This window comes from Vipera berus (assembly GCF_964194415.1).
Source record: "Vipera berus genome assembly, chromosome: 2".
Lineage (NCBI taxonomy): Eukaryota > Metazoa > Chordata > Lepidosauria > Squamata > Viperidae > Vipera > Vipera berus.
The window spans coordinates 212,299,915-212,444,093 of NC_138203.1; the positions used below are offsets into that span (position 1 = coordinate 212,299,915).

A 144,179-nucleotide genomic window follows, 5' to 3' on the forward strand; every position below is an offset into this window, starting at 1 on the left:
TTGAGATCCGAACCTTTGGTCAATGGTGCAAAGATGAATATTTACAACTTTGTTGAAAATAGTTTATTGTATGTCAGTCAACAATTCATTTCTCACTTCACGTGGCTCATGCTGTCAAAAGATTTCATTTCTGGTTCCACAGAAACCCTATTGGGGCTGAAGATGAATAGAATTTAATTTTTGTTCAGCAAGAGAAATACTCTAGTGCCTTGGTGAAGCTATTCCACAAAGTGAATGACAGAAGTCTAGTTTGGTGAAGACTCAAGTCTAAAAACCTTGTTTTTCACTAATCCATACAAATGTTTCAGGAGAATCTTAAAAGACCGGCTTCTCAGCTGAAAAGACATGAGGCCTGTCACAAAAGACAGGAAAGAAATGCCGTGTCTTGATTTTTGATTTCACTGTTTCAGAGTAAAGTGCAGGTACATCATGCAATTTTCTCCTTGACAACTCCCTGTGAATAGGACCTGCTTATCCCATTGCTATTGTGGTCATTAGAAACGACAAACCTTTGTGCTGATGGTTCATGCACATCCTCGATTTCAAAGCCTGATGTTAGAGAAATGAATCAGTGACATGACACAGTTTAATTTTGTTCTTGCGGTTCTTCCCTTGAATCTTGGGAACTCTGGTTGGTAGCGATGCAGTGCAATTTGAAATACAGTTCCCATGGTCCTTGGCTCTGAATCCTTCCACATTTGTAATGCATAGGACTTGGATTTCTTTCTCTGCTTGTTCTTTCAGTTGCTCCGGACATTTTTGTCACGTGAGACTGTTGGCACATCTGAAGGACACGTGCCACGTTCAGTGTAAACTCAAGACAGAACCTGCACGGTGCAAACGCCCCCAACTTTGGTTTTAATAGTTGGGAAAAGTTAACAACTCACTTACCTGTGCTATATCAGCAAGGGAAAAGCGCCACTCAGCTGCAAGTCTGTGCTTTGGCCCTGCAAATATTTGTTAAAAGAATGTGCAAATGGCCTCTAGTCTCTTTTCCTAAGGACTGTATTTCCAAGAAGGAATTGTTGCTTGAACCCCTGCAATGTATCTACATGTATGTGTCTTTAAAAAAAAAACAATGCTTGAGGATGTTAAGCATCTGTATCAGGAGTTCAGTCTCTGAGGCAATAAATGTCTGACTGTAATTATAAGTTGTGCCAGAGTCATTTTGTTTATAGAACCATTTTTAGCGATACTTCATTTTTTCATCTTAACTTTCTCTACTGACATATATAGACTAATACATTTGTAATAACACACAGGTAGTCCTCGACTTAAAACCACAATGGAGCCCAAAATTTCTGTTGCCACAGTTGTTGAGTGAATCACGGCAGGTGTTAAGTTAGTAACATGGTTGTTAAGTGAATCTGGCTTCTCTGTTGACTTTGCTTGTCAGAAGGTCGAAAAAAAAGGGTGATCACATGACACTGCAACCATCATAAGTACATGCCAGTTGCCAAGCATCTGAATTTCGATCACATGATTATGGGGATGCTGCAACACGGTTGTGTGTAAAACTGTCATAAGTCCCTTTTTTTGCAGTGCTGTTGTAACTTCAAAGGTCACTAAATGAATGGTCTGTAATGGAGAATGAAACGACCAAGTCAACCAACAGCAGGAAAACAAAAGGCAAAAGGCAAACAGTAATTTGTAGTAGAATAGAATCTACAGCAAAGCTCAGCCTTTGAGTAGAATTGCTGGGGAAGTGGTCAGAGCTTTAGAATAGAATAGCAGAGTTGGAAGGGACCTTGGAGGTCATCTAGTCCAACCCCCTGCTCAGGCAGGAAACCCTATAGCCGTGGTGGTGAACCTATGGCACATGTGCCACAGGTGGCATGCAGAACCCTCTCTGTGAGCACACGTGCCATCGCCCCAGTCCTAGGCCTTCAGAAGGGTTTTATAAAACCTTTTCACTTAGGCCTCCATCGCCGTGTGCAAAAAAAAAAAAGGTTCAATCAATCAATTTCAACTTCTCGCGGGGAAAAAAAATAATAATCTCGCAATGTTGGAATTGATTGAACTTTTTAGTCCCACCCAGTCTGCCAATACCACCGCAGTCACACCCGCCCAATGGGCCACACCCACCCGGCACCTGACAATACATAAGTGGGTTTTGGGTTGCAGTGTGGGCACTCGGTCTCTGAAAGGCTCGCCATCACTGCCCTATATACCATTTCAGACAAATGGCTGTCCAGTCTCTTCTTAAAAACTTCCAGTGCTGGAGCATTCACGGTTTCTGGAGGCAGGTTGTTCCACTGATTAATTGTTCTAACTGCCAGGAAGTTTCTCCTTAGTTCTAGGTTGCTTCTCTTCTTTGGTTAGTTTCCATCCGTTGCTTCTTGTCCTGCCTTCGGGCGCTTTGGAGAATAGCTTGACTCCCTTTTCCTTGTGGCAGCCCCTGAGATATTGGAACACTGCTATTAAGACCCCCCTGCCTTTATCCTTCTCTTCATTAAACTAGACATACCCAATACCAGCTGCTTTGTTCAGCAGCTCAGTTGTTTGCAAACATTTTGCCATTTTTAAGGACTAAAAGAGAGAGAGAGAGAGATCTTCTTGCTATCAGTGGGAAATTAAGAGCTCTTGTGGAAATTCAGTGGAAGGACTGTGGCAGGAAGGAAACGGAGCCTGCAGTCCTGATCTGAAGATATGCCAAGAGAACGGAAACTACTAACCTGAATTCTTTAAGAGGTTTGTGCAAGAAGGAAACCCAAAGACAGGATAGTTCTTATCACTACCAGTTTGGAGGTAACAAAGTCTGGATCTATAACCAAACCTGAGAAGAGGGAGGGAAACCTTTGCTTTTCTTTTGCTGACCCTGGGTAGAAAGAAACTTTTCTATGAATTCCCATTTTTTGTTTAGAATATTTTGATTTGAGCACAGCTAAGAAAATTGGCTTTCTAGTTCATCACTAGTAGTATTGTTAATAACTGGAGCATCTTAAGTCTGATTATAAGATAAAGAGATTGACAAGGGAATCTTGACAAGCAAATGTCGAAATTGTGAGAGCCTTTTCTTTTTGCATATTAACAAGCCACCCAATATTTTTAATATTTCTTTTTGGGGTGTGTGTTAAATACTGACTTTATCTATAAGCTTTTGCTGGATTTTGGGGTAGTTATTTCACTGCTGTATGAAAGAAATACTGGCATGCTAGCTTTTCATAAATTAGATTTTCAACAATTTATTCCATGTTTATGATTTTTACCCAAATGCACAAATGGCCCTTTTACTTGCTCAGTAATACATGTTTTTTTTTTCCTTTACGTTAAATACTGGGCTTAATCCAGGTAAAGTTACTTGGTTTGAAAATACCTTGAAGGGAGGAAATGGCCATCGTTATTTTTGCAGTTAAAGTTATATCAAGGCTTTGATTTGTATCGGTTACTGCAAATTTATATTTGAAAAACTTTCCCAATAATCAGCTCATATTGCTGAATTTTCCTTGTCTTGAATGTAGTACCTTGTTATGGCCGCCCAGAGTAGTCAGTGCTGAAAAGTTCACATCATTCGTAGGTTCATAGCAAATGATCATTCATTAGAAATCTGAAATATTCTCCCAAAGGGACAATTCCCCCCCCCTTCCCAGAATCAGAGGTTTTCAGCTCCACCCATTCCTCCAAGCTCACTTCAAGCTGCTTATTCTATTTTAACAGCTCTGGAACAATTTGCCATTTGGCTGATATTTCAACGCCCCGTTCAATTTTTGGCACTTTTATTCTTGGCATGCTTCTTGATTAAGCTTATAATGGCCAAGCATGGTCCTTTCAATGAGAAGGATTTTTTTTTAATATAGAGTCAATCTTTAGTCATCGGACAAGATGAGAGAGAGAGCGAGAATAAGTTAGAGAGAGAGAGAGAGAACTTAGAAGTTGCTTGCAGAAAGAAAACAAGTTAGCAAGTTGAGACAAAGGATTCCTTGTTTCTGCCACATTAAACAGGGCAGGGAAGTTTTCTTATTTTTACCTATAGAAAGGCTAGGAAATTAGTGCTGAGGGGAGGAGGGGAGTCTCACAACAGAGGGCCCTGTGCCTTGATTTTCCCAGCTGGACAATTGCTTCATTCTGTCTTCTTGCACATTTGAAACCCAGCGGCCCCTAAGGCCAGACACAGGAGCCATGCCAAGCATTCAAGGACAACAGACTTAGTCTGTTGCTATTGTAGTCAACTGAGTTCAGTAACCCAAACTGGCTTAGTCAATGCATAGCTCTCATCACTTCACAGGGCTGTTGTAGGGCAAATAGGAGGATATGTTTGCTGCCTTGAATTGTTTGTACAAATATTAAAGGTGGGATACAAAAGACATAAATAAATATGGCATTAACGTATGTACATGTTTGGCTGCGGGTTTTTGTTGTTGTTGTTGGGGGAGCTAGAAAATGCACTTCTCCGTTGGACAAAAGGCTTCCTTCCAAACATTCGTCTCTACAAGCGGTTTCCGTGACAAACTTGCTTGTAATCTCCAGGCGTGTCCACTAGATGGCAATAGCGTAAAGCAAGTCTATGTTCCGCTCCCCCCCGGCGAGGTTGAGGTCCATCACTTCGGAATCAGCCGAGTTAGAAGATCACCGAAGTGGGGAGGGAGGGAAAGAGTTGAGTGTGAGCTAATGCGGGTTGTTGCTCCGGCCAAAAGTCCGAGAGAAATCGAAAGTGCAAACCTTTTGGGAATGCTAGTTTTTCCTGCTTCCTTTGGAGCAGGTGGCTTAAAAACACATATAATTGAATTAGCATTGAATGCTTTTAGCAGGGGCGTCCTTTCATTTCATAGCCCGAAGTGCTTCATCAGAAAATCTTTTAACGGGATCTAAAAGGGCGCCCACTGTTTGCAAGTAATTAGGGCAATTACTAATTAGAAGGGATCTTTTGTAAACATTTCAAAGAAAGCTGCAGTGTGTGTGTGTGTGTTTGTGTGTGTGTGTGTGTTTCATTCGGTTCTTATAATCTAGTTTTTTCTTTATGGCTGCTTGGCTTCTAATCTAGTTTTTCTTTATGGCTGCTTGGCTTCTAAAACTCGACTTTGCATCCAGAAGCCAAAAAAAAAAAGTTGACCTGCTGCTCACAGCATTGCACCTGCTGGATTAACTCATTACTGCTTTGGTTGTGTGTGATGTTTGTGCAACTTTTCAAGTAACTCTTTTTGTCCCCTTGCAACTTCCTAGACTTTGCTAATGGCTAATATAGGTAGACCTTGACCTACCACCATTCATTTAGCGATCGTCACTGAAAAAAAGTGACTTACAACTGGTTCCTGCACTTAACAACCATTGCGGCAAATTCAAAATTTGGATGCTTGGCTGCCTGCCTATATTTACTATGGCTGGAGCATCCTGGGGTCACCTGCAACCTTCCCAGCTGGCTTCCGACAAGCAGAATCGATGGGGAAAGCCAGATTCGCTTAAACGCCACGGTTCATTTAAACAATTGCAGTGATTCGCTTAACAACCACGGCCAAAAAAAAGGGTTATAAACTTGGGTGCAACTCAACAACTGATCGGCCTGGCAACGGAAATTCTGGTCCCGATTGTGGTCGTAAATCGAGGAGTACTTGTACACAAACTAAGTTCATGATGTGGAGAGTGTCATGAGTGAACTCTTAAGTGTGAGATTGTGTCTCTCTGGTACCTCCGATTGGTACATAAGGAAGTCTGTATTTTGGTGAAAATGTAAAGGTAAAGGTTCCCCCGCACATGCATGCTAGTTGTTTCCAACTTTAGGGGCCAGTGCTCATCTCCGTTTCAAAGCCGAAGAGCCAGCGCTTGTCCGAGGACGTCTCCGTGGTCATGTGGCCGGCATGACTAGACACCAAAGGTGCACGGAACGCTGTTACCTTCCCACCGTAGTGGTCCCTATTTTTCTACTTGCATTTTGACGTGCTTTTGAACTGCTAGGTTGGCAGAAGCCGGGACGAGTAACAGGCGCTCACTCTGTTACGCGGCACTCGGGATTCGACCCGCCAAACTGCCGACCTTCTGATCGACAGGCTCAGCGTCCTAACCCACTGAGCCACCGCGTCCCTTGGTGAAAATGTACGTAGAGCTAAAAATGTGAGACCTACAAGTGATATCTCGGCATTCTTTCTTTCTTTCTTTCTTTCTTTCTTTCTTTCTTTCTTTCTTTCTTTCTTTCTTTCTTTCTTTCTTTCTTTCTTTCTTTCTTTCTTTCTTTCTTTTGCAATAGCGCTGAATATCTGTAACTCGGGTGTAGGATGAGGGTGAAGGTTCGTTCTCCAAGTTTGTGGGTTGGTTTCCAAACGTTTTGTTACCAGGCTTAGATCACATCTTCAGCAGAGTTTAGGGTATGTGAGTGTCAGTGCTCTTCTGTTTATAAGGGCTTCATGTGTGAAGCCCTTATAAATAGAAGAGTACTGACACAGAACACCTGAATATAACACCTGAAGCCTTTATAAACAGAAGAGCAATGACACTCTCATCCCCTAAACTCCGCTGAAGATGTTGCCTAGCCTGGTAACAAAACGTTCGGAAACCAACCCACAAACTCATGCTTTTTTTTGCTTACAAGTAATGGTACAGATACTACACTGGACAGGGAGGACAAAAGTAACAATTGTTCTGTTCCATTTTCAGAAATTTAAACACCTTGTCGCTCCCCAGTGGTGCTAGTATCCACGGAAGGAAGATAGTTTACGATTTGTGACAGGTCTGGACAGGAAGGAGTATATGGATGGCACAAAGTCATCATCCTTAATTTTGTGTGTGTGTATGTTATCCCATCTACTATTCAGCTGTAAATCAATTGGGAGGAAATGTAGGATATGACTCAAACTCCCATCTTCTTGTCCCTTCAAAACTATGGGAAGGAGAGTCTTTAAATGCTGGTGCTGTCTCCCCAGTCGTCCCTCAGCTTGTTTTAAGGAGGAGGAGGAGGAGGAGAAATAATAATAATAATAATAATAATAATAATAATAATAATAATAATAATAATAATAATAATAATAATAATATAATAATAATAATAAAAAACTGGCTGCGGGGCGGGCCAGTTTTTGGGCACTCGGTCTCCAAAAGGTTCACCATCTCTGTACTATATCATAGCAACACATCCATAAAAGAAGAGGCAAATGAGAACTAGAGCTGGACATTCATGGCCTTCAGAAATTCTTCCTTCCTTAGAGGAAGGAAAAATTTTTCCAACCGTTTCTCAAGGACAGGAGTCCCCCTTGGTAGCCCTGCTATTGAAAATAAAAACTGAGCAGTCTTAGGGTTGAATAAAAAGCATGGGAAGTCAAGGAGGCTGCTGATTTCTGGAGAAGTGTGAATGCAATGAAAGACCAGTTATACCCCTTGACAACCTTGTAATAAATCACTGCAAGAAAATCATATTGTGCCCACTGTGATGCTCTTTTCCTTTAATAGAATTTATATGGCAAACTCTTTTATCAAAGTAAAAAAAAATCTCGGGAGAAACAAATTCTGAGGAGGAGAATTTATCTGCTCAGCATTACAGGAAACACTGATTTGCCTACAATGTGCAGAAGTTAGTTTAGAAGTAGATATTGTGATTAGTGTGACTTCCATGGATTGCTGTCATCCAAATGCACGTCCAGTCTGCCCAGACTAGACACATCCTCATGGGAGGGTGGTGGAACCCTAAACTAGCATCCTCGGCTTCTTTAATTCGCTCCACATTTTTGTACCATCTGCAGATCATGTGCTGCAGGCTGGCCATAAAACTCTAGAATCATTTTGGGTTTCCTTAGTTTCAGTTAGCATTTGTTTACTTGTACCTTTGCTTTCCCTCCCTCCCTCCTCCTCCTCCTCCTCTTCCTCCTCCTCCTCCTCCTCCTAGATTTAGCTGCTATAGAAGGTATATTTAATATGTTGTTCAGTGTTTCTTTTCATTTTTTTAGTATATATACACAACTAAATATAGTTGTTTATATTTAGCATAAGGTTTTAATATGACCAGAGGTTTAAAATGCCCAGCCAGGAGAATTATTCTATATTTGCCAAGAAACCATCATATCAAAGTTCCAATATCTTGGCCATCCTTGTGTCTCCTGGTACTTGCATGGGAAGCCCTAGTGGTGTAGATATTAAGAAATATTTGCTGGGGTGGGGTGTGTGGGCACCATTGAACATGAATGGATATATGGGATCTATTAGTTGCTCCCTGCCTGTGACATTTGTGCAAAAATAGCCTAACATACAGGATGAGTGATATTAATAAATGATAGATAGATAGATAGATAGATAGATAGATAGATAGATAGATAGATAGATAGATAGATAGATAGATAGATAGATAGATAGATAGATAGATACTGTAGATAGATAGATAGATAGATAGATAGATAGATAGATAGATAGATAGATAGATGATAGATAGATAGATAGATAGATAGATAGATAGATGATAGATAGATAGATAGATAGATAGATAGATAGATAGATAGATAGATAGATGATAGATAGATAGATAGATAGATAGATAGATAGATAGATAGATAGATAGATAGATAGATATGAGAGAGAGGTATTATATGTATTATATAGAATTTTTATTAAATAAATTTTAAAAGAATAAATACAAAATTTTGAAAGAGAAAAGTAAGAAAAATAAAAAATGTAAGTACATGAAAAAGTGCAAAGAAAGAAAGAAAAAGTTAAAAAGGAATGGTCTTCTTAACAGCAGTTACATTTATATTTTAAACACACACACACACACACACACACACACACACCATAGGTTATAACATAGCTCCTTCTTTCCATAAACTACCCTTTCTAATCACATAAATCACAAGTTTGTTTTTTTTTTTCAGCAAAAAGTCCATACAGGGTTTCCAATCGTTAATAAATGCAGCTATTATCCTTTCTCCAGTCAAATAAGTCAATTTTGCCACTCTTCTAATTGTGTCATTGAGATGGGTGATATTAAGGCATCCCTGTCCCCAGGATGAATCACCCGGCTAATGAGATGACTAGCAGATGCCAGGGTGTCTGTGTGTGTGTGTGTGTGTGTGTGTGTGTGTGTGATGGAAATGGCATTCATTTTGCCATTGGATAGCCCTCCCCTCTGTAAACCCTACAAACCTATCAATAGGCCAGCCTATTTTCATCCTTAATGATGAATTTTACTACTTTTTGGAAATGAAAAAGGTACCGAATTTGGATTGATTTAAATAGGACCTGGCAACTTCTTTAGTACTCGGCTGTTGTGATGGCTCTTTTCCGATTCAGATGTGTGCAGGTTTTGATCCTATCATCTTGGTAAATGACTTCCTTATAGTGCCAGACCATGGGAATTAATTTATTTCAAAGGGAGTAGGGAACTTATCATTCTTCCCTGGGCTAGAGGTCCTCAGTGTTTGCTTCTTCTATCAGACTGCTAGCTAATTAAAACCTCAGCCTTAAGCCAGGGCTTGCAGAGCTTCAGTGCACCGAGGCATACCGGGTGTGAACCGTTTTCTAGCAACTCCTCTGACTCTGGACTTTGCCTTTGTCTGCCATCATCATCAGCTAATGAACAAGAAGCATTGGCTTTCATCAAACCAGGCAAGGGAAGGCAGGCATCTCAAGGAGAAGGCAACTGCCTGTAGCTTCTGGCCCTGTAAGCTCTTCAAAATGAAATGCACTCACCGTGCAAAACCAAAATAGCCGCTCAATATCACATTGGGAATAGCAGGGCGCGTAAAAAGGAATCGTTGTTAGGCTTTCGATGCTTCGAGTTTATGATACGATGCAGAATGCCTGGAGCGCAACCTTTTTTCACCACGAGAGATTCAGAAGGAGAGCAGAAGATGGGTGTGCAAGCAAGATTCATCCCATCAGAGGAGTGAGCAATTAAGCACCAATTAGAGATGAGAAAACATCTAGATCCTCACATTCCCCCTTCAGCATTCAGGCTAGAGGATGACATTTTGGGTAACATTTTGCCTGATTAATAGGCCCATAAAATAACAAAACAAGGAAGGATGCTGATGTATATTGTTCCGCAAAACCATGGAACGGTGATTTGAAATAAAGTGTGTATGCTTTTCTTTGAAGGGGAACAGACCTCAGTGCAGAAGGGGCTCTCCTGCAGAAACAATGTCTAATTGCACAGAGAGGGTCAGGGTGCATTGTGTATCTGCGTGTCCAAATGTAGCACATGATTCTTGGACTTCCATCAAACTGGCTGGCTACATCACTTTGAGGGGGATGCGTATTCCTTTTGTGGGCTGCACTGCATTGCTGGATGGCAGGCGTTTCACAGCTCAGTCTCTCTATTGAGGAGGAGTAGGAAAAAAATGAAGGAGGGAGTGCCACGCATGTCACCCCTTGAGCTCCAGGAGAAAAAGGTGAAATCTACAGATAACCAATAAATACAGATATAAAAGGGGATGCCTCAGGTACCCATAGCAACGTTACTGGAACATTACACTACATTGGAAATACAATAGCTGTAATACATAGAGGTCACAAACAATATGCATAAATCTCCCCTTGAAAACCTCGCCCCTGATCCTAGAAAGAACAGGCAGGAAATGACAGAGCTTAAGAAAACTTGTCTACATTGTGAGCTACAGTTTCATTAAGGACAATAGGCCTCCAGTTGCACTGAATGGCATGAAACAAAGTTGTTGGCAGCTCTGTGGGCTATCTTGCTGGTACTTCACCAACGCAGACTTTCAAAGGCTGCCTTGGGAAATCCAGCTACACATCCTAAGCAAAATGAAAGCATAGCAGAGATTGTGTCCTTATTCACAGCTGTGGCTGTGAATTAATCAATGTCAAGGGGATTCAGAGAAATGTTAGAGTCATTTGAGATACCTTGTCCAGGCCCATAAAAGAACATAACGTGCCTCTTTGCCATTTGAGGATCTGAATCCCTAAAAAATAACCTTCCCCCTCGCCCCCAGCGTACTTTCAAACCAGAAATTAGCCCAAAAATATACTCAGACAATTTTGGTAAACTATCCTGGCATTGCCAACATTTTGTATAAAAGACTAATTGCCAAGTACCATATTCATGTGGGACCATTAGTAATTCCATAGCTATGCAAATTAAAACAGTGATGTATGATTTATAGCTTTAATAATGTTCTGAAGGCTCTTAAATTTTAATCACTTGCAACATCCTTTTTAATATTCAATTACTTTATTAACTAATTAGGTCACTTGCTGAAAAAGCACATAAGGTTGGTGCTATTTTAATATCAGCTGAGCCTCACAAAAAAAACCCTTTGAAATGGTGAGAATGGTTTATTTATTTTAAACAGATCATTAAAATGCTGTCATTAATAAACCAATTATAGTGGGGAAATCAAGAAACTAAATTTCCATTTCTGCATTCAGGATCTTACTCACTTGAGTGGCCGCGTGTCTAATGGGTGCAGAATTGGAAAAGTTCTGGATAAAGAGGTTGGATAGTTCCCATTGTTGCATTAATGTAAGTTTTCACACATCTACAGGTCACCAGGTTATGGAAAATTGATCTGGAGCTTTTTGGTAAAGGGAAGGTCTGAAAGTAGCCAGTAACTATATCATTTTAGTTATGAGATGGGTGTTGGACCACTCTTTAGGTACGTTGTTACAAAGTAGGCATACCTTTTTTCTCTTTTGTGGAACAATACTGTAAGTTAGCATATAGGAAAGGCTCTATTTTAGTTTTGGGAAAGCACAGAGAAGTTATCCCATGTACGTGTTCAACTGAAGGACTTCTTTTGAACTTTTTCACTGGTTTCCCGGAGACAAAGGTTAGAACAGTATCAGCTGCGATGTTATGCTGATTGTAACCTTCCCATCTAAACCAAACAGAAGAAAAATGATATTCAATATAATTAATTGATAATCAATCAACTCCACCCTTCTTTTTCTGGTTGACTTTCTCATATGTATGTGTATACAAACACACACACATACACACACACAAACACACACACACAAAAACATCCAAACTCTCAGATCCCAATATTTCATCAAAGATGAATAGGAAGAGAAATATCACAAGCTTAATATAAACAATTTCACTCCAGATAGAGATAATAATTTGCTCTGTTGAAGTTCAGCCTTGTCCCATTCTGCTGATCAATAAGCCATCACTTTAGATTTTCTTTTTTTCTTCTCTCCTCTTCCATCTCAAAATACCATTTAAAATTTTGTTAGAATTTGCTACTATTTTCAGCTGCTAATTGCCAGATGAGTGTTCTGGAAATGGACCAATAGTTTCTAAAAATAGTAGAAGAAGGATCTTGGATTATCCAGTAGACATGGGTGTTAAACTCGCCACATCGTGTGATGTGTCATGATGTATTGTGACTTTTTTCGTATTGCCGGAGCTGGTGTGGGCGCATATGATGCAATCGTCCTGCGGGCTGGTAATTTGACACCCCTGCAGTAGACTATTCCAGTCTGAATAGGATGGTCCTGAAAAGTCTGGAGAACACAGAGGGGTTCAAATCCTTTAGCAGTGACTTTTCTACACCTTTAGTTCAATCTGCTCTAATGACTCAGTTTAGAGAGTAAGCTGGCAAGTGTTAGAGAGCGACCATGACACAACACAATTGTAAAGTATTTTTTCTTTCATTTTCTTGGCTGGATCTTTGGCTACCTTATTATTAAAATATGCCTTTATGCTGTAGCCAGAAAGTAAAACCAGAAAACAAAATTTGAATCAAGTTGATTAGTGTCTGTCTATGTGAAAAACATCGGAAAACTGAAGTTTGTTTGGGGCTGGCCTGAAAAGTTGAGTAAAGTTTGGAGGAAAGAACGTCAATATTTTTTGATATGCTGGCAACACAATTCACCTCTCCAAGGCTGAAAAAAGGTCTGAAAAGTCTGATCAAAAGGTTTAAAGAAGTGGAAGAAATTTGTCCTCCTGCTGAACATCAAAAGGACCATCTCATGACCACTGGGACGAATGGAAATGTCAAAATAGGATTGATGGTAAAGACATAGTAAAGAAATCGAATGCCTGCAAAAATTCATTTTCCTAGGATCGCAGATTGATCAAAGCAGTAAATGCAGTCCAGAAATAAAGCATCAAATCACACTAGGTTACGCAGCGGTGATGAATGCGATTTGAGTATGGAAAAGCATCAGCCTGGGAATTAATATGTACTACAGGTAGTCCTTGACACATGACCACAATTGAGCCCAAAATGTCTGTTGTTCAGTAAGATATTTGTTAAGTAAGTTTTACCTCATTTTACGACCTTTCTTTGCCTGCCAGAAGGTTGCAAAAGGTGATTACATGACCCCGGGACACAGCCTGAATATGAACCAGTTGTCAACTATCTGAATTTTGATCACATGATCATGGGGATGCTGCAAAGGTCATAACTGTGAAAAACAGTCGTAAGTCACATTTTCCAGTGCCATTGTAATTGAACAGTCACTAAATGAACTGTTGTAAGTTGAGGACTACCTATATTGTGTTTTCCGTAGCTACCTATGGTTGTGACTGTTGGACTATTAAAAAAAACTAGATAGGAGGAAAATTGACTCATTTAAGCTGTGATGTTGCAGAAGGCTCCTGCACATTCCTTGGACAGCAAAGATGATAAACAAGCAAATAGTGGAACATATAAAACCAGACGTATCGCTAGAAGGCAAAAATCACAAAATTCCGCTTCACTGTCATGCAATCAAACTCAGTGGAAAAGGCAGTTATGCTTGGAAATGGTCAGTGGTAAAAGGAAACGAGGCCGCCAAAAACCCCGGTGGCTAGACACCATCAAAGCTGACATCATACAGACCATAAAACAGTTGAAGGGAGCTGCACAAGATCAGAAAATGTGGAGAGACCTGGTCCATAAAAATAATCAAGAACTGGACACAATTCAGTGGACAGAATCATCACCATCATCAATTGTATGTGAAATCTTATTGAGATTATGAAATGAAGCACATACAAACGTGCACCCACAATAGATACTGTTCATAGCATAGTGAAGAGATGCTGGCACCAGGGCCTCTTCTATGATATGGAATAGTATACATGCACTTCAGGAGAAAATAAGAATAAAAGTGCCTCGGTTGCCTCCACAGATATACTATTCCCGGGATCAGGTTTCGACTGAGCAATCGATTTATTCTCACAGTGGAATGCTAAAAGAGTTGTTTAATTTGCACTACTAAAATTAGCTGCTGTTTTTTTTGTTGTTTTCCTGAAATTCAGGATCAGTTTTTAGTAATGCAAAGGAAGAGGGAAGTCTCCACTGGAAAGGAATCCAGTACCCATCGCAGAACTAGGCATCAGAAAATTTTTAAAAAGTAAAACGAAATTCAGCTGAAAATATCTCCTCTTTACTAGCCCTGTTTTGCAATGGAGGGGAAGTGGAGCTTTGTTTGCAAGCACAAAGGTGTGGGCGTCAAAGAGTTGGTTGTTAACCTCGGCAGCCCAATTCAATGTGACAATGACACTTCACAGCACATTGCATCCAATCTCATTTGAAGCTGACGAAGATGGTTTCTGCTTTATATCTATTGGTTTATTAATGGACTACAGCCTCTTAAGCAGATGCATATTCATTAGGTAGCCAGCTGTTCAGAGGTTCCCAGATGTCGAATGTAGCTTTATCTTAAAATGTTTATATATCTTTCCATGCATGCGTGCGTGCGTGTGTGTGTGTGTGTGTGTGTGCTCTGTTAAAACTACTTTATTCTGGAATAAAGCAATTGAGGGTCTATTAAAAGAGCTGGTTAATTACTAAACTAGAACCTTATGGTACCCTGTAATTTTTTGCCTTTTTTTATAATCATTTGTATCATAAAACTCTTGGGATTTCTAAGAGATGTTGAGCACATTGAATGAAATGTTACTGAGTGTTTGGCTTCTTTGTACCATTATATATACAAGTAGAAGTCGGCACTGTGAAATGGTTGAATGGTATATTTCTTGCCTCAGGTCAGAGGTGGCATGGAGTCTTCTAAGAGCCCTGGAAGTTACCAATCAAAGCTTGCAGTAGAAGAAAGAGGCCACTGGCAACTTCTACTACTTAGGAAGTTCATTTTTTTAAAAAAAAAGTTGAAGGAACTTTGCAGTAGGCCAATCCTTCCAGAGGGATTTGCCTAAGGCTACATTCAATTCCTACCTCTTTGTGGAAGTAAGGTACATCTTATATATGGGTGCATGCTTCACTGCAAACCATCATGAATGGATGATGTGGGCTCTGAAAGTTTCAGGAAAGAGGAATAACGTCCAAATTGCTAGATGTGAGTCTTGTAATTAATTATAAATGAAATGTTAGGCCACTGTTGTTTTCTGCTAGGCAAGGTAAAAAATCCTTTCTCTGAAATGGTCTGCTCCATTTTTATACTAGGAGCATCAACTTTGAGAAATTTTAGTTGCAATCTGGCTCTATTTTAATGGGTTTTAAGTAAGACACAGCATTCTGTTCCATGCATTTTCATGTCACACTACCTTGTCATAACTCTTTAAATAATCGAATAAAGTGTTGTACTTGATCATTATCATGGTAACAGCTACAGTTCCATTAAAGACACATAGGATACATGAATATATTTGGCAGTTACAGATGACAGAATTTGCTGTATCTTGCTGGAAACATAACCACTGAGTATAACTAGGACTTAAATTGCAAGAAGCACAAGAAATATCGCAATATGAATAGCCATGTACAATTGTTGAACGTCATTCTCTGATTATCTCCAAGGAAGAAAATAGAAGAGGAACTTCTATGTAGAAAACAAAATTATGATCTAAAATGTCCAGAATGCCAACTGGTTTTTTAAAAATCTCAAATCCAATCCCATCTGCAGTTTAAATTGCTTTTTCATAATAGCAAAGTGTTGTAAATCAGGATTTCTCAACATTGGTGGCTTTAAGATGTGTCAATCTCACCTTCCAGAAATCCCCAGCCAACATGCTGAAGAATTGAAGTTCATACATCTTAAAAGTTGCCATGGTTGAGAAATTGCCCAGTTCTTTTCTTGTGAAAATCCACAAACATTAGAATAGTTCCACTTTCATAAGTAGATTTCTAGTTGACTGACACATACAACATCAGATACTGATTTAGCTTCAAATCTCAAGAAAATGGCCAACTTCTCCTGACTTTAATACACATTCCCACCCAAAATAGGTAGGATGTTGATGTAATTGTTTCCTTTGGAATCACAAAACCTAAGAGGTTTTGAAGAACGTATGTTAGGCCAATGTTTCTGCAGATTACACAAAAGGTTCTTGTACTCTGTATTAAACATGTAATTAGCTGACTTTCCACTACCAAAATTTTTGTGAGTCTTTTTTTCCTGTATGAAAATTCATTACCAAGTCAATGTTCCATCCTTGAGACAACTTTGCCACGCTGAGAAAACCTGAAAAGCATTGGTTTTCCCAGAGTTACTGGGGATCAAAGTTATATTGTGAATCAGTATTTATATTGTGAATCAAATTACCTATAACTTTAAAAACATGTCATTTTGCAGTTCCAAAGAATATATTAAAATATTAAACCTGAAACAAGCAATAGTTCCAACAAGATAACATGTAACAAAATGTGCAGAATGTGAGGCTCCTGTTAAAGAAAATGTTGCTGTTGTTACTCTTCCAAAATGCTCAAAGTGTTCTTTCTCCTCCCAGTACAGTCAATCCCGTCAGTCAGATTTCTATTGTTGCCGAGCATGCTCAGTTCTAGCCAATCTTTTCCTTACTAGGGAAGAATATAAATGTTGAGATCCCCAAGTCTGACAGTATTTTTAAACGTTGATGGTGCTGCTGGCTATATAATTATCTGCTTTCAAAAAGGCTTTCATAATTAGCATTTAGAATCATTATTGTTGATCTTCAGACTGAATGGATAGCCAAACAGTTCAATTTCCTGCAATCTCTAGAAATCTAAACCCTGAGAAGCGGGGTGGGGGTGGGGGGAAGGGGGTTTGAGGGAAGAGGCTTTCTTACTGTTACTGTCACCCAAGCACAGGGTGACTGCTCACATTATCCAAGCTGTTTATTGATACATTTGTCCTCCCCCCCCCTTCTTTCCGTAAAAAACATTAGGCGGTTCTTAGTTGATGGATCACAATAAAACAGATGCTGCCACCGATACTCATTTAGTAGTTTCAGACATCATTTCTTTTAGAATATGTTGCATTACCATATTACCAATAAATCTTTCATTTATTCATTAGCTATTGTTTGAAATGGCAAAATATATTGTTTTCTGTAAAGAATGACACATATAGTTTCAGTGATCAGCATCACTGTGGCCTAGACTTCCTGTGAGAATTCTGTGTTGGGAATATACCAAGTTTCTTATTAATTTCTGCCCAATGCATTCCTGGGAAAGAAATCTATTTTTGGGGTCTTCTGGCATCAGAATGGAAGGTGGACTTCAGGGATGGATTTGGCACTCCCCCATTAAATCTATGCCCCTGAAAGTTTATTCCGTTTTGCTATTTCTTTTTTCTTAGAACAGCATTTGGGGGCTGGATTACTTGAATCATTCAATTGTCCGGGGGGGGGGGGAAGGAGAAAATTCAAAGAAACAAATCTACCTCTTTTGAATCCCACCATCCATGAAAAATGTTCACAACATCATACAAAAGGGAAATGTTCCCAAGTTCTGAGTTTCTATATTTGCTTTCCACTTCCTTCCTTGGATATTTGCAGAAACATATTCCATCATCATATTGAAGTCTAGTACCTGTTGACCAGGTTTGAAGAGCTCCGACGTGAAAAGCTGCCAATGGTTTTGCTCTTATGCTTCCCACCTGCCCTGCATGTATTCTTACGTGTCTCAGTGGTCACAGCAGGATACAATCAAACCGTAATACGTCTACCAAAATACTTGACAGGTTTCACAATGTGGTTCCAAAGCAGTAATCTAGTCCAGGTTCAGCCCAGCTTGGTTCCACATTTCTTGCAAAACATTCTAGTTTGAAGAGACTCAGTCTGATCTTTTAGTGTGTGTGTGTGTGTGTGTATAAAACTATATTCCTGGATTTTGGTACCATGCCATCCTAGTGGTTAAAACCCTTTTTGACCACCTCTTCCTACGTGGAACCATCTGCTACCATCACTTGCAATTCATGTTCTATTTGCATGCTTTCTTTCTTTTTCTGCTTCTCAACATCTGTCACAAGCCAAAGTTATGAAGACAATTCCCACAAAAAGTTCCAGGATTTCGAAATTGGAACTGAAGATCTGTCCTGCTCAGCCAGTAAAGCTTGTCTTGATTACTTTGATGTAACAACACTTGAAAGCTCCTATTTTATGAAACTAATTTAAACACACTGAATTGTTGAAAGATTAAAAACCGCAGTCAGCTAATTACACTCACTCTCATCTCTTATTCAGCAAATGAATCACTTTTCATTACCACTTAGCTGAAGTACATGAATTTCTGCCTAATTAGAAATGTTGTAGATGGAGCATTAGCAAGGCTGGAGTGGGTCAAGATATCTTGGCTGCTTCATTTTTAATTTTTAACAGTAGAGTCGGATAGAAAAGGTGGGTGATAAGAAGTCATTAAACATTTTTAAATTATTTATAAAAATTACTTTACCCAAATGATCCTTATTCCCCCCAACTGCTCTTATAAACATCAAATGGAATGAAAGGAAGAACAGCCCCAACACTGCTTTTAATGAACACTTTAATGTTATGCATAACAGAACATTATGAGTACAATGGAAATAAATTTTAAGCAATTTAATAGGAACAATAAAAAAATAAAGTAACCAACAGAAGAAAGGGGGAAGCAATGAAGTTTTAATACCTAGAATATAGTACTTATTTCAGTAGCAGCCCTGACTTTGCAAACATAAATTGAACTTCTGCATGCCAGATCAAAAATCATGATATGTGGGTGATCCTAAATGGAGGATTTCTTTTAAACAGGTAAAGGGGAAAAAAAATTCATTCATTCATTTACTTCCTTTATTTTCATTTGATTCATAAAATCTGACTGCTACAGGTTTCCTTTAATAATAATAATAATAATAATAATATATATATATATATTTATATATATATTTAACTCCTCTCTATTGGATTCTGCAATTGCTAAGGCCATATTTACATAAAACAAAGCCAACAATTGTATAAAATCTAAAATTTAATGCTATTGGCTTGACAAAATGTTTGAAGGTGATTACCATTAACTGAAAAGACAGTCCTCCTGTTTTTTTTTTTCTTTTCGCAAGATTACAGGAAGGAAAGAAAGAATAAATATTGCTGCCTTTTGACTATCGGTGATGTAAACAATAACCCCAGAGAATGCTAGGCAATATGCCACTGGCCGCTGATGCAGAACTGCAGAAAACAATTTTTTTAAAAAAAAAGAATTCCAATTTATACACAGAGTTCTCCAAAAGGAAACCATGTAGCAGTTCTGGAGAATGTTTCCATCAGTCCTGCGCTGAATATTATATAGCAGAACCTGGCAGGAACATCCCTCCCTGCCCCAGCTTTATTCGCAGGCAAATTGCTCGAAGAGATCTATAATAAAAATTTGGATAGTACAGCAGTGTTGCTGGAAGAGTAGCAAAAGTATATATACATTCCAGGTCTCTTTGAATTAGCCATAATCACATATGTAAGCCATTTTGGACAAAAATATATATATATATTTTCTTATAAAAAATTGATCAGCGTATTTTGACTTCAAATTTGACTCAGTGGTAGGAAAAGGAATGGATCCAATTAAGATAAAACAGATTCCAATGGAGGAAAAAAAATCAAGTATAAAATTAGTTTCACACGTATTTACCCCCAAATTCCATTCTTCCCGTAAGTTTCAAAGTTAAAACTGTTGCTGCTACCAGAAAAGCTTTGAATTGTCCCATTATAAAACATGGCCTAGACATTGCAGTGTCAATTCACTGGAAGAACATTCAATTCCAAAACTTGAACAAAAGTAGTTTTAGAGTTCAAAAAAATGACCTTTGGATTCGTATGTGGATTCCTTTAAAATAAGCAATAAAAAGAAGGGGAAAAAAAGCATTTGATCAGCATTTTCCACCCTTATCCCAGCTTTATTTGTGCAGCTAAAATCCTTCATTCGATCTGATTGGTTTATTATCTTTATTTGCTAAAATTGGCAAAGTTGGCAAAGGCATCTTGCTTAGGTGGCACAGTTCCAGGAGTCATACAGGATGCCACAGCTATATTAGGAACTCCCATGCCCATTGTACCTGACAAACCCATTCCAGCAGTTGGCATTGCCATGTTCACATTCATTCCCATCATGCCCTGGTTCAATATAGGGCTAGGGCCTCCCATGGAAGCCATCCCCATTGTGCTAGTCATTGCGGTAGGCATTCCCATCCCCACGGGAACAGGGTTGCCCATCAATGGGTTTGCTGGAGGCCGAAGAGGCATCATGTTGGGGGGTGAGTTGAGGCCCAAAGTTGCAAAATTCTGAGTCATCACATTCATCGGTTGTTGCATATCTGGAAGAAAAATGTGGTTTAAGTAAAGAATTTTAAATGTTTACAGTCTTACTTATTTAAGGCAATCTTTTTTCCTCTTTTCCTTGGAGATGTCTTCAAATCAAAGCTTCAAATAAATTAAAATTCGAGTCACAACCTTTAGAGCACCACTCCATACATTTCTACATTACGTAGTATTAACTTCTTCGTGTAGCTTTCCTATGTACAAACTTCAGCTATTCCCTTATCAAAATCCCTGTCAGCGTATGTTGATGTTTAGTGATCTACACCTATAGCACATTCCTAACCTCACTGAAAAAAAACCTTATTTCCTTTTCTGCTTGAATTTCTCTTATCTCTGACTGGACGACATTAGAAAGAAGAGCAATTATTGCCTGGAGAGATGGATTTGGGATTTCCCAGGTGTTTGGGAAAAGAGGTCGACAAAAGAAGTAAATATGCCACTAGATTAAGAGGGCTACACTTTGTGAGGTTTCAAGCTGACATTATCTCATTACTAACAATTGTACTTGTCTTGGAAAACCACAATGTATTATTTGGAAATATCATTCATTGATGATGTTGTGCATATTTCTAACATTTAAAGATACGTTAAGGCTAACACAAATCAACCAACCATGTAACAGTTGAGTACTACTAATTTACATTGTACAGCAGAATATAGCAGTTGTGGGAATCAATTAACTCTAATCAGTATTTCCTGAATAAGCTTAATTCTTGTTTTCCAACACTCCTTAATCCAGACTCCTTTTGCACCACTGTCTATTCTTTCCCTATACAGATAGTCCTCGACTTACAACAGTTCACTGAGTGACTGTTCAAAGTTACAACAGCACTGATTAAGTGACTTATGACCATTTTTCACACTTAAGACCGTGGCAGCATCCCCAGGGTCAAAATTCAGATGCTTGCCAACTCACTCATATCTATGATTTATTTATTTATTTATTTATTTTATTTTAATTCCATTTATATCCCGCCCTTCTCCGAAGACTCAGGGCGGCTTACAAGCTTAGCAGTAGCCTTCATTCTATGTATATGCCTGCTTATTAGGGCTTTCACACACACCCCAAGCGGCATTATTACAAAGTCAGCTTATTGCCCCCAACAATCTGGGTCCTCATTTTACCTACCTCGGAAGGATGGAAGGCTGAGTCAACCTTGAGCCTGGTGGGATGCGAACCTGCACTAATTGCAGGCAGCTGGTGTTACTTAAGGAGGCATTAGCCCACTGCTCCACCAAGGCTCTTGGTGATGGTTGCAGTATCCCGGGCTCATGTGATTGATCACCTTCTGCGGCCTCCTGACAAGCAAAGTCAATGGGAATCCAGAGTCATTTAACAACCGTATTATTAACTTGACAATCGCAGTGATTCACTTAACAACTGTGGCAAGCAAGGTCGTAATGCTTAGCAACAGAAATTTTGGGCTCAACTGTGGTCGTAAGTCGAGGACTACCTGCATAAAAATGTCTATGTTTAGGTGGCTACAAGGTTTAAAGGGAGCATGAAAACATCCTCAGGCCCTTATTCAATTCATCTCAATACTGCCTATTTTTACTGGAAGAAGTTTGCCAGCCAGAAGAATCAGCATTTGATCTTTTTTCCCCCTTGAGATTGCATTTGGTATCTTATGGGTGCAAACTCATAGTTTACTACAGAACTGGCAAAGCCCTACATTTATTTGAAATGTAACATGAGCTCTACTGAGTGAAAAGAGTTGGAAGCACTGAAACTGAAGTTATATGAAATATTTTCAAAATGAAGATAATTTTAATCCTGCACAAATCCATTCAGAGGGACCTGTTTTAGAAACATGCATGAGCAGATAGGAGAGAATCGTTGCTTACTCTGTTGCTGAATCATTGTGTTCAGTGACGGTTGCTGGGGTTTTGAAGGTTGCATACCAGGAACTAAATTGTCCAAACTGATATTTACACTGGGATCGGACCAAGTTGAAGGCAGAGTTTTGCTTATATTTTTGGGGACCATCTCTGTGCCCAGATTATATAGTGGATTAGGCTTCTGTATCATTGGATTAACACTTTGCAAAGGCTGAAAACATTGAAAAGACATTTTTTAGAGTTGTGAGATTCATTGCTTTAATGGTCTAGAATTTGACACAGGAATAATCTACAAAGTTTGCACAGTATGGGATCACAGATCACAAAGTACATTGACAATCTAATTCAGGGGTCTTCAAACTTAGCCCTTTTATGACTTGTGGACTTCAACTCCTAGAATTCCTCAGCCAGCGTGCCTGGCTGAGGAATTCTGGGAGTTGAAGTTCACAAGTCATAAAAGGGCCAAGTTTGAACACCCCTGATCTAATTCAGGGAAAGGCTACCAGGATAGTAAGGGGTCTGGAAAATAAATTCTATGAGAGACAATTAAAAAACTTGAATATGTTTAGCCTGTAGAACCGGTGTCCAAGTAGCGATATGATAACAATTTTCAAATATCTGAAAGGGAATTGACTTTTTTTCCACAATAGAAGAATTTGACATTCTTTATTGCGTCAAAGAGAATAACCAATGGGATAAAACTACAAGGTTTTATAGTCATCAAGCAGAATCCTACATTGAGCAAGTGGTTGGTCTACATGACTCTAAAATCCTTCCCAATTCTTCAGATTCTGAAATTGAATCATTAATTTATGCCAAGACCAAAAACTTAGAAAAATCCTCTTCTTTTTCCCCAACCACGTTTGATTTCTCCAATTATTTTTGAAATCTTTTTAAATTAGATGGAAATTTACCTAACTAAAGGACTAATATTTTGTAATTGAGCTAATCCCTCTTCAAACTCTAACACAGGAAACAACTAACACTTCTTCTGAATTGTTAAAAAGTTACAGCTAGAAATTCTACAATATGTTTTGTTGCTCTAGGATGACTTTTCCCCCCTACTTAAATGAATCTCAAAGAATAATGATCAAAGCAAAATAGGTTAGAAAACACTCAACACAGAGATAAAATAAGCTGAGTATTAAATTATTCAGATACCATTTCAAACAGGGACAAAATGGTCATTAATGGCTTGCAGAACAATTACATACCTGTGACCTTGACATAGGTAGATTAATGCTGACAGTGTTAGAGCCCATCATGGAGAAATTCATGCTTTGAGAAGAGGTCATTGTGGCTTGGGAGGTGCCCATCAAATCAAACACGTCAGCAGAATTTGCAGCAGCTGGAGACTGGCCAAGACCCTGCTGACCAGAGCTGCCAAAGAGTTCAGCAGCTGACTGATCAGAGCTACTGAAGACGTCTCCAGCTGGAGCAGCTGGGCACGGAGCAGTTTGGCTGAAGGCACTCCAGTCACCAAATTCTCCATTCCCGCTTGTAATTGTACCTGGAGAGGGAAAGGAAAAGAAACCTTTTGTAAGGCAAATAAATGCCCCATTATATGAACTGATACAAATGGGAATTGACATTTGTCCACCCAGATTAACATCTGCAGGTAGAATCTCCGTCTGAGCCCTACTCTCCCTCATGAATATCCTAATTACTCGAATAGGGTAGCAAGAAAATGGCAGAAACAATGGCTTGGTAAGGGTGACACCTGTTGACATTTTATCAGTGGGATGCAAATTCCTGGACAGTATAACATCTAACCCAACAAGCGCATGATGGAGAGAGGAGGCATCAGAGGTTCGCTATTTAAATTGTCAGTGCTGAAAAATGAGGAGCCTTAGGTAAAGCAGAAAACACTGACTTAGGCTGAGGCTTTGAATCAATCGTTATGAACAAGAATGGTCTCACAGTCGTAAGTAATAAAAACAGCAATTTGCTCAAACTCATCCGATTACATATAAATTATTTGCTGTACAAAGAGTTATTAAATCAGTAGAGCTAAGTGGGATACCAATAAAATAATGGCTTTCAAATTCAACTGCCTCTGGGTGTTTATCTCACCTCTGTTGTGCTGGTTGACAGCATTATATAGTATTTGTTTAGCACTCTGTGGGTGCTTTGATAAATATGCATTTAAAGCTCTCTCACACATTCAAATCTTTCCACAGGAAATACTGAGTAGCACTCCAATTACTTCTTTTTATTGAGGAATCTATTTCCATATTTTATAAAAGTACACATTTTACTTGAATAAACATACAAGCAATCCTAGATATATGACCACAATTGGCCCGGAATTTTGGTCATTAAGTGATGTGGTTATTAAATGAGTTATCGTGTGACTGGACCTGATTTTAACAGCCATTTTTGCCATGGTCGTTAAACAAATCACTCTGTCACATGAATCACACAGTTGTTCAGTGAATTTAGCTTGCTTGTCAGAAGACAGCTGACAGTTTGCAAATCATGATTACATGGCTGCAAAATGTTGCAACTGTCATAAATGAGAGTCGGTTGCAAACACCCAAATTGCTATTAGGTGACTATGGTGTGTGTGTGTGTGTTATGTATGCAATGGTTGTATTTTTGAGGGCGGATCATAAGCTGCTTTTTGTAAGGCCATTGTAACTTCAAACCATTGTTAAACGGTCATAGGTGGAGTACTACCTGCCTAAGCAAATCTTATGATGAAACCGTAGCCTACTCTTTTTTTTTAATGTGGAGTAGATTTTGATGATAAATTTAACTCATTAGCCACAGATGAATACTATAACTTTGAAATGAAAGAAAATTTGGAATAATAAATGATTAACCAATCATTTTTGTCCCACACTTCAACCAGGAAGGTAATGGACACCAAAGTTGCTTATTACACAGATTTACACCTTGAAACTAACATTTTATATTTAATGTCGGGCAGGACTAAAAGGGAATAATTCAGGACTTTTCACGAATTACACTAGATGAGTTTTTCGAAATGAGCAGTGAAAGACTGGGGAAATATAAGGTCACAGAAATGACACCCTTCTGACTGCAGAATAATCCAACCTGTACTGTTAATAAGGAATTAGTGATCGACAAACTTGCAGATTATCTAGAATCTAATGTGCTTAATTATAAAGTTGTTGCAATAATTCATATCTCACTTCAGTAACTCTTAATATTACCTGTGCACCTGGGTATAAAACCCTTTATTTTAATTAATTTCACTTCCAATGGTGGATTAAAATTTAAGTAAGCAAGGACGGGGAGGGAAAAGAAGATCCACACCTCTAAGCACAATGATGCACTTTAATGCAAGTAGCAGGTTGAAATTCATTAGCTTGGGGCTATGATGAAACATTTGCTTTGATCTCCCTTAGAAAAAGGACTTTATTGGGAGTGTTTCAATTAGTCTCGCCTATTAAAAATGTAAGCACATTTAAAGTATTCCTGATGGGTAAGTAACTGCTGAATGTGTTGATTCTCCAGTTACTGGATGCTCATATTCCAGTACACATACAAAGGAAATGGGGAAATAGAGAGGTGTCTGTTGCCATTCTTTGGGGAACTTTACCAATGATGATGAATCAACCAAGATTTCTAGAGGGGCTTTGTTGTTCAAGAAAGATAAATCATAATTGCCCATTTGCATAATGGTGATCAGTACAGATTAATCATAGTAATACTGATAAAGGAATATTATTAAGTTATACTATAATATTTGCATAATGGAATTCAGTTATCCAAAACAACTCTTTTAATAATCTGTAAAGATTTAGGTAGAACACTGTATGTTAAAGTGCTTATAGGCACAGCTCTTAGATCAACTCACATCTTCTTCTCCCATAAAATTTCTTTTGGCGATGATTGAAAATCTTTTTCAATCTTTTTAATTAAAAAAGGGCTTTCCAGCCTCGACAGAGACAGTGGTATGCCCCCTCTTGAAGAGGTCATCCTTAGACTCAATGGTTTAAATAACTACTGCTCCACCTCTCTTCTCTTTTTAAGGAAAGCTTTTGAGAAAGTGGTTGGACTAAGGCTTTTTGTTTCATGGATAATTTTTATTTTGCAAGAGTCTTAATGAAAAAAAAATGAAAATAAGCAATTCTCTCTTTCTTCTAGGACATGTGGCTGTTATTGTTGTTGTTAGTTGCGAAGTCGTGTCCGACCCATCACGACCCCATGGTCAACGTTCCTCCAGGCCTTCCTGTCCTCTACCATCTTCTGGAGTCCATTTAAGCTCACGCCTACTGCTTCACTGACTCCATCCAGCCACCTCATTCTCTGTTGTCCCCTTCTTCTATTGCCCTCAACCTTTCCCAGCATTAGGCTCTTCTCCAGTGAGTCCTTCCTTCTCATTAGGTGGCCAAAGTATTTGAGTTTCAAATTTAGGATCTGGCCTTCTAAAGAGCAGTCAGGGTTGATCTCCTCTAGGACTGACCGGTTTGATCGCCTTGCAGTCCAAGGGACTTGCAGGAGTCTTCTCCAGCACCATAGTTCAAAGGCTTCAATTCTTTGGCGCTCAGCCTTTCTTATGGTCCAACTTTCACAGCCATACATTGCAACTGGGAAGACCATAGACTTGACTATATGCACTTTTGTTGGCAGGGTGATGTCTCTGCTTTTTAGTGTGCTGTCTAGGACATGTGGCTATTCTGTCTAAAAACAATGCAACTATTTTGGGGATGTTTTTCAACACCACAAGATACAGAACTAGTGGTTTATAGTTCTTAAAAGAGTTTTTGTATAGATTACATAAGCACCATCGTTACAGCTATTATAGGAAACAGAATGGAGTGTCCAAATAATTTCTCTGCTTATAAGTATTAATTAATTGGTCTTAGGCACAGCCAGATTCCAAATCAATTCTAGCCATCTCACACAGTAAAAACAAACTATTAAATATACAATAGAAATCATAACATCATATATGGAACAAGTTAGTAAATATGATGCACATCAATAAACATGTATCACACAGCCATTTGCTGTCATTACTGAAGAGAATTCTGGATTCTTGACTGTCTAACTCTAATCTTATAATAAGGCAGGAATAAAATGAGATTACATAGTGGTATCCAAGTATATTGACTGCTATTGCCCAGTCAATGTCTTCAGATTATCCAGCAGATACAGCACCAGGTTCACATCATTAATTCAAGATGGTTTTCTAAACATTCCACTCAACTGTTTATGTATTGTTAACATGTATGAAGTTTTTCTATACAGCCTCACTTTAAAATCTATTAAGGCATTCACAAATGATTATAAAACAAATTTATAAAGAAACCAAGGAGTTTTAGAATTAAGGTACTGGATCTAGAACTAATGCAAACATCAGAGAAATACTGAGATCAGTTAAAATGTGTAAGATTTTTGTAAACTTTCTAAAGCTGAGATTTTTAAAAATTGCCTTCCTGTTCTAAAGAACAGAGGCATCGCACAGATGAACCTGGTGCTAATAAGACCTGGGATTCAGCAGTGAAGAGCTCTCTTGCAATTTCAGGTAACGCACATGAAGGTACTTCCTATTACCAGATACCAACACTTCTAACTTCATATCAAGACAAATAGCACCAATTATATTTTTGTGATATGAGAATAGAATAGAATAGAATAGAATAGAATAGAATAGAATAGAATAGAATAGAATAGAATAGAATAGAATAGAATAGAATAGAATAGAAAGTCTTCTATTCCAGCCCCCTGCTCGAGAACCTATGCCATGAGAAGCCTTACAAATCTTGGTCTCCTTGAGAGAGAAAGGAAGGCATGAAACCCACAACCTGCAAGAGAAACTGCACAAATCTCCACAAGCAAAGGGGGAAAATCCTTGAGGAATGAAATTGTTGATTAAGCACACTGGAGGCATAATAAACCACTTGATATTGCCTCATTCTGAATAATTTGATCAACATAAAATACTCAAAAGAGACTGAGAAGAAATGTTTAAATCTTGTTAATCTAGATTTTCAAAACTACAACAAGCAGTACTAATATACTGGGGCAAATACTGTATTAGAGAGAGGACAAAAATATATTTTTTTCTCTGAACTGCTAACAGGTGGGCTTAAAGCAGGGGTGGGAAAACGTATGGCTCCCAAACCCCCTACTGTGGTCCTTGATGCTCTCTAAAAAAAAATGCAGCTTTAGCACCGAGTGGCAAACCGCCAAAAAGCAGAGATGAGATTTCATGCAGATTTTCAGTAAAAACCAAAGAAAATAGTTTTTATAAGCTTCTGGAAAGGTTTAAAACACATTTATAATGTATATCAAAATCAAACACATCATCCTGTCTACTGCAGCCTTTGGTTACTGTAATAAACAAACTGGATTCTTTCCTCAGGTCAACAGCTTTTTTTTTTTTTTGAAAGCCCTTTGTTCAAACTAAAGGACTGGCTTTTGGGCCTAGCATAATAGTGCTCAACAATTTCGGAGTCTATTCCTGTTCCCTTTCCTACCTTGCGTCGAGGGACAGCTTGCAGAGGCAGCGGCAGGAGAGCTGAAGTCAGCAAAGCCTCCAAAGGGGTCAGTGGAGCCGCCTAAAACCAAAGGAATGAGAAGGCAGGTTACCGTGAAGTAGGACAGAAACACTTCCTTTGGTATAGTAGTTTACACGTACTTTGAGAAAAAACAAAGAGAATGTAATCAAGAGGAACCGGCACGCATCTCACAAGGGTCACAGAAAATGAAAGGCCCATACTAATGCTGTAAATATGGAAGAAAGAGCAGAGACAATAAAGAAATTACTCTTAAACAATGCCCATCAAAACTAAATATATAATGAGGCCCATAAATGGCCCAATTCTTCAGTTGTGTCCAAATCATACTGAATCATTTTTATACAGCTAAAGTCTACCTTATTATTTATATATTTATATAGTAACGAAAGGGGTTTTTGAGGCCGCATGATATAATGCTTGTCATAATTCATAAAAAATACTATAGACAAAGGCTTTGTTATTATAGCAGCAAGAGTTAAAACAATTCTAATTCAAACAAGACACAGAATAATGGTTGTTGTTTTTTAAAAAAAATAAAAATAAAATCCCCCTCTTTTTGCTTATTATGCAGCTGGTAATACAACATTTAAACTAACTTTGCACAAATTAAATCTTGAGCAAGTGAAAGCATAAAAGATGAGCACAGGATTCCACGTTTTAAGTCGTACAATCTAAATTGGGCTTCGTTTTTTTACATGTTGAAATGCTCTCTTTCTAGAACTGAAACCATTTAATTCAAAATGTACTTGAGTACTTCAATTATTCTCCCCAACAATACTTTATAAATCAAAATAGAAAAATGCATTAAAATTCAGCTGAGCATAATCGTAATACATTAGCCATTTCACAGAGAGTCTCAATCTGGGATAATAAACCATATAACTTAACATTGCTATACATTTGGCATACAGGTTAGACAAGATTGATGGACAAAAATTGGGGCTGCGATACTTCAGAAGGACATTCATAATTGGAACAAAAAAAAATCAGCCCCCTCTTAAAACTGCTATTAGACTCAGGAGAAAAGCTGCTCTTTAATTTTTTAAACCTGTATATGTTAATGAGCTTTTGCAGAGTGTTTATTTGAACCTATGGTTCATTGCTGCACAATCAACCTCTCATTAATACAGGAATTTAAACTTCCTGGGCAATGTATTAATTAGCTCCTTTCTTCCCCTGAAAGTACTAAAAAGTTGATCTTACATTTGTCCTTAAAAATAATGTCATCTCTGAGTGGTCACATCCTTATAGGAAGTAGCAGTGGCTCAATTATTCTACTTATAGTGCCTGTGTACATTATATGGGTTACATCACAGCTGTTTAGCCTGCAGTGCTTAGAAACTAGCCAGGTGGGACTGTAACATCTGTGTTGCACTCAAACAACACCAGGGACAGTTTCCAACATCTGGTACCATTTCTGAATTGTCTTATCGCTGCAAGACATTTTGTTCCATCTGCTGCTCTCAACTCAGTTAATTAAACTAGAACCATCTCCTTTTTTAATAAATGGCTAGCAGCAATAAAATGAATAATTCCCTTTCTACAACATGTGTACTTGTATTTCTTTTTAATGCCATTTGTAGTCAAGGTTAGGTTGGCTGGCTTGACTCTCAAACAGAAGCCTCTATTTTTGGACTGTACATTGATTTATTAAAATAAAAATATACTGAAAACAGGCTCCAGATCTGTCTCAAATTCTTATATTGTTAATTACTATGTGATGCTTATAGAAAAGCTATGCTGGTTATTTTTCGATGCTGATTTAAAATAATGATGGGGTGGCTGGGTTCATGCTAGCAATTTATGAAAAGATGGACATCACCTTAATGATTCAAATATTTAGAGGTTGTACAAGACACACAAAAAATACATACACACAAAAAGACTAAGATGAATAGGAGTTATCATTGTACAATTTTACACAGCACATCTACATGAGTATTGTACAGTATACAAGTTTCAGGAAAGTCTGATAATTAGAAATTTCCAAAAAGTATAGTCTTAAACATATATTTAAGACAACACAGGCCAAAATAATCCTAAATAATCAATTTAAGTGTCATCCTAGAATGATAAATACCAGCTAAATTCCCAGGTGAAATTGCTGAGGAAACTGCTAAATCTCTAGAAGGAAAATGCACAAATTCTTTGCAGCATACATTTTCCTGACCCTTTCTTTTACAGAAGTAAAACTTACTTTAGACCTATTTTGTGGTATGGACCAACGCTACACACAGTAAGTTTCACACAATCCAAGAGCAGTGCTTATCTGCTTATGAAGGACAGCAATTACATAAAAAGACTCCAGAGTGAACATGGTCATAATAATCCAACTCCATCTGCCCCCTTAGGCCAGCAATGACATTATTTGTGGTAGCAAGTTAGTAATACATTTCATCCTTAGGACATCTTCTAAACGTTGATGTGGTGTGGAAAGAGGGATAAGTCTAATTTCCATCAGAGAACAGAAAGCTGAATGGATTACAGCGTTCAGAAAAAAGATCTACATGCTCTGTTTTCATAAGGCCTTTACAGCTAGTAATGCTGGAACTACTCTTCATCTGGTATAACAGGAGGAAAAATGCATTTGGTTATTAAACAAACTATACAGGATATGGTTTGAGAGTGAGATCCAAAGAGTGTGGGATCCTTGGTATTCTCTGAACTATTTCACTACCAAACTAGGTAACTTCATTAGTGGTAGACCAACCAAGCTCAGAGAGCACAAAGGAGCGCACAGTTCAAGCCTGAGCTGCAAATATTTAGATCCAAAAAGCTTTGTACCCAACTGCGAAGTGCTTGTGGATAAAACAATTTCGGCAAAGGGGCCATGTTATTCCTATAGGAAAAGCTCTTATGGGGTGGGAATGACTTGTCTGACTTCAAGTGGCTTAAATCAAGTCATCCAATTCAGGAAGGTGAAGGGGGAAAAATGGAAATTGGTTATTTCTGCATCATTAGAAATAAGTAGCAGAAGTAGTATTTCAGTTTCATGCATTCATATTCCAATGTTATAAAGACTTTGTATTTTCTACATATATATTTTGCATATTCTTAGCAATATTTTATGTAAAGCAGAGCATTCTGTGACCACCACTGACCTGTGCATGGAAAAGATATTGTGGATTACAACTCCCATTCCTTAAAGCCTGTGTGACCAATTGTCACGGTTCATGCAAACAATACTGATTACCAATTGCTTTTAAGAGGAATATATTGGTTAGCGAGCTGATAAGTCACAAGCATTATATGCTCAACGTATTTGAGCCAAGGTGCCTTTTAGATGAATCCTCAGATACAGGCGTCCCATTCTGCTTTAGGTCCAGCTGCATAGAATTCACTCAAAGGGAAGTAGCTCCCATCTGACTGAAGGATGTGCCTAAAGTGTCCCAGGAGCACACGAAAGTATGTTTCTTCTTCCCTTTACATCTTTTGCACACATCTGCAGAGATGGCTCTGTGCCTAACCGACTGGCAGAAGTCCAGTGAGCCCCAGGAACTAAGGGAAGCCCTCTAATTTTTAAGTAGGAGAGAGCTATAGGGTGGATAGCAAATTATTGTTCTTGACAGCATATATATTTAATTCGTACTGCTGTTGTATTAGGTGATGTGCTGTAACACATTATTTTTATGAACTATATATTTTGCCCGAAAAGCTATTTATCCATATGACAATATCTTTTAAAAAGTCAATAGTTTAATAATGATGCTGTTTTATAAGACTAGGTCGTTAGGATTAGACAGACTTCAGAGCAATGTTTACCCAGATAGAAACGTGACCTGTTTTTAGAAAAAAATTAAGATAGTAAATTATAAAAAACAAGAAATAAACAAAAATATTTATATTTTAAAATAATCAGGACCATGAAAATAAAATATGTTTGACACTATCCTTGTATTAATAAGCAAATACGTATGCTTTAAGAAAGGGGAATGATTAAAACCTAGTAAGACTGAACAGTGTGTCTTTGTTCACAAGAACATATACACATATCATAGTGTATTTTAAAAATATACGTACATGCAGTCATGTATACATGGACAAACATGTGAACTATATTTTGAAATTAAACTAGAATAATTCTATCTCGGCAAAGTTTTCAAATCGCTAACCTAGCTATTTATTTACATTTCAGAAAACTACTCTTGGAGATAAAGAATGAAGCCACGTACAAAAATATGCACATTATTAAAAGTTTCCTAAATACCGGTACCCATATTGATATTCAGCTTATTAAAGTGTTCTTCCTAAAAACAAGGCCTAAACCAGATGGCAGGGAATCTTCTGGTACTCACTGCCAAACTTTGAGGGAAGAGGGATGAGATCATCCTCTCTTCTGCCCATTGTCCTAACACAAGTTGAGGAACACAAGTTTTTCAACTTCCACAACTGGGTCATTTCTACTGTGAGAATGGAAAGAACGGGATCTGGAAAAGTAATGAAACATTTTCAAGTCTCAAACAGGCACTCCAGCCTGTTTGAAAAAGCCCATTTTATACTTGAGACTGAACATTTTGCAAATCGTAACAATCCAGTCTAAAAGAAAATGTCTTTTTAAAACTACTTGGTAGAAATATGGAACTTGTTTGCTATTGCCTCCTAGGTTTCCCCTCCTAGCTTAGCTTACATTCCTGGCCTTTCTTGCATGATCCCCCATCCAAGTATTCAAATTGGAGATGATCATGGATAGCTTTCAAAAGTAGTTAAAGTTGGCTGGGTTTTTCATGGTGATCGCTTATAATTTTTAGCTGTGATGATAGGTTTGTTTAGAAAAAGACAAATTAAAAATTAATGCTTACAAAACAGCATACATCAGATTTAGAAATATAATTTATCCACTTCCACATCTCCTCTTCCTTGTTCTCAACTTGTGTAGCGTGCTAAGGGCTGAAAATTGATTGGATTGCATATTTCAGTGACTATGATTCCTGACAGACTAATTTAATTATGAATCCTTCTTAGTATTAATATTGGTGTTAATCTATATAATGAGGCAATTTGGATGCAGTATCTTCACTGTTCTGTATCTCAAACAGAAAATTAGGCTCAAATGGAAAACAGAAAATGCACTTTACCTGTTGAAACGGATTGGTCTGTACCATCGAACAAAAGATCCACCAGATCATTGGATGACTTGCTACCAGAAACCTAGTACAAGCACAATTGAACTATTTTAATATATATAGTATAAACAAAACTGAAAAAACCGTAACATTACAAAGTTCCTCTTTTACTGGATATAGGTCGGTGAGTGCACATCGCAAGAAACCTCATTAGAAATAAATTTATATTTAAAAATTAAAAAATGGAAGACTAGAAATTAACACGCCAGAGGAATTTTATTAGGATTTTTGTACAACAATTTCTTCCCATTAGTGTTTGCAAAGATGTAAAAAGGAAGAAATAGTTTTAAAAAGTTTCAAAATAAATATGACAGAAAAAGCCTATATGAAATTGGTTCCTTAAAATTGATATTGGGACCTTAAGAATACCGGAAAACCACTCTAGTCTCATAAAATGCTTGTAGCTAGCTCTTCACAAAGATCTATTCCCAAAATTTATTCTTACTAAGCCCTTTGTAATCACTAATTTGAAAACTGAAAATTGATTTGTGGTTTAAATTCAGCATCCAAAACTTGGAAGTAACATTTTTAATTCTACTGTATTTACTTTCCAGCCTATGAGGTTAACATTGTATCCCACCTAAGGTGAGCAAATGTGTAGATGGTGTTATTTATTTTAAAAGGCTGGCCAATTCTAGGAGCCAACATTAACAATACAGATACTGTTATGACTTATCTTACCATTGGGCCCTGAATTTACTAAAATAAATCATTGATTAAACTGCAAGTTAATAATTTCATAAAGCTATTATATTTAAGAAAACCAAGATCATGGCATCCGGCCCTCTCAATTCCTGGCAAATAGATGGGGAAGAAATGGAGGTAGTGACAGATTTTATTTTCCTGGGCTCCAAGATCACCACAGATGGGGACTGCAGCCAAGAAATTAAAAGTCGCTTGCTCCTGGGGAGGAAAGCGATGGCAAATCTAGACAGCACACTAAAAAGCAGAGACATCACCCTGCCAACAAAAGTGCGTATAGTCAAGGCCATGGTCTTCCCATTTGCAATGTATGGCTGTGAAAGTTGGACCATAAGAAAGGCTGAGCGCCAAAGAATTGAGGCCTTTGAACTATGGTGCTGGAGAAGACTCCGGCGAGTCCCTTGGACTGCAAGGCGATCAAACTGGTCAGTCCTAGAGGAGATCAACCCTGACTGCTCTTTAGAAGGCCAGATCCTGAAGTTGAAACTCAAATACTTTGGCCACCTAATGAGAAGGAAGGACTCACTGGAGAAGAGCCTAATGCTGGGAAAGGTTGAGGGCAAGAGAAGAAGGGGATGACAGAGAATGAGGTGGCTGGATGGAGTCACTGAAGCAGTAGGCGTGAACTTAAATGAACTCTAGAAGATGGTAGAGGACAGGAAGGCCTGGAGGAATGTTGTCCATGGGGTTGCGATGGGTCGCACACGACTACGCAACTAACAACAATAATTATATTTTAATATGTGTGATCTGATAGTGTACATTTTTCTGTATAGTCACAAATAACAATGGCTGTAAAGTTGCTTTTCTTGTAGCATCTTATCTTTTTTTAATAGTCTCTAAATGTTGGCACGTTATAGTAAACTCTGTGTACCTGATGAGCTTCTAGAAAATCTGCTCATTGCAGCATTATTGGCTCACTTTAATTTTATTTTATGATATTTTCTCCAATACATTAGTTTAGCAGTACATTTAGATAAATTATAATCGGAAACAAGAAAAACCAAACAGCGTAACACAATCCACAATATATTTCGTGAGAAAAGGTACATCAGAATAGTGGTTCCTGCTTCTGAGAAGAAAAAAAAAAGCTTCTGCTGTGATTGATTTCTGAGTTTAAGGAAAAGCAGAGGTGGAGAACAAAATGAATTATGTTCCTAGCTATACAGTAGGTTCCAACACTGAGCACCAAGATAACCACAGATGTGGGAGTGACCAAAATTTCAGTGATATATGTATCCATTTAGTTTCATTTAGCTGGGGAATAGATACTAAGTACAGGTAGTCCTTGACTTACAATGACAATGGAGCCCAACATTTCCACTGCTAAGCGACGGTTGTTAAGTGAGTTTTGCTCCATTTTACGACCTATCTTGTCACGGTTGTCAAGTGGATCACTGTTGTTAATAACACTGTTGTTAAAGTGAATCTGGCTTCCCCACTGACTTTTGCTTCTCGCAAAAGGGGATCAGATGAGCCTAGGACACGGCAACTGTCATAAACATAAAGCAGTTCCCAAGCGTCTGAATTCTGATCATATGACCACAGGGATGCTGAAGCAGTCGTTAAGTGTGAAAAATGGTCATAAAGTCACTTTTTCCAGTGCTGTTGTAATTTCAAATGGTCACTAAATGAACTATTGTTAAGGACTACTTGTACCGGTCCTTCAAGAGACTGAACCTGTTCTCCTCTACTCCCCGTACACAGAGGCTCTTTCGCATGAGATGCACTGTAAAACTGTGGGCCAGGGGCTCCCGACCCTGGCAACTTTCAGATGTATGGATTTCAATTCCCCTTGTTCTCAGCAATGGCCATACTAGCTATGGGGCAGAAAAATCACACGATCTGAAGTACTACGGAAGTGATTTAATTCCCACAGATAATTTCTTAACAGATTTTTTTTTTCCTGGGATGTGACTGCAGACAGTTTGTATGCTTTTAATTTATCTGTACCCTCGGTTGTTTCAATAAGGTAAAAAAAGCAAGATAAGAATACAGGACAGATCAAATAGGACTTTATTACAAGAACATCTTAGGGCAATTTGCAGGCTTTTATTTGAAACAGAATCCAAGCTTTTTCTGAGAGGAAATTCTAACCAATAAAATGTCTTTATCTTTATTGGGTCATTTTTTAAAATTAAGTAATTTAACAGAAAACCATTTTAGAACAAACTACCGGTAAATGGAAAATTCAGATGAAAATGACTTGTTTAGGGGTGCTACCAAACGGATGTCTGTTAAATTATAGTTGCTTTCAGGTGGCTGAAAGAGATATAAACAAACTGCCTTTTAATTTAGGACATAATTAAACTTTAAACTATCTGATTACACTTCATTCGGCTTAGCTTGAGAAAACTGTATCTCGGTGGCTGACTTTACGACTGCATTAATTTTGATTCAGATTAAGTAAATCCTAAGTAGATAAAGTGAGAAGAAAAGTGCTTATGCCTGTCCTCAGTACTTTCTGGATTCTTTTATGTCATGGAATTCCTTTTATTATAGCGCATTCCTGCCAAGACTGGTGCCAGAGAAGTACTGATACATACGATCTTTTTCCTTGTCATGCAAAAACAAGCTATGTTTCCATGTACTCACTAGGATAGATAATATTTCTAGTACTTCAACTTCCCTAAGGCTGATGAGAAGGCTGTCCCTTTGTTCTCTGATCCCTTCAATATCCCTTCAAGTTGCCTGCTTGACTGATTCCATAAAACAGCAACTTCTGATGCTAAGCTCTTAACAGTTAAGGTCATGTATTGCAGATACTTAGAAAAAAACACCAATAGATTTGTCTCATTCTTTTCAGTACTGAAGCCCAAAGCTAAATTTGACTTGAATGCTACAGATGAAGGCAAAACTAGTAGAGACCAAAATCTGAACCCTGTGCTCTTGTGTTTGCAAAGCCTTATCTTTGAATCAAAGATTACATAACCATGCACCTGGAATACCAGTCTGCAGTGAAGTACAGCACAATACTGAACAGTTTTAAATACAATGTTAACATCACTTAATATCAAATAATTGGATTTGACAACTAAGATCAAAAGAGCTCAATCGGGGTGGACACTTTAAGTAATAAGTGATGCAGTAGCCAACAGTCTACTCAGCAATATGGTTTGGTCTACTCTCCTCCCAGTAGACCACTGGGGGATGTAGGCAGTCTACCAGAGAACCACTTAAGCAGTCTTGCATAGAGAGAGATTACCAGTGGCAGGCAGGGCAAAGACTGAACTTGGATGGCTTCTTGGGAAAGCTTGTACAGGCTGTCTAGGCCCAGGTAGCCTTAGTGAGAGCTTAGCTAGCTCAAGGACTGAAATTTTGTAGTGGAGGGGCCTGTAGGTTCTCCATAATTAATTGGGCAGAAGAGTTAGACCTTTAAAAGAGAGTCTGGGGATACCAACCTAAGTCAAGCCTATGACAATTACCTCATATTTAGGAAACCCAAGCACTACTTCTGGTAAGCTGTGGTTGTTATGCCCATGACGTCCATTAACCACTGATCATTCTACACAAAAATAGTCCTGCTGTTTTCAATACATGACTCTTCCAGCACAGCCAAAATATTTTTAAATGTATTACTTTATACAAAAGCAACTTAGATTAAGAGGAATGAGAATTCTAATGCAGAGTGGTCTCTTTGGTTACTCTCTTACCTTAGCTGTAGACTGTGGAGTGTAAGCTCCAGTATTCTGGTCTAGACTTCCTTTGTCTCCTGTGTAATGGGCAGCTGCTCCCAAGTCAATGGTTTTGGAAGGATTTGCCATGCGTTTGTGCCTGGTGGTTGTGGTGGTCTCTGTGGCTTGTGTAATGTGGATGTGTTTTGTGGTCACTGTTTCCTCCTCATCTTTGAATTCACCTTTTGGTGATTTACCTCTTCTGGATTTCTTTTCTTCATCACTATCACTGTGAAAATTAAAACCAAAAAACACATATTAGATATTATATGAGGACACAAGAGAGTGGAGAAATAATTACTAGTGCAATGTCAACTTGAAAAAGCTATTCCAATTTTATTTCTGAAATTCTTTCAACCACCTGGAAGTGACCCAACTCTGAAACACCTCTTTGAAATGTCTTACACACTTCTAGAAATTATTCTGTGCTACAATTATCTTGTGAGCGTCTTCTAAACCTGAATTTCAATCAAGGAATCCAAATTGTATCATTTTAAAAACAAAAATCTTTTCCAACCCATTTGTTATTTTTATTATTGTGGCAATTGTTGCTTAAAGTCCTCACTGAAGTTTTTTTTTCTTTAACTAATTACAACATTTTGGTTACCAATTATAATATTTTTCAAATCTGACACTATAGGAGGCTAAACTAAAGCGTGGGGTCAAATGCATCATCAATCTGGAGTCTCTATGCCCTGTGAGTGACCTAAGTCCAGCCTCACTTGAAGTCCGCTGACTTTTAACTGACACCAATTCATCTTGACCATTAGTAATTCAGATTCTTGTGTATAAGTAGCATTTAATAAAGTTGTAATACTTTTGACCTCTATCCTGGTTCCTGATTTCTGGCAGAGATTTATGCAACATCCTAATCAAATTTCAGTACATGGTACCATACTGAAATACCAAGTGCTTAGTCAGTTTTATGATTAAGATTTTATAAAACCAGAAAGGATTCTGTTTAGATAATTTCTATTTAAGATATCAAATTCAATTTACCTGTACATTTGGTTGGAATGGCCAACCAAGTAAGATGAGCTGAATCATTGCCAGACTTTTCACTATCAATTCTACTGATTGAGAAAATTCTCTTTTCCCTTCACCAGAACTTTATTACTATTGTTGATATTCTCCTTAGAAAATAATTCATTTTTTTCTAGTAACTATGCTATCTTTAATTTATTATTCAAGATGCAATTTGTATAAGATTATTTATTAAATTTATATGCTGCTTATCTCCATCATAAGGCAACTCTATTACACATTGTATGATATAGATTAAATTGGCTGCAATTACAATTCCTGGCTTATGAAGAACACAAGGCTTAATGATCCACTCAAATTTTGTGCTTTTCCAGAAAGAAAAGATAAGGCAAAACTGCAGCTCATGTTAGAGCCTCATTGTATAATAAGAATATGCTGTGAGGTAGCTTGAAAGATAACTGTGTTCTCAAACAAGAATTAGCTGCAAAAGGTTTGTGTTGAATAATGCAACAGAGCACTAAACAATTTTCTTTTAAAGAAGGTTGTCTTATTGTCACCATGGAGGCACACAAACTACTGTACAGTATCCCTGTGGGAAAGCCTTTGTTTTCTACTAAACAGTGATTCAGGCTTTGCCATCATCATTATTATTATAACTATTACTTGGTTATGCTTCCCCATTGTATCTCTGTATATTAGTTGTTTGCCAGCAAGAGGTAGTTTAATTTATTAAAATTAGTGATCACAATTCCTAGTATTTTCCAACACAGATTACAGAGGAAGAATAATATGAGGGCCTAATAGCACCAACCAAATAAAGTAAGAATACATCAACAATAATTATTCTGAAAGAAAAGCTCAAGTCCTTACTAAAATATAGGAAAAGTACAAGCCACATTATAGCTGTACTGTTGCACTGCAACACAATTATTCTATTTGTTCATTCATTCACATCCTACTTTTAAATACCAGAAGCATTTCCAAAGCACTTCCAAAGTAAGAAGTGTTAAAACAGAAAATCATAAAACAAGCAATTTGAAAATGTATCAGATAAAGCATCAACAGGAAGTGAAAATAATCAGCAATCACTATTCAACTTGAACAAACTTAAGACTTAACACCCAAAATCCAACTGCCAGACAAGGGGCATTTCCAATTTAGGGCAAGTTACAGGACAGGCCCTGTAATGATATAATTCCCATAAACTTTAACCATTGGAGCTAAGCAGGATTAGGACAAAACTTGAAAGAACTTAAAAGAAATGCTGGACAACTCAATTTTATAAATGCTACAGTTAGAATATACCAAGCCGCTAAAGCAAGCAAATTCTTTTTGTTGAAATAAAAAGAGTAAAGTTCTGCATTCACCTCATGATTTAGGTTTTTTTCATTATAATATGTATAGCTTGGAATACATTTTGGAACAAGTGTTACTTTTTAAAATATATGATACAGCTTAGAAGTAGAAAAATATCACAATCAAATTTCACCAAAAACTATTTTGGGAAAAAGTTCAGTATTAGTGAACATTTTCACTAATATTAGGCAAAGTTAATGAGAGTAGTCAAATCTGGAGCAGACTTTAACAGAAGTGGCACTGCAGTCTATTGACAAATCAGTGGTCCCTTTCACCTGAATTTGCTTGTGCTTACCAATGGTTAGAAATGCTAAGTATACTAACATAGTATAATATATTAATACTAAAATATTATACATTATATATTAAGAGATAATATAATACTAATACTAAAGAAGAGCAATAGCAATACTAAGACAAAATAGAATTTACTCTGTTCCAGGAAACAAATGGGCTAATTTACAGAAGTCCAATGCACATAAACCATGCCTGCTCATCATTTTTTACATATTTTTTTTATTTTTGTGGTGTAGCCAGATCAAATCCTATGCAAACTGAGCAAGCAGTTTGGATATATTTTGGTATCGACTGAGCACGTAAGGGTAAACCCTGACACATCTTGAGCTGTAGGGTGAATCATTACAGATTTGGACATATCAAGAATACAGAAGAAGCAGAGCCAATTCATGCAATAATAGGCTACAGGCTTTTGTTTTGTTTTCACGCCCTGTCCTTTGGAGGTGTTGTTTTTTTTAAAAATTGAGAAGCAGGCTGCCTGCCTGAAACAGTATATATTGAAGCAGAGTCTACGACTACAAGTTGGATGATATCAATCAGGAATGATGGAAGTGCAACTGCTCCATCTAGTGTGACAGGTTGTCAGGGCCTTGGAAGATCAAATTAACCACAATAAAGAGAACTTACGCTTGAGGGTTGCACTAAAATCACAAGATATGCTTACTTGCAGAATTCATAACAAAGGAAAAGACTGCTGGGATACATATTGAACACACAAAGATTATCTATATTCTGGAATATGTATATATTTTACAGTAAAGTAAAGGGAGATGTAGCCAGGACTGGAGGGAGGGGAGGGGTGTAAGGGAGGTGCAGTGAGAGTACAGGGCACTTTCAAGGGAAGCATGGTGAAAGTAGGTGTGAGGTATGGTGAGGGTGGTACAATGAAGCTCACAGAGGATGTACAGGGTACACAACTGGTGGGAGAGGCTCAAAGAGCATGCGTGTGTGTTCAGCATGGTGCGAGCACAGAGCGGCTGGGGATGGTGTGCAAGTGAGGAAGATTTACCCCAGCAGCTTGTGATCTTTGCTGGATTTCCCACTGATTTTTTTTTTTAAAATCCCACTTATATCCCGCCCTTCTCCGAAGACTCTGGGCGGCTTACAATTTAAAGCACAAATCAATGTGCTTAGCAATAGCCTTCATTCTATGTATATGCCTGCTTATTATTAGGGCTTTCGCGCCCCCCCCCAAGCGGCATTATTACAAAGTCAGCTTATTGCCCCCAACAATCTGGGTCCTCATTTTACCTACCTTGGAAGGATGGAAGGCTGAGTCAACCTTGAGCCTGGTAGGATGCGAACCTGCACTAATTTTCTGGGGAAGCTAGCAGGGAAGATTGCAAATGGTGGCCATGTGATTGTGAGGCACCCATATTGTGATAGCCTGATTGAGGGGGCATGGGGATGATCAGAACTCTGAGGATCAGTCAAAACCACCATTCGTTCAGCACCGTTGTAAGTTTGAACGGTGCCTGAACAATAAGGTGAAAGTTGAACAGAGGTCCAGAAAATACTCAGGTTGTAGGATAAACTGGGAAAATGAAATGCAACCTAGAAAAAGAAAATTACAAATTGCTTCCATATTGCTGCCAAGAAAACAAACATACCTCATATTAAAACACTAGATTATAAACCACTTTGAAGAAGATGCTCAACACAGGAAAATTTTTCAAGAAACAGATATTTAAAAGCTCATTAAAAGAACTACTACAAGAACTCCATAAAAACAGACTGATGCCAGAAATACCTGCATCTCTCTGGAGAATCCTCCCTGTCTTTCCTTCTGAATTTGCTAATGGTGTCATCAATTGTGCTCCCAATTTTATCACTCAGTTCGCCTAGTTTATCGCTGAAAGGAAATCCGGTTTTGTTTTTATCCCATTCCTCATCCCATTTTGACTTGGGCTCAGCATCATATCTTTCACCTATGTAATGTAGACAGATAATCAAAGAATGAAAGAAAAGAAAAAAGTGATTAACCCTAGAATACTACTACTTCTAGCAGTTTTACTCTATGATGGAATTTAAATCTGAGTTAAAAACAACAAAATTTAAACATTTTTACAGAGCTGAATTAACATATAATACATTATATCACGCATAATGTTCTATTGCCAGAAAATATACTGCTCAAAAAAATAAAGGGAACACAAGATAAGACATCCTACTATTAAATACAGTACATTGTGTTGTTTAAGTGTTCCCTTTATTTTTTGGAGCAGTATATAACTAAAAGATGTTATTACTGACAAATACCGTATGCTAAGATAGACACTCTAAAAACAAGTAGAAAGGCATCTTTCTGCCCAACAAAATGAGACTCATATAAAGCATGTATGACAAATAAAATCCAAATAAAATAAATGTTCATTAGTACACTTGTAACCAGGCTGTCATGGGGATCTCATACCAAACCCTGCAAGACGGCAATATTTCTAGCCTCAGTTAACAATTTTAAACTCTCTTCAAAGTCTTTAATGACAATGGAGCACATTATCCCCTTATGTGCTAGTGAGGAGTTTTTAATTTCCCCATTCTCCTACTCTCACCCCACCCCTTTCCCCCAATAGCTACATAAACAAAATTTGCTTTGCAAGAGAGCCAACTGGCTGTGAACTGTAGTAGAAGGTGCCAGTTTTCCTCAGTTGTTTTTAAATACAGTTTTAAGCGGTTAGGTTTAAATTCCGTATAGTTTAGGTAGCCAAGAGGGAAGATTTAAAGCCGAGATTTATTTGAAATTCTCAAAATTGTGATTTTGCTTGCCAAATTCTTTTAATTTAAAAAAAAACCATACTGGCCAAATACAGATTATTTCTCATACTAAAATCCTGTCATTTGTATCATAATAATGCAGAATAGCTTCTCATTTAATTTCTTTTGGGGACAATCTATCAAAGAGTGGCCCAATGAATTTCAGTTATAAGTGCTGAGGTGTGGCTACTGATATTCTGTAGATTATGTGCAATATGACTTTTGTTTTATACTCATGAATAAGTACTTAGCTCTGTTATCCCAAAGCGCATGTGCTAAGAGTAATAAAATAAAAACTCATAGATTACTTACATGTGAAAACTTTTCTCTGCCCACTTTCATTAGCTCTGGCAAGTTATTTTCCTCATTCTGAAATTACTAAATCCACTCCTCTGCTCACCCAGCTCTATTTATACATCATGGCAGATGATCACAGATAAGATACACAACATTCATGGAGACAATATGTCCACTATTCTATCCCTTGTCCCGTGCCTCCATTTGTGTACCATCTTGAGTTACAAGACTGCCTCTGGGTCCCTCACAGATATTCTTGGGGGGGGGGGGAAATATCTGTTGGTGACAGTAGCTGAGTGCTTTGTTAGAAAAAAAGTGCTTCCATATCCAGAAAAAAAAGATAGGAAAGGAAAAAATAGGAGCATACACAAAATTGTTGCAAACTTGAAACAACTCATTGATTTTTCAGAAATTCTGACAAAGTTTTGGATCGTTCATGGATTGCTGAAACAACCAACCAATTCTCCCCCTCCCCCACTCCCGTTGCTCCAGGTTTAAGATGAAACTAAGTTTGGAGGGCTTCTGAAGCAGTTTATGGGGGTGATGAAAGCAAGGAAATCTACAACAGCCTCTTAGGGTGACATTTTTCATTGGCCTCCTGTATTCCAATCTTGCCTTCTCCTCCCCTCAGCAATGTCAAGGGCCACTGCCACAAAGGAAGCCCCTCAGCCTCAATTTTTCTCACTTTTCCCACTTCTGCCTGGAACAATGGCATCTCTCCTGGACACGCCTACTTGATTCCATCACATTTTCTTCTACAAACACCTGAAACAAGTGCACTTCAGTTTGGCCACTGACCACCAAAACCAGCTGTACTATACATGGAATGTTTTATGTATAGAGCTAAATGTGGTATTAAAAAGCAAACTCATCTGCTTACTTTCTGTTCAATGGCTGTGTTCATGTCTCTGTGTTTTGTTTTGTTTTTTGACTAGTCTGGTAGCAGCCATTTTATGACAATTAAGAACTGGGCCAATGAAGGAGTTGTTTCAGTAATTTTTTCCTATGACAACTTTCATTTGTCACCCTCCACATCAACTAAGTTCAGTCCCGAGAATATGGCAAATTATAGTTCCATTTTTCTCAATAACATCAAAAGCATTATTTCAAATCACCAATGCCTGCTTGGACACAAAAGTACGTGGTTCTGTTCCCCTTCACATAAACCAAGCCATCATGAAAAAAATAATTATTTCAGTATTAGGTATTAAATCTGCAAAAATGTGAGAATTCCTTTCCTAGACAGATAATCCCTATTCAGTGACCACTCATTCATCTACTATTTGAAGTTATGACGGTGCTGAGAAGACTTAGGATTGGTCTTTGCAGCTGCAGCCATTGAAGCATCCCAGCAGTCAAGTGACTACAATTCAGGCATTTGGCAACTGGGTCTGAATTACAATGTCACAAAGTCCTGCAATCACGTGATTACCATTTGCAAACTTCACTGCTGGCTTCCACAAGAGTCAGTGGGGAAGCTGGCAGGAGGTTGATGGTGATCATGTGATGTTCCATCAATGGACCTTATGGGGTTTGCCTAATGAAAGCAACTGGAACTGTGATGTTATGCTTTATGAGCATGTCACTTGACAACAGAGTTCCCAGTTCCATTACCATCATTAACAGTTGTTTAGGTACACTACATCAAATTAACTTCATTCAAATTATGACGTGTTTATGTATGTACGTATCCATGCAGTCTGTTTCACCTGTATTTCATACTTATTTTTCCCCACACAAATATATAGCTTTGAATCATTTTCTTCAATAAATCAATGAACAAGTATAATATTTTGATTCATTTGTTTTTGACTAGTTTTAGTTTTAGGACTTATATGTGAACAGATCAGATTTCAGGTCATATTTATGCAGAAATTCTGAAAATTCAAGACGATTCACTAACTTTTAAGTACCACTGTATGTTACTAAAGCTACCAACTGTCGTCTCCAGGCTGGACTTACTGTATCTGAATCCTCCAACACTGTCTGAAGAAACCCCAACATATTTATCTTTGTTTTTCTTTGCCTTTTTCCTTTCTTCACGGAGTCTGTCATCGTCTTGGGCAAATTCTACCATTTCTTTCACTTTCTGGCGTATATTTATACCTTGGTCCTTGCCATTCTCATCTGAAAAGAGGCGCACACAAAAAGAAATTGGGAATAGTCTTTAGCCTGAAGCATTTAGAGAAATCTCTAAATAAAATGAACCCCAAAACTGCTAAGGTTATGTATTCTAAAGCAATTTTATTGACTGAATATAAGTTATACTTTTTATAGCCAATATTTCATTTTAACCTAAAGTGATAGCATTAGAGCACAATTTTAGTTTCTAGTTTTCTAACCCACACTGATCTACTAAAAAGCTTACTTTAAAAAAAATATAAAATATGGTGCTTGAAAACACATTTCCTGTCAGTTTTAACCCACTTAAAACAATCCTGCTTCTCCAGTCTTTAGGAAGGGGTGGGGTATTTAAAAAGAAAAAAAACAAATAAGGTTTTTTTTAAAAATGTTAATTGCTAACATTCTATCTAGCTTCAAACCTTATTTTTAAAATCTTATCAGCTGAAGTGCACTATGCACTAAAATTTGTTCCACCTCTCAAAGCCTCTTTTTTATTCAGAAAAAAACACTGGCCTTGTTACCTGTGCACTGTAAATATTATTTGGTAGGAGGGGAAAAAATCCCTAGCTTCAAACAGATGTGTATGTTTTGGAGCTCTAACCTTTCTTCCCAGATGATTAAAGCTATTCCTTTATATACACCACAGGGAACAAGTCTCTAGTGCATATTTTAATATAAACCCAAACACTCATGTTGTGTTGGTTCTGTTGTTATTAGCCGGTCTTTTCTACAAGTTCTTGTCTTCACTAATTAATACTCTAGGGCCCCACGTCTTGAATTCTGCACTCTTCACACAACCGGCAACAGTCACATTCTAATTAGAGCAGGGAAGCTTCTAAGCTGGTTCAGGTGACTGACAATTCCAACAACTGCTTTTAATTTGCTTATAAGATTCTTCTATCGCTCACCTACAAAGTGGTAATTTTCCAGGGATCGCAAATCATAAATGTGTTCTCTGGCACTTGTAACAACACGCTCTGATCCATTCCTTATGAGGTAAGATAGCAGCAGCAGAGACTATAAAAATACAAAGCACTTTATGACTGCATGAAAAATGCCATCAGTATTTTAAACTGCAATGAAAAGGAAAGCTTAAACGTGCAAAAGTTAGAAGGAAAAGTAGGATTCATTCTGATAAAAATGAGCCAACTTAAAAATGTTGCAGAACTGCTAGCAATACTGTGTAGATGTAAGCCTATGCTTTGCACTAAGACAAAGGAATAAACGGAGAACATTAATTCATATAATATTTGCCTGAAGAATGATTTTTTTTTCTAGGAAGGGAAAAATTGCAGTTAAGGCAATTTGGGGAAAAACGTTCTGAACTTTAAAGACTGAAACAATTTTCTTTTGTGTCTCTTTTTTGCAATTACTTTATTCCCCAGTGTTTTTCCATTTAAAAGCAATTTTACAGCAATTTTTCTATGCCGTTTTCTGCAGGAAATGTGTTGATGTATAAAATTCAGTATTTTCAGATAAATGTAAGCAAACTTCAAAACAAAAATAAGTTTTTAAAGTATGTTAATTCTTTAAACTTCCCGCAGCTTCCAGAATTTGCCTCTGAAAAACTAAAACCAGGGAAACAAAATGGAAACCCTCCCCACACGCATAAAAGTCATCCACCGGCAGCAGAAACATGTCCATAAATTCTAACAATGGAAAGCAAACAGATCATTCTATGTAGCCTTAAGAATATTGAACAAAATGCAAAATAACATTAAAACATATGTATGTATGTGTGTATGTATGTATGTATGTATGTATGTTTAAAGCAAATAATCACAATACAAAACTGGCATAAAGTTCCTATTTTAAAAAAGTTAACAGCTTCAGAATTGTGTAGACTGTACAGCTTTTGAATTTAAAGCCTTTTAGTGCTGCAAAATACAGGAAAAATATGGCATTAGGCATACTTGAATTTCACTGCAAGTATAGCGGAAGAGCAAGCATAGAAGAAATAAAACTGAACTGGGCCAATAATGGGAGCAAAATAAGGTATAACCAACTGGTTCTATGCCCATTAAGATAAAAGGGAAAAAATAAAATGTAATAAATAAACCTGTGAACTGAGGAGAAAATAGAATATATAATAGTATCAGAAAGAAATGTAGAATGTTCCTTTAACAGCTTCAAACTGAGTTTTTTTTAAAATGAACATTCTGAATAAATATTTAAAATTGGGTCTCTCAATAGTAGACTGCTAGGAGGGATTCAGAAGATCAAGTTACGGAGGATCCCTTCTTTGGTTTTTATTAAGTAATAAAAGTCAAAATTGCCAGAAGGAATTCAACTTAAGAGCATTTTTATAAAAACAACAACAGCCCCCTCCCCCCTTTCCCCCCAAAATCCCTTGGTTTTCAAAGCAGACTAGTTTCTTAAAAATGTATACTGAAAAAGAATTAACTTGATTAAACTCAAGTTCTACTAATTGCACACAGAGGATCTGGAAACCTGTGAAGTTTAGCATGGATATTATGTTAATGAACGCACAAAACTGAGTTAATTGCCAGAGGACACTGTGGTAAAATTAAAACATTCAGATGTGTATTTTCAGCATTCGAAGTTTACAGCAAAATTAAGGTTTTAATAAATTAATACAAAAAGTCACTACTGTACATACCTTATAAACTCTCCTCCAGTTCTTTTTATTGTCTTTTAACATCCGTGTCCAAAGCATGTTCATAAGTTCTGGAAACTGTTCATACATAAAAGTAGCCCTAGAAAAGCAAAACATGAAAATGAAAAAGAAGAAAGTAGAAAGAGAATTATCAACGGTGCTACTTTATGTCAGCACTGGCATTTGACAGCAGATGGCAGACTTGCTCTGAGTTAGGTCTCCATCAGTAATGAAGAGCTACAGACCACTTATACAGAAGTATTTCATTATAGAATCAGCAATGCTGATGTCTTTCCATTGGCAACAATGAAAAAATAAATAAAAATAAGGACACCTTTATTATTTTAGTCTAACATTACATTCATGTGCTCTTTGTGGGAAAGCGTGATTGTGAAGGAGCTCCAATTTTAACATTTTATATATTTGAAAAACGTATTACAAGATTCTCATCCCCCCCAAAATATTAAGTATTATTTAGTAAAAGGAACACAGGTAGTTCTCGTTTAGTTACCGCATTTGGGACTGGCAATTTAAACAAAATGGTCACTAAGTGAAAGGGGACCACGATTATAATCTTCAGGTGCGAAGGGCTTAAATATGAGGACTGCTCCCAAAATTACTTTTTTTTTATCACCACTGTAACTGCAAATGGTCACTAAATGAGGACAACCTGTATTTAAAAGCAGTTACTTGTGATCATTCTTTTCCATCATTAATATATTTCTCTCCCTAATTTATTTATATCCTTCAGGAGCGATGAAGCAGCAGTGGCATCTATGCTTAAAGATGTATCTTTCAACAGTGCTGAATCAAATTACTTACTTGGCAATCTCCCCCATGAGTTGCCCTGAAGGTCCCCACGGATCATCATTGGTTGCTTCTCGAACCTTAGACTCAATTTCAGAATAATTCATAACCACATTGGTGCTGTACAGAACAGAATTAGATGCAAGCGCAAAGATTAGCATCAAAGCAGAGAAACACATGAAAACTTAATAATGACACTAGTGGGGAACTTAATGAGATACCTCTGCAGGGTGGGAAAGAAAACATCTTTAGTAGAGAACTGCCCTGAGGAAACTGGAGCACATTTATCTATCTTTAAGAAGGTTTTACTATCCCATTAACCTTCCAGAATATAGATCAGAGATAAGGGGGTTACATGAGACTTGGAAACAGTCCAGTTAAAAATGGCTTTTGGTTAAAATGAAGAGAAACTGAGCTGCTGAAGAAGGCAGTAGCAGCTCCAGGCCCAACTACTTGGCCTTCTATCACAACTCCCATAAAACTGCAGCTCTTTGCCTCCTATCTTGACTGGAATCAGGTGAGAAGTGTGTACTTTTAAAGCCACTGCATTGTGAAAAGCAAGCCTTGTGTCTCTTCTTAGCAGATATCCGTTCAGTTACAGAAAGGGATGGAAAAAGAGAGGCAGAGCACCGTAATAGCATGAATATAGCCTGAGCAAGGTAGAATAGTATGGGAAAATTCAAAGAAACGCCCCCCCCCAAGAACCGTTAATCATCTTTGTGTTCAATATCTTGCGTGTAAGAATTTTTCTGTCAACCATATGAAAAGTCACATAAAAATGGCTTTTTCTATTCCTCCAAAAATCCCTATTGGGAAAATTTGACTAATTAACATACTTTAATTGTTTTCCAAACGTGCATAGGAAAACAGATTAATCTCCATAGAATATAACAGCTAAATAGATTAGAAAGCTAACAGTATGACTGAGTCACTACTGTTTCACAAGAATTTCAGAATAAGGCTCACACTGAAGCCGGTGAATCTGAAATATGACTAGGTAGGGCTAGGAACAGGTATACTTATATTCTTCTTGTTGAAATTTCAATGACATGTGCTCTTAAGTCATCTTAATATTGGGAACGTGTTTTTTTTAATTTACATTACAACAGTGATGTACTCAGTGTCATATTCTAAGAATAAGAAAGTCCTGTGATGGACAAGATGGAAAGACAAGATTTTCTATAATTATCTTGTGATAAAACAAACAAGATAATTTCCTGGCTATTGCCAGTAAGAGATTCCTACTCATTTCTTAGCAAATGAAATTGTTGGGGGCAATAAGCTGACTTTGTAATAATGCCGCTTGGGTGTGTGTGTGAAAGCCCTAACAAGCAGGCATATACATAGAATGAAGGCTACTGCTAAGCTTGTAAGCCGCCCTGAGTCTTCGGAGAAGGGTGGGATATAAATGTAATAAAAATAAAATAAATAAAATAAATAATAGGCAGAGATTACATTTATGGATATATATGGATAGGTATGGATGATCACATATGTTCTCCTTAATTTTTGCCTATTTTTTCAAGTGACAGCATCTGTTTTCAAAAAAAGTGAAGTTACACTTTTAAAGAAAACAATATTTTCATATGTGTGTAGATGATCTTGACAACCACAGACCAGTTCCCCATCACCCACTCCTCCATCTATCATTTCAGCAGAAGTTAGCTCTCTTTCAATTAGATGAAATACTGGATCATAGATTGCCTTGAGCTACATTGATTCTACAGGCTTGAGTGAACATATATATTACCAATACTCGGCTTTCACATACCATTGCCCAATTTCTGTTAAATTGTTTTGGGAAATTGGTAAAGCGTAGGTAAAGCTAAACTCTGGTTCTTCAAGTTCTTACGGGCATTCATTAATGAGTGACAACAAAAGTTGAACTCAGTCAAAGCAGAGGGAATTATTTAAAAAGTGTCTATTTGGGGCAAAATAATGCTTTCTTGAATAGGCAGGTTTACAAAAAGATATTTTTCTAGAGTCAGGCCTACTATTCCTACCTGCTTGCTACTACTAGTAGCAGAGAGTTTATCAGTTACAACTGATGCACCAATAGCAACTGAGGAATCTGAATCTAAAGAGTAAACAATATATGATGATACATGATATAAGGAGGTTCCTGGAGATAAAATGCTTAGTTAAACTGCTGGCTGGGATACCTTTCTGGAGAAAGTAAAAGTGGCTGTTGGTCAGTAATGAATTTAATCACACATCCATTGGATCCACTTTATAAGCAAGCTTGCCTTTATAGCCAAGAATCATTGCTTGTTGTATACTTAAAACACTACTCTAGGAAAATAGGACCCTTTAACCAAATATTGTCTATTTCTTTGCAGAATAGAAAAAACAGAATCATTGTGGAACTGCCACAACTTTATATTAAATGACATTCAATAGCTTCTGAACATGAACCATACATACTCAACCTATCCTCTGATGAATCCTCTACATTTCCCATCTTAAAATGAGCTAAGAAAATTACGACGAGGGTTCTTCCTGTGAGAAAGATAGATACTGGCTGGATGCAGAAGGCATCTTATTTGACAGCCCCTAAATGTGCAGGAAATGTTCAGAAGTGTGATCTATTTTTTTTTGCCAATACCTCGTAAAACCAGTGAAATAATTTGGATTTATTTATTTAAACCAAGTTTGACAGGAGGGGTATCCTATAGGTCCTGTCAGGCAGGAAATGTCATTTGGCAGGGTCCAAGAGGAGAGCCTTTCCTGCTGTGGCATCCACCTGGTGGAAATATCATCCATCTACTAATCAGATCAGCCCTGGCCCTGTTGGCCTTTTTTCAAGGCCTTAAAAATAGTTATGCCAACAGCTATGGAGAACCACGATTATGGTAGAACTGGTGCAGTGACTGTCCTGAATGTTTTGATGGATGGAATGTTTTTACCTCTGCTGCAAGTGTTATATATTTTAGTATTTATAATATGCTTTTTACATGTTTTCCTTGTTTTTAAATTGTTGCATTTTTGTTTGCTGTTTTTATATTTGTCTCTGTTTGTAAGCTGCTCAGTTATATATATGAGATGGGCAGCTATTTAAACTTGAAGAATAAATAATTAAATATCTAGATATGATTTTGCAGACATAGTTTTTCATTGTTCATATTGTGATCTTATAAAATTTGGAGGTACAATAACAGTTGGGATTGATGTTGCTTTAACAATCCCCCTAAAAATCTCCTCCAAAATAAATTTGTTTCAATATGAGAAAGTTTTTAGGGTCAAAGGCTAAAATTAAATTTTACCTATATTATAGTTGGGCAATATATAATCCAAATCTGCTTTATTCTGATATAATCTGATATAATCTGAGATTTCATCTACAAATGAAAACTATTAGGTATCTCAGATATCAAAATAAATCAGATTTACATAATAACAATGAAAACTGTATTTATTGCCCACTAAAACTGGGTCATCAAAACACACCCCTTCATCCTAAAGTTCTGCAAACCCCTTTTTTCTACAGGCACATATTAACCTCATGGCTCATGCCAATTTCGATTCTCATTCATATGGAACTGGTTTTCAAGACAGGCTTCAGAGATTTTGTAGCTTTCAGCACACAACTTCCCTTGTCTAATGTAAGAAATACCTGTAGATCAAATGCAAAAGGTTCTGTTTTTACAACCTTTCCCCAAGCTCTCGTTTGAAGGGCTGGAGGAAAGACTGGAAGATGAAGTGTTTCCTCCATTTCTTTAAGTTAAATGCTTAAGATTTCAAGTCATGCAGGAAAGAAAAGCCACAAGCATCCATTAACACACACACACACACGCACACACACACACACACACACAAACATATCCCTATCAGTCATTTTAGAAGAAAAGTTCCCTGAGTAATCTGTGAGGTACTTAATTGTGAAAGTTGAAAAACAGCACAAGACCCTAAATTACAAACAGCATGAGACACAATGTATTTCTGAATCCATCCTGTTGTAAAAATATTGTTCTCAGCAAACAAAGGTACTCGTAAATCACAAGAAGAGATTGAGCAGAAAAAGAAAAAAAAATCTTGCAGTCACATTTCATTCAGCAACAAATGTAAACCGGGAATGGAGGAGGAGGAGGGAGTAAGTAAGAAAGAAAGAAAGAAAGAGGATTGTGTAGTTTGGCTACGTTCCAGGCCATTTAAAAATAACTGTTTCTAAAAAGGTGGAAATCTAGTTTTATTCTTCCTTTCCCATGTTTTCTATGGCCCTCAATCCATGCCCTACCCATGATGCCTGTGACCTTTAAAGCAGAAAATTTTTTTACTTCCAGATGTGAGGGGAAAAAGTGACTGGTTTGACTGCCAAGACTTCCTGTGATTGATATAAATTTGATATCTGAGGACACTTTCAGACACCAGGGGAGGGGGCTCCTGAATTAGTTTATCCTGGGCCTCTTCCAAAGAATCCGGTTGGACTTCATGGACAGAATTCTTTGCAAATATGAATGTGCTACATAATAGCCGGATTGACAAATGGGCTGTGGACACTTTGTGCTTAGCGCTTGCTAAACTCCAAGATGCTGTCTGGCAGAGGTTACTTTCTTTCTTTTTTCTCGTCCTCAGTTAGAATCTTCATTGTAAACCATTTTCTAAAAAACGTTCACATGAGCAAATATAGAAAAATCTCATTTCCCACCCCGGAATTGCTTGATGTAAATAGCAGTAAAAGAAAACAGAAATTTAAGCTTATTTTGCAGAGACCTGCCTAACATTAACAGAGGGAAAATCCCAAGCAGCTTAGAAATTGATGACTCAAGGTAACTTCCTTTACCTGTTTCAAGATACAAGATGAATACAACCAGTTCAAAGTTCTTGTACTTTGCTTATGGTTTAAGGCAGAGGTCTCCAACCTTTCTCAGTTGGCGTACTGGAGGGAAAGGGAGGGGGGAAGCATTTTACGTGCGCATGCGCACGCACACACAAACGGGGCCGCGACCACACGTGATGCAAACTGGGCGGTGCTAGTGCCCGTGTGACACTCGCTAGCACCTCCCTGTTTTTGCCATACCAGGGTTGGGGAGCCCTGGTTTAAGGAGAATGTTGCAAACAAAAGGCTTTCTTTCTGTTGGCAGTGGATTCCTCCACTTCTCACCCCAAGAAGTACCAGTAACCCAAGTCTCCTTCCTTTATCAATGTTAAATTTCAGGAAGATTTGGGTCCTTAGCTTTGTTTAGATGATCATCAATTCATTATTACTTTATTTGTTTTGTCTCTGATTATAGTTTGAACTATTGCATGCCGCCCACGTCCTTATGGATTGGAGTACCTTCTAAGTACTATATTGTTAAATAAATAAATGAAGTGTATGGATATATTTATCTCATGATAAACATTTTATTCTACTGGGATCTGCCTTGTTATTTCAATATCTACTTCCAAAGTATAAAAAGGTAAAGGTAAAGGTTCCCCCGCACATGCGTGCTAGTCGTTTCCGACTCTAGGGGCCGGTGCTCATCTCCGTTTCAAAGCCAAAGAGCCAGCGTTTGTCCGAGGACCTTGCTTCAAATATGAAGAATGTAACATGTCCAAGGAATTTACTGGATGATTCTGTACCAACATTATTATCTGTCAGTCTACCTCACAGGATTGTTGTGAGGATAAAAATTAAAGGAAGTCTAGTTTGTCCTGAATTCCTGGAAACAATACAAGATATAACTGCAATAATAAATAAAATGCTTATATAAATAAGATATATTAGTGTTATTTCCCAATGTAGAAGAATGTTTCAAAGGTGCCACAGTTTAATATTTCCCTTTGGCCACCAATGTTTACTTAAAATTGACTTCTCATCTCAAAATTTCAACAGCAGGGAAAGCTGGGTTTGGAAACTTAATGTTTCCCTCGTAGTTAGTTTTGCTTCTGAATTTTTGAAAGTTAGTCTTTTCAACTGTTTATCTAATTTATACATTCCATATGAACTTATCCTTTTCCTTAAGAAAAAGGCATGTACCAGTAATTGAAGCATTGCCCAAGAAGCACAGTTCCACTGATTCAGAAGTGACCATCATCTAGCAAAAAAGCATCCAGAACCACAGAAAGGGCAAAAAAATGCACAAATCTGAAGCATCTCCTAACATCCAAAACAGTTTTTCACAGAACAGTAGGGAGGGCAAAAGAGAAAGGATGGTTGAGTGCAGTTCTTTTCCTTTTACTTTCCATGAACAGATTCTACCTTTAGGACATCTTTCTACAAGCCAACAAACACAATATGGGAAATGACACACGATATCAGTGGTGGGATTCAGCTGGTTCGCACCACTTCGGCAGAACTGGCAGCTAATTTTTTGTTGCCCAGGCCCAGAATGGACTTCCGGAAGCAGCATCCACACAGAGAACCTGTTGTGCATATATTTGAATCCCACCACTACACAAAACCAATATTGTACATGAGACAAACCAGTTAGGCATCTGTATCTTGAGATGTTTTGAGCTTAAATATCCCTATTCCTTTGCTGTTAGTTATGCCAATTGGGACAGGTTAAACTAGGCCCAAATATTTAGATGACATTATATGCCTAGTTTTATTCTAGGGGAAGTTTAGAACATGTGCTATTCAGTATTACAATCGGATACAGCTTTGAAAACATTTAACATTTCTAACAACAGTGGACTAATTGCCTAGCTAGCTAAACCCCAATAAAGACTTTGCCTGACAATTTAGGAATGGAAGAATAACATTCATATTTTACGTACACACACCACATAATGATTCTACATCCTTTCCTTCTGTTATACAGGACACAAAAATAATCCCAAACTTGATTTAGGATCACAGGGGTGTCACAGTTTTATGGGGTGGCTATTTTTATCACAATACCCAGAGTGAGTGAGTTGCTTATATTGGAAATATTTCTAGATATTTTCTAGCTTGTCTTTCCTAGAAAAATCACATGAGCTATCCATTCCTTCAAAAAAAATTATTTGCCACACTTAGGATTTTGCAAAAAAGTGCTGTTTTTGAAAAATGACCTAAACTGCTAAACTCCAGGAGACAGACCTCAAAAAGGTCTGTATAACTAAAAGGAAGAAACTTCTGGTTAGGGATTCAATGTAATCAGAGGTGATAGGATTGAAGTTCCATTTTACTATGCTGGTTAAGAGGACTGTTAGATCCAGGTTCAAATTTCCGCTCGGTGATAAAGTCCTCTGGGTCACTATTTCTCAGCCAAGCATTTCCATATAAATTACAACAATAAAGCAAAGTAACTATACCAAAAGGTAGATTCCCTGTCAGAGGACAGGCAAAGTATTGCATTACTATATTATGGTATGTGTGACACAGTAGTATAAACCTACTCAAAGAAAAGCTAAAATGACTGGCATTTGATGAAGGAAGCAGTAACTGTGTGGAAAAGGCCCTGCTATGAATCTGTATCGCTCTCTTTCAGCCAAATATACAAAAGTTGATGCTTCCCCGTAAAGCAAGCTAACCAAATGGAGAGCCTCATCCTCCAGTCCTAGCACAGAAATGCATCCAGCAGGGGAAGAGGAATATAAGAATACAATCCCCTATCAATAGACTACTAAGCCTAGAATGCATTTGTGCAAAGCTGAATTATTTTTTTTATGGTAATTAGCAATATAGTGTCTAAATCAGTGTTTCTCAACCTTGGCAACTTGAAGATGTGTACACTTCAATTCCCAGTGTTCCCCTGCCAGCTCGGTTGAAATCCCCTAATCTTCAAGCTGTTAACTTTGAGGAAAAAAACTGATCTAAATAACCTTGCCAAACTCAAACTAAGCAGGGTCAGATAAGGTTAGCAACTACATAGGGATATTTTGTAGACTGTAAAGTAAAAAAAAAATTGGAAGAAGGCTATGCAATTCACCATAGTATAGTAGTACTGCAGTCAAGAAAACATAAATAGTTGTGCTCAGATAATCTAGAAGTTTGATTCCAGTCAGATTTTAATTAAGTACATGTTTTGGTGCCTTAGTAGCAACAAATGCCAAGAGGTATATTTCACATATGTTAAATAAGAGGAAAGACAAACATGAGAAGCCCCAGCAAATGAATTTAAATGTAAGGAAATGGAGGAATAACAATTTTTAGAAAATTAATATTAACAATAAGAGCTCAGTAATTTGTGTACAATAGGCATAAGCTAAGAAAGGGACTGCCATATGACTCATCTTCTGAATTTCTGTTATTGGGTGGTATAAAACGACAAAACTGTTATCAGTTGTTCTGAGAGTGTTTTGGCTGAGAAAGCAGAAAAAAAGTTCTCAATAGTGTATTGGACAGCTAGTGTAATATGTTTTTTGGGAAGAAAGTCTTATAGTCACTTTTCATGAAATAAATTTTCTCTTTCTTCATAGAAAATTAGAAATCAACTTTAGGTTTCAGCTTGCTTACATGCAAAATTACATGGCTATAACATATGCCTGCCACCTATCTCTTTCAATAAAAGTCTATTATAAGTCATTTTCCAGCATTATTTTTCATCTGCTACAAAAATAACTTGTGTAATGCTTCCCCAGCTGAGCCTAAAATGTCTAACAGAGCATTTGCTCAGGAATGCAACCAATTTGGGCTCAGTTGAGAATTCCAGCACTGTTCATGAATCACCAGAGGTCAGCAAACCACATGCAAAACATTAACCTCTGCAACGAAAAAAGAAATCCTATCAACTGTACCCCCTCTACTGATGACTATCGGTTATTGCATCATAGATTTCAGAAGATATCATCATCATCATCATCACATCACCAACACCCTGCCCTCCATCCAAAAGTATCCTAAAAACAAATAGTAGTCATTTAATCCTAAAATACATTTTAAAAAACAGTCTCTTAAAGGCAGATTGTTACAATGGGCAAAAAAGTTTGTGATTCCTTTAGCACTACAGGTAGTCCTCACTTTACGATCACAACTGAGCCCAAATTTTTTGTTGCTAAGTGAGACATTCATTAAATGAGTTTTGCCCCATTTCATGACCTTTAAGCGAATCACTGCAGTTGTTAAGTTAATAACACAGTTGTTAAGTGAATCTGGCTTTCCCATTGATTTTGCTTGTTTCAACATTACAAAATGTGATCACATGACCCTGGGACACTGCAAACGTCATAAATATGAGTCAGTTGCCACAAATCTGAATTTTGATGACACGACCATGGGATGGTTGTAAGTGTGAAAAATGGTCATAAGTCACTTTTTTCAGTGCCGTTGTAACTTTGAACTTGAATTAAATGAACTGCTGTTGAGGACCAGCTGTATTACAACACTTATCATCTGATCAAAACTCCATTTAAGTCTTGTTGATAGATGAAGAGATTATGGTTAAAGCAACAGCACCCCAGATGCTGAACTCTATTGTGGCTTTACTGAACACTCAGAGCCAACATTCGAAGTCTTTCTTGGAAAGTGTGAAACTGTAGATTTAGTAATTGGTAGCACCTCCTTCAGCAGCGATGACTTCAGTGAATGTTTTTTCAGGCTTCCCTTAAATGTCAAGGTAAAAAGTTCAAGAACAGATTTCCAAAAAAACAAATACTCAGCTAAATACATTTATTGTAGAAAAGCTACGAAGCCATTAGGCAAAAGTTCTAGCAACTGCTGCATATCAAATAAGAGAGAAATCTGTCTTCATCTTCTTATGCCTCTTTCTCCTACCTATGATGAATAGGGCAGGAAACTATTCTCTTTTGGACTGGAAAGACAATCTCCATCTGTTTCTCATTTTGATAATGGATTATTTGGTATTAGGCTGCATTTATTTTTTTCACAGTGTGAGAACATGCTCTTCCTATTTTTGTCTTTCTGCTAACAAGGTATAAGTTTTAAAATAGTACGTACACTGTAGAACAACTAGTGGGCCATCAACTGTGGACAATAGGAAATAGCTACTGACACTACAGCAAGCTATACATATAAAAATCTGCCTCCCTTATTGCTGATCCATGCACTGACAACTGGCATCGAGGTTTTCCTCTAATCCTACAGCAAAGGTATATTAGTGGACGAGAACTGTAACTGTGAACCACAGAGCAAAACTCTAGGTCATTGTCTGATAGCAGCCTAACCAAGAAGAAAACATTGCTGCCCTAGGAAGACACTCTGAATACTAGGTGTCAAAAGAGATAGACAGCAGAGGGAAGAAATGGAGGTATGAACTGGAGCATTTATGATTTGTTAACAATTACCTATTCTTCACAGAAAAAGTCAACAGGTCTTCCACCACTTTGCCTGGCTACATTATCCTAACATATATAGTAAATGACCTCAGTTCCACCTCCAAAGCTAAATTAATAAAACTCTCATAGAATGTGCCATGCTGCTAGTGACTAATAAGGTGGAAGAATCTGTATATTCTAATAAAGCAAATTAAGCATTTCTGAAAGCCTAGACACGTCCATCTGTTAGGTGGGTCCCTCCTGGTACTGTCAAGCTCCTTGTAAAATGCCTAATTGGAAAAAAGACTCCTTTTCTCCACCTGGATGACTAAATACTAAACCTCAGGAAGAGTAAGAGATGATAACTTCACTTGCCACCAATCCTGCACCAGAAGCAGTGCCAATTATTCCAAAAATTCAAGACTTATGAAGCGAAGGTGCTGCTTGGTTCTTTAAGTCCTATAACCTAGGCCAGCAAAAGATCAGCTGGTTTGCACCGTGGGCTCATATGCTTTCTTCTTCTCAGTGTTCCCTTACAGACTTTTGGGAACTGAATTTGACATGATGTGTGGGATTAGAGTTAGACAAAAAATTCAGTATAGGTATAAAGGTAACAACAATATTCTCTAGCCTGTGTTTTTCAAGAACACCTCCGCTCTTAGAAAGCAAGTAACTGCTAATTTAATTTAATTAACTGTTAGTTCTCCCACTCCAATATATATCTTACTGACAGTGTAAAATACTTTTGGCAAGTAGCATAACTGCAAATAGGTCAATGACAGTCTGTTGCATTTATTCTCAAAAACCCAAAGGGCATGTCAGGAGAAAAACATTTTTTTAATTTTTTTTTATGTATTTATTTATTTATTTGATTCTTAAAGTTGCCCTACTCCGTAAAGACTCTGGGTGCTTAAAATATTTCAAATATATAATTTAAAAATACAGTTAAAACATAATCCTTAGGACAAAACAAACAATATTTAGTCAAAAACACGACAGGAGCTCCACAAACACCCTACACCCAGGCCTGGGAACAGTTTTGGCAGTCAAGGTCAGATCTTATGAAAAGGATTAGGGTGAGCCACTTCAGTTTCCCTAGAAGAGAATACAAACAACAATTCTTCCATATACAAAGTTTACAGTAACCCTGTTTCATGGATTCAATTCATACTTACTTTTGATATTGTACGATAGTGCTTGACTTACAATCATTCATTGTGACCATTTGAAGGTACAACATTGAAAAAAGTGACTTATGACAGTTTTTCACACTTATGAACATTGCAGCAATGATTAGACACTTTTAAAAAATGGACTTAGGGAAAATTGCATCAACTTTATGATTTGCTGATAGATTTCAGCAGCTTGATCTCTAATAGCTGATGAAGAAAATTTGAGGAACCAGTCCAATCTTGTTAAACATAACTGCATGGATAAATAAAAATGACAGATCAGGTCTGTGGTCTGGCTTTTGAAAGAGCCAGTTCAGAATCCAATTGGGATTTTAGAGGTTTTTCCTTTCTTATGCAAAAATATCCTCAAGGCAATGCGGTTACAAAGAAATTCTTAAAATTAGTTGCTACAAGGTTAAGAATCATCAGATTGTAAAATGCCACAAAAATATTCCACAGATTTAATGTACAAATCTTATTACTTTATGTGGCAAATGTGCAAGGCAAACTAAACAGAAAAAGATAAGAACATCCTGATGTCCACAACTGAGTTATGACTTGGTGTAGAAAGGAACCATAAAAACCATTTCCTACTCACATCTGTTGTGTTGTTGTTGTTTTTTTTTTTTTAAAAAGCTCATTATGCAGACTTTCTAAGTTCAGAATAGCTGAAGACTGAGAACATGGGTTTGATTCTAGTCTTGGCACACACAGTGTGAGAAGTTCTCCTTTGCTAATGAAGACTTTCTTTTGAGCTAAGCTTTCAGGTTAGGGAATCACTCTTCAGAAGTCCCACATTTGTCAGAATGGTTTGGAGAACTTTGAAAGATTAAAAATACAAATGAGATCTTTCAGATAGCCCTTTAATTAAAGCTGCAAGTTTTTTGTTTTGTTTTTAAAGACCAGAGAGCTTTAAAGGCCACAAAGGGTTAGCTTCCTGTATTGTAAGACAGGAAGTTGCCTCCTGCTGGTGAAGCTTTAAATGTTATTTGGACAAGAGGGGGAGAAACCCTCCTCAACATATTGATCTCTCTAGTCCATTGTAATTCATTTTCTCCAACGAATAAAAAATGAACACAGGACAAAGAATATGAACTTCGTCCATATTTAACACTTTAGTTCCTATAATTTATTTCTTTCTCTTTCCAAGCCTACATTTATTTGCTTTTTATTTTCATGCTGAAGTAAAGTTAAAATGAAACATTCTGTATCATGTGAACTAATAAAACTTCTAAGGTAAAATGCACAGTGAGGTGAACTGATCCCTTTTACACAGTCTGTAGTAACTTTCAGGGGGCGGGGTTGCGGGAGAGATTTTGTTAAAAGCATAGTGCAACTTTGCAATTGGATAAGGACTAGATGTATAAGACAAAAAAAAGCTGAATTCAGATTTATTTAGTATATGGATTAAGATAACAGAATCTTAATTATAGACTATTCATAGGCATGAGTTGACATGATTTTAATATAGTTTAGTCTACATTTCTTACAAAACAATCTTTTTTAATTAAAGCTTGATGTGGGTCAAGTGGTCACCTTTTGCAACATCTGATAGGCAAAGTTAATGTTCACTTTACAACTGTGTTACTAACTTAACAACTGCAATGAGTCACTTAATAACTTGGCAAGAAACAAGTCTCTTGCTTAGCAACAGAAATTTCGGGCTCAATTGTGGTAGTAAGTCAAAGACTGTAGTTATCTTAAAATGTTTGCACAGTTCTATAATATGATGCCTATTTATTGAAATGTCTGTATTTGTCTCCAGAATGTAAGTTTCAAGGCACCCAACAGATTCAACCTATAAAATTAGTTCAGATGTTGGTACTAACAAGACAGAACTATGGGCAATCTTTAAATTGTTACATATAACAAATATAAAAATGTAGCATCTACAGAAACTCTTTTCAGATACAGTTATGCGGAGTTGTTTTTTTAAAAAAAAAAAAATTATAACCTTCCAGCTCTGGGGGAAATAACAGTATCTTTCTTATTTGGGGATTTTATATAGAGTGCCACACATTCTGGAACAGCAACAAGGGATTCTTCTTTATGTAGACAAGCCTGAAGAGCAGAGACATGATAGACAAGAGTTTGCTTTAACCTGTAGAAACTACCCATTATTCTAAATAAAAACAACAGCCTGGCTCACACATGAGAAACTATGACTCCATACTATGTAAATTCCAGGATTGCGATGCTTTCCTTCCCCTCCTTTCATGCTTCAAAAATGCCAGCCTGAAGTCAACTGCTTTCTGCTTTTTAAACTGCTTTTTTTCACTAAATCAGAGAGCCAGTTTGTTAAGGCACCAAAACAGAAGAAACCAGGAAACTGGGAGTTCTAATCCTGCCTTAGGCATGAAAGCCGGCTAGGTGACTTTGGGGCCAGTTACTCTCAGCCCGTTCCTATTGCAACCAATGAATCAATGCTCAGTTATTACAAAAAAAAAAAAAGAAAAACAAAGAAAAGGGAAAAGGAAAAAAAAAACCCGCACCCTGCACTTCTGGGAAAACGGTTTTCACTGAATCCCAAGTCCCAGAGTAATGTTTTGTTTAAATTACAACTTGCTTAGTACAGGTGAAAACCATTTTTACTTGCAGTACTAGGCAGTGCTTTTTTTGTAAAAGAAAAAGATGCCGGAACTCACACATGTCATACAACCTGCCTTGCCTACCCTACAAGGTTCCATCCAAAAAAGGTGCCGGAACTCCGTTCTGAGCGTTCTATGAGAAAAAAAGCCCTGGTACTAGGTAAGATAGGGTAGGCATGTTCCAGGTCCCTTTCCTGAAATTTTTGCCATTACTGGGCCTATGGTTGTCTCTACCTTGTGGAATACACTCTCCCTGGCAATCCAGCAGTTCTCCCGCCCCCTTTTTTGGCTTCCCAAAGAGTCATCAAGACCTGTTTCTTTATACGGTGCTGGGTAGAGTGATGGTGTCTATAGCTGGGGCATCCCAGAGGGATGACTTGAGTTTTTTTTTTTTTTACTTTTCATTTTATGGTTTTATTGCTGTGACCTACCCAGAACAGTATTGTATTTATTTGAATACAATACTTGAAATAACTTTAACACAGACATGTCAAACACAAGGCCCGGGGGGGGGGGGGCAGATCCGGCCCACGAAGTGGTTTCATGTGGCCCGCGAAGCCATCCTGGAAACAGTGAGGGAGCGGCCCCCACTGCCTTGGCCCTGGCCCAGAGACCCTCCTTCTGCCAGAGACCCTCAGATCTGTCCCACTCCTACCCAGGCCCCCATAGGCACCCTTGATGCGAACGATGTAGAGCTGGCCATGCCCACCCAGTAGGCCATACGCATTCTAGCCACACCCACCAGTAGGCCACGCCCACCCTGGCCATACCCACCCGGCCCCCTGAGGGCAACCGCAATGCTGATGCGGCCCTCAATGAAATTGAGTTTGACACCCCTGCTTTAACAGGACTTTTATAATATAATTTCTGAGTTCTCTTAAATGTAAAGCTTTTTTCCCCCAGAAAAACACAAGGCATGAAGAACCTAGCAGGGTTTTTTTTCTAACGACCAACATTAATTTGCAAAGTTTGCTGATGCAAAAATGGTACAAAGAAAGTAGACTGGCTAATTCGAACACCGGACCTTTACAGAGGATAAGCTGCTCAACTGAGTCTCTGAAATGACTAGATTAGGTTATTGATGGCAGTTAACTGGCTACCTTGGACTTCATCCATTAGAGATTACAATATATTAAGGTTTCTTAACAAAATAAAAGAGCATGTGACTATTATATTTTACTGCCAATTTAATAGCCAAATAAAGTTGTTGAAAACAAAAGTATCTGGGGGGGGGCACTGAGAAGCATGAACTGAATTTTTACAATAATGTTTAGAATAAACATAATCATGACAAAAAACCCATTTCCAGCTAATGAAGTGAACAGCGCCCTTATATGAAAATAAATAAATTGTGGAGATTGAAACTATTCACAAACTTTGAATGCGGCACAGAATTCCTTGAATTCCTTGGGGATTCAAAGCTGCTTCAAGCTGATTACCCATATCAATTGTGAAATCAGCCATATTCTAACTACAACAATTCTTTTTTTCCCTATAGCACTAGTAGCTCTTGCTATATATGGTATGTGTAAATCCCAGCAGCTTACATTCTGTTAATGCATATTAGCATGAGATATTAGGAATCATCAGTATACAGCAATGCAAAATATTTTTATTCCCTTGGCGCACTGTTCCTCTCTTTTTCTGAAATAAGTCAAGAAACTGCAGTTAGTGTTCAAACTGTTACTATAAGCTACAGCAAATTGCTATTTAGTTTCAAAATTGCAGTTTCCTGGTTTACTCTGCCACTCTGTACAAAAGAACAAGAAAGTGATAGGAAAAAGAATGTATTAAATTCATGCACATCATTACCTATTTAGTAAGGATTTTAAATGCAATTATTTTCATGCTCTGATTTCCACGAAACAGGTTTTTTTCCCTAGAAATATCTGCCTCAATTCTTAAGTATCTTTAATTGCTTCTTAGCCTGTTTGATACTTGTAAACCTTCAAATATGTAGAACCAGGGCTTTTTTTGTCATAGAATGCTCAGAATGGAGTTCCGGCACCTTTTTTGGATGGAACCTTGCGGGTTGTATGATGTGTGTGAGTTCCGGCACCTTTTTCTTTTACAAAAAAAGCACTGTGTAGAACTATCTGGTGATCTCGAACTGCAACTTCCCAAATTCTAAGCTATAAAGCTGTCTAAGGATTCTGGAATTTGTAGTGTCAATATTTTAGACTGTATTATTCTAGATAAAATATATTATTAGCTAGAAGAAAGTTAACCACTCAAGGGGATGAGCTTCCCGAGTTTGAATTCAAATATGACTTGAAATTAAAAGTTAAATTAAAAAAAATATTTCACTGAGTTTTTAAAATTTAGCCAAAACCAGTAACACTGTACTAAAGCTTATATGAGCTTTCAGTATACAGTACATGGATCTTTATTCTCCTACATTTTTCAAATGTTTAAGAATCTGCAATACAATTCTAAATAGGACAGGTATTTGGGCCACCACTTACAAACATATTGCTAAAACAATACCTCAATAAAAGGCTTTTCATGATCAACATTAAAATTTGACCGTAATGAGTCTTTTTCCCCCCTAGTCTATGGGACTAGAAGTAGAAAGAAATACAACTCCTATGAAATCCAACTCCAAAGCCGCTGAGACAGAAACAAGTAATCTATCTTCGAACAGAGCTTCTTGTCCTTGGAAAAACTGGCTACAGACACAAATTTATCGCTTTCATCATCAAATGCTGGATATGTCGTTCATTCAAATTGTAAAAGCAATTTTCTGTAATTATTTTCTAATCAAAGTGAACAATAGCTAGTTTGAGGTAGTGACTAAGATACGGGATCTGGAGACTCTTGAGTTGTAGTCCAGCTTAGGACACAAAACCAGCTGGATGCCCTTGGGTCAGTCACTCTCTCTCAGTTCTAGTAAGGAGGGAAGGGCAAACCATTTCCAAAATCTTGCCAAGAAAACTGCAGGGAATTTTTCAGGGAGTCTCCAGGAGTCAAACACTGACGTGGATGCACCAAAAAAAATATGACAAAACTTAACACAAGAATTTAAAAACTGTATTCTCGCTTTATCATCATAAATTTAATATGATTTATCTAGTGTTTTTTCGGATCTGGAAGGGGAAGAGAAAAAGGCAACTGCAAAGGAAGAAGCTGCATAAACACTGATAGGGAATGATCTCTGCCTTGTCAACAACTTTTACTTGCCATAAATTTTCCTAAGTTCACAAAGCTAAATTAAAAAAGCAAATACATGGTTACAGTAGACTTGGCACTATCCCTTAGTCATATTTAATATATTCTATGTTGTCCTTAGCCTTTACATAAGGCCACGGACAATATACAGTACATAAGGCATTTAAAATGCTGCCAAAAGAAAAGAGGCAAGTTTTAATTTCAATTTCTATCAGGTAAATAACCTGACAATAGTATGTCACACACTTAAATATTATTTTTAACTTCACTGATGGTTATAGTAGTTTTAACTAGTATAATGTTTTATTTTCTCTTCTCTGAACTAATTTATTAGGCAGTCAGGGAAACTATTCCTGGGCATATTAATTAATAAAACTTGCTAATTTAATGGGCTGCCTCCTTGTGCATCACAGAATTTATCCATTCAAAAGCTATCTTGCACCCTTATAACTTTTGCATACATTCATATGCTGCAACAACTACATTGGACACTGTATTTCCAGGAAGTTCCAGGTTTCATTCCAAATTCTGTTATTATTTCACTCAGCTATAAACAATAATCTTTCAGCAGTATTTCACAACCACATTTCTTTTGCTATTTCCTTCAAGAGGCTACGCCCTGTTTATCTCCAGGTCTATATTAAATTTCTATATTTAATTTAATTTATTATCATTTCTATACCGCCCTTCTCCCGAAGGACTCAGGGCGGTGTACAGGGCAAGAATAAAACACAGAAATTTACAAAAATTAAAAGATAATTAAATGCATGCCCGATTAAAATACAATTGATACATAATAAAAACCCCAATAAGAATGATAAAAAACCCCACCAATCCCCCCTCAGGCCAGGCCGGCTTGCTCGAACAAGTATGTTTTCAGATCGCGGCGAAAGGAGCGCAGATCGGGCGCCGTCCGGAGCTCAACCGGTAACTGGTTCCATAGCTCCGGGGCGCCCACAGAGAAGGATCTCCCCCTGGGGGCCACCAGACGGCATTCTCTGACCGGTGGCACCCTGAGGAGGCCCTCTCTGTGGGAACGCACAGGGCGCAGGGAGCTTGATGCCGGCAGCAGATGTTCCCTGAGGTACTCCGGCCCCATGCCATGGAGGGCTTTGAACACCATTACTAGCACCTTGAATCTCACCCGGAAGACAACTGGCAACCAATGCAGCTCACGGAGCAGAGGTGTCACGTGGGAGTATCGGGAAACTCCCAACACAACTCTCGCGGCTGCATTCTGTACCAGTTGGAGCCTCCGGGTGGTCCTCAAGGGAAGCCCCATGTAGAGGGCGTTGCAGTAGTCTAGACGAGAGGTCACGAGCGCGTGAGTGACCGTGCATAAATCATCCCGGCTTAGATAGGGCCGCAACTGGCGCACCAGGCGAACCTGGGCGAAAGCCCCCCTAGTCACGGCCACCATGTGATCTTCCAAGGTAAGCCGCGAATCTAGGAGGACTCCCAAGTTGCGAGCCCTATCTATGGGGGGTAATAATTCACCCCCCATAGAAAGAGATGGAATATCCGAATAGACCCGGGATGAAGGTATGCAAAGCCACTCGGTCTTGTCGGGGTTGAGTTGAAGTCTGTTCCTCCCCATCCAGACCCGAACCGCCTCCAGGCAACGGGACATCACGTTGAGGGCATCACTGGGGTGGTTTGGGGTAGAAAGAAAAAGCTGGGTATCATCAGCGTACTGATGATACCCAACTCCAAAGCCACGAATGATCTCACCCAGCGGTTTCATATAGATGTTGAACAGGAGAGGCGAGAGGACCGACCCCTGAGGAACTCCACAAACGAGAGACCTCGCGGTCGACCTCTGCCCTCCTGTCAACACCGACTGCGAGCGTCCCTGGAGATAGGAGGAGAACCACTGTAAAACCGTGCCTCCCACTCCCAATCCCCTGAGACGCCGCAGCAGGATACCATGGTCGATGGTATCGAAAGCCGCTGAGAGGTCCAATAGGACTAGAACAGAGGAATGACCCCTGTCCCGAGCCCTCCAGAGATCATTCACCAGCGCGACCAATGCCGTCTCCGTGCTGTACCCGGGCCTGAAACCCGACTGGTACGGGTCTAGATAATCCGCTTCATCCAGGACCAAAGGGAGCTGATGCGCCACCACACTCTCAACAACCTTCGCAAGAAAGCGAAGGTTGGAGACCGGACGAAAGTTGTTCAATACAGCTGGGTCCAAGGCAGGCTTCTTGAGGAGGGGCCTCACCACCGCCTCTTTCAAGACGGCAGGGAAGCTACCCTCACTCAAAGAAGCTGATATAACTGCCTGGAACCAGCTGCGTGTCCTCTCCCGGGCTGCATAGGTCAGCCAGGAAGGGCACGGGTCCAATAAACATGTGGTGGAGCTCAGTCTCCCCATAATCCTGTCCACTTCCTCTGGAGTCACAGAATCAAACTCCTCCCAAGTGATATCGACAAGACCACCCGCGTCCTGATCGCCAGACTCTGCCCAGTCGGAGTCCAGACCGGTCCGAATCCGAGTGATTTTGTCCGACAGATAATTGTTAAACTCCTCGGCACGACCCTGCAAGGGTTCCTCCCTCACCTCCTGATTAAGGAGGGAGCGAGTCACCCTAAACAGAGCGGCCGGGCGATTATCTGCGGACGCGATAAGGGTAGCGAAGTGATTAGACCTCGCCACCCTTATCGCAGCGAGATAAGACCTAATATGGGTTCTTAGTCGCAATCGGTCGGATTCGGATCGGCTGGACCTCCAACCGCTCTCTAGGCCCCGTCTCCGGCGCTTCATCTCCCGGAGCTCCGCGGAGAACCATGGAGCTCGACGGGATCTGCATCGGGTCAGGGGCCGCAAGGGTACAACTCGGTCAAGAGCCTCAGTGGCTGCCCTTTCCCAAGCTTCCACTAAGGCATCTGCCGAGCTGTGAGTGGGGGAGGCAGGTGGGGACCCCAGCGCTGCCTGGAATCTCGCGGAATCCATTAAGCGTCTGGGGCGGTACCATCTAACTGGTTCCACACACCCACGGCGGGGGGTGGCAAAACGGAAGACCAGCCGCAGGAGATGATGATCGGTCCATGACAGGGGCATAATAATTGGGGAGCCCCCACCAAGATCATCTAACCACCGCCCAGATAAGAAAACTAGGTCAAGGGTGTGGCCTCCCTCATGAGTCGGTCCTGAAATTACTTGCGTCAGGTCCATGGCCGTCATGGAAGCCATGAACTCCCGAGCCAACTCAGATGATCCTCCCAGAGATGGTAGATTGAAGTCCCCCAAAACTATAAGTTTCGGGAACTCAACCACCAACCCAGAGAGGACATCGAGAAGCTCAGGCAGGGCTGCTGCTGCGTGACTAGGCGAAAGGTACACCAGCAGCAAGCCCAACTGCGCACCAGGGCCGCATCTCAAGAAGAGAGACTCACAACCGACTATCTGCGGAACGGTGGCCTCCCGCGGAGCTAAGGTCTCCCTCATAACAACAGCCACTCCCCCACCCCTACCCTGAGCCCGAGGCCGGTGTAGCACCCGGAAACCTGGTGGGCAGAGATCAGCCAGAGGAATACCGCCCTCTGGGCCCAACCAAGTCTCCGTGATGCAAGCCAGGTCCGCCTGCTCACCCTCGACCAAGTCACGGACGAGAGGAGCTTTATTAACGACAGACCTGGCATTCAGGTACACCAGCCGGAGCTCAGGAGGCTGCACATCCTCACTCCCGGGACCTCGGGGTAGAACAAGAGGGTCGGAACGCCTCACCGCTTGCAAGTAGCGGAGAGGCCTTCCCTGGAGTCGATACGGCCCTCTGTTCCTGCACCTGCTGCCATTCCCTAACGTCGTGGGAATAGGCATTCCCACGACTTGCCCTGGAGCCCCAGGGGCGACCGACCTCCGCTCCTCCCCTCCGCGATCAATCCCGGCCCTGGCCTGAACAGTGGTTGCTGGACTGCCCCCCATATCCGAACAACCAAAAGAAGTTCCCACCCCCCTCCCTAACCTCCTAAAAAATTTAACCAAAAAACTAACCAGGGGCCTCCTATTTGGCTTATATCGGAGGCCCCTACCCATGCCCAGCCATCTCTCAGGGTCCCAACACTCGGGCCCTTCATCAAGAGGAGGTGTAAAAAGTAAGGCGGGTCGCTCCCAGGATGGGGGGGCCCTCCTGAGAGCGTATAAGGTCGTGCTCGAATAAGTCAGACGCATGATCTTAATAAGTCCGACAAAAAAAACAGCAAGGCAGACCAGATCAACTCAACATGGGAGGATCTCAAAATAAATAAATCGAAGGCAAGTGTCCAGGGAGCCAGCCCAGCTCCACTGCCACTGGAGCTGGGAAATCCCGGGATAGATCGAATCCCGCCCTCTCACGGCGGTCAAAGCCGGGGGGCAACCTGGTACATACAAACCGGGGGAGCAATACCCCCCAGAGCTCTCACCTCTGGGAGGCAGCAGATGTAAAAACTTAACCACTCTCCCACAGTGGTTACAACCCGGGCCTTCTATTATAGGGGAGGGGGGAGAAGGGGAGGGAGTTAGAGCAAAGAATCTATGAAATACATCAGGATTAATAAGCCGGCATGGTCACAAAATGGTAGGAGAGATTCTGGTTACATAAGTCACTTCCATGTTGCAAAAAAGACTGGATGATAGTCAGTCAAGAAGGGAAACCACAACATGGTCCAATGATTTTCTGATTATATGTTCCAGAGATATCATTTTTTTAAAACTGGTAGCACACATTTCTCAAATAACCATGGTATCTTATAAAGTGAAATGTTTCAATGACAGGAACCTCTCAGCAAATACATTTTTAAAAAGTTCTAATATGAGACAAGATGCAAGATATAAATATGAAGATTGTAAAAATTACCTACCTAAGGCTGTGAAATATAGACAGACAAGAGTGTCTATCTTTATACTTTTTAGAGACTGTTCATTTCAAAGGGGTAGCAGGTATCATGTAGACTTAGCTACAGGCAGAGATCTGATCTCAAGTTTGAAATAAAAAGCAATTGAGGCTAGGCCACTAGCGCATACCAAGGAACATGGGTAAAAAGTGTTCAGTAGTAATCTTTATTAATTAAAGTCTAAAATGTGATGACTGAAAACCAAGCATCTTGAAATGAGAACTACTTTTACAATTTATGGAATACTGACAAGTTCTAATACCTATATTTTTTTATGTTGAAAAGCTGAATGTTCAACAAATGGAAAAGTGACTTATACATACGAAATGGTGCAAGTGACTTTCCAAATAATAATCTCCCCCAACCTCCCAAATAATTTAGCACTCCACTCTCTGGCCATGACAAGCAAGTGTGTATGTGTGTGGGCACACACATGCATGCACACACACGGTATATATTCTGAGATTAATCCACCAATGGATTGTCCTCTTCAACCAAGAAACTTTCCAACAAATATATGTACCTAATGCATGGTGATAGTTATGAAACACACACACACACAAAAACAACCCACATGACAAAGTTGTGGGTATGTACACATCTTGTATTATTGTAATTCTGGCAAAGGTAACCAAAAACAAAAATGAACTTGACATCCAGGCATCATTGTAAGGTATATGCATCAGAAAAGCATAAATAAATGCATCCATTTCATCAGTTCTCTCCCCCCCCCATGGCATCACATATAGTCAAAGATATAACTGCCTAAAACTGCCTGATCTGATTAAGCCAAAAGCAAACAACCCACATTATGGCTTAGTATTTATAGAACTATTATTACAGATGTAGCAACTATCGTTGAACTCCCCAGTTCTCTTTTTACATAGCAGGGGGAGGGGGAGAGAGAGTTAATTTCATTTAAGAAAGTAAGTCTGGAATCTAGGGAATCTAGTTTTACACTGACTAGAATTCTTGCTAGGTTTCACAAGTTATTAACTTATTTAACTGCAATGTTGCTGTCTGAAAGTTCTGTTGACATTGTCTAAGCTCTCCAAAACTCAAGTGTATGGTCTGGGTTTTCCCCTGCTTTTTTTCCTCTAAGGAGAAAAATGGAAAACATCTGCTTTTCAACCATTTGTTATAAGAACTCCAACTCAGGTAAAGAAGCTGCAGACAGTGATCTCTCTAGTCACTGCTTCTTTTAGCAAGCAAGGCATATATATAAAGCACAGTATATGGGCTTCACCACTTAGGCAGGAGGCCCTCCTCTTTCATTTCGGTACAAACTACTCTGAGGAAAAGCAACAGGAAGATCCGTTCTCAGGAAAGCTACTCTGATTGCTACCTGCAAGAGCAGGAGTACCAAGAAGTTTATAAAGTGCTTTATATATATGAAATATATTTAAACATGTAACCAAATAACAGAGCTGGAAGGAACTTCGGAGGTCTTCTAATCCAACCCCCTGCTGAAGCAGGAAACCCGGTACTGCTTCAGAAAGATTGCTGTCCAATCTCTTCTTAAAAACCTCCAGTGTTGGAGAATCCACAACTTCTGGAGGCAAGTCATTCCACTGATGGTTTAATTGTACGTAATCACCAACATGTACTACCTGGTTATTGGAGCAAATAGAAATATGATGCACAATCATGTGCTTTAGAATGTAAGCCGCCCTGAGTCTTCGGAGAAGGGCGGGATATAAATGGGATTTTATATATATATATATGACTGACTGATGAGGACTAATGAGTCCGAAATGCATATCAGCCTCCCTAAATTCTTTGTTAGTAATTTACACAAATATATATATATATATATATATATATATATATATATATATATATATATATATATATATATGTGTGTGTGTGTGTGTGTGTGTGTGTGTGTGTGTGTGTGTGTGTGTGTGTGTGTGTGTGTGTGTGTGAAATGTTAACTATTTAGATTACCTTGCTAGGCCCCAAACATGGGGCAAATCTTTATTTCCTGTTTTCAGCCTATCTTGAAGGCCATCGAACAGGCAGTAGTCGGACAGTTCATATATTTGTGTAAATTACTAACAAAGAATTAAGGGAGACTGAAATGCATTTCTGACTCATTAGTCTTCATCAGTCAGCCATACCCTTCTGAGATTCGAACCTGGGCTGATTGCACATTAGGCAGTGTATTTACCTCTTGAGCCACAGGATCTCTCTCGCTCTGTTAGCTTTCTGCAAGGGGAGATATGTGTCAAATGTTAACTATTTAGATTACCTTGCTAGGCCCCAAACATGGGGCAAATCTTTATTTCCTGTTTTCAGCCTATCTTGAAGGCCATCGAACAGGCAGTAGTCACACCGGACAGCTCATATATCTCCCTTAATTCTTTGTTAGTAATTTACACACACACACACACACACACACACACACACACACACACACATATATATATATATATATATATATATATATATATATATATATATATATATATATATATATATCTTTTTTTTAAGAATATTTGGAGTAACAGGGATTGTTTTTTTTTATTTTGATCTATAAGCCAGACCTACAAATCTGTGAGCCAAACAGTAGTCTTTCCCTCACCAAAGGCAAGTTTAATAATTTATTTGCGAAGTTCATGGCAATACACTTCACGGTATCTGGGGAAAATCCGATGGGTCACAGTTAGTTACCAACATGATATACTGACTCCAGGCTGTGGTTTTTTCCCTCATGGGGAATAATGCACAGCATTACTCCTAATTCTTCCACATGCAGCTATTTTTTCAACTTGTACTGAACTTGAAGGAATGTTATACTTTTAATTGCTGCCTTCCATTCACCTATGTGTTCATTATCCAAATGAAGAAATACATTGACTAGACAATCTGTCCCGTGACTACAACGTGAAACATATTTTTATGTTATAAGATGGAACATAAGTACATAGCCATAAGGCCGCAACACCCTCCAGAGTGCTGTATGTTTTTAGGACTGCTCAGTTTTGGGGAGGTCCCAATATACAAAGGCCTCATGAAATAACCTGAATGGAGAGGAATAAGAACTTATTAGTACATCAATTGCTACTCCAAAACAAGTAGGAAAGCTGTTAGATTCAATTATGCTCATAAACCAGAAGGCCATAACATGGACAAGGAGCAATATGAAAATGAAGAACAATGTAAAAAATTTAAAAAGGACAGAATCTATGCAAAATACCTGCAAGTAGTTTATGGAATTGGCACATGTTTTGGCATTTAGAATTCCTGACTCGGAAATGGCTGGCAATGAACTATGCATTTCAAGATGATGCTACATATTAAAGGCATACTGCTAAACTTCTTTAAATGGTTACGTCTAGCAGATGGCCTTTAATATCACTTCTCACACACTGCCACAGTGCTATTACTATCAGTGTCACCACTAGACTTAACTCTCCACTGTCAAATTAAAAGCATGAAATCTAGAGGCCAGGAACAGATGACTGGTTTTTTAAGCAGCCTCTAAGCAAGCAATAAGGGGATTTATTTTTCCCTTGATGTGTATAAGAAAAGTTAAGACAGTTCAAAGCAATTCAGAGGCATTCACTATTGGCCGCACAAAACCATCACCATGTAGTTACGAAAAACTACAGGGAGAAACAGACCATGAAAAATTCTACTTTCCCTTCCGAGTACTGAAGTACATTCACCAATAAAGGGCCAGAGAGAATTAATGCCCTCCTTTAACATCTTCATTTAAAGTGAACAAAGCAGCTCATGCTTCCATATACCAATCTGTCTAAACTTAAGAGCTAGTGCTTTTCACTAATTCTGCAACTCATGCTGCCCTTTAATTCCAGCTAATAGCCTTCATGTGGTATTTAGGTAGAATTTAGACAGCACAAATGTTTATTCAGAAGATATTTGCAGGAAAAAAGAAAGAAAAGGACTGACCTGATTAGAAATTGCACAATGGGCTGGAAAGATAGACTAGTAATTAGTTTTGGGTTAAAAGCCCAAAATGTGTGCTCTGCCTTATTTACAATACCCAGTAGAAGTTCAAATTGTGCAGACCCAGGATTAGCAGTTTTTTTCATTCAGGACAATTTTAACCATGGCCTTGCTCCAAGATTCATAATATTTAACTGCTATGTTATTTATATTTTTATTTATACTAAGACTCCAAAAGTGTTTTCTTTATACTGCTTGAGACTTCCACATTAGGACTACCCAATGTTATGATGATGACATGGATGACCAACATAGTGTAAAAATACTTTTGATACATATGCACACAAAGTCTCCAAATTAGTTTTTTTTTTCTTAACAAAGTTGCTCCTTTTTTAAAAAAAAATCAAAATCTCATAAGATGTTTTGGTTTGAAACCCTTCAAGATTTTCAAATAGGAATATCAAAATGTCCAAATATTTTGGGATTCTTGTATGAAACCTTAGGGATGAGGCTGCCAAATATTATGACATTTTGTTTTCTGACCTTTGTACATTTTTCATTTCTAAAATAAAAATGTTTAAAAAATGATGAATATTTTAAAATGTTTTAAAAATTTGTTTTAAAATGATGGCGCTTGCTACCTAAAACGGTTGCTAATCAGTTATGTATATTATCTGTTTACTACAAACATAACCTTGTGGTACATTCCACTTCCTTCCATATTTCAGATTTTAATAATCTAGATTAAAGCTTTGATTCCCTAATTCTAAATGCATTTGAGGCTCCTTGTTTCATGTATATAACCAAGACATGAATCATTATTATTATTTCCACACCAGTAATATAAAATAACCTTCTTATCCCTGGTGCTATGAAAGTATAAGATTTCAACTACCAAAAATCTCAGGCAGGATGACATCTAGATACCACAAAGTTGAGAAAAGTTGGCTTAAATTCTGGCACTGAAAATAAGTTCAGAATTAAAATGAGATATTATGGTTAATAAACTCAAATTAATCCCTTCACTAAGTTGACCCCTAATGCATGGAGGAAGGGCAAGGTCTTAACAGCTCTCATCTGACTATACAATCAGGCTACTCAGATATATCAAAGGTAGAATATAATTAGCTTTTAAAGTCTGTAATTTAGACAAGGAAGTTTGGTGTAATGGTTAAGGCCCCAGGCTGGAGATTGTGATTTTTAGTCCTGCTTTAGGCACAAAGGCAACTGGTGACTTTGAAGGTAGTCTCTTTCATTCCTAGGAAGAAGGCAAGGGCAAACCACTTCTGAAAATGTTGCCAACTACAGAGGTTGGTCCAATCAGTTACTAGGAATCAATAACAAACATTAAAAGATATTCACAAACGTCTACACTGAAGTGGTTTGTCACTGCCTTCTTTAGGGATGTTTTCTGACTTTGCCATCTAGCTTACAGTCCTGGTGTTCACTGTAGGTTTTCCCATCCAAGTATTAATGAGGGCCAACTTGTTTAGCTTAACAGCCAAAATTCCATCAAGTACTTCCTCCTGCTATAGGGCACTGGAGGTACATATACAAACACTTAAATTTAAGTAAGACGCAGGAAACGCAACAACTATACAAATGCCATACATTTAGAACTTGGCTGTCTGATTTTTAAGGACATATGTATTTAAACCAACCGTGTATAAAAAATAAATTTTAATTTATAATGTTTATCTTCCTACCAAATACTCTCTTAAACCTCTGTGCTCAATGGGAAATCACTACATGTGACATTCTGAAGGACAAAATTATTTCATTATCTAATTTTATAAAATGTCACTTTCCAGTGTGTACTATAGAAGAACGCGGGGGACATAATTAGGCAGAATAAACCAATAATGCACTTTCTGTATATAAATACGTGATTGTTCAAAATACCAAAATAACTCAATGATCTTCAATATAGGATCAGAAGAGGCTAATTTATATAGTTAAAGGTTAAATGTCTCATTTACCATGATCAAAGTGATCTCTCCTTTAAGAGTGTTTATAATAACTAAAATAAATCTTCAATGCAAAATAAAATTTAATGACTATATAAAAACGTTTTTTTATGAAAGTCAAATAACAGAAGGTATATGAAGATGTAATGTTACCATTAATTAATATAAACTGATTTTTATGATTTTTATGATTCATCCACCTATGGGTGGATGTAGCAATATACATATTCACCGTAATTTAATAGATACTGTTTTGGGGCCAAGAAATAGAACTTAATCACTAAATGGCTCACATCACAGAGGCAATTTCAAGAAATTCCATAAGACATGATCACCACAGGGATGACTACAGTATGTTGGTATCAAAATAGGGGTGGTATCATTGTGAACTGCCCATCAGTAAAATTGAAGTAGATTTCACCATCTGACCAGAAATGAAAGGCAAAGGCAATGAGCTGATTCCTACAGAATCCGCAGAAAATTGGCTCTTCTTATAATTAGCTTATTGGAATCAATTTTGAGACAGATAACTATATAAAACTATACACTGTGTTGGCTTGGTAACTGAAAGAAAACAATTACAAGAACTCATGTGATCATTGCTGTAGGAAAAGAAAACAATGGAATAGTAAAATCAGTTCTACTATTGATTTGATTCACAAATAATACAAAACACTTCTAATTAGTCAGATTTTTTCAGTTGATACAGAAAACAGAGGAATCTGAAACAAACATAAGGAGTCATTACTACTATAGAAAAATAATACTTTTTAAAAAAAACATCCAAAGACAAAAAAAAGAAGAAAAGAAATGTTTTCTTTTTCCCCCCCAGGTACTAATGGTCCCTCTCGAGCATCTCAGATATTCATATACATATTTTTGTTTGGAAAATCAAAACGTATTTCCTTAGTCCAGTGCTCTTCAAAAGTATGGATTTTAGCTCCCAGGATTTCCTAGGTATTAGGATTTTTGGTGAGAAGTTTGGGAATAGTAATTTACCAATTGGAGTATACTGAAATTTGGGAAATGCAATTCTAAAGCAGTAATGGGTACTTCTGAGTTAATTCTGTAATTTGAGATCAAGTGCTGAACTTCAGTACATTTAACTGTAGCAGATAATATAAAAGATATTTACGTTTCATCTGCTAATTACAACTTCACCATTAGGCATCCACAGACGGTCAGCAAAAATAGTTATTTAGTGATACCTCCTGGTATCATTTAGTCTGACAGCTTCTGTGGTGGGCTTACATACGTGGATACCAAAAGGGTTCCATCAGCCATTTGCCTGAAATGGTATAGGGTTTCCTGCCTGAGCAGGGGGTTGAATTAGATGACCTCCAAGGTCCCTTCCAACTTTTACTACTACTACTACTACTACTACTACTACTACTACTACTACTACTACTAGGCAAACATTTCCTTGAATTAGTGAGAATATCCCTAAAAATCCTAACAAAATATGCTTTTTCAAAACAACATTAATACCTAAAAGAAAAAGAAACTTGCGCCACCTATTAAAAGTAGTCTTTTATCCCTGCATTTATATCTAGAATCAACAAAGTGTTCTTTCTTTTTAGTACAGAGCAAGTGGAAGGAATGTTTCAAGGACCATCGTTTTAACAACTAATACAATGTAATTAAAAACAGAATAAATCATTACAGCACGTTACACCTGCAATACATGCAATCAGAATATTATACAAACCAGTGATTTAATGTGGTGAGAAAAAAATATCCATATTGCATCTACTTGGCCCAATGTGATAGATTTTCTAGCAAACTATATGTAACAGTTTAGTATTGTGTGGAGTCAATATGTCCAAATTAGATATTAAGTAGAAAATTGAGTTTCAAAGACCTTCTTTTGTCAGCACAGAAGAGAAGAAGGAACATTGCAAGTCAGAAGTAAATACTACTACTGTTTCTCTTGTTTGCCACTCTGGATGCTTTTATCATTTTGTCGGTTTCTATATGCTTCAAAAACATTGTGGGGAAAAATAGCACAAATAGTATGTTGAATATGTTTGCTACCTTCTAATTTGTAAAAAATAATAAAGATGGGATGCCAATAAAATAAATATAAACAATTTTAAAAGAGCTCACCTGAAATATTTAATTATAAATACAGTTTAGTATTTGTTGTGAATGTACCCAGTGTAATCATGTACCTAAACCTTTAATGGATTAATATACTTAGTCAAAGAAAAAATAATGAAACTTAAATCTGATTTTTTAAATAAGTTACTTCAAAAAATTAAATACAATTCAAACTTAAAATTTGAGTTTAAAATTAAAATTTCCAAAAACGTTCAGAGAAGTTTCTATTATAATTTTAAAAAATATTATTTTATTTTTTAATCAAGGATTTTTATAAGTTATGTTAATCAGGTTCATCTTCATTTTCCTATTATTTAACAAGTCAGAATATAAGCATGCTAGCAATATTCCATTATTAACTTGAATGGAGTCAATGTTTTCTATCTATTTGTTTCATACCCAACTCTCAAAGTTGCAAATATCTTGAGAATTTTTTTGATATTATTTTAAAATCATAGCTTTTGTGTTCTGTATTAAAAGCCATTGTTAAACAATAAATACAGCTTTAAAAGTTAAGCAATAACAAGAAACTAGTTTATTCCTCTCCCCCCAAATTTCTAGTGTAGCCTAGAAATTGGTAGTGTAGCCTAGATATGGGTAACTACTGGGTCTATTGAAATCAAAATATGAGTATGAAAAAATAGACACAATGAAAAATGCAAGGTCAAACCAAAATATATAACATAGATGTACGTTGTTATTTGTAACTTTAACATTTAAATATTTGAAATCACTGTTGCAGGTTGCAGTTTTAACTGCTTTAAATTCACTTTTATGATTCAGTACGCACTGCTGATGCAATGCAATGTAAAAATATTGTATACTTTCTGCAGCTTTTGAATGGAAATATAAGTAAGTTTGAAAATTAAAATAAGTAAAACAATTGCAAAGAAACAACAAAAAAAGACGGACGTCAACAAACTCACTAATCACTAGGTTGATGTAAGTCACTCTTAGGCCTTATTACCAATTTATCTTTTTCAAATTTAGTCTGCCTTAGACCCTTCAAAAGATTTTTTTTTTTAATTCTGTTTAAAACTTAATTGCATTTTTATTTTACCTTGGGGAAAAATCCACAAAAAATTATTAAATTACTAATTGGCTTTCCTCTCTCTCTCTCACAAACAGAAACAAACACTGATACTAATCTAAAGAGGATATGCAAGCAATAGAAAGAAAGCTTCATTCTTGCACAGTCAGCTATAGATTTAAATCAGGTACAAAGTGTCCAGCTTACTGACAAAACTCTTGACATCAATAGACTTAAACTCCTACTTAAGGCTTTCAGATATATGACAAGTCACAGCTAGAAGGTGCAATTATCTTTTTATAATGATTATGGTTTAATTATATGACTATTTTCTTCCAACTCTACCATAGTTCAAAGAATCTTTTTGCTTTGCATTTCTTGGCCTTGAGGTTGGGCAACTATTGCTTGTTGACATAACTGACATCTCTCCATTCAGAAATATTGTTCCTCAATATTGCATCTCATGCAGAAGCCAAGATTCCATTTCGAATTAAGCTGCTTGGTTTCTCTGCTGGATATACAAAATAGATGGAACATTCTATCTCTACTTTACTAACCCACTCAACTACCTGCCTAACTATAACTCACAAGAGTCAACTAACTTTTCTTAGAAAAAAAACTGAGGGAAAGTTATGGCTTTGTTTATAGCGCAATCACATGGTGACATGTAATTGAATCCAAATATGTCCCATTCATCCACAGAACTTAATGGCTTTTTCTTCTTTCATGAATGTCATTCCCTCTCTATATTAGATTTCCAAGGACTCACAAAATGTCAAATTTGAGGAGAGGAGCAAGTAGGCAAAAAGTGAGAGGAAGACCTATTGTATGAACAGCAATCCTCTCATATTGCACTAAATGTAGCTCATAGGCAGTAAGCACCTTAGTTCCAAAACAATTTTTGCTGCACTTTATAGTTCACTAAGCGTGAACATTTAATTACTTAAATTACTTAAATTAGATAGGTCAGAGTTTAGCTTCATATTATTAGGTGAGTCAGTGTGGTGTTGTGATTTTATTTATCTCCAATCTCTTTCAACCCAACCTACTTGACAAGAATTTTTATTGTGGGGATTAAAAAAAAGGAGAGATTTTGACCTTCTCTGCAAAAGATGGCATATAAATCTAACAACTAAACAATAATAAATATAAGTATTACTGAATTCCATTGAGTAAATGTTGGTGAATGAATCTTCAAGGGAAAAATTATACATGAGTAAGTGTTTCAAACTAACATTTCTGCTTTTAATTTTTTAAACATTTACATTTTTATAGTAGTTATTTTTTTCTGCCTAGTTATTACTTAAATATTGAAAACCAATAGGTAATTCACAAAGTAAATTTTGAACAGTCACTACAATTTGCTATTAATGTTGCTACAGATTCTGAATAAACCAGTTCAATGTTGCTACAGAGAGAATGAATAGGCCAATTCAGATAGGTAAAACATAACTGAAAAGGAGCTTGCCAATAACACTGTGAAATGCTATGAAATGAATCAAGGAAAATTTAGAAGATAAAAATGCTAATAACTAGGGCTTTCCCCAAAAAATCTCTTGTTCAACAAGAATGAAAAGGAAGAAATTCTAAATATTCACAATATATAAAATACTAGTCATAACTCTGCAACAAAATTAGAATAAACAATAGCAAGGCTTTTAGAACGGTATATAAGGGAAGGGGAGGCCAAGACAGGAAAGGAATAACCATAGTGATAAATATAATTTTTTAAAAAACTCTCAAGTTAATCAACTTGTGAAATATTTGGACAGTATTTCACAAAGCTGATTAACCTGGCACTCTAAAATAATTTTTGATGAAATAGACTTAAAACATTGAAGCTTCCAAATTATCTAAGGACTAGCTTGAGGTAAATATTGCTCAGTCTTCCAGTCAGGTTAATTGCTTCATTGAAATTTGATCTGCTGAAGAACTGTTTTCAAGCTCATAAAATCAAAAGTTATGTTGTTTCAACTGCTAAAGTTTAAAATTAATTTAAAAGATGAGAAATGAGAAAACTGCAGGAAGCATTTATACCCTAAGGCAGATAATACCTCACTGTAAAATTGTTGCATTGGACAAATTCTACTGGAACTATTGTAATCGTTGGTACTACTTCTATAAAAATTATTTCTAAACTCTGCACTAAGTGAGCTACTCCATTAAAAGAAAAAAGATATAATTAAAAAATATCCTACCTATATATAGTAGCAGAATAATTCTGCTAATGTTATCTTGTTAGAGCTCCAAACTGTTTTACATCTAACACCTGTCCCTTGGACTATCAGTCCACTGAAGGTTTGGCTACCCCAATTCTTTATGGGGCTTCCCCTGGGCATGAGGCCAGAACGCAAGATGAATTTATCCAAAATACATTCTATCACCCAATGACTAATACAATAGTTGCTCATTCGTTTATTTAAAATATTTGTATGTTTGTCCTAGAGCACAACTTTGTGCAGCTCCTAGAAATAAAATCACAAAACAATAAAAACAGAAAATAAAAACCTCAGTCATCCTCCTGGGATGCCTCAATAACCACCGATGGGTTCCCATCACTCTACCTGAAGGAAATAGATTATCTGGAGCATTTTCAATCAGATTTCAGGCCAGGACATGGAGACTACTAATTGTACTTGGCTTAGCTCTGGTGGAACTAGGATTGTTGTGGTTCAATTGTCCTGGTTTTCTTTAATCTCTCATCAGCTTTCAAAATTACAGTATTTTTTTTTGCCCAAACACAGAGATCAAGAGTGGCAGGTAGGGTGTTGCAGTGATTTTCCTCTTTTTTCTATAGCTGGTTCCAGACAGTTCTGATGGAGGTGGGAGAGGTCAAGTCTGAAGCCCCATCTACCTGAAGCTCTAAATGGGGAAGCTCTCCACTGGACAGAACATGGATACAATTTGAGTTTCTGCTGGATCACAGCCCTGCCCAAACAGCATATAACAGCTAGGGTCAGGGCTTTTCCTCAAATTTATCTGATGTGCCAACTATGCCCTTTCTCAGATTGGGAATCCTTTCTGTTTACTCATGCTTTATGCACCTTATGTGTGGGCGTCTGCAATTTGCTCTATATGCCGGTACCCATGAAGACTATTTGGAAACTATTTTGTGTGCATGGAACCCCAGACTGAGGGAAATTGGCAGTTATTTTATGTTTCTTCCATTTGCGAATAATTGCTGTTGTCACCTTCTCACCAAGCTATTTGGTGATAGTCTTGTAGCTCAGAGTTCCCCAACCTTTTGGGCACAAGGGACCGGTTCCATGGAGGTTTTTCCACAGACCAGAGAGTGCATGGTTTTGTGTGCTACCTGCATCCCACGGATGGGGCTTTACTTGTTTGTGCGGACCGGTTACTGGCATGCCGCGGCCCAGTACTGGTCCACAGACCAGAGATTAGGGACCCCTGTTGTAGCCCATTCCAGCTCTTTGGTCTTGGAGAATTTGAGATCTGATTGATTGCTTCTGTGGACAGGTGTCTTTTATACAGGTAACAAGCTGAGATTAGGAGCACTCCCTTTAAGAGAGTGCTCCTAATCTCAGCTTACCTGTATAAAAGACACCTGGGAGACAGAAATCTTGCTTGACTGACAGGGAATCAAATACTTCTTTCACTTCTTTCACTCATTAAAATGCAGATCAATCTATAACCTTTTTGAAATGCGTTTTTCTGGATTTTTTGTTGTTATTCTATCTCTCACCAACCTACCATTAAAATTACAGACTGATCATTTCTTTGTCAGTGGGCAAACGTACAAAATCAGCAAGGGATCAAATAATTTTTCCCCTCACTGTACCATATTACATATTACTTAATTTACTTGTTTCTTCCTACAAGAGTAATATAACCAAGAACTTGCCCAAAAGAAAAAAAAAGAGCTGTGTGGTAAAACTGTAATTCCGAGCTTATTGTTTCAATTTGAGAAAATAAGGACAAAGTATCATTTATTAAGACCGGAACAAACAAGAGTACCCAGTTCAGAAGCATCACTTTAAAAAATAACCTGGTTCTATCACTCTGGAATAACGTGCAGAAGCTTTTTTTAAACAAGATTGGGCCATCCACTGCTTGTGAAATGTTCAAAACTACAGGGTACTCTTTTCTGTGAACCAGTCAATCTACCCTACTTTCTTATATATTTATGCCATTTTTACATGAATGAATGAACCTTTATTGTCAAAGTACAACCATGTATACATTGAGATTAGCTGAGCCTCCCTTCGTGCCCCCACCCCCAACTCACAGTGACACAAACCCTCCATCTTATTACACCATGTGAGCTAACTGCACAATGCACCGGCCTTTATAAAGTTTATAAAATTATTTTCCGTTCAAAAGCCTAACAGCCCATGGATAAAAGCTGTTCTTCAGCCTGTTGGTACGGCTGGCTATACTCCTATATCTCCTACCTGATGGTAGGAGAGTCATCCCTGAGAATTTTCCTCACTCTTCCAAGGCAGCGAGCCCTGGCAATGTTATCCAGTGGTATCAGGGGACAGCCCACAATGTCTTGTGCTGTATTCACCATCCTCTGTAATGCTTTCCTATCCGCGGCTGTCAGACCAGCATACCAAACCACAATATCATACGAGAGGACGCTCTCTATAGTAGACTGGTAAAAGAGGGTCATAAGCTGTTGTTCTACCCTGTTCTTCCGCAAGATCCTGAGAAAGTGAAGCCTCTGTTGGGCCTTTCTAGCCACCTGGGTTGTGTTAACTTTCCAGGTAAGATCTTCGCAGAGGTAGACTCCCAGAAATTTAAAGGAGGAAACTCTCTCCACACAGTCCTCGATGTAAAGTGGGGCAGGTTCCTCCTTTTTCCTCTGGAAGTCTAGCACCATCTCTTTCGTCTTGCCGATGTTCAGGTGCAAGTTGTTGTTACAACTCCATATGGATAGTTTTTGTACCTCCGCCCTGTATGCTGTCTCATCCCCACATGTAGTAACTGCTGTTTTATTGACATTTGATATTGTATTTTTTAAATTATAATTTATGTAACCCACCTGTGATGTTGAAATTCTATATACAACTACAAAATTATATACTTGTGACGCTAACTGAAAAAATGAAGTACAGGTCCAGGACTGGCAACCTGATTGTTAAGTGAAACTGTGACTGTGCTTATGATTTTACTTTAGCTTTCCTTTGCTTTACACAGGTTGTAAATGCAAGAACTGGTTGCAATTTAGTTTTTAATCACTGCCATAGCTACAAATGGTTGCTAAAGGAGAAGGGCGGTTTATAAAAACAAACAAATAAATAAATAAATAAATAAATAAATAAATAAATAAATAAATGAGGAGTACCTGTAATTTACCAAGGCCTAAAAGTTATTGCTAAAATGGATATTGTTAATTTGCAAGAAATCTAAAACATTAAGGGTCTGAAAAATGTTAAAGAAGTTTCTTATAATGTTAGGATGAGACTAATTCAACAAAGTACTTCCTTCCCCATATTTTTACCCATTTCAAGTTGGTGGCCAACTTCATTACATTGAAAATATATCATAAGGATTTGGACGTCTATTGACCTTTTTTTTGGTTTAACAGAAAATAACAAAATTGGAAGGGACCAACTCTCTGCTCAGGCAGGAAACCCTATATCAGTAATGGTAAACCTTTTAGAGACAGAGTGCCCAAACTGCAACCCAAAACCCACTTATTTATCATCGTTGCTGGCTGGGCATGGCCGATTGGGTGGGTGTGGCCGATTGGGTGGGTGTGGCCGATTGGGTGGGCGTGGCTATGGTGGTAACAGCAGACTGGGTGGGACTAAAAAGTTCAATCAATTCCAACTTTGTGAGATTTTTTTTTCCTGTGAGAAGTTGAAATTGATTGATTGAACCTTTTTTTTTTGCACATGGCGGCGGAGGCCTAAAGTGAAAAGGTTTTATAAAACCCAGCTGAAGGCCTAGGACTGGGGCAACGGCGTGGGGTTAGCCATCACGGCCCTATATACTATTTCAGAGAAATGGCTGTCCAGTCTCTTCTTAAGAATTTGCAATGTTGGAGCATTCACAACTTCTGGAGGCAAGTTGTTCCACTGATTAATTGTTCTGTCAGGAAATTTCTCCTTAGTTTAATAACTATACATTAGTAAGGTTTGGTACTACAGTAGTAGTACAATTTAAAAAAGAGAATGTGATTTTAAATATATGCCAACATTTTAAATATATGCCAACAAATTTAACATTAAATTTATCAGTATGTGATGAATTATGAATTTATTGTGCGTGAACTACAGCAAAAACAAACACAATTACCCTTTTCAGTAGAAAGTTAGTATCATCACAGATTTACAGCTTTGGATTGATGTTTGCTTTCTGTTTAAGAACTCAATAATTATGGACATAATGGAAAATTCTGATCAATATTATACTTTGGGTCATGGTTTAATGTACTGTCTAAAAATGAGCTGCTTATTTTTGCATACATTATGCACTTCTTGTTTTCTCTTGTTCTTATATCTTTTGTTCTTTTTGTATATTAAAATGATTTTTTTAAAAAAAATGCAGAACCAAATGCTAATTAAATTCTGAATAAATAAGGCTGATAGTGAAGAGCATACAAAATAACCCAAAACATAATCCAGAAACATAAATCACAATAGCCTATTATATTCAGTTTACCATGTTCTGGCCAAAGTAGTCACAACCAAGAGAAATATCAGGTTTTACAAAAATAAAACTCGTAAAAATTCAACACAAATTTCCAAACATATTGTAATCCTTTGGTTTCCAAGTATTCAGTTATTGTTATTGAAGAACACCAAGGAATTCCAACATCAAAACTAATTTCAAGTTGAAAAGTACCTTAAATTTGTTTTCAAATAGTATGTTCATTAATGTGATTCAATTTCATTTGAACAGACTAATGAAAGGGCATCAACTATTCACAAATGTCTGTTAAATAAGTAAACAAGAATGGCAATTTATACTATTTGCACAATGACGCAACTAGGCAAACTACTCAAATTTAATTTGCACCAATTTATATCACTTAATGCCATAATACAAATAGTTCAGTCCTCTTTACTGTATTATTAGTATTTGAGGCTTTAACTGTATTATTAGTACTTGACACCAGGAAGCCATTCTAGACAACTCAATTTCTGTTACAGAGTCTGTAGACGACATGTGTTTTCTGTCAAAAGCACAGTTCCTTGTAAAGATTTAAGGCCCCTGTTTTTCCCCATATTCCTGAGAGTGTAGTGTTATTTAACTGTTTTGAGGTAGGAAAGGTTTTATCTAAATTGGATTCAGTGTTTCTTTGTGCATACAGTTGCAAGAAAAAGTATGTGAACCCTTTGGGATTATGTGGTTTTTTGCATGAATTGGCCATAAAATGCGCTCTAAACGTCATGTAAGTCACAACAATAGAAAAACACAGTCTGCTTAAAATAATACTACACAAACATTAGCTGTTGTCATGTTTTAATTGAAGATAAGATGGAAACATTCACAGTGCAGGGCGGAAAAAGTATGTGAACCTTTGGACTTAATAACTGGTTGACCCTCCTTTGGCAGCAATAACTTCAACCAAATGTTTCCTGTAGTTGCAGATCAGACCTGCACAACGATCTGGAGTAATTTTGGACCACTCCTCTGCACAAAACTGTTTCAGTGTAGCAATATTCTTGGGATGTCTGGTGTGAATCGCTCTCTTAAGGTCATGCCACAGCATTTCAGTCGGGTTGAGGTCAGGACTCTGACTGGGCCACCCCAGAAGGCGTATTCTGTTCTGTTGAAGCCATTGTTTTGTTGAATTACTTGTATGCTTTGGGTCATTGTCCTGTTGCATCACCCATCCTCTGCGGAGCTTCACTTGGCGGACAGATGGTCGTACGTTTTCCTGCAAAATCTCCTGATAAACTCTGGAATTCATTTTCCCATCAATGACAACAATCCGTCCAGGCCCTGAGGCAGCAAAGCAGCCCCAAACCATGATGCTCCCTCTGCCATGTTTTACAGTGGGGATGAGGTTTTGATGTTGGTGTGCTGTGCCTTTTTTTCTCCACACATAGTGGTGTGTGTAACAACTCAATTTTGGTTTCATCTGTCCACAGTATATTTTGCCAGTAGTGCTGTGGAACTTCCACGTGCTCTTTTGCAAACTTCAAACGTGGACAGATGAAACCAAAATTGAGTTGTTTGGGGAAAACACACACCACTATGTGTGGAGAAAAAAAGGCACAGCACACCAACATCAAAACCTCATCCCCACTGTAAAACATGGCAGAGGGAGCATCATGGTTTGGGGCTGCTTTGCTGCCTCAGGGCCTGGACGGATTGTTGTCATTGATGGGAAAATGAATTCCAGAGTTTATCAGGAGATTTTGCAGGAAAACGTACGACCATCTGTCCGCCAAGTGAAGCTCCGCAGAGGATGGGTGATGCAACAGGACAATGACCCAAAGCATACAAGTAATTCAACAAAACAATGGCTTCAACAGAACAGAATACGCCTTCTGGGGTGGCCCAGTCAGAGTCCTGACCTCAACCCGACTGAAATGCTGTGGCATGACCTTAAGAGAGCGATTCACACCAGACATCCCAAGAATATTGCTACACTGAAACAGTTTTGTGCAGAGGAGTGGTCCAAAATTACTCCAGATCGTTGTGCAGGTCTGATCTGCAACTACAGGAAACGTTTGGTTGAGGTTATTGCTGCCAAAGGAGGGTCAACCAGTTATTAAGTCCAAAGGTTCACATACTTTTTCCGCCCTGCACTGTGAATGTTTCCATCTTATCTTCAATTAAAACATGAAAACAGCTAATGTTTGTGTAGTATTATTTTAAGCAGACTGTGTTTTTCTATTGTTGTGACTTACATGACGTTTAGAGCGCATTTTATGGCCAATTCATGCAAAAAACCACATAATCCCAAAGGGTTCACATACTTTTTCTTGCAACTGTATTTTTATTTAGAAAATTGTAAATTGGTGAATATAAGACCACATTTCTTTTTTTTAAAATTCCATTTATATCCCGCCCTTCTCTGAAGACTCAGGGCGGCTTACAAGCTTAGCAGTAGCCTTCATTCTATGTATATGCCTGCTTATTAGGGCTTTCACACACACCCCAAGCGGCATTATTACAAAGTCAGCTTAATTGCCCCCAACAATCTGGGTCCTCATTTTACCTACCTCGGAAGGATGGAAGGCTGAGTCACCCTTGAGCCTGGTGGGATGCGAACCTGCACTAATTGCAGGCAGCTGGTGTTACTTAAGGAGGCATTAGCCCACTGCTCCACCAAGGCTCAGGCTGAGTTAAGCCATAAACCTTACTTCTGATTAGAATAAACTTCTACAATATAGTCCTCAACTTACAACAATTTGTTTAGTGACCAAAGTTACAACGGCACTGAAAAGTGACTTATGACCATTTTTCACACTTATGACTGTTGCAGCATCTCCTGGTCATGTAATCAAAATTCTGATGCTTGGCAAATCACTCATGACAGTTGCAGTGTCCCAGGATCATATGATTAGCTTTTGCGACCTTCTGACAAGCAAAGTCAGTGGGGAAGCCATTTTACAACCATGTTATATCTTAATAACTGCAATGGTTCAGTTAACTGTAGCAAGAAAAGTGTAAAATGGGGCAAAATTCACCTAACAACTGTCTCACTTAGCAACATAAATTTTGGGCTCAATTGTGGTTGTCAATTGAAGACTACCTGTATTACTTATACGAAACATAAAGAATTGGTATTAAATCCAATTCATCAGTGAATTATTTTATGAAACACACATTTCTGATTGAATCAATTTTCTTCCTAACTCAATTGTAAGCAAAGATTAGAAGATGCATCCACTATTCCTTATATATTATTTTTCAAGAACAATTAAACAAGTACTTTGTATATTTTATGCACAACCCCTTAAAAGTAGGCCCATTTGTACCAAAGACCAAGACATCAAAAATAAATCTAGCTTGTTCAGACAAAAACAACATTTATTCAAAAAGTTCCTAAAAGATTCTTTTGCTTCTTACTTTACAAAAGTAAATCAAACTTGGGCAACCTACTTACTTATAAAAGGTGTGATGGCAGGAACAATTTAACATCTTTTTAACCAGCAGTCAAATAATAATGTCAAATTTCTGATCTGAATACTACTTTAATTATATCATGTTTCAAGAAACAATTTCATTCTACTCTGATAGCCATAGACATGGATATCAATGAAAGTTTTGCTTCCTTCTGTCAAGCAAAAGTAGAAAATTACTGAATTTATCCCGTCTGTATATTACTGGCAGATACCAGCATTCCTGTGACAGCTATGTTCGAAATGCAAAGGTTAAATTACAGAAATGCAACAAGCCATTACTGTACCTCTTACACATGGCAACCACCACACCTTTGTCAAAGATAGCAAGTTATTTTACTTCCGCTATCCCTATTTTTCCCCCTCTCCTCCTCCATTTTTGAGCAGACTTAGCAGATTAGCAAGGTAATAAGGAGACAGCGTTACATATGGAAGCCAGAGGTGAATTTCTGTAAACCCTTGGACACTTTCAATAGCTATATGAACTGGCACCCTTCCATGCCAAGTTAGGCCTTACCAGCACACGCAACACACACTCCCATGAAGAAGTGCAAATGTACTGGGCGGGGGATGGGAACTGGCAAGATAAGATAAGGAACAATTATGCTAAATATGATTCCTCCCTGGGAGGAAATACTCAAGATCAGCCAGAGGCAGCTACCAAAAACAGTGTAGACTGGTACAGATTGATAAACCCTGGGAATCCAAGCCAACCACCCTCAGCAAGTGGGGCATTGCTGAAATCAGTCAACGATGGGACAATCAAATGGGACTAGGACGGTGGAGATGGCTAAAGCCCCACACCACACTAAGGTCAAGTCTGCAGAGCGCCAACAGGTAAAAACATCCGTTTATAGCCGCTGAAAAGAAAGAAGTTTTTCAGAGACGGCTTCTAAACTGGAAATGCGGCGGAAGAGGCAACCCAAAAGAGAAGAGCCAACCTGGATGGCATCTTGGCTAGGACCTAGTAGGAGGCATTACAAGGGGGATCGTCTGGTGGTGAGGGGATGAGGCACCTGAACTCGTGGCCAGAGAGTAAGAGGCTGCGGTGGAAGGGAAACTAAACGAATTACAGACATAAATCTGTGTGATTTTATAAGAAGGGATGGGACCCCAGATCTTTCCCCGGCACCCTATAATACTCACGCCTTGTCCACCAGCTCCCGGACTTTCCACATATTGAGCATCGTGGCGGTGGCGGTGGCGCCGCCGAGAGATCCTCTCCGGGTCTAGTCTCCTCTTAATTCCCCAGACTTCTTTTTCCCCCTCGGAGCTCAACTAGCCGCTCTTCAGCCACGGCACCGCCAGGCCAGGCCCGTCTAGCCTTGCCACCTCCCCAACTTCGCCAACGGCACAGAGAGACAAACTCGGTTCTGCCTCCGGAAACCGGCAGCTCATGGTCGCAAAGCCTGCTGGGATATGAAGTCTGGCTGCAACGAAGTACCGAACTATGAGAAACGACGTTGCCTGTTAGAAAATAGGAAAGGCAGAGCATTCCATCGCATGGCATCCTGGGAATCTTCCGGCCTCTTCTCCTTACTGGAAGGATTTAGAAAAGACTCTATCCCGCACTGTTTGCTGGGAATTGAAGTTTTAATTAATTGCTTTCTTAGGCGCAGAAGAGTTGGATTGAGTGGAAGTTATTTGTGGTAAAGGAAGTTGTAATGATGCAACTTTAAGTAAACTGTAAATTAAAGGTTTCAACGATTGAATATCCATGTAACTGTGTTTGCCAAAAAGGAACAAGGAAGAGACATAAATTTTAATTTCATATTTTTGTTTCTATGTTATTGAAGCTTATTCAGAGATCCGAAACTGGAATCTTTATTCTGAAAGAACTTAAATAAGTCCTAACTGGACACAAAGCTATACTTATAAATTAAACATTATGTGTACTTTTAATGACAGCAAATTATTTCCAGTTAGCCTGTTCCACTTAACTAGTTATTTTCTGGCATGCCATCACAAGGGAAAATTGAGACTTGAAGAAGGTGAAGAAGCAACTTAATTGTTCTTTCCTGAATGTGCCAGACTACACCCAAATAACTGATTCATGGAAATTGTTCAAATCTAGCTCTAATATGGATTCAACAAGGATTAATGTATGCATATGTTTTGCTCACAAGGTTAAATGTGATTGTTCAGTTGCTACGTTGTGACCAACTTTATGGACCATAGCATGCTGGGCTCCACTATCTCCTGGAATTTATATTTGATTTGATTTAAGACTGCTCAAGTGTAGAACAACTTTGGGCAGCTTACACTATAAAAAAAATTAAAAGTCCATAATAATAAACACAAAGAACATAAATGTCTGCCCATTGCAGTAATACCCTCCCCACCCACCCCCACACACTGAAACCTGCAGGGCCCCACCCTGCCGCTATTTAGGAAAGCCCCAAAAATGTGACTTTCCAACAGATTATGGGACAGGGCAATTTGGCATCCTAAAGTGAGTAAGATAATTTGGTGTTCATGCTGCATTGTTCCCTGTTGTAATAATAAATTGGTTTTTGTCTTTGATTACTTTTTATTTTTTAATTCAATATGTTTGTTCCTTGAATGGTTTTTTTTAGATTGCTTTATCTTATTTTTATTATAAATACAGTCACTCAAGGCAGTGAATAGACCTAATATTCCTTCTTCCTCTCTTTCCCTCCATCAGCAACCCTGTGAAGTGAGCTGGACTGAGAGAGAGAGGCCATAAAGTCACCTAACTGGCTTTCCTACCTTGCAGCAAGACTAGAACTCACAGTTTCCCTGTTTCTAGCCTTGGCGCCTTATTAATTGAACAAATACATTCTAGAAAAGAATGGAAACTGTTGTTTATACTTTTATACAGTGGGGTTTTTTTGTACAACCCGGCTTGCCTACCCTACAAGGTTTACCTCTGTAGTTGGAAAAAAAACCCTTCAATTTTTAGTGTATCTAAAAGTCTAGGATTTTGTTCAAGGTAAGTTAATACTATTAATGTTATCATGCACGGTGTGGCTTTAAATTACAAGAAGGCATTTTATTAAACTTTTGGGACTTTTTACCATTGGAGTACCCATTTAGTTTAATGAGTGAAAATGTCAGCTTTCTATGTGGAATGAAATTGGCCCAATAAAACAAAATTGGGTTGCTTGTAAAAGATTGAATTATTTTTAAGAAGTTGTCAAAGTAGAAAAAATTACATTTGGAGTTTAATATGTGCTGTGTTGTGGGTTCTGAAGAGCAGGAAAGATGCCAGGCAGATGAGTACAGAAGAATCGTAGCTTTATTGTAACTTAGCCTGCACTGTACTGAGGCTTTGGAGTACGTTGGACCATATATATAGTCCACATGCTCTGAACAACCAATCAGATTGAACCCATTATTCCCGCCACGTTAACTGCTGCCAGGACTGGAGAGGCCCTGTCTGGGTTGCTGGAGAACCGTTAGTTCTCCAACAGCACACATGATTAAACCCCCAAAAGCTCAGTACATAAAAATATGGATATTGACTTGAAACAAATTAAAGTTGAAACTTTGTCAGTGAATAGATTACTTTTAATTTACCTCTTAAGTTAAAACCAATTTAATAAATAGATTTGATTAAACCTCATACTGTAGGTCTACTTTTACATCTGACCAATACATAATTAATATATATTATTGTTAATAATACCTCCAAATCACAAGACATTGGCTTTATTCTTATTCTTCCCCTCTGCAGTTTGAACATAAAGTATAAAAGACTAAAAAGAGATTTTCGTAAACATCCCAGCCTTTGAACTACCAAAGGAACTGAAACAGCAAAGTTTCACTGTCGGGCAAGCTTCCACACCAGCTGCCTTTCTTTGTTTTGAATGGTGGGTGTGTTCTGATTGGGTGGGGGTGTGTTTTGAGTGGATGGGCTGGTCTCAGCTGCCAGCCTTAGACCTGAGCTGGTGAGTTGTGCTGCTTTTGTTCGGCTTCGTGTTTGTGGTGGTGCCATGTTTTTATAGTGGGTGTCAGTTTGCTTATTGTGTGGTTTGGAGGGGTTTAAAGTGGCTGATGTTGCAGCTGTAGTTAGGTTTCTGTTTTGTGGTTGTGCGTCGTTATCATTGTGGGTTCGGATTTGCTTTTTGAATGGTTGTGTGGTGGTGATGTCATGTGATGTTATCATGAGTTTGGGTCTGGTATCATTCTTGGTGGTTGGGACTCGTCTGTCAATCAAGGCGGGTTTCCAAATGGCTGGTAGGCGAGAGGTATCATCTCATTTGTTCATGCTGTGGGGGCGTTTTTCTATCTCAATGGCTTCTCTGATTATTCTGTTGTTGAAATGTTCGATTTTGGCGATAGTTTTGGTTTTTTTAAAATCAATTTCATGTCCCGTGGCTTCAAAGTGTTGGACCAGGGATGAAGTTTGTTCTCCCTTTCTGAGTGAGTTTTTGTGCTCTTCAATGCGTGCACTTATTCTTCTGTTGGTCTGTCCGATGTATGTGGTGGGGCAGGTGGTGCATGGGATTTCGTATACTCCTTGGTTTTCTAACCCAATTGTGTCTTTGGGGTTTCTTAGGATGGTGGATATTTTTCTGTCTGTGTAGAATGCTGTTTTGATGTTGTGTTTTTGGAGGATCTTGCTGATTCTGTCTGTGGTCCCTTTTAAGTATGGGAGGAGGGCTTTGCCATTTTCTTGTTCTCTGTCTTGGGTTTTTGTGGGTGTCTCTCTTCGGATTAAGTTGGTAATCGTGTTTCTTTGGAATCCATTGGCTGTTAGTACATTAGTGAGAGTGTGTAGTTCAGTTTTTAGGTGTTGTTCGTCAGCTAGGTGTTTTGTTCTGGAGATGAGTGTCTTGGCTACGGAGTTGATCTGTGCTGGGTGGTGGTGTGAGAGTGCGTTCAGATAGCGGTTTGTGTGTGTTTTTTTATGGTAGATAGTGTGTCCTAGGGAGCCGTTGGATTTCTTGTAGACTAAGACATCAAGGAAGGGAAGTTGGTTGTTAGCTTCTGTTTCCATGGTGAATTGTATTTTGGGGTGTAGGCTATTGAGGTGTGTGAGGAAGTCATCCAGTTTTTCTTTGCCGTGTGGCCAGATTACGAAGGTGTCATCTACGTATCTGAGCCAGAGTTTGGGTTTGTGGTTTGATTTTTCTAGAGCGAGGGTTTCAAAGTGTTCCATGTAGAGGTTTGCGATGACAGGTGAAAGGGGTGATCCCATGGGTGCTCCTTCCATTTGTTTGTATCTTTGTCCATTGTAGATGAAGTATGTGTTGGATAGGCAGTGGTTGGTCAGATCTAGGATGTGTTTAGGGGGGTTGTATTTATTTCGGATAACTGTCAAGGCTTCTTTGATTGGCACTTGGGTGAAGAGGGATACGACATCAAAGCTCACAAGTAGGTCACAGGGCTGTAAGTTTAGTTTACTTATGATCTCTATGAATTGGAATGAGTTTTGTACGTGTGAGGTGATGGAATTTGCGTAAGGCTGTAGTTGTTTGGCAAGAAATTTGGCTAGATTTTGTAGAGGTGAGCCTATGGAGCTGACTATGGGTCTGAGTGGGGTTCCTTCTTTGTGTATCTTGGGCAGACCATAGAGCTTAGGACATCTGGATGATTTTTCTCTGGGAATGATTGTTTGCTGGATCTCTTCACTGATGGGGATGGCTTTTATTTTGGATTTTGTGGTTTTTTCCAGGTAGGTGGTGGGATCTGTCTTGAGGAGTTTGTATGTGGAGTCTTGGAGTAGGTTGGATAATTTGGTATGGTAGTCAGATGAGTTCATTACTACCGTGGCATTGCCTTTGTCTGCTGGCAGAATGATTATGCTGGTGTCTTTTTTTAGGTTAAGTAGTGCTGTCTGTTCCTCTTTGGGTAAGTTGCTTTTGGGTGGTTTGCTGGTGCAGAGGATGTTGGTAACTTCGAGTCTGATTTTGTTGGCGTCGTCAGGGTTAATTTTGGTCAGGCTGGATTCGACTCCGCATATAATGGTTTCCGTGGAAATGTGTTTGGGAGCGACTGCAAAATTAAATCCTTTAGACAGGACGTTGGTTTCGGCTTTGGTGAGAATCCTATCTGAGATGTTGTGCACAGTTTGTTTCATGTGTTGCTGTGAGACAGGAGGGGTTTGTTTCTGGCGTTCCTTTAGTCTTCGGAGTTTATTGGTGTGTGTGTCTGTTTTGTAGGCAGTCTCTGTTTCAGCTCTCCAGACAGCGATTTGTTTGAATTTGTCCCAAAGTGTGGGGTGGATCTTGTTGCTGAGTTTGAGGTGAAGTGTGAGGAGGTCTCTGTTGATTCGGTCCAGGAGGAATCTTTTTGTGTGGAGTTCATTTCTGATTAGGGCCAGTTCAGTTCTTATCAGGATGCGTTTGATGGCTGCAGAGTTGGAGTGGAATTTCAATTGGAAGGATGTGGGGATTAAATTTTGATCTCGGCAGTTGCGTAGGAATGTGAGGTCACACAGAATGGAAGCTCTTCGTACACACCTCCACCCACAGAACACACCCCCTCTGGCAGTTTAAAAAAGAGGAACAAACAACCACTACCACATGCTTCTCCCAGAAGAAGGAAGCAGAAGCAACCAGCCTGATGATGACGGATGGGATTCCGTCGAAACGTTGCGCCTACACCTTCATTTCTACGCGGGAAAAAACCCGAATGACCAAGGTCCACATACAGACACCCGTGAAAACCTCAGAAAACAAATATCTTACCTCTACGGGGAGGAAATCCACCAGCTAACTAGGACCTACGAAAAACTCGAAGTACGAAGAGCTTCCATTCTGTGTGACCTCACATTCCTACGCAACTGCCGAGAAAACCTCAGAAAACAAATATGTATATATATATGTATATATATATGTAAATATATATGTATATATATATATATATATATATGTATATATATATATATATATATATATATATATATATATATATATATATATATATATATATATATATATATATATATATATATATATATATATATATATATATATATATATATATATATATATATATATATATATATATATATATATAATTTTTAAATCCCATTTATATCCCGCCCTTCTCCGAAGACTCAGGGCGGCTTACAATTTAAAGCACAAATCAATGTGCTTAGCAATAGCTTTCATTCTATGTATATGCCTGCTTATTAGGGCTTTTGGGGGCCCCCAAGCGGCATTATTACAAAGTCAGCTTATTGCCCCCAACAATCTGGGTCCTCATTTTACCTACCTCGGAAGGATGGAAGGCTGAGTCAACCTTGAGCCTGTTGGGACTCGAAAATATAAAGATATTTTCTCATTCTCCTTATGATCACTATTGAGGATCTCTTTGTATTTTTCTTACAGTTATTATGTGAAAAAGTTTTGTGAATAGAATTTGAATAAAAATTATGAAGACTTATGCAATAAAACTCTCCCCAAAGAATATTAATACATTGCATGTTTTATTTTCAACACCATTCATCTACTTGTTAGTATAGAGCATTTATAACAGCTGTTATGGTACTGCAAACTCTGCAGTTAGGCTAAAATAACTTTTATGAAAATTAACATTAAACTTATGAAATGCTTACTGGGTTGTCTTCCTACATTGCCTCCATTTTTTTCCAAGCTTATATTTTGTCTGAATATATGTGTGTGTGTGTTTATTCAGAATATATCTTAACACAAAGGTATTATAACTTTTCTGTGTTGATATTTGGATTTAGCTGTTGGAGTTGTACTAGAATATCCATATTGTTTGTGATGTGCACTTGTACCAAGCTTTTTTATTCAAGCTGATTGCTAGTAACATATAAAAGACATAATTACTACTTTGCACATAAGAGAACTCTGGTAGTCCTTATTTAACTGAAAACAAGGTAGAACATTTCAACATCATTGCACATTCAAGTTTTTACTTGCACACAAGTTCTCTAAAGCTTAGTAATTCTTTGCAGTAATTAAGGTTGGGTGTATTTGAAAAAAATGATTTTCTTTTCCCGTTAGGTAGGTTTTACTTGGACTTTTCCTTTTTTCATATTTCATATTGATTGTTTACATTGCTTGTCTATCAAGCTATCATGACTGTAATGATGGGTATGCACTAATGAAAAAAGAAATTCATTCTTTATACTGTAGTGTCTCATTAAAACAATAACAAATCAGTCTAATGAATATACCACTTGGATTACAGATCCCTATAATTTAACTCTAATCTTTAACAGTCATCCTAATCTGGAAGTAATTCAACACTCCCAAGAGAGTGATTAGGATTAGGTTGATGAGGATTAGGTTCATGAAAGAGACCCCTGTACTCTAGGAGAATATCTTCCTTTTCATCCAATTATACTACAAGCATGGAAGAGGGCATCCTTAGTCATTTTTCAGAACATCATAGGAAAGGAGGTATTTTTGAAAGGAGATTGGGTACAGATATTCAATTTTCTAATCTGTCATCCTGCAGATCTATTAGATTGTGATTTGAAATACAGCATTACCAAATGATAACGTTTGCTTGCCTGTGATACAGCAAGCTATGTGAATCCCATCCATTCTGGTTTATTCAGCAAATCATGTCTTAGCTTAACACGCAGTATGTAAATAACTGCTAAGTTCTAGAATACAGCCAGTGTTGATAAGTATGACATACAGTATTTGTAGCATACTGTGGTGAACCAAAAAAGTTTTCTTGAGCAGCTACTATTTTAAGGTATGCTGTCTGAGGTTCCCTGGCATTTAAGACTATCAACTAGGGATAGCACAATCCACCATGACTTTGTCAACTTCACTTTTAAAATTGTGAACTGCAAATAACATCAATATGTAAAGTTTTATTTTATTAGTGCTGATCATTCCACATTTTTTGTCTGAAATTATTTCAATTCAAAGCTTGTGAGGTGGGGGGGGGACCATCCCTTCATCCATATATTTTGTCCCTTCCTAGTTCACATGGAGGAAGGGGGAAGCAAATTCTGTTATGTTAAAATAAAAGAACTCCTGACCCACATGGTGTTGGTTTCTTAGTCTGACCTACCTTGCAGGGCTAACAAATTGGTTTTAATTATCCGCTTTTCAAAAGAAGTTGATAGTGGGATATAACACCAATTGACAGTGCTGGAATATTACAGCAATTATAGTCAGTGGATAGGGGGGATAAGCATTTGTTTCTTTGGTATTATGTGCGTTGCATTTTGTGTTTTAATTTTGTTATGAGCCACTGAGAGTCTGTTTGGAATTTGGGGTGGGAGTTATAAAATAAATAATGAACAAGTACTCAATAATAGCTGTAGTAGTCACAAAAGTAAGAGTATATGATGCATCTGTTGGCCCGTGAAAGGTTTATATATTACAATATATTTATTAGCAGAAATCTTTCTTTGGTTGAATCATGATAGACGAGAAGTAAGAATTTTTTGCTTTTGCTTTGAAAGTGCTTAAACTTATGGGTACCTTGTTTGGAAAACCTGTTTATCATGATTTATTAATATTGTACAACTCAAAAGTGACCATTGATGTAATTAGGATTGGTTTTAAGATTCTCTTGCTGCTTACCAGAGAAACAAATATAGGCACTGAATATTTGTTTTTCTGATTAGTACAAGTGGACATTGCTGACAGCACAAGAACACTGAATCAGCTAGTAATACCAAATGGTAAATAGTTGTTTCAGGACAGCATTGATAATCAGTCGTGTTTACTCCAAAGATCCAGCTTTATATTCAGTTCAAATTATAAGAATGAATTCTTGCAAATCCTCATGAAAATGGAATCAATGTAAGTGTGATTGTTACAATATTATAATTGTTATTCAGTACTGCATTTTGGGTTTAGTTCCAGCCATCCTGAGAAAAAGATATCTTTGATTAATGATGAAAGCATTGGGCAAGTCCGACTTTCATTCTTCCACATGCTCAGAACCATGTTTTTCCTTGGAATCTGAAGTGCTGCCATAACTTAGCTAATATAAAGTGAGCAAAGATTACTAGAATTACTACAACACTAGAACACAAGACAGAATGATAGTTTTCAGTCAACAAAGCACCAGTGTATTCTTCTCTTTGAAGTTGCAGAATTACCTCAATTTATATAAACCGATTGTTGCTGGCTTCATCATTAAAGAGATGAAGTGATTTGAAAGCTTTAGAAAAACTGTAATCAGTGTCAGTGAGAGCAGCTTTCATTTTACCAAGTCTAAATGGTCTGAGGAAGATTTGGTTGTTTTCAGAACTGCAGCACACAGAAATGGGAGAGGTTGATGCTGATGAGATAATTAGAATCAGATAAAGGCTGTTTTTCCTGCACAGGTAAGAAACCACAGAAACTGTGGGAAGCCTGGTAAAATATCTAATACAGACTCTTTGGATTCATAAAGTGCTTTAAGTATGAAAGCCTTTTAAAGGTAACTAAACAACACTATGAGTCATCCTTTGAGAGAAAGGCAGTGCAATCTGATGTGATCAGAATGAAATGTGATCCTAGAAGGTTTCTTCCAACATATTAACAACAAGAAAAAAACTCAAGGAAACTGTAGGTCCACTAAAGAGAGAAGGTGGCAAGGAAATAACAGGCAACAGAGAGAAAGCAGAGCTGCTTAACTCATACTTTACATCAGCCTTCACACAAAAAGAAACTACAGCCCAACATAAAAAAAACCACTGCAAAAGACAAATTAGAAACAAACATTAAAATAAGCAAGAAAATGGTAACAGAACACCTATTTGACCTTGACGAATATAAGTCACCAGGGCCTGACAGATTACATCCCAGAGTTCTGAAGGAACTGGCAGATGTTATCTCAGAACCATTGCACCACATCTTTCAAAAATCCTGGAACACCAGGGAAGTACCAGAGGATTGGAAAAGGGCTGATGTGGTTCCCATCTTTAAGAAAGGGGAAAAAAATGGATCCAGGAAACTACAGACCAATCAGTTTAACATCAATACCTGGGAAGATCCTAGAAAAAATAATCAAAAAACAGATTTGCGAACAACTAGAAGCAAACAAAGTTATAACTAGTAATCAGGACGGGTTTGTCAAAAACAGATCATGCCAAACCAATCTTACTTTATTCTTTGATAAAGTGACTAAACTAGTAGACCAGCAAAATGCTGTGGACATAGTATACTTAGATTTCAGTAAGGCATTTGATAAAGTAGACCACAGCCTTGGTAAGCTAGAAAAAGCTGGAATAGACAACATCACCACCAGATGGATCTGTAGCTGGCTGGCAAACTGTACTTAATGAGTAGTCCTCAATGGCACTATATCCACATGGAGAGAAGTAAGTAGTGGAGTACCACAAGGTTCTGCCTTAGGCCAAGTACTCTTCAATATCTTCATAAATGACTTAGATGACGGAATTGAAGGGGAACTCATCAAATTTGCAGACGACACCAAGCTAGTAGGAGTAGCCAAGACCTCAGAAGACAAACTCAGGATCCAAAAAGATCTTGACAAACTTGAACAATGGGTCCTGTCCAACAAAATGAGTTTCAATGTGGAGAAAAGCACAGTTTTATATTTAGGCAGGAAGAAACAAAGGTACAAGTACAGATTAGGCAAGACCTGGCTTAAAAAGAGTAACTGTGAGAGGGACCTTGGAGTCCTAGTGGACGATGAATTGATTATGAGCCAGCAGTGTGCAGCAGCAGCCAAAAAAGCTTAATACAGTCCTGGGTTTTATAAACAGAGGCATAGAATTAAGATCACGTGAAGCATTAGTACCGCTTTATAAATCCCTAGTAAGACCACACCTGGAATACTGCAGCTAATTTTGGTCTCCATATCACAAAAAGACATTGAGAGTTTGGAAAAAAATTCAGAGAAGAGCAACTAAGATGTTCAAAGGCCTGGAGACTAAAACATACAAAGAACAGCTGTGGGACTTGATTTTGGCTAGTCCAGGGGTCTGCAACTTTGACACCTTTAAGACTTGTGGACTCCAGCTCCCAGAATTCCTCAGCCAGCATAGCTATGGCTGAGGAATTCTGGGAGCTGGAGCCCACAAGTCTTAAAGGTGTCAAGGTTGCAGACCCCTGTTAGTCTAAAGAGAAGAAGAAATAGGGAGACATGATAGCAGTGTTCCAGTATTTGAGGGGCTGCCACAAAGAAGAGGGGGGGTCACATTATTCCCCAAAACACCAGAGAGCAGGACAAGAAACAGTTGTTGGAAACTGATCAAAGAGAGAAGCCACCTGGAATTAAGGAGAAACTCCCTGACAGTGAGGATAATTAATTAGTGAAACAGCTTGCCTCCATCACTGGAGATTTTTAAGAAGAGGCTAGACCAGGGGTAGGCAACCTCGGCTCTTTTATGACTCATGGACTAACTCCCAGAATTCCTGAGTCAGTATAGCTGACGCAGGAATTCTGGGAGTTGAAATCCATGAGTATAAAAGAGCCGAGGTTGCCTGCCTCTGGGCTAGACAGTCATTTGTCTGATATGGTATAGGTTCTCCTGCTTGAGCAGAAGGCTGGACTAGAAGACCTCCAAGGTCCCTTCCAGCTCTATTCTATTCTATTACATTTTAGGCTGACCATATTGTTTTAAGTCGAAAGCTGGATGGTTCTGTGATAATCTAAAAAGAGTACAAACTGTAAATAGAAAAATAATTGTAGTGTAAAACAATCCTCAATGCATTCTTTAAGTTAGTGCATTTTAGATACCTTGATTCAATACTTGTTGCAGTATAATGCACCTGAGGATACAAACAAAGAGATACTCACAATGAGAGTATAGTAATATATACATTGTTAGGGAGAGCTAGTCAACAGTAAAGACACTTACCTTTTTCTGAAGAGATCTGGAGAACAATAATTTATCTTTAAAGAGCCTGAGTTGGCATAAGAGTTCATTTGCAATATGCAAAAGTGTGTACAGTGTGATGTTGTTTCTCCTCCTCTGATGCAGTTTCTACACTCAGTAAAACTTAAATAATAGTGAATGGGTAAATTTAAGGTTAAAACCTATTCAGATGGATTCTGATGGATCTTAAAAAAATCATAAGGATGATGCAAACTGCATAAGGTTAATAAATCATCAAATGAAAAGATTTTCCACTCTTCAATATGGAAAAAAATTACGTACTGGGCTCATTAGTAATACCACGTGGGTTGCTAGAGCAGCTAACGGCTCTCCAGCAACCCAGACTACAAGTCTCCTGTGCTGCTATTAGCTATCCCTAGGTGGCAATGGTTGCTTCAAACCTATTGGCTGCCGCTTAGGGGCTAGACTATATATTGTGGCTAATTGCAGCCATTTCCCCAGTTCTGAATCTGCATGAAATAAACCATGAGTTTTCCTGTAAACATTTATCTCGTCTTCATTCCTGCACCAAAGAACCTGCTACACAACATTGGCGACGAAGGTGGGATCTAAAAAAGAGCTGAAGTCTACGAGGGGAAGGCAGCGCACACTGGAGGGAAAAGGCATTTCCCCCCCCCTCTCAAGGTTGGCTAGCAAGCTACACTAGCGACCTCGTGCTCAGTGGACTCATTCCCTGAGCCGGGGAAGCAGGATTTGGAAGAAATGCAGGAACCAGCAAAGACAGAATGCCGAATGTCGGGAGACTTCGAGAATTTGACATGAAGCACCCAGATCAATGGCCATCTTATTTGTCACAGGTAGAAAACTACCTCCGGGCAAACCAGATCGAGGAAGAAGGATTGAAGGCCACAACGCTACTCTGTCTGTGCAGCCCAGCAACCTTTGATTTGGCCAAGAACCTTTTCGCCCCGACACTGATATAAGCGGTCTCCTACGCAGACCTCAAAAAGAAGCTAACCGAACATTTACAGCCCAAGATGTCTGAAATGGCTTGGCAGTTCAAGTTCGACCAGAGAGTGCAGCAACCTGGCGAATCAGCTTCAGAATTCATAGCAGGCCTGAGGCAGGCCGCACGCCTTTGCAAATTTTCAAACTTAGAAGAGCGACTACGAGACCGGCTCGTCTGTGGCCTACGGGACCGAACACTTCAGCAGAGACTCTTTGCCAGACAAAACTTAACATTTTCAGAAGCACAAGACGAAGTAATGGCTGACGAAGCTGCCGGGGGCACAGTTCAAATGGTACAGCCCGCCAAAATGACAAAGCAGGAAGAAATGATCCACCATGAGGACGCCAAATGCACTGAAGAATCTTCCGAGGAAGCAGAGCCTGAAATCGACAGACTCCAAAAGCAACCCAACGCGCAACACCACAACAGCCAGCAGTGAGAGAACACTTACAAGGCAGTTCTCTTTCCTAGATGTAGAGGGTGTGGCGGCAACCATTTTCACGCTGATTGCAGATTCCGATCAGCCACGTGCAGAGCTTGTAGAATACAGCGTTTTACAGCCTGTTGATGGTGGGGAGTGGGAAACTCCTATTGTCACTCCACTTAAGGCCAATGGGGAAATTCGCATTTGCACTGACTATAAGTGCACTCTAAATAAAGTCCTCAAGCAACACGTTTACCCGGTCTCAGTGGTCAACTACATTTTAGCCTCCTTGCAAGCGGGTACTATTTTTGCTAAACTTGATTTAGCACAGGCCTATCAGCAATTGCCGGTTGATGAGGGCACAGCCACGGCTCAGATGATCGTGACTCACAGGGGGGCTTTCAAAGTTAAAAGCTTACAGTTTGGAGTCAGTATTACACCTGGCATTTTCCAGGGGATCATGGAGCATACACTTAAGGGTATTCAGGGTGTCTGCCCTTATTTTGATGATGTTCTTATTGCAGGGGAATCCCCAGAAGTACTAGCCAGTAGGCTCAGGGCTGTTTTGCAGAGGCTTCGCGAAGCAGGTCTCAAATTACAAAAGAGCAAGTGTAGTATTGGGGTTCCTTCAACAGAATTCCTGGGTTTCTGAATTGATGCTAACAGCATTCACCCTGGTGATTCTAAAGTGAAGGCTATTAAAATGGCTCCTAGGCCCAAATCCAAAGGAGAGCTACAAGCATTCTTGGGCCTCCTAAACTTCTATCACGCATTTCTACCTCATAAGGCTGCACTAGCAGAGCCCCTCCACAGGCTTCTAGATAAGAAAGCTCCATGGAAATGGACTAACTTACATGAAAAAAGTTTCCAGGATTTAAAAGCACTATTGTCAGAAAAGTCCACTGTAACTCACTACAAAGAGTCTAAACCAGTATGTCTTGCATGTGATGCATCTCCCTATGGGGTGGGGGCAGTTTTAAGTCATGTAGAAAAAAATGGAACACAGGTTCCTATAGCATTTTACTCAAGGACATTGTCCTCTGCTGAGCGCAACTATGCTCAGATTGACAAAGAGGCCCTGGCCATTGTTGCTGGAATAAAAAAATCCATGATTATTTATATGGCAGGGACTTCATGGTCTTTACAGACCACAAACTTCTGTTGGGACTTTTCACAACAGAAAAACAAACCCCCCACATACTTTCTCCAAGAATGCTGAGATGGTCTATTTTTCTATCTGCATACACTTTTAAATTGATTCACAAACTGGGCAAAGAAATGGGCCATGCTGATGACCTCAGCAGACTACCACTGCCACTAATGGAACCAGATCTGGCTCCAGCTGCTAGAATTCTGTCCATACAGGACCTACCTGAATTCCCCTCCATGCGGGGGACATTGCTGCTGAAATCACCACAGATAGAACACTTAGTAGAGTATTGTCATGGGTATACACGGGCTGGTTGGATAAAAGCCCAGGTTCTGAATTTCAGAACTATTTTGTCAGAAGGCATGAGTTATCTGCCCACAAGTGGTGCATTTTATGGGGAAACAGAGTCATAATTCCCACTTTCCTAAGAGACAGGGTTTTACAGTCATTACATGAAGGCCATCCAGGCATTGTCAGAATGAAAGCTTTAGCTAGAAGCTACCTTTGGTGGCCTGGCCTTGATAAGGACATTGAGGCACAAGTCCATGGTTGTTATACATGCCAGCAATCGAGGCCTGAAATGCCACAGGCTACAGTTCACAGGCTAGGATTCACATAGACTGCGCTGGGCCCTTTCAGGGACAGCTCTTCCTTATAGTAGTGGATAGCCACTCCAAATGGCTGGAAGTAATTCCAGTTCCTAACATGACTACTGCTAGGACCATCCAGGTGCTGAGAAAACTCTTTGCCACACATGGGCTGCCAGATGTCTTAGTTTCAGACAATGGGGCCCAATTCACTGCTGCTGAATTTCAGGCCTTCCTTAGAGCTAATCTCATCAGACATGCAATGTCTGCGCCTTTTCATCCGTCTTCTAATGGTCAAGCTGAACGCATGGTGAGGACAATGAAGGAATCACTCAGGCGCATTGTAACAGGTGACTGGCATCACAGATTGGAGATTTTCTACTCTGCCAGCATTCTACGCCCTGCACTGCTACAGGCAAAAGTCCTGCAGAACTACATTGGGGGAGGTGTTTGATCACTAAACTGGACAGGTTGCATCCAGATACAGTGGCAGCAGAAGCCTCTCAACCAAGACCCCCTAGGGGGCTGCTAATGGGTGATTGGATTTGGGCCAGGAACTATGGTCATGGGAATCTGTGGTTTCCTGGTCAAATTACCAAAGCATCCGGGCCCCTGTCTTATGAAGTGGGGTTGGAGGGAGGGCGAGTTGTCAGACGCCAGATTGATCAACTCAGAAAACAGTTTCCAGAATGGCCACTAAGTGAGGACTGCATCATAAGTCCCTCCCAAGGTCCTCAAACTTGTGGCCAAGCCATTTCTTACATGGACTCTCAGGACTTTTCCTTCATAACTGAGGAGGAACTAGAGGGAGAAGTAGGGAGTCCAGGAATGCAACATGGGTCCCCTGAAGGAGCAAGCAAACTGGACTTCAACAACCACTGTGCCTACTCTGCTGATCAGTCTGACTCTGGAGTGGGCCAACCTGGAGAGGCCAGCCAGAGAGCATCTAATCCCCTTGACTCAGGAGCACCAAGGGATACAGGTCTACCCAGCCCACTGGGTAAGCTGGTAGACTGTAAAGTGACTGGAACTCCAAGACGTTCCACGAGTGCACACAAGCCTCCTTCTTATCTTGCTGATTACGTTGTAAAATAAAGAGCTATAATATTGTTGCATTGCAGCTTGCCACTGTACTACAGAAACTGGTGTTATGATGTTAACTGTCTGGCGTACTGTCAATGAAGGCATATTCATTCAGGTGCTATGATGTAACTGTCTAGTGTGCTGTCAATGAAGCCTATTCTTTCAGACGTTGTTTATTAACATTGTAACCTATATGGGTTGTTTTTTTCCTATTACTATTATTTAAGTTTGTTTTGATGGTGAGTCTTGATAATTGCATTAAGACTAACTTGTGTTAATATTATCTGATGTAAGAGGGGAGGGGTGTTATGTACTGGGCTCATTAGTAATACCACGTGGGTTGCTGGAGCAGCAAACGGCTCTCCAGCAACCCAGACTACAAGTCTCCAGTGCTGCTATTGGCTATCCCTAGGTGGCAATGGTTGCTTCAAACTTATTGGCTGCCACCTAGGGGCTAGACTATATATTGCGGCTAGTTGCAGCCATTTCCCCAGTTCTGACTCTGCATGAAATAAACCATGAGTTTTCCTGTACTCATTTATCTCGTCTTCATTCCTGCGCCAAAGAACCTGCTACACAACAGGATGATTATCTTGCTAAGAAGCATACTACTCTTTTTTTGTTATTTATTTATTTTTTTAATCTTATTTTTTATTTTTATTTTTACTTTTTTAATTTTTTGTTTTCGTTTTTTTTGAATCCATTGGATAATGGGGTATTATTGTAGATTGTGATGTTAAAGAAACTAATTTGAATATAAAAAGGATAGTTTGTTTATTATAGAAGAATGGGTGTCTAAAGTTTAGAATCTTGCAGAGATGTCTAAGATTTTTTGTGTATTTGAAGGATCATTCACAGGAAAGATATATTTCAGTTTGGAGGAGATGGATAGATTATATTTAGAACAAATATGGGATTAAAAAGTTCCATTTAGTTTATGAGCAGATTTTAGTTGGATATTGTTATTGGTACTTTGATTGTAGTTATGTTAAAGGGGAGTTAAAGCACATTATGAATTTGGTTAATTGTATACTTGCATAATTTTTATTTAGAATATGATTATTATAACTATAATCCTGTATTTAGCTCTGGGAAGTGAAGCATACTACTCTTATCTGTGTAGAGTAAGTGCAAAAATGGAAGGAGAATTTATAAAAACTGAACAACATTCTATGGAAAGTTATGCTTGAAATCTGTTCCCCTTGTGCTCATTATTACTGAAACAATTCTATCATGGAACAGAGCCAAAGTGGCTGGAATCTTTGAGGAATATGTACTTTTAGCAGGGAAGGAAAGTCACAAAAGTACAAGTAGCTGTAGACACCAAGAGCATACTTACTTTCTCATAGCTTTGAGCTTTTCATTTGCCTCAGAAAAAGGGATACCTTGCCAGAGGCAATGGCATTCCACTGCAAGGAGAATACATTATTACAGAAGAAATACAGAAACTGAACAGCTGTCAGACAGTTTTTTCCTTTTTCTTTATTTCTTGCCTTGGACTCAGCTACATGTTCATGTACTATTATCACAGAATAGTAGAATATGCTTCTGTATTCTCAGCATCCTGCCAGATTGTCATTGTTATATGACAGTCTATTGTTATGGTAGTAGCCTAATTTTAAAATATTATCCAGTGCCTCCTTGCACAGAGAAGTTATGAGGGTCCTTCAAATATCTTACCTTTTTTATTTATTTATTTTATTTTATTTTTATTACATTTATATCCCGCCCTTCTCCGAAGACTCAGGGCGGCTTACAACCTTCCCATTTACTTAAGTGCTCAGGCAGCATATAATTGCTAAATTGAAACATTCCTTTTTTTAGCTTGTCTTTTAGCATCTAGGATATGTATGAATTTTGTTGTTCCTTGAGTATGTTTATTTTTGATAGACTGTGGCACTGGTCTTTTGACTAACAATCAATAAAGCTAAAATGAAACTTTGAAAATAATATTTTATAAAAATATTTTTTATGAAAATATCAATCATGCTAATATTAATTTATTTTAAAATGCAGTAACAGTTCCTGAATATTTTTCAATTTTAACTTCTGACACTGTTTTGTGAAAAGAGACCACTGTATCTTTTGTTGTTGTTGTTAGCTGCGAGGTCGTGTCCGACCCATCGCGACCCTATGGACAACGTTCCTCCAGGCCTTCCTGTCCTCTACCATCTTCTGGACTGTATCTTTACTCTTAATTAAATTTGTACAGACTAGTATATACTGAAAGAAAAGACTGTAAAAATAATAGTACTCAGACTGACTATGAACTTTATAATTTTGCCAAAGTCAGTAAAGGTAGTCCTCGATTTACAACAGTTCATTTTTGTGACCATTCAAAAAAGTGACATGGTCACTTTTCACACTTATGTCCCATTGATCAAAATTCAGATGCTGGTAACTGAGTCATATTTATGACAGTTGCAGTGTCCCGGGGTCATGTGATCACCTTTTGCAACCTTTTGACAAAATCAATGGGGAAGCTAGATTTGTTTAACAACTGAGTCACTAATTTAGCAACTGCAGTGATTCACTTAACAACTATGACAAGATATGTTATAAAATAGGGCAAAACTCACTTAACAAATGTCTCACTTAACAACATAAATTTTGGGCTGGATTGTGGTTATAAGTCGAGGACAACCTGTATATTAAAACTATATGCTAAAGTTTTTAAATTAAGTTTTTGTTGTTTTTTTTTCAAAATCAGAATTGGATAGATGACATCCATCAGGATCTGTTAATTCACCTCCTCCGACAACATGTCATACATCTCAGATTTACAGTCTTTTGTCATTTTTTTTCTTCCTATCCTCAAATGAATTACAATTAACAAGAAAAGTTAGGGAAATAAAAGTTGACTGTTAAGGAATCTATACAGAAAGAATGAATATTCTAAGAAAGAATTTCATTGTTTAGTCTAGTCACGTATCAGAATAGCTGTGTCGGAAAAGACCAAGTAGTGTCTCTGAGAGGTATATCTAGTTTCAACTCTCCTGTTTGAACTGCACATCAGAGTCCAGTGACTGACAACTGCACAGAGACTAGTTACTGCCCATGAAAAAAAAACACCTCAACAACTCAAAAGGATTGTAGGATGAGAACCCACATTGATTGTATGTGTTCAATACTTTTAAAAGTTGTTTACACATGCCTATAAAGAATATCTGTATTCTCTTGGAGAAAATGCTGCAATGAATTTTCATAGACACATACACATACATAAATGGTATTATTCTTTGTAAAGATGTAGTGAGATGTGTCTCAAATAATAAAGTTGCAGCCTATTTATTTAGTCTTAGCACCATATATACACTACAGCCTCTGAAGCACAAAACAAATATATCATAGCATTGGAAAGGACTTTAGAATTAATCTAGTCCAGCCCCCTTCACAGTGCAGGATCCACTAGAACATCCCAGACTTTATTTGAAGTTTTCCAAAAAAGAAGAACTCTTTACATGTGACTTGTTCTACTAGCTGACAGTTCATACGGGCATGAAGTTCCTCCTGATGTCTAACCTGAACTTATTTCCCTATAATCTCCGCGAGCTGCATTGGCTACGAGTTGTCTTCCGGGTGAGATTCAAGGTTTTGGTAATGGTTTTCAAGGCCCTACATGGCATGGGTCCGGAGTACCTCGGGGATCACCTGCTGCCGGCGTCAACTTCCCTCCGCCCTGTGCGTTCCCACAGAGAGGGCCTCCTCAGGGTGCCACCGGTCAGAGAATGTCGGCTGGTGGCCCCCAGGGGGAGGGCCTTGTCTGTGGGCGCCCCGGCTTTATGGAATCAGCTGCCGGTTGAGCTCCGGATGGCACCTGACCTTTGCTCCTTCCGACGCGGTCTGAAGACCTATCTATTTGAACAAGCTGGCCTGGCCTGATGGGGGATGTGTTGGGGTTTTTATTGTGGATTTTTATATATGTGCCCTGTTCACTGCCCTGAGTCCTTCGGGAGAAGGGCGGTATACAAATATTAATAATAATAATAATAATAATAATAATAATAATAATAATAATAATAATAATAATAATAATAATAATAATAATAATTTTAACCCATTCATTCTGGTGATGCTTCCTGGGCAATATAACATAAACGCACTAACTCTTCTATGTGACTGTCCTTTAGATATTTATCCTGGTGGTATAACACTCATGCCATATCTCTCCTCAGTTGCCTTTTCTGAAGTCTTAACATATTCACATTGTTTTCAGACTCCCCACTGTCTTGATAGCCCTCCTCCGAACTTGCTCCAATTTGTCACTGCCATTTGTGAACTTTGTTGCCAGAACTGGACATGGTAGGTATAATCTAGAATGTTTGCTACTTGATGTTCCATGATATCAACTCTATGCTCTTGTTGCTGCATTCCAAAATAGTATTTGCCTTTTTAGTTGTTGCATTAATTTATGGTTGACAAGAACACTCACATTTTTTCCACATGTACTATCACCAGGCAGGTTTCCTTCATTGTACAGACAGTGCTCTATTTACAAAAGGGTTATGCTCCAAGAGGCTGTTCATTAGTCTGCTTTGTGCGCATGTCTAAAAAGCATAAAAAACATGCAGGGTACAGTTCTTACCTGACAATATCTAAGTGGGTCTGTGAACAATATACAAATAGAAGACAGGGAAAGGAAACAGAGAGTAGAGGAAAGGGTTATTTTCCAACACATTGCCTACATAAGTGGCATGCTGCAAACTAACCCTATCTCACTTTCCCCAAATAATAATAATAATAATAACAATAACAACAACAACAACCTTGGAAGGGACATTGGAGGTCATCTAGTCCAACCCCCTGCTCAGGCAGGAAACCCTTTATCATTTCAGACAAATGGCTGTCCAGTCTTTTCTTAAAAACTTCCAGTGCTGGAGCATTCACTGCTTCTGGAGGCAAGTTGTTCCACTGATTAATTGTTCTAACTGTCAGGAAATTTCTCCATAGTTCTAGGTTGCTTCTTGTTTTGGTTAGTTTCCATCTTTTGCTTCTTGTTTTGCCTTCAGCTGCTTTGGAGAATAGCTTGACTCCCTCTTCTTTGTGGCAACCCCTGAGATATTGGAACACTGCTATCATGTCAACCCTAGTCCTTCTCTTCATTAAACTAGACAGTCCCAATTCCAGCAACCGATCCTTATATGTTTTAGCCTCCAGTCCCCTAATCATCTTTGTTGCTCTTCTCTGTACTCTTTCTAGAGTCTCAACATCTTTTTTACATCATGGTGACCAAAACTGGATGCAGTATTCTGAGTGTGTCTTTACCGAGGCATTGTAAAATGGTATTAACACTTCATGTGATCTTGATTCTATCCCTCTCTTAATGCAGCCTAGCACTGTGTTGGCTTATTTGGCAGCTACAGCACACTGCTGGCTCATATTTAAGTGATTGTCCACTAGGACTCTGAGATCCCTCTCACAGTTACTACTATTGAGCAAAGTACCACCTACTATAAATACTACTACCACTACTACTACTACTACTACTACTACTACTACTACCTTGACATGGTTGTGAGGCTTGTGTACTCTGAGGAAGATGAGAGCTATGCCAGAGGTTCAACCATACTAGACAGGTCTCATCAGAGGAGTCAGACAAAGAGTGTCTCTCCCATAAAAAATATGGTGAGACATACATTTCAGAATGCCATACCAGCTCGGATGTCACCCAGGCTAACAAGGTCCATGCTAGATGTTGGAGTTCCTGGATATCTGGTGAAAAATGGGTTACAGGACTCAGGACTATTGGCTGAGCAACCAGGGCCAGCAGAACTACTGGAAAAAAAGGTGTTTACCTGTCACAAATACACAGTGATTGAAAACAAAGAAATAATGATCTGTTATTATAGATCAAGTCCAACAAGAAGAGGATAAAGACCTACAAATAGAAATAGAAAGATTGTGGCAAAGGCAAGCAAGGGTAGTACCAATAGTAATAGGCGCCTTGGGTGCAACCCCAAAACAACTGGAGCACCACTTGAACACCATTGGCATTGACAAATTCAGCATTAGTCAATTGCAAAAAGTGGCCTTACTAGGAACTGCTTCCATCCTGCAACAATATCTATAATACCATCAAACATCCACATCTGCCTGTCCCAGGTCCTTGGTAAGGACTCGATAGGTAGACAAAAATGCCAAATCCAGTCTGAACATCTGGCTGACTGTGCAATGATCAATAATAATAATAATAAAGTTGGAAGGGACCTTGGAGGTCATCTAGTCCAACCCCATGCTCAGGCAGGAAACCCTATACCATTTCAGACAAATGGCTGTCCAGTCTCTTATTAAAAACCTGTGCATTTGGTTTTTCTTGCCTAAATGTAGAACCTTATTTTTTTCACCATTGAATTTCATTTTGTTAGCTAGCGCCCAATATTCAAGTCTGTAAAGATCCCTCTGTATCTTAATCTTATCTTCTGGAGTGTTGGCTATTCCTGCCAGCTTGGTGTCATCTGCAAATTTGATGAGTTCCCCATCTATCCCCTCATCTAAATCATTGAACTTCTAGGACCTACATTGAACTTGCAGGACCTACTTTCTAGTTTAGAATTATGGACAAATTTGTTCATATCAGCAAAAGTTTGCAACTCAAAAGTTATAGAATACTGTATATAACTTTCATTTTTCTTATCCACATGCAAAGCTTGACATTTTTTCTAATTAAATTCCATCTTGTTCAATTTAGCCCCCTCTTCTTTCTTGCTAAGCCTTTCTGACTTTTCTCCCTTCTAAGTATTAGCCATCCCTCCCTAATAACTTTAAGTATTAGCTTTATGCCATCTACAGTCATGCTAAGACTTTTCCCCTCAACTCACTCATCCAAGCTTTTGATGAAAACATTATAAAGCCCAGTGACAACATTATTGATACATCTTTCCAAGCTCAAGTGGAGCCATTAATGAATAATCTTAAGGTATAGAGCAGTCATTCAACCAAAGACAAATCCATGTAATACCAGTTTCATCTAACTAATCTTTTACCATTTTATTAAGGAGACTATCGCATGAGACTTCACTGAAATCTTTTCTGTGGCTCAAGGGCAATATGTCGACAATATTTCTATGCTTTATGTTAGTAATTCTGTTACCAATAATGCAGTGTTAATAATCTGTTAAACAATTGCTCCAGGAAGAAGAAACAGATGGTGAGGAGCTGTCATTTCCATCCAATACTCATTGCATGATTGTTATCAGCAGATTCAAACCTGGCCTGCTGCCATCTCATAAAGGTCATTGGAACCACCTGTCCATAGAGGAAAAACATGGAGGGGGGTGGATATCTACTTTGGAACTAGCAGTTAAATCTGGGCCTTCCTTAACCTTATCTGAAGAGCAGAGGCACAAGAAGTGGTCAGATTCCAACTGGATTACAGTCTTCCAATATATTGCCTCTTTTTGAACATAGTAACATAGCCAATTTCTCAAAGTCCTGATAAGCCTGGTTTGAACAATTTATTCACTTCTGGATTAGTTTTGAGCACTCAGAACCCATAAGAAGTGGTGGCTTAGTTGCCTTCTTCCCCATCCCCTCTTCTTTTGCTTCCCTACTTTTTTTTTCTCTTCAGTGCCACATTTTTTATTTTGAAAGTTTGAAAGTGGAAACTAACCTGATTTTAAGAATTCCAGCCTGCTGGTCATATTGTCCTCTCATGGGGCAGAGTCATCACAGGGAAGGGATGGGGTGGGGTTGAACAAGCTCTTCTCTGTGAAAAAGCAATAAAAGGTATTGTGTTCAGTATTTGAATAAAAATTTGAGATAGAGAAATTAAGTCAAGGGCTTTTACTGTAGTTTCAAATACTGCTTGTTGTTCCAGTCCAATTCTTTTCTGATACAGAAAATGCCCTAATCTATGGCACTTTTTTAGTTTTTATGCTCAGGATCTTATTGTTGCACCATTCCTAGAATAGTTTAATTCTTCATATGTGGCAGGGGGCAGGAAATTCATAAAATGTTTCCCTAGTCTAAAACAATACAAAACAAAATAACAAAAAACCCAAACACCTACCTACCAAACAAACAAAAACCCAAAAATGTATACCTGGGAAATTTTTTAATACCCCAAGGTAGGATTTATCTAGTAAAGGGGCATATAACCACTGTACTGTAATACAAAAGAAAAAGGAAGAAAATTTTAAAAAACCCAATCATTTGACATCTTTCCAAGCACTGATGAGTTCCATTCCACACAAACTGGTAACAGACATAAACAGTGAACATAAATCATTTTTTATGTGTTTCTATTGCATCATAATGTGTCATTGCAGCTTTACAGCTGGTTAGCGGATGATTGGAAGAATTAAGATTGGGTTCCTTGTGAAATCTACTGCAGAGATTTGAATCCAGGCAACAGGGAACTAGATGAGATAAAAATTCCAGCAATGGGGAAATGTATGATCCCTAAGTCCCAGAAAGCACCAGTGTCTCATGCCTGATAGAGGAAATTTTAGGTCTGGAAATTTTTGATCTGTTTTTAAACTGTCAGTCCTTTGCTTGTCTGATATAGATTTTAAATGTGCTCAAATGCCCATAGCGTTGTAAATTAGTGACATGTTTTTATTAATCTGCATTCATTTTCTTTTTTCCATATTGGTGGATAGAAGACTATGAAGCTATCATGGTCACTTGGCCATATCAACAGCAAGAAAATATTTGGGCCAAATAATCCTTTAAGTCAAGGAATTCCTTGGATATGGACTATAAGCTTAACATACTGCACAAGCTTGTTGAGAGTTAAATGGGTGTGATGGGTTAAAAGAATTAATCTTCATTGCTTTAAGTATTGGCTGATCTTTACCACTTTACTTTATTTCACTTTATTTCGCTTTACTTTAACTTCACTTCACTTCACTTTACTTTACCTTCACTTCCTAGAATATGCACCAACACTATGCAATCTCTATATGAGAGATCCTTCATAAGGATTCCACATTTCTTTCAGGAGCTCAAATTAGCATGTATAACATTCCCTTCTCCATAACTGTCCACAACAACAATCCTGTGGGGAAGATTGAGCTAAAGGAGAATGCTTGTCCCAAAATTATCCAATACCTTCCATGGTTGAAGGCGAATTTGAATCTGTGTTTCCTCATTTCTAGCCCAACACTTTAACTGCTTAAGAGTGAAAGGACTAAAATTATGCTAAGAAATATGAGTTAGTATCATTTAATTGTTGTGGGAATATAAGTTGATGATAATTTCATCATTATAGTCCAATGCATGGTGATTATGGAAGATGAAGTTTGAGTGATAAATGAAATATGAGATGAGAACACTCTTAATTAATTTGATCCAGGCACATGGGTTAGGAATGATTCTGTTAGGTAACATGAATACCTAACATGAAATGAGACAGAGACTATAGAAAGAGTGAATGGGCCATTTGGAGACCCAAGAATAAATTAGAAAGATGACTGGAGTATCTACTTATTTTCATAGTTTAAGCATAAGCTCATTCATAGATAAAAATGGTAAAAGAATCAACCTAAACACATGATTCATTGATTGTTAATAATGAAAAATAGAGAGAATTATGAAGGATACAGTGGTGATAAGAGCTTCTGAATGTAAAACAGACCATTATTTGATAGTGTCAAGTGTAGTTCTTTGAAAGAAATAGACATGGAAGAAAAGGAAAACAGTGGAGGAAAGAACCTGGAAGGAAAGTAGAATTATTTCAGGAACAGAAAGTACAAATTGTGTATAAAGAAGTATCAGAAGATATATTAACCTCAAACATCCTGGATGGAAAGTAGACTCAAAGAAAGAGGAACTGGAAGCTGCTTAGGGCAGAATGAAATAATTATGTTACCAAGGACCACAGGAGTGGGTGGAATTATTCTAATGATAAATATGAAAAAGGTGATTGCTGAAGTGCTGGAGAGAGAGAGACAGAGAGAGAGAGAGAGAGAGAGAGAGAGAGAGAGAGAGAGAGAGAGAGAGAGAGAGAGAGAGAGAGAGAGAGAGACAGACAGACAGACAGACAGACAGACAGAGACAGTGGCCAAAGAAACCAATGCATATGTGAGGATGAGTTCTACAAAAATGAGGATGAGAGACAGAAATTGCATAACACAAAGAGAGAAAAAATATGTTGCCAAGAACACAGTCAGAGAAAGCAAGGAATGGTTTAGATTAAAAGATGCAAAGAAAATGGTTTTGATGGGAATAAAAAAATATTTTGGAAATGTGGGAAGACAGCTAAATGTCAAGCTTTTCTCAGCTAACAACACAAAATGTTGCAAGAATACATATATCAAGACACAAAGGCTGCGATACGATTTATTGTTACAAAAATATGAAGCCATTATGAAAGAATTCCAGGGAATTGATCAATGTGTATCAAATCCAAGCTCTATTTGTAACCATACTCAATTTTTTTCTGTCTCTTTCTTCTTCCCAATCTACAAAAAGGACTAGAAGTGAATCTCTTTTGAGTGGGAGATACTGCACCCATCTGTTCCTTATTTTGATAATAGCCTGATCTAGTATAAGACTGTTTACTTTTGACTGTGTGAGAACTGAATATGGAGCCTCTAACAATGAATATAATTGTTTTTAAAAATAAAAGAACGAAAATTATTCAGGATGAAACCATAATGAGGAAAAGCTTGACAGAATATGTCAAAGATTTGTATGGGAAAGGTAATGATAGAGGAATCTGTTTGTTTCTTGTGCCTTGGAAGATCTTTGGCAAAATACCAATTGAAAAGATAAAAGCAGGGCTTTTTTTCCCCATAGAATGCTCAGAACGGCATTCCGGCACCTTTTTTGCACAAAAAAAAGCAAAAAAAAACAAAAACTGAAGGAAACTGTTCCGTAGAGCCAAATTCTCCTCAGGCAGCCAGGTTGCAGAGCAGCAGAATGCATCACAGCAACAGGCCTTCAGACAGTTCAAATTGAAGGAAATGCGATCCGTACACCAGCTGCCTGCAATTAGTGCAGGTTCGCATCCCACCAGGCTCAAGGTTGACTCAGCCTTCCATCCTTCCGAGGTAGGTAAAATGAGGACCCAGATTGTTGGGGGCAATTAAGCTGACTTTGTAATAATGCCGCTTGGGGTGTGTGTGAAAGCCCTAATAAGCAGGCATATACATAGAATGAAGGCAACTGCTAAGCTTGTAAGCTGCCCTGAGTCTTCGGAGAAGGGCGGGATATAAATGGAATTAAAATAAATAAATAAAAAATAATTTAAAAATGGGAGGGTAAGAAGGGCCGAGTGTGAACAGGTTGCTTAGCAACCTGCTTAAACAGTCTCTGTAACTTTCAGCTCCTGGTGCCTTGCCTTTTTTAAGATGGGAAGTTGAAAAAAAGGCTAAAAAGAAGGCAATAGAGTGCCATCAAGGAAAATGTATAGATATAGCCAGCAGACATTTAGGGAATTTTTATTTTTCATACACTGTTTGAATTTTGTTTTAATGCCATGGTGATACACAATCAAATGTAGTCAGTCTTTTTTTAAAATCCCAAAGCATCTGTTCGTTAAATACAGTATAACAAAGTTTTGGATGATGGAATTATTTTTTATCTAAGGATAACTACTGATAACAGCTCTTAAATCTGTTATTTTGTTTTATTTTTGCACAAAATTTGTATAATTTGCATTTGTATTCAATTACAAATAGAATGCATTGTTAAAATGTATTGGTGTTGAAATAATTAGTGCACACATATACCTAAATCCAGTTTATTGCATTTGGCAATTGTACTAAAAAAATCTCTTTGTCAACCAATATAATTCATTTAATTTGAAATCAAGTGAAAAATTGATTTAAATTATTTTATTAAAACAAATTAATGGCAATTCTTTTATAAGAAGTTGCCTCAAACGAAATAAGTTTGACATGCCTGCTCTAGATAGTTGAATGCTCCAAAATAAATTCTAGACCAGGCCTGTACATGCAGCCCAAGCACCCATGGACAGAGCACAGACATTTTTTTTAAAAAAGTAATAAAATCACCACCACTGCCCTGAAAGTCATGTTGCCTAGTGCCTCCATGGCTTACCATGACCACGAACTCCAACACTATAGATGCTTCTCTAGTCACCAAATCATACATTAGCCCACCAGCATTCCTTTGCAGACCACAAAGGTTTTAAATTTATCAGTGTGGTCCTTTCCCTTCTACAAGTTGCACAGACCTCTTCTAGATTTTCCTCTTGCCTTTCTGAGTTAACTCCTTTGTCTGTCATTGAGTAAGAATTGACTGTTGTGATTCAGGGTCAGCCTGTGTGTTCGGCATTTGGGTCGGACGATTCAGAGGAGGAGGGGGGGTTGGAGAGATTGCTGAGGGGGTTGGAGAGCTTGCTGATGAGAGCCCTCAGCCAGGCCCCTCCCACCTGGTTACGACGCAGACCCAGCTGTGTGAGCCTGACAGCGTGGATGAAGATGACCCACAGCTGGCTCTGTTCAAGGACGCCCGACGCAGGAGGCAGTCAATCAGGAGTAAACAGAGGAAGGCAATGGGGCACCTCAGAAGGAGGCAGAAAGAAGCCACGCCCTGAACTGTTTAAAAGGGGAATGCGTGGGAGGGCTGATTTGCTGAAGGCAACCGTTTGAATAGTTCCTGTTTCATGGTTCGTGTCTTGTTTTGCTCTATTTGCTTTTGTGTTCATAAATTTGGCAGGCGTAGTTCCAGCCTCTTGCCTTCTTGTAAAGGGGTTGTCCCTGCCTTATCTGCAGGGGCGGTAGTAGGCTGGTACAGAACATTGACTTTGTAGGGAAGCCTATTACCATTTGATGTATATTTAACATATGTTCTACCTTTATTTACTTATTATATAATATTTGTAGGCAATCCACATGGCGAGGTTTGGGGAAACTTACAATATTTTTAAAATCATAAGATTAAAACATAAAAGCAGGGCTTTTTTCCTCGTAGAATGCTCAGAATGGCATTCCGGCACCCTTTTTTGCACAACAAAAAACCTTTTGCACAAGCTATGCTACTCCCTCTATTGGCTTTCGAAAGCCAATAGGAATTGCTGCTGAGTGTGCCAAAAGACCTGGCCAGCAAACGTTGCACCGGCAAGTTGTCTGCAGCAAAGGCGAGTTGGCAGGAACCTTGCATCCCTCCCTGCTGCCCAACTACACCATTTCAACTAGGTAAGTAAGAGAGGACAAGGAGTGGGAGGTGGGTTCTGCGGAGTCCATGTGCACTCCTTCCTTGTGCTCACCCATGTCAACCAGACTGGTGGTCTACCTGGTGCTGGACCTGTGTCACCGTTGCCTTGCCCTGCATGCCTAAGTGGCTGCCCTGCATTGCCTTGGCCCGCACTTCCTCTGCCACCTGCCCCGTGCAGCCCTGCCATATAGAGCGGGCCCCGCTGCTCCCACAGCACCAGCCACACTGGCTCCAGCCCCTGGGGGCAGCCCGCCACCAACACCCCTCGCACCCATGACCGCAGCAGCGCCACCCCTCCACCTCCTGCGCCCGCCAAGATGAGAGTTCCAGCACCTTTTTTTTTTTTTTAGAAAAGAAGCACTGGATAAAAGAGATGATGACAAGCAAAATGTGGGAATTGCGGGGTAGCTCTATGCTGGACAGATGTGCTGACCAGATTTTTTGCTCTTCAACAGGTCACTGAGAAACATATGAATGTGGGAAAAAAGTTCTATTGTATATTGATTGATTTAAAGGAAGTACTTGATAAATAGCTAGAATTTATCTACTGTACCTATATAAGACTAAAACTCTCTTGTCTGTTTGTAATCTTCAATTGAGTAAAATGCTGCATCATAGGGTGACAATTTTTGAATCAAGGTATCTCAAATGGGCTAATTTAAAGAATAGATCCAAAAACTAGGTGTCATGGTTCCGACAGACAGAGAGAAATAAAGCAGAACTCAGAGGCTTGCAAGTTCCTCAAAGAACATGTTTATTGATACAAAAATGAAACCAAGTCTGAATAGACACGTAACAATCCCCAGTACAAAGTTAAGAAATCCCACCCCTAAAGCTATGCAAGCTATTACATTATCCAATACATCTTCTTGGTGGGCTTTTCACGAAACAGCCAATGACCTTGGTTCCCATGGGAGAAAATCTGTTTAGTCTAGCGAATCACCTGGTAAACCCCACTCCCTCCGTGCTATGTGTCAGCTGAAAATGAGTAGGGAAAATGGCTGCAGCCATGCTCATTTTCATAGTTGACACTAGGACCTTTTACTTCTGTGGAATTGAAATTTCAAGGATCTTCAGACCAATTATGTTTGCAAATTTGTAGCCACTGCAGTGCCACCACAATTCTGCCATCAACTGCTGTCATGTGATCATGATTTCTGACCATCCCCCACCAGATTTCCACACAGAAAGTCAATGAGGAAGCCAATAGGAAGTCAGAACTCACTCCCACTCTCACTGCTTTTTTGCCTGCCCGTGATCATTTTGTTGGTTGGTTTAGGTAAGGACATATCTCTGAAATAGTGACCCAGTGGGTCATAGATTGTATAATGTGAATATAAACATATAAGTTGGTTGTTAAAGGCAGTTAACTTGGCATATGTTGGAAGTAAAGTAGGCATGACAATAAATTGAATGCTTAATGAATGGTTTAGTGTTGACAAGAGGGTAAAAAAAGGATGTGTGATATCCCCTTAATTTTTTAATCTATTTATGAACAAGCACATAAGGAATGATCATGTTGACGTTTAAGAGATGTGTTGATTGAAGATATAAGTATGTAGGCAAATGATGTCATTTTTGGCTGAAAACACAATGTTAGATTAGACTGCATGATACAATAAGAAATGTGGATCTGAAAATTAATATACTAAAGACCAAAGTAGCTGGGCTTGACAGAGAAAACAGAGTAAATTATTAGAAATTATAGATAAAAGGTAAAACAAATCCTTAGAGTCTGGAGTGTAATTTGTATACCACAATATAATATTTAGTAATGACAAGAAAATGGATGGGGAATCTTTACGGCTTACAAATGCTTATAGAAAGTTGTGCATAACATATGATCTGTTGTGAGAAATGAACATTTGCTGAAAGTAGTGATAATGTCTGGAGCCTTTGTTATATGGAAGTGAGAGTTGGCTCTGTCAGAAGTCTGTATAGTATAAGAAGACATATAGATAAAAAAAATGAATATGTGCTGAATGAGTATAGATTAAATAGAAAAGAGAATGACCATTACAGAATAAATATTTTGAGATGGTTTGGTAATGGAGAGAGAATACATGGACCACATTCCAAGGAAATGAAGGAAAATTGAAATGCTTAAGGCGAATAAAAAAAGAAAGGTAAAAAAGAAAGGTGGTGTCAAGGTTAGACGAGACCAAATAAATCAGAACTCAGAGGCTAGAAGTTTCCTCACAGAACATGTTTATTGGTTACATAGTATCGGCATGGTCAAAAGTGAAACCAAGTCTGAAAGTCCCTCCAAAGAGCCACACTATTACAGAGTTAAACTTCCCTCCCCAGTGATATGCAATCAGTTATGTTTCCTAATAGAATAGTTGGGTAGGCTTTCTACCCAGCTGCTCCCCCTCCCAATCCAACTGGCAAGAATGACCTTGGTTCCCATGGGACATGAAATTGTTTAGACTAGCAAAATTCCTCTGCACCCCCTCCATCCTTTGTGGCTACCTTGAACGAGCAAGATGGCTACAGCCAGGTTCGTTGTAGAGTTGACAAGTGGATTTTACTCAGCTAGTTGTTGCTAACTATAGGGGTGGTGCTAATCTCCATTTTAAGACTGTTGAGCCAGCACTATCTGAAGACATTTTCATGGTTATGTGTCCAGCATGACATCATGGAGCACTGTTACCCTCCCATCAAAGTTGTACCTATTTATCTACTTGCATTTGCATGTTTTCAAACTGCTAGGTTAGCAAGAGCTGGAGCGAGGACAGGAACTCTTTCTGTTGCATGGTACTCAGGTCTCGAACCTGGGCTGCTGGCTTCCCAGCCGACAAACCCAGAATTTTAACCACTGAACCACTGTGCTGCTTGAGAGGAATGGGATGATTAAAAATAGCTGTGATTATGGAGTTTGAGTATGACGAAGGCCAAGTTGGTTTGCAATCACAGAAAAGTACAAAAAAATATGGTGAAAGATGTTGATGAAAACAACATCTACCAACATTAATTTTTCTTTTCTTATTTCATACCTTTTTCATTCTCCTGTTTTGCTCTTTGCAAAACATTGCTTACCCTGAGAGGAAATAATGTGATGGTTAAGTATGTACATATTTTAGAACTGTCATTAAACTATCTGAAATCATATTGTGAAGTGATTTGAGGGGATTTATGCTTGGGAAAAACCACTGAAGAATTTTGAAAAAAAATCTAGCCATATTTCTTAACACTTCAGTTTGCTTTCCTTTCCTTTGCATCCTTTTTTAAAAAATATTTTTAACACAAAATTAATTTAAAGTGGAATGACTATATTCATAGACTTCTTCCCACCTGAAGAGAGATATATTGATTTGCATATGTATTAAATATGTGCTCCTAATATACTCATACTGAGATCCCATATCTCATTTTCAAGGTTCCTGCTGGTTTGGTTGCTTGTTAGAAAGGATAAGTAAGGAAGAAGCTGTTTTTTTAAAAAAAAACACATTACATGTGGACTGCACACATAAAAGTGACTCAAGTAGGAAGAGAAAGAGAGAGATTGTCAGCCTGGAGACATAATAAACCATCATTATGGTTTGCAAAATGATTACCACAGCTTACTGGGCTTGTTGTTCAGCTCTGTTATTAATGAAGAACGCCAACAATTATGACCTGAAGCACTTTAAGATATCTTAAGTTTTCTTTTTTCTAAGATCTGATCCTTCTAGTTGATCAACTGAACCATTGTGGAGTATGGGTTACTTCTCTTTTTTAATATGTAACAGCTTCAGGCAAAAAAATGGTTATACTGCAGAAGCACAGGAACAGGAAGTTTTAACAAAAGATTCAAGAATTCTGTGTTGCATGAGAAATGGCTTCTGCTAAAAGTCATCATCCAGTTTCACTTAAACAGTTGCCCCCAGTATATATAGTTTAAAAAACCCACATTTACTTCAGATAGAGAAGATCCAGCCAAGACCAGCCCAAAATTTTTGGCTGCCTGAGAAAATCCCATAAACTCTTCCAGTAAAATGCCATTCTATATTTAAGTGCAAACAGTTTGCTGCTCTTTTATGATACCAAACTTGAGGAGGTTACTTCAGTCTGATTAATGGGAAGGATGGTTCCTACCAATCCTGCTTAATTAGAGCAAAATGACACATTAACGCCAACTTATGAAGAATTGCTGCTTTCTGCTTTGTTCCAAGTAAGTGCACAGAGCCTGAATTTGGACACAGATATATGGCTAAATTTAGATTTAGTAATCCTGGCGCCAGATGGTAGGGCCTATTACTATTACTTTACTTTCTGTAACACATATTAGCCAGCATTTCTTTGCATGGGAATCCTGCCAACTATTTTGCTCTGGAAGACAACTCCCTTAATTCCCTGTCCTAGCACTTATTTTCTGGACAGTAATTGTCATGCAAAAAGAACAGGGTTCTTGTTTTTGACTTTTTTAAAAAGATTTCTACACCACTCCATTCCAAGCAGCCTCTGAGTGGTATATAAGAAAAAGAAATGCATTAAAAATGAGAAACAGAAAACAAACTGCGGTTCCTTTCAGAGTTGCCTCCCTCCAGTTATTCTGTCCTTTTCCCATCCCTGTCTTCAGGTTGGAGTTTGGGAAAGAGGGGAATGAAATCTTCCTTCTTTGCAAAATTTAACTTATCTCTGTTTCCTTTGATAAATATCTGATTGGAATTAATTATTTGTGCTTGATTTTTTTTATCCTTTTGCTTCTTCCCTTTCCCTGTTCTCCTGTTGTTGTTTTCATTAAGTGCACCACTGGCTCTAAGAAAGCTGAATAAAGTGGTATAACTGCTTTAACTAAAATAAAGCTTTCTAACCCATCTGTATTATGTCCATAAGGTGCATTACAGCAAAAGTGGTTCCTCAACTAACAGAATAGCTGAGAAGTAACAACCATTAAGCCCATGCAAGGTACCCTAAGGCATTCTGGACCACATAGGCATCAATATAAGTCAATAATTTAATAACATCTAATATAAAAAATCAATGTAGCAAAAGCAACTGCATGATCAAAGCCCCTCTCCCTTTTTTTATGAACAAAATGGCTAAAATAGGGGTGTAGTTACAATTATACCATCATAACCACCATATTAAGGGACGCGGTGGCTCAGTGGGTTAGGACGCTGAGCTTGTCGATCGGAAGGTCGGCAGTTTGGCGGGTCGAATCCCGAGTGCCGCGTAGCAGAGTGAGCGCCTGTTACTCGTTCCAGCTTCTGCCCACCTAGCAGTTTGAAAGCACGTAAAAATGCAAGTAGAAAAATAGGGACCACTACGGTGGGAAGGTAACAGCGTTCCGTGCGCCTTTGGCGTCTAGTCATGCCGGCCACATGACCACGGAGATGTCCTCGGACAAGCGCTGGCTCTTCGGCTTTGAAACGGAGATGAGCACCGGCCCCTAGAGTCGGAAACGACTAGCACACATGTGCGGGGGAACCTTTACCTTTTACCTTTTTAACCACCATATTGACTTTTTTTTAACCCCCAGACATCTTTGCTGCTTTGATTGAGTCCTGCCTGCTGCCCAGTCTTCCTTGTGCTCCAGTCTTACTTTGACTTTGTTGTTCAACCCTGTCAGAGGTGACACCTGACATGATTACCGATATAATTATTAAAGGCTGCATTGAGTGATGTGGGAGGCTAGTAATTTTCTAAGTACGCAAGCCTCAAATGAATAAGAAACAGAAGCTGAGAAGGGCTGCTATCTGAGCCTCTTCTGAAATTCCGGTGCTTCTCTTTAGCCATGATACCCATCTTGCCTTTTTCCCCAAGGAAAAACCCACACAAAGCGAGAGCCGTTGTCTGCCCATCAGGGCATTCAAACCTCTGTACGTATCAGTTTTCCATTATGCTGGCTTAAGGGGTAGGAGAGACCCTAACAAAACATTGTTTCTTTTCCTGAAAGGACTTTGGCTCTCTCCTTGCCTCCGACAGCACATTTCCTTCTGCTATGAGAGTGATCTGTGGCTCCCTGGGGGTCCTGAAAGGAAGGAAAGGAGGAGAAGCTGGGGACGTATTCACACCTACTAATATATGAATTGTCAAGCTGACTCATTGGGGAAACGGATTCTCTCACAGAAATACAGAGTTAAATAATTCCGGGTGTTTCCTTGCATGACTTACAACTTTCTGGAAAATTGGTGGAGAGACCCCTTCCAGGGGAAAAAAAAGTCAGTGGAGGCTGTTCTGAAATCTTAGGAAATATGTCTTTCTCACTTTGCTTTAACCAGCACATATGTGAATTTATGTCTTTGTGTTGTGAGGGTGTTTGTATGATTTGGTTGCTGGCAGATCTCTTTTTGCAAGGACTGCAGTGGCCAAGTACAGAATTCTTAGAGAAGAAAAACATTCTTCAGATGTTGCTGTTTGAAAACTGTTTCTCTGTTGATTAGAGGTTATTTCTTCTGGCAGAGATGATCCTCAGGTAATTGAGGAAAAGGCCTGCAGGAAAAGTTCTAGTACACATGACCATATCAGTGATTTGGATGAGGGGATAGATGGGGAACACATCAAATTTGCAGATGACACCAAGCTGGCAGGAATAGCCAACACTCCAGAAGATAGGCTTAAGTTACAGAAGGATCTTGACAGACTTGAACATTGGGCGCTATCTAACAAAATGAAATTCAATGGTGAAAAAAAATAAGGTTCAACTTTTAGGCAAGAAAAACCAAACACACAGGTATAGTGTTGAAAGAAAAATATTCATCAAGGTCCAGTCCAGGGAATAAACAAAATGGACACTGCTTTAGAAAGAAGTTTGTAGTTTATTGAAGAGGAGAGCCAGACAGAAAGATGGCTCTGGGAAAGCTGACCACATGTTGCTGGGAGTGGTGGCCTTTTGTACCTTCTGGGGCTTTTGAGGTTGTTTCCTGTTCCTGTGAGGCTTTGTATTTCCTGAGTCATGTACTTTGACCGGAGTCTGAGTGTGCCCTTTTGGTATTGGTGGGTTAATCCTATTATGTTTCCTGTCTTTAGAGTTTGGGTGGGGTATGTGGATTTTAGGGGTCTTTATCTTTCTAATTTCATCAGCTTCTAGCTTCCTGGTTCCAGCCTTTCTGAAAGGATTATCACATCTGCATTTCTAAAAACTGGCCTCTGCCTAATTTCTGCTTGGGGGAGAGGGGCTGGGGCTGGTTTCTGGGGGCTGGTTTCTTTTTTTTAAGATCTTCTCCATTATTCCTTTGGGGAAATATATTCTGCCTTTTTAATATTCCCCAAAATATTTCTTTCTCTGGATTCTTCCCACAATAGTATAGGTGGTACCTTGCTCAATAGTAGTAACTGTGAGAGGGATCTTGGAGTCCTAGTGGACAATCACTTAAATATGAGCCAGCAAGTGTGCTGCAGCTGCCAAAAAAGCCAACACAGTGCTAGGCTGCATTAACAGAGGAATAGAATCAAGATCACGTGAAGTATTAATACCACTTTACAATGCCTTGGTAAGGCCACACTTGGAATACTGCATCCAGTTTTGTTCACCACGATGTAAAAAAGATGTTGAGACTCTAGAAAGAGTCCAGAGAAGAGCAACAAAGATGATTAGGGGACTGGAGGCTAAAACATATAAGAAACGGTTGCTGGAATTTGGTATGTCTAGTTTAATGAAGAGAAGGGCGAGGGTTGATATGATAGCTGTACTCCAATATCTCAGGTTTTGCCACAAAGAGAGGAAGTCAAGCTATTCTCCAAAGCACGTGAAGGCAGGACAAGAAGCAATGGATGGAAACTAATCAAAGAGAGAAGCAACCTAAAACTAAGAAGAAATTTCCTGACAGTTAGAACAATTAATCAGTGGAACAACCTGCCTCCAGAAGTTGTGAATGTTCCAACACTGGAAGTTTTTAAGAAGAGACTGGACAACCATTTGTTTGAAATGGTCCCTTCTAACTTTATTATTATTATTATTATTATTATTATTATTATTATTATTATTATTATTATTATCATCATCATCATCATCATCATCATCATCATCATCATCATCAACAACAACAACAACAACTTAGGCTGTCTGTAAGTTGACAGCAAATGATAGGACTCTGCCTCATCTCCCCTGTGTTTTGAAAGACTTGGGAAAGTCATATGGAAGAGAGCTGGAACAAGTTCAAGGCCTCATCATGAGCAGAGAGAAGCCAAGGATGACATTTTTTTATAGCGAGTTCTGGGTAGTCCTGCATGTCAAAACCTGAAGCTACTTTTTTTAATATAAAGCAGGTAATTCGCTTTAAATACTCATTTTCTCATTCTCTTTCTCCCCCACTACTCTCTCACAGAAAATATGAAGAAATGTCCAACTCTCCAAGGCCTTTCAGAGATCTCAAGTTCCTGGTCTCATGATTTTATTTGTGTCAGGCCCAATACTTAGAAATGTATAACAGATGCTTACCAAGTGTTTCAAAAATATGAGAGAAGTTGCTAAAATGCAATAGATGAAGGTGTAGGTAGAACCCCCATGATGGCATGATCTTGTATTAGCTTTCAGGTACATTGGTTGTTTTCCCAGTTTCTGATTATCACCAGGACACAGTAGGCAAGCATCAACCTAGTATTTGAGTCTGTATCTTTGGACATGTGCATTTGACTAGCATTTCCTATTCAGTGTATACCTGAATGCATATAGGAGGAAGAAGTGCCCAGCATACTTAACAGCTGGTAAAATCAAAGGTCAACCTTTATGTACTTAAAGAATAGCTAGCATCTGGCTATTACCTATGAAGACTACCATTTTCAAAGAATATCTCAGTTGTGAGGGGACAATGCATAAGAACACCTCAGTATCCAATGAAGCTCATGTTTGATGGAAGAATTCACTTTTGCAGATGTTTGAGAAGCTAGGAGAAAAAATCCAGTAAAGGTTATATTATGATGGCAAAGTACATCCCGGAACAGGGAGATGCTTTTAGAATGAGACGAGATAATAAAATGGCTGTAAAAGTTGCTAAGGCCTAAATAATTAATGTTGATTGTGTGCTACTAGCAGCAGTGTGTTGCCCAGAATTGTTGGTATCCTAGCAGCCAGGGCATATCGGAGACTGGAATGGACATTTAACTCCATTCTCCTTGGCGAAGTCAATCAGCCTTGCAAATCTCTTGTTCTTGGAATCCTGTCAAATGAGCACTATGGTCATTTCTCCATTGACACGCAGAAGGCTCCCAAATTACAAACTGGATTTCAACACTGCTGGTGTCAGGAGAGGATAAAAGAGAACAGCAGTCCTGCATGTGTCAGTTGCCACAAGAAAATATTCATGTGAATCAGTTGTTAATAAAATATAGTCTGCTTCTGTGCTCTGCCATGACATCTAGTGGAACAATGAGAATATGACACCAACTTTAAAACAACGATTTGCTTCATTTTTAAGCAACCTTGCTAATACCAACTATGAGCGCAACAGTTTCCATTGTATTTATGTAGTGCTGCCTAAGAAACGATTGTGGCCTATAAAATGCCTCTCAAATTAAGGCAAGTTTGTTAAGTTCCAGGAACAGTCTGCCAAGAGAACCATATAGAAGTTGCACAATTAAAAGTTGATCTGTGATTTCAAAAGTTGTCAGTTTGTAGTAAACCCTTATCCAGGTAACTCACACCTTAATTGAGACAAAGTTCAACACTGTAAAGTTTTATTGATTTATGTAAACAGCAACAACATGTAAATTTAAGTCTCAAGTGACTTCAGTATACCTCCAAAGGGTATTAGCTGAATCAAACCCACAGTAACATGATAATCATTAACAAACTTCTGTACTTTGGATAATTTCTGCATTTAAGATTTTTTTTATTATTTTGGTATACAAATTACAGATAATATTTGAATGGATAATTTAAAGATTGTTTGGAAATATGATATTTCACTTAATCTATTTCTAGAGTAAAATGCTGTGGCTTGTTTGTGAATAGTTGCATTTTCCATTGAAGAATTGAGTTGAAGAATTTACCTAGGAAATTATATTTACTTCACTGTAAATTATGAATATTAAAAAAGACCAATATGCATTTTTGGACCAGACATTTATATACTTTGATGATGATGTTGATGTTGATGATGATGATGATGATGATGATGATGATGATAATAATAATAATAATAATAATAATAATAATAATAATAATAATAATAATAATAATAATGATGATGATGATGATGATGATGATGATGGAAGGGACCTTGGAGGTCATCTAGTCCAACCTCCTGCTCAGGCAGGAAACCTTATACCATTTCAGACAAATGGCTGGCCAGTCTCTTCTTAAAAACTTCCAGTGTTGGAGCATTCACAACTTCTGGAGGCAGGTGAATGCTGGTTAATTGTTCTAACTGTCAGGAAATTTCTCCTTAGTTCTAGGTTGCTTCTCTCCTTGACTAGGTGCCATCCATTGCTTCTTGTCCTGCTTTCAGGTGCTTTGGAGAATAGCTTGACTCCCTCTTCTTTGTGGCAGCCCCTGAGATATTGGAACACTGCTATCATGTCACCCCTCACCCTTCTCTTTATTAGACTACACATACCCAATTCCAGCAACTATTCCTTATATGTTTTAGCCTCCAGTTCCCTAATCATCTTTGTTGCTCTTCTCTGTACTCTTTCTAGAGTCTCAACATCTTTTTTACATCGTGGTGACCAAAACTGGATGCAGTATTCCAAGTGTGGCCTTACCAAGGCATTGTAAAGTGGTATTACAACTTCACGTGATCTTGATTCTATCCCTCTGTTAATGCAGCCTAGCACTGTGTTGGCCTTTTTTGGCAGCTGCAGCACACTGCTGGCTCATACTGAAGTGATTGTCAACTAGGACTCCAAGATCCCTCTCACAGTTACTACTATTGAGCAAGGTACCACCTATACTATACCTGTGCATTTGATTTTTCCTGCCTAAATGTAGAACCTTACTTTTTTCACTATTGAATTTCATTTTGTTAGATAGCACCCAGTGTTCAAGTCTATCCAGATACTCCTGTATCTTAAGCCTATCTTCTGGAATATTGGCTATTCCTGCCAGCTTGGTGTTGTCTGCAAATTTGATGAGTTCCCCATCTATCCCCTCATCCAAATCATTGATGAAGATGTTGAAGAGCACTGGGCCCAGAACAGAGCCCTGGGGTACTCCACCACACACTTCCTTCCATGTAGATGCAGTTCCATTGAGGACCACATGCTGAGTACGACCGGTCAGCCAGCTACGCATCCATCTGGTGGTGATGCTGTCTAACCCACATTTTTCTATCTTTTCAAGTAGTAGGTTGTGATCTACTTTATCAAATGCCTTACGTAAGTCCAAGTAAATTATATCTACAGCATTCCTCTGGTCCACTAATTTTGTCACTTGGTCAAAGAATGCAGTAAGTTTTGTCTGGCATGATCTGTTTTTGACAAACCCATGTTGGCTTTTAGTGATGACTTTGTTTGCATCAAGGTGTTTGCTGATTTGTTGTTTGATTATCTTTTCCAGAATCTTCCCAGGTATTGAGGTCAGGCTGATAGGTCTGTAGTTTCCTGGATCTATTTTTCCCCTTTTTTGAAGATGGGAACTACATCAGCTCTCTTCCAGTCCTCTGGTAGTTCCCCAGTGCTCCAGGATCTTTGAAAAATATAGTTCAGTGGTTCTAAGATCATGTCTGCGAGTTCCTTGAGAACCTTGGGGTGTAATCCATCTGGTCCTGGTGATTTGAACTCGTCTAGGCTGGACAGGTGCTCACTTACCATTTTCTTGCCTATCTTAACTTGCATTTCTATTCTGTTTTTTATGGCACTGTTTTTGGTAGGTTGGACTGTTTTTTCCCTTTGTGTAAAGACAGATGCAAAAAACGAGTTACCGTATATACTTGAGTATAAGCCGAATTTTTCAGCCCACTTTTTGGGCTGAAAAATTCCACTTCGGCTTATACTCCAGTCAACAAAAAAACTTACCGAGGACTTGTGCGCGGCCGAGGCTTTGGTGCTTCCGGGATCGCGCGCACCTCTCCCAAGCCACCGCCGTCCAGAGACCTGCCGAAGTTTGGGGAGGTTTGGGGAGGTGCGCGCGCACCTTCCCAAACCTCCCCAAACGTCGGCAGGTCTCCGGACCTCCGCGCCCTGCCTGCCTGCTTCTTTCCGCAGCGGAAAGAAGCAGGCAGGCAGGGCGCGGAGGAACGGAGACCCGGCGACGTTTGGGGAGGTTTGGGGAGGCGCCCAAACCTCCCCAAACGTCGGCAGGTCTCCGTTCCTCCGCGCCCTGCCTGCCTGCTTCTTTCCGCAGCGGAAAGAAGCAGGCAGGCAGGGCGCGGAGGAACGGAGACCCGGCGATGTTTGGGGAGGCGCCCAAACCTCCCCAAACATCGGCAGGTCTCCGTTCCTCCGCGCCCTGCCTGCCTGCTTCTTTCCGCTGTGGAAAGAAGCAGGCAGGCAGGGCGCAGAGGAACGGAGACCCGGCGACGTTTGGGGAGGTTTGGGGAGGCGCCCAAACCTCCCCAAACGTCGGCAGGTCTCCGTTCCTCCGCGCCCTGCCTGCCTGCTTCTTTCCGCAGCGGAAAGAAGCAGGCAGGCAGGGCACGGAGGAACGGAGACCCGGCGACGTTTGGGGAGGTTTGGGCGCCTCCCCAAACCTCCACAAACGTCGCCGGGTCTCCGTTCCTCTGCGCCCTGCCTGCCTGCTTCTTTCCGCTGCGGAAAGAAGCAGGCAGGCAGGGCGCAGAGGTCCGGAGACCTGCCGACGTTTGGGGAGGTTTGGGGAGGTGCGCGCGCACCTCCCCAAACCTCCCCAAACTTCGGCAGGTCTCCGGACGGTGGCGGCTTGGGAGAGGTGCGCGCGATCCTGGAAGCACCGAAGCAAGTCCTCGGTAAGCTCCGGGCGGTCACTTGCTTCGCGTCTCCTGAGGGAAGGGGGGGGCGACTGGAGCGGGCGTGTTTCCTCGCCTGCTGGGCGCCGCAATTTGCCCGGGGAACGCGCGGGCCCCGAATGGCAGCGTGGAGCGAGGAAGCGGACAGCCAGGGCTTCCCCGAGAGCCGCGGCCACACAGGGTATTCCTGTGTATTCAGGCTTGCAAAATGGCGGATCGAGCCTCTGCTGGCGGCAGAGGCTTGCAGAATGGCGGATCGGCTTATACTCGAGTCAACAACTTTTTCCAGTTTTTGGGGGTGAAATTGGGGGTCTCGGCTTATACTCGAGTCGGCTTATACTCAAGTATATATGGTAAATAGTTCTGCTTTCTCCCTGTTGCTTGTCACCTTCTTGCCACTTTTCCCCACTAATGGACCAATCATTTCCTTAACTTTTTTCTTGTGTTTTACATGTTGAAAGAAGCTTTTTTTTGCTTATTTTTGACTTTGGTTGAAAGGCTTTGTTCATTTTGAGCCTTAGCTTCCCTCACTTCATCTTTGCAGGCACGGACTATTTGCTGATATTCTGCCTTAGGTATGTGCCCCTCTTTCCACTTCTTATACTTGTCCTTTTTATCTTTCAATTTATCAGAGAGTTCTTTATGCAGCCATGCTGGTTTCTTTTGAGAGCTGTTATTTTTCTTCTTTGTTGGTATTGTGCTAGACTGGACCTTTATTATCTCACTTTTCAAAATTTCCCAAGCTTCTTGAGTCGTTTTCCCCTTTAGGATTCTCATCCATGGAATTCTTCCCAAGGCCTCTCTATATTTATTGAAATTAGCTCTTTTAAAGTCCAAGACTCTAGCTTGACTGTGTTGTATTGCTTGTGCTTCCAGAATATTGAATTCCAATATTGCATGATCACTTCCTCCCAAGGTTCCTGTGGCTTCGACACCTTCTATCATTTCATCTCTGTTAGTGAGAATTAAATCCAAAATGGCTAATCCCCTAGTTCCCTTCTCTACTTTTTGGGAGAGAAAGTTGTTTGCTAGGTTTGTCAGGAATCTGTTTGATCTTCCACTTGGTGCAGAGTTTGTCTCCCAGTTGATATCAGGGTAATTAAAGTCCCCCATTACTATTGTGATGTGCTTCCTACATACCTTAGTTAGCTGACTAGCAAAAAGCGATGAAACATCATTGCTACACAAAGATAAAGATAAAAGATAAAAGAAGGCACAAGATCACTTTTGGTTCTTCCCATTTTATATGTAGCTTAATTTTATCAATATAAATTAAGTGGGAACCTTTCAGAAAGTTTGCAGTGCTTGCTAAAGACTTTAAAATGAACTATTATTAGAGGTATCATTGCTGCTGGTACTGGTAGTGCTCTTCTTCTAATCAGAGTTAATCCCGATATCCCACTAATGACATAATATTGCCCACAGTAACTGTGAGAGGGATCTTGGAGTCCTAGTGGACAATCACTTACATATGAGCCAGCAGTGTGCTGCAGCTGCAAAAAAAGCCAACATAGTGCTAGGCTGCATTAAAGGAGGGATAGAATCAAGATCACATGAAATGTAATAACACCTTGGTAAGGCTGCACTTGGAATATTGCATCCAGTTTGGGTCACCACAATGTAAAAAAGATGTTGTGACTCTAGAAAGAGTACAGAAAAGAGCAACAAAGATGATTAGGGGACTAGAGGGTAAAACATATAAGGAATGGTTGCTGGAATTGGGCATGTCTAGTTTAATGAAGAGAAGGACGAGGGGGGACATGATAGCAGTATTCCAATATCTCAGGGGCTGCCACAAAGAAGAGGGAGTCAAGCTATTATCCAAAGCACCTGAAGGCAGGACAAGAAGCAATGGATGGAAAGCAATCAAAGAGAGAAGCAACCTAAAACTAAGGAGAAATTTCCTGACAATTAGAACAATTAATCAGTGGAACAACCTGCGTCCAGAAGTTGTGAATGCTCCAACACTGGATGTTTTTAAGAAGAGACTGGACAGCCATTTGTCTGAAATGGCATAGGGTTTCCTCCCTGAGCAGGGGATTGGACTAGATGACCTCCAATGTCCCTTCCAACGTTATTGTTGTTGTTGTAGTTGTTATTAGTTGGGGAAGGTGAGATAGGGTGAGTTTGCAGCATGCCACTTATGTAGGCAATGTGTTGGAAAATAACCCTTTCCTCTATTCTCGCAGCTTCCTTCCCCTGTCTTCCGTTTTTATATTGTTCACAGATCCACTTACATATTGTCAGGTAAGAACTGTACCCTGCATGGTTGTTTATGCTTTTTAGACATGTGCACAAAGCAGACTAATGAATAGGAGCATAACCCTTTTGTAAATAGAGCAATGTCTGTACAATGAAGGAAATCTGGTTTGGTGATAGTCCCTTCCAACTCCATTATTGTTGTTGTTGTTGTTGTTGTTGTTGTTGTTGTTGTTATTATTATTATTGTATTATATATGATGTAAACATTCCCTTGAGTGTATATGTTAACAGCACAAAAGTATCGTCAAAGCATATATATAGGAAAGCCGCCTGACAGGAATACACGCGGGAACTTTGACAGCTGTCAAAGTTCCCCGTACTGCGCAGGCGCCTCCACTGACAGCTCGCGGCTGTCAAACTCCGGACCGTGAAGAAGACTGAGCTGTCAAAGCGTCCGCCACACTGCGCAGGCGCAGCCACTGACAGCTCGCGGCTGTCAAAACACCACACCACGAGGAAGCCGGAGCTGTCAACAGAAGACGACGCCGATTGGTCCCTGCCTGACACGGCGCCAAAATAAATACATCTGATTGGTCCTCGCTACCAGCTGCCGGCTATAAAAGCCGGACAAGTTATTCTCTGTTTGTCTTGCTCTAATAAACTTGTTGTTAAACTAGCCTGTCGTCCCGAGCGGTCCTTCGGCTACTTCACTGGCGACGAGGGTGGGATCGCTCCGGAGCTGAAGTCACGGCCGAGGAAGAGAGTTCCCGGCAAGAGCTGACACGGAAGTTTTAACTTCCATCGGAGCAACCCAGGACCGGACGACATGGCAAACTTCGGCCGTGTGAGGGAGTTTGATACCCGCCATCCCGAGAGATGGCAATCACACCTCGGCCAAGTTGAAGGATTTCTTCTCGTCAGTAAGATCACTGACGACCGAGCAAAGGCCGCCGCCCTGCTGTACATCAGCGGGCCCCCGGTGTACGACGCAGCCGTCGGGCTGTTCAGCCCAGTGCCCATCACGGAAGTCTCCTACGCGGACCTGGTGGACCAGCTGAACAAGTATTACATGCCGGCTCGCTCGGAACTGTACTGGCGGGTGCAATTCGCACAAAAGAAACAACGGCAGGACGAGCCCGCCAACGAGTTCATCGCTGGGGTCAGACACGCCGCGCGGAACTGCTGCTTCCCCGACCTGGAAGACCGCATCAGAGATCAGGTGGTGATCGGTCTGAGGGACGAGAAGCTACAAAAAAAACTGACGTCCAAACCCGACATGAATCTGGCTGAGCTGACCAGGGAGATCATGGCATACGAACACAGCCACAAAAAGAAGCCGACGAACACGACCCCAGAGTCCCCGGCGACCGTCTACCAGGAAAGCGCAACCTTCAGCGACAGCGGAGAGTCGGTAGATTTCACCGATGGAGAAGCCCTACAGCGCAGGATGGAGCACCGACAGCCGAGGAGGGGAAAAACGTCGGACCGCCGAGGATCCAGGGACCCTCCACCGCCACCCCCACGTTACGTGCAACGAGCCGCCTGTGCCAGCTGCGGGGGCAACCATGCCCGTGGAAACTGCCGCTTTAGGAACGCAAAATGCCACAACTGCGGGAAGACTGGCCACATCAAGCCGGTGTGCCGCAGCAAGGGCCGGGACAACGTCAATGAGGTGGAGGCAAACCCCCCAGGTAGGCCAGCTGCCCAGGCCAACAGGGAAACCCCACCAGGCAACCGGGTTGAGACAATCGATAGGGTAAACTGCATAAGTTCCAAGGTTAAGGTCTGGGTCAGAATTCAGGGGGTGCCTTGCCACATGGAGGTGGATTCAGGGTCAGCGGTCTCCTTAATTTCGCTAACTACTTATCAGGAGATCTGTCAGAAAGGCCGAAGACAAATTCCCCTGAAACAAACTCTGGTTCACCTTGCAGACTTCCAGAAGACCCCTATTCCGTTGGAAGGGAAAGCCAAGGTCCTTGTACAGTATAAGGGGTTCAAAGGCACCCTAGAGGTTTTAGTTACGCCAGGGAACCGTACCAACTTGATAGGGCTTAACTGGTTCACTCCACTAGGCATCGCCTTATCAGGGGTTAATACCATTCAAACACCCAGCCTGGAAGCCGTTTGCGAAAAGTACGCCGACGTTTTCGAGGGCACTTTAGGGAAATATACAGGTCCCCCCATTTCCCTGCAATTAAATCCAGCAATCCAACCAATTAAAATAAGAGCTAGGAGGGTACCTTTTGCCCTCAAAGAAAAAATTGAAAACGAGCTTGACCGACTCGTGAGTCTAGGGGTGCTAGAGCCAACAGATGGGGGAACCTGGGAGACCCCTATTGTCACCCCAATCAAACCTAATGGCGAAGTGAGAGTATGCGCTGACTATAAGGCGACAGTCAACCTAGCCCTCAGCCCCCATGCTTACCCGGTGCCAGCGGTAAGGGACGTATTTGCTTCCATCCGCTCTGGCACCATTTTCGCCAAGCTTGACCTCTCGCAGGCGTATTTACAGCTGCCTGTCACAGACGACACCGCGGAAGCGCAAACTATTGTCACCCACCGCGGTGCTTTTAAAGTTAAGAGGCTTCAGTTCGGCATATCTGCAGCCCCGGGTATCTTCCAGGGTATCATGGAAAAGACCCTGAAAGGAATACCCGGGGTCTGCCCCTATTTCGACGATGTTCTCATCGCCGGAGAAAATGAAGCTAGTTTAGCTGACAGGCTGTCAGCTGTGCTGAGCCGGCTCAGAGAAGCCGGTCTCAAACTTAAGCGGGAAAAGTGCTCCATTGGAGTCACTTCTACAGAATTCCTAGGGTATAAAATCGATAGCCAGGGCATCCACCCCACCTCTGAGAAACTAAGGGCTATTCAAACCGCACCCAGCCCTAGGAATAAGCAAGAGCTTCAATCCTTTTTGGGACTGTTAAACTTTTACCATGCTTTCATTCCCCACAAAGCCACTATTGCAGAGCCTCTCCATAGACTCCTCGACAAGGGTACAACTTGGTCCTGGACCAAGGAACATGAAAATAGTTTCCAATCGTTAAAAAAGATCATCTGTCAAAGCTCAACCATCACCCTTTTCAGAGAAGACACCCCAATATGCATCGCTTGCGATGCCTCTCCCTACGGAATTGGGGCAGTCTTAAGTCACCTATTCGAGGACGGCACACAAAGACCCATAGCCTTCTATTCTCGCACTCTGACCAAAGCTGAAAGAAACTATGCACAAATTGACAGGGAAGCCCTAGCGATAGTAGCAGGGGTCAAAAAATTTCATGATTATCTGTATGGAAGACCATTTACGATATTTACAGATCACAAACCCCTGCTAGGCATATTTACTTGGAATAAAATTACACCACAAATTCTCTCCCCGAGAATCTTAAGATGGTCAACGTTCTTAGCAGCCTATTCTTATCAACTAATACATAAACCAGGTAAGGAATTGGGACATGCTGACTGCCTCAGCAGACTGCCCATACAAACCAGGGACTCAGATCCAGCCCCAGCCAGCCTAATTTTAGCAATCTCTCAGCTTCCAGAATGCCCCTTGACGGCAAACATTATAGCTAATAATTCAGCAAAAGATAAAATACTTGCCAGAGTCCTCAAATGGGCCACAACAGGGTGGCCAGCTCAAAACCCACAACCCCAATTCCAACCTTATTATAACAGGAAAAACGAGATTTCAACACATAGAGGATGCCTGCTATGGGGAAATAGGGTCATCATACCAGAGAAAAACATAGACCAAACATTACACATATTACATGAGGGGCACCCTGGAATTGTAAAAATGAAGGCAATGGCTAGAAGTTATGTATGGTGGCCTGGCATAGATAAACAAATTGAAAAGTATGTGGGTGGGTGTTATACCTGTCAGGAGACCAGGAGCGAACCCCCCCAGGCACCGATCCATAAATGGGAGACTACAAGGAACCCTTGGTCACGTATACATATAGATTTTGCAGGACCTATCCAGGGCCAAAGTTTCTTAATAGCAGTAGACAGCTATTCCAAATGGCTGGAAGTCACGCCCCTTAGAAAAACAACGTCCGCAGCCACTATTCAAGCCTTAAGAAAAATATTCGCAACGCACGGCCTACCTGACACCATAGTTTCCGACAATGGACCTCAATTCACCTCTCGTGAATTTCAGATCTTCGCTACGAAGAATTGTATTAGGCTGGTCACGTCGGCGCCGTTCCACCCGTCGTCAAACGGAATGGCTGAAATTATGGTACGATCCACGAAAGAAGCATTAAAAAAATTCGTTAAAGGGAACTGGCAGAGGCGACTCAGCCAGTTCCTCTTATCACAACACACAATGCCATGCTCCACAACGGGCAAATCACCGGCGGAATTAAGATGGGGGAGGAGGCTAATAACACGTCTCGACAGACTGCACCCCGACACATACCCAGAAGAAAAACAGCACCCCCACCCCGGCCGCACACTCAAACCTGGTCAATTAATATGGGCAAGATCATACACAGATAAAAACAAGTGGGTTCAAGGGACAGTAATAAAACAAACAGGGCCCATCTCATACCTCATAGCTACGCAGGCACAGGGCAACATACGCCGCCATATTGACCAGCTCAGACCCAGACAACCGCCACACAATTCCGAGCAACCAACCAACGCCGACTTACAACCCCCTCCGGAAATGCTGCCTATCCCAAACCAGGAAGTTGAACACCAAAACGAAGAACCAGAACCAGACCATCCACCACCCCTTCGCCGATCATCCAGGAATCGAAGACCACCCACCTACCTAAAGGACTATCAGTGGGCAGGGTCAAACATCCAAGAGGAAAGAAACGCACCAGGGGAGGGGTAAGGGGTGTATTATATATGATGTAAACATTCCCTTGAGTGTATATGTTAACAGCACAAAAGTATCGTCAAAGCATATATATAGGAAAGCCGCCTGACAGGAATACACGCGGGAACTTTGACAGCTGTCAAAGTTCCCCGTACTGCGCAGGCGCCTCCACTGACAGCTCGCGGCTGTCAAACTCCGGACCGTGAAGAAGACTGAGCTGTCAAAGCGTCCGCCACACTGCGCAGGCGCAGCCACTGACAGCTCGCGGCTGTCAAAACACCACACCACGAGGAAGCCGGAGCTGTCAACAGAAGACGACGCCGATTGGTCCCTGCCTGACACGGCGCCAAAATAAATACATCTGATTGGTCCTCGCTACCAGCTGCCGGCTATAAAAGCCGGACAAGTTATTCTCTGTTTGTCTTGCTCTAATAAACTTGTTGTTAAACTAGCCTGTCGTCCCGAGCGGTCCTTCGGCTACTTCAATTATTATTATTATTATTATTATTATTATTATTATTATTATTATTATTAAAGTTATTTAGTAGAGAATGCTTGTACATTATTTTGGGAACTCCTGACCATGCATTATAAGCTGCTTCATAATTTCCACTCTTTATTCTACCACTATTTTCACAGATCCATGAAAAAAGCAAAATTTTCCTGGAGGCATGTTTTTAGCAGTCATTCACTCTCTGACAGCCTATATGTGAGGGATAATGTTTCCTTGTATAGCAATAGCAATAACACTTAAACTTATATATGACTCCATAGTGCTTTACATAACTCTTTGGGTGGGTTTACAAATGTTATCATATAGTCCCCAACAATCTGGGTCCTCATTTTGCTGACCTTGGAAGGATGGAAGGCTAAGTTAACCTTGAAACTGTCAGGATTTAACTCCTGGCTGTGGGCAATTAACCTGCAATACAGCAGTCTAACCACTGGGCCACCATGGTTCCTAAGCAAAATATAAGTTTGCTAATATGCAATAATATTATTGAAATGAATTTAAGAAAGATCCTGATGTCTGAATCTAAAATCTCTCTGGTACTGTTTTGCCTGCAGCTAGCTAAATACTTATGGGGAACTTGCAAGTTGATGTCAAAAACTATCTTTTGTTATTGTTTCTAATGACTGATATTTAGAGACATATTGTCTTTGATTCTGGAAGTCATGGACTTATTGGAATATATAACCAATGATATGAGCAGTCTTCTTAATTACATCTAATCTCTTTTAGCGCTATGTAAGAGCACAACCATTAACACATTCTGTAATGATTGATTATGGTTATGTGTCATCAGATTTATGTTGACTCTTAACAACTACATAGATTTATCTTTTTCAGGATGATCAGTCTACACAATGCTCCTAATCCTTCAGATTTTCACATTCTACGGTAGCCAATGTTATATTTAACTATCTCCTGTATGAAGAATATTTTCCTGTTGTCCCTCCTGATTCTTTGGTCTGGTGTTTCCTATTGGCAGTGAGTCTGGACATACTGAAATTCAGCTTTTCTCCTGGTTCCCTTTACTACAGAATAATTGCAATAATTTATTACAGAAAGCAATAAGGGCAAGTTGATAGTGAAACCAATTACTTTGGGTTGTGGTGGTTTCCCCTTCACTGGATATGTTCAAGCAAATGGACATCCATCAGTCAGGTATGTTTTCATTTGGATTCTTGCTCTGAGGTTAACTCGATGGCCTAAATGGTTTTTTCCCCCCAATTTTATGGTTTTAAGACATGGAAAGGTTTTGCAGCATTTTTAGAAGCAGACTGTGGTCCTGCTGTCACAGGTCTTTTGATCAGGGTAGCACTTGACAAAGAATTCAGAATAGAGGTAGGAACCAAAACATGAAAGAACAAGAGTCGGCCTCTTTCTACCCCTTGATTAGATAATTGCAGAGTGTAGATGCTTTCAGCCAGGTGGCACACTCTTGATTCTCATCTGATACTGAGAAAGAACTCTTGATCCCAAAATAATTCCTGAAAAACTGGGCCATGGCTATATGAACTGCAGGTAAAGTAATGAAGCAATTTGCCATCAGCAAGGGTTTTAGAAAGTTAATAATATCCGAAGCCAGGGTTTTGTCAAATGAAGAACGATAAAGGCATTATATCTATCTTGATTGTTCAATTTGACTCCCAGGAGTCAACTAAAATAGACCTCCTCTCAGCAGGGAAGCTAGGATCCTGCTGCTAACTTACTGTAACATGATCTTTGTATCATACAATCTTGCCTTCAGATGATGTACAGGATCTCTCTGGATGAGCCATGTAGACTGTAAATTTCTTATCTGTGGTTTCTTTGACTGATTTTTTAATTGCAACTATTTTCTAGTAAACATCTGATATCTCTTCTGTTTCCTTCTATTAATAATACCTCCCCCCCATCGATGCTGACCACCATTGTCTTTCACAATCCAAGGAAGGGTCTTTCTCAGTGCTAACACTGATTGGCATACACAGGGGAAGATAGGAAGAGATATCATAAATGATATCATCATGCAAATAGAGCATATAATACACTTTGTGCAAATTAGGCAATTAAAGTCATTTGAAAGATGTTTTATGTGGCTGAGTGTGCCCTTCCTAACCTCTGAAAGGTATTCTTCCACATGGTTTCTCCAGTGTTACAAAGTTCACAGCAGGGAGCTCAAAATCTACAAGGGCAACAGATCAGTGTCCATCTGTAGAATAAAATGATCTTTGAAAGGAATATTCAGAATCTGTTACAGAAAACAACAATGGCAGAAATATTTCTTAGACCTGAGAAATGAGAGAGTGTTACTCTTAGAGAAAAAAAAAATCTCGAAGTGGCTACTCCCTGATTCATTGAGAGGAGGGAGGGTAAAACACAAGTAGACTTGCAAGAATCTGTTATTGTAGCCTACCACAACTACTTGCAGAATGCAGTGGCACAAAAAGTTTTTGGCTCTCCTAGGGTTGCACATTTAACACCTCTTCTATGTGATTTGCATTGGGTGCCAGTTTGCTTCTGGATCCAGTTCAAAATGTTGGTTATCACCTTTAAAGCCTTCATGGCATAGGATCAGGTTACATGAGGACCTGCCTCGTTCCACCCATTCATGCAGGGAGCTGTGGGCTAATGCCTCCTTAAGTAACACCAGCTGCCTGCAATTACTGCAGGTTCAAGTCTCACCAGGCTCAAGGTTGACTTAGCCTTCCATCCTTCCGAGGTAGGTAAAATGAGGACCCAGATTGTTGGGGGCAATAAGCTGACTTTGTAAAATGCCGCTGGGGGGGAAAGCCCTAATAAGCAGGCATATACATAGAATGAAGGCTATTGCTAAGCACATTTATTTGTGCTTCTTAGATTGTAAGCCGCCCTGAGTCTTCGGAGAAGGGCGGGATATAAATGGGATTTTAAAAAAAAAGTATGTTGCTGTTCCCATCAATTTTGGCTGGTGAGCTCTAGGAATAGGGCCTTTTCTCCTATTGCCCCCATCCTATGGAATATCCTGCCCCTGGAGATGAGGTGGGCCTATGGTCTCTTGGCCTTCCAGAGGAGCATCCCCATCTGGCTGTGCCAAATGGCATGGGAGTAGCATGCAATTACTGGAGATGAATGGTGATTTGAAAACGCTCCTTCTACTTTTCAGTTGTTCAATTTTTTAATTTTGTTTCGATTCTGTTTTCAACTTTGTTTTTAACAATGTGTTTTTATATGATTGTATGGCTTTATTTGTAAACCACCCAAGACACACAAACGAGTTGAATAGTTTAGAAATATACAGTTCTTCCAAATCTATTATTATTGTTATTTTAAATGTATTGGCCAACCAACTCCAGTGTACTCTGTGTGGTGCAGAAAATTAGAAAAAT

The 144,179-nt window shown here is 39.2% G+C and overlaps 1 protein-coding gene across 1 annotated transcript; it reads right to left on the reverse strand.

Moving 5' to 3' along the window:
- Positions 1-18,546: 18,546 nt before the first annotated feature.
- Positions 18,547-91,789, reverse strand: CLINT1 (clathrin interactor 1). The gene is made up of 12 exons (XM_081318029.1): positions 91,569-91,789; positions 49,452-49,556; positions 48,633-48,729; positions 46,921-47,029; positions 45,851-46,015; positions 42,588-42,765; positions 38,180-38,429; positions 33,777-33,849; positions 28,660-28,740; positions 23,419-23,714; positions 22,211-22,415; positions 18,547-20,361 (listed from the first exon to the last, which is right to left on the reverse strand). Exons 1-12 carry the CDS (start codon positions 91,607-91,609, stop codon positions 19,994-19,996), a joined length of 1,968 nt encoding a protein of 655 aa, XP_081174155.1. The 5' UTR covers positions 91,610-91,789; the 3' UTR covers positions 18,547-19,993.
- Positions 91,790-144,179: the final 52,390 nt, after the last annotated feature.

What these genes read in the sequence shown, in the direction of transcription:
- CLINT1 (XM_081318029.1), bottom strand. Translation starts at nt 91,609, where the DNA reads ATGCTCAATATGTGGAAAGTCCGGGAGCTGGTGGACAAGGC. An exon ending in CGGGAGCTGGTGGACAAGGC is followed by an intron (nt 49,557 to 91,568) that starts GTGAGTATTATA and finishes TGTTCTGTACAG; the next exon opens with CACCAATGTGGTTATGAATT. An exon ending in GATTCTCCAGAGAGATGCAG is followed by an intron (nt 38,430 to 42,587) that starts GTATTTCTGGCA and finishes TAATTTTCACAG; the next exon opens with TGATAGTGATGAAGAAAAGA.